Source organism: Haemaphysalis longicornis, unplaced genomic scaffold (assembly GCF_048455015.1).
Source record: "Haemaphysalis longicornis isolate Haplotype H1 unplaced genomic scaffold, Haemaphysalis longicornis Haplotype H1 scaffold_1, whole genome shotgun sequence".
NCBI classification, from domain to species: Eukaryota; Metazoa; Arthropoda; class Arachnida; order Ixodida; family Ixodidae; genus Haemaphysalis; species Haemaphysalis longicornis.
Genome location: NW_027526203.1, coordinates 370,101,694 through 370,235,880, shown reverse-complemented (window position 1 = coordinate 370,235,880; position 134,187 = coordinate 370,101,694). Strand labels below are relative to the sequence as shown.

Below are 134,187 nucleotides of genomic sequence, written 5' to 3'. Positions count from 1 at the left end.
TTTTGATTCACCGACACTGACTCCTCCTAGCTCAAACTAACCAGCACCTCGCATCCGGAACCTTTCACGCTCACATTTTAAGCCACAGAAGCGCAGAGAGCCTTTGTCTCTCCTAGGACACGGTGATTAAAAACACCGATTGCTAGTCTTCCTCTTTTCGATAACCTTTCGTGCTCGTGAAGCACAGATCGGAAATACAGCAGCTGCGTACGGAAACGCTCCCTGGGAGTCGAAGTATCGCTATCGCGCCTTACATCTTAGGATACAACGTAGATGCCTCTGTAACTTTTTTCGTTACTGGTTATAATCTAGATTTTCCTGTGTTTTAGAGCCCCTGGCGTTAATCTTTTGCCCCCTTTTTTATATGGGTGACACAATGCTAGCTATCGCCGGAGTTAGTATTGTTTCGAGAGCCGCCTTAGTGGTGGCATAAGATGCGACTACCCACTGCGCGTAGGACGAAGTTCACTGCGCAGGCACGGCGCCTGCTTATATCGCGTATCTTTTCTTTCGTCCCGGCCGTAGTATCATTGTTCTCCTTCCACTATTTAGTTGCCGCTGCTCTCTACTACCGATCCGGGCAAGCCATCGTATCTGGATGCCTCAGTTGTAGTTTCCTGTTTGCATCGATGACGTACTTCCGCGACGCTTGATGACCACGGCTGATAGCGGATGGCTAGCAGGCACGGAAAAACCCAGAAATGAGCCTAATAACACTGTCGCGTTAAAAAATGCCGCTTTGCTACCAAAACCATCAAGGTGCTTGGCCATGTCGTTAGTAAAGATGGTATAAGACCCGATCCTGAGAAGATCGCTGCTGTTGTCAGCTTCCCTCGTCCCTGCCAACAAAAATCCCTCCGTAGTTTCCTTGAGCTAGCTTCATATTCCGACGCTTTGTCCGGAATTTCGCCACCATTGCGTCCCCATTGAACCATCTCCTACAGTCCGGCGCCCAGTACGTTGGTCTGATGACTGTCAACGCGCTTTTGACGATCTCAAAGCCGCCCTAACGTCTGTTCCAGTGCTCTGCACTTCGACGAAATAAAGCCCACTATACTCCACACGGTTGCTAGTGGCCATGGCGTCGGCGGTGTTCTCTCCAAAGTGATGATCAACTTCGGGAGAGGGTCGTCGCCTACGCAAGCCGTTCGTTGACACCCTGCAGAGAAGAATTACACAAACACTGAACAGGAGTGCCTTTCCATCATTTGGGCTGTTCAGAAATGTCGCGCTTACCTTCATGGCCGTCATTTTACAGTGGTGACCGACCATCATGCCCTATGCTGGTTTTCCACCATGAAAAACCCTGTCTGGGCGCCTTGGCCGCTGGGTTCTCCGCCTCCAGGAGTACGATTTTTCCGTGCGTATAAGCCAGGTAAGAAGCATAGGGACGCAGACGCCCTCTCTCGTTTCCCATCGCCCTCTACATCTTCTGATGCGCGGGAGCACGCTCATAACACACTTTGTTTGGCCCCCGTTATCTCCGCGAGCATTGAGGGACGCGTCGATTTGCCGTCACTGCAACGCGGCAGACGCATATTGCGGTCCCATCATTGACTATCTCGACGGCCGTTTATCACCTTCAAACCACCGTGCGCATCGTCAACTCAGCAAGTTCAAACTATTTCATCGCGCCCTTTACCAGCAAAAGTACCATCTAAACGGCAGAAAATGGGTCCCCGTTGTACTCGTACACTCCGGCGCCCTATCCTCAAAGGCTACCCGATGCGGCTACCGCATGGGCACCTTGGCTTCGCAAAACGTACGAGTGAATATGTACGCGCTACTTTTGGCCTGGTCTCTCCACGTTTGTTGCAAAATACGTTCGCTCCTGCGCCTCTTGCCAGCACGGCAAGCGCTCAACTACTCCTCCCGCCGGACTACTTTAACCTCTCCCTTATCCGTCGGCGCCTTTCGGGACCGTCGGCATCGACTTGTTCGGACCACTACCTCCAACTCCATCTGGATACCGTTGGATAGTTACGGCTGTCGACCACCTGACACGATACGCTAAAACAGCACCCATGCGGTCTGGAACAGCTGCTGAAGTTGCAGACTTCATACTGCACAACATTATTTTGCGCCATGGCGCCCCACGCGTCCCCCTCAGCGATCGCGGCAGCCTTTTCCTGTCCTCTGTAGTCGAAGAGCTACTGCGTGCCTCCAACACGGTGCACAAAACAACGTCCAGCTACCATCCCAGACGAATGGTTTAACTGATGGATTCCATCGAACCCACGCGGACATGCTCTCCATGCACATTAGCCCTGATCATCGCCACTGGGATATCATCCTACCCTTTGTGACTTTCGCATACAATACTGAAACACAAAAGACGACTGAATACTCACCATTCTTCCTAATCTTTGGCCGCTCCCCCTCTATTACCTTTGAGTCAACTTTCTTCTATGCTCCTGTCGCCTCTGAAGCGCCATTTCAGGAGCAGTACGTTTCACGGCTCGCCCACTGCCGCCAACTCGCGCGAAGTCGAACGTAAAGCCAGCAGCAAAACTCGCTACGACGTCGCACATCGCTCTGCTCAGTTTCGGCCGGGTTATGAAGTATTGTTAGGGACCCCTGTTCGTGTACCCGGTCTGTGCGAGAAATTTTTTCACCGTTTCCTTGGTCCATACAAAATCATAGAACAGACTTCGCCAGTTAATTATCGTGTGACGCCAGTAGAACTGCCATCAGATCAGCGCCGCCGTAATGCTCAAATCATGCACGTATCTTGTGTCAAGCCGTTCAACCGCAGGACCGCAGAATGACTCGCGGCCAGGCTGCCGCTCCCGGTCGCGGAGGGGTAATTATGTGAGACACTCTGACCACCCTCCCTATGCTCTTCAATATGTTACGGACACTTTCTCAAAATCAGCACACTATCATCAGTGCTGGCTCCCATGGCCTCGGCATCATCATCATCTGTACATAATCATCATCACCTCTTGGAGGCTTCCTTCTTCCGAATGTCCGAATAAACCGGTCACGCTCTCCTTCATCTCTCAATATTTTATATTTCGAATTATCGATCGATCGAACTACAGTAATCCCTCGTTATAACAAAATCGTTTCACTCGAAATATCTCTTTATTCGAAATTTCTTCTTATCCCAACCCAAACACAGGCATTTAGCGTCGCCGAGCGGCGGCGACCCAGCGGCAAGGTAGGCGGTCAACATGGCGGGTTAACAAGCTGGTGTTTCCCCGGCAATTTTCTCGGGCCGGTCATGCTCGATTCGCGCCATCCGACTTTAGACGAACGGTCCAAATGCGTGGTAGGGTGATTGAATTTTGTTCTTAGCTTAGACATTCTTTAATGGCGTGGACGCGACGGTGCGCGAACACTGACACTCGAAGCGTAGAATTAGCAGTGTCGTCTACAGCGGGGCACCGAAAAACTTCTGTTTTGTAAACTTCACGGCTGCCCAAATTGGAAAAAAATTGCCCCCCCCCCCCTTCCCCCCAGTGAAAACCGGTCAGTTTTCATGATTGCGCTGTGTGTCCACACTAAGAGTTAATGGTTGTTTTTTGAGCTCAACAAAAACAACAAATTCCGTGGTTTGAGGCTCAAACCACGGAATTTGCGATGCTTTCCAGCGCGAAACTCTCGTAGCTTTCCGTGATGCCCCCCTCCCCCCCCCCCCCCTTCTATAAAAGTGGCCACTGCCTTCTCCTCTCATTCGCTCTACAGTCTGCGAGGCGTTCAGACGCCAGTCACTACCTGGTCAAATTGGAGGAGGGGTTTGTCGCGCCCTGCAAGAACACGAAACAGCCAAAGATCACCGCCTTTTTTTGCACCTGAATAAAGTTCTTCTCCACTGAATACATTGTGCTTGGATTCCTCGTAGTTGTGGCGCAATTAAAGTTTAACTACTTTAGCTTTTCTCGAGTGGTCGCGTATATCGAAATACCGCTTATAACGAAATTTTCAGCCGTCCCGCTGACTTCGTTATAACGAGAGATTACTGTATTTCACGATCCCCTTGGAGTTCGATATATCTGTGTTAGATTGTATCTATATATATACATATATATATATATATATATATATATATATATATATATATATATATATATATATATATATATATATATATATATATATATATATATATATATATATAGAGAGAGAGAGAGAGAGAGAGAGAGAGAGAGAGAGAGAGAGAGAGAGAGAGAGAGAGAGAGAGAAAGGAAAGTCAGCACTCTAGCGCGTGGTTTTTCGAATGGAGATAACCATTTTTTTAGACGATAGAAACTGTAAAAGAACACGTGCCATATGGGCGGGGACTGCACAAATGGTCTTCAAAGTATGCGTCCGATGCCTTACCTTACCAGAGGGGTCGATGGGAACCAAGGCTGCCGGAACCGAGGCCTTCGTAATGTACGTTGGTTTATGTAATAACGAATGGGCGGCTTGCTGAATAAATACGTAGAAAATCCCAGCAGTCTAACACCAGAACGAAAGCACAAGAGTAGAAATCAGGCTCTTTTTTTTCCTAATGGAGACAACCATCTTTTGGAAGAAAAAAATGCGCGCAGGGTGTGGACCAAACTCATTACCTTTGATTTGGTTGCACGTCCGAAGCCTTTTTTTAAAACCGATGCGTGTGTGTATGTGGGCGTATGTACCATCAAGATCAAAAGTTTACGGGCCACGAAAGCAGCAATGTCGGGTAATTTCTCTGCCACGCGGCAGCCCGGGGTATCATGTGCGGTATTTTTGCAATACTTTAGTAATTATACGACATCTTATATGCATACAACAGTTTGTGGGATGCTTTTTGCTCATGCCTTTACAATGTATATGTATATACAGTCAAACCCATTTATAGCGAACTGCAATATGCACCGCGATTAGTTCGATATATCCAATAGTTCGATATAGCCGCGAACCCGCCTATAACGAGCTTATTGTTACGAGTTCGCAATCCGCGAGAGCCCCCCGCCCCCTCCCCAACTCCGCCATCCGCGTATGCAGAAACGAACACAGTACAGTAGCCGTTACCATACCAAAATAATCCATTCATTGCAAGTAATAAAGCTACTTTCCGCCTTAACTGCCCACGTTGCAAAAAAAAAAAAAAAACGGTGATTTTTGTTTTCACTTTCGTTTTGGCGGCTTCAACTAGCATAGCATTCTCTACACGAAGCATTGTTTGCAGCAGTTCGAGTCCGCGTCCTCAAAAATCTAAGAAGCATTGGCGGAGCACATCGACTGCCGAAAGCGCTTTATTATAAGCGTCGGACGGATTTCACTCGCGACATCATCGGGAACGTTGGCGAGCTCTTCCCACCGTTCACCGATGCTGCTGTCTTGGTCCGGACTCGCTGACTGGGCGGATTCCGTCGCGAGTCCCGCGCATCGGAAACAGTTACGGAAAGTATTGGGCGTCACGTCGCTCCGTGCGAGGCGCAGTGTCTCAGTCGCGGTCTTGCTCCGTGGTAGCGGCCAATCCACATCCCAATCGCCGCTCGAGATCATGCATTTCGGCGGCCATTCTAGGCGCCCAGAGTTCGATATATCGGATGTGAACTTCGTTATAAGGAATATGTTTCCCAGGTATTTCCGTAACTGAATTATTTTTGTTCGATATATAGCATAATTCGCTCTATCCGGGTTCGTTATAGCCGGGTTTGACTGTATATTGAAAGACAAGGATTCGGGATAACCCTTTATTTCAGCGAACTGGCCGCACAACAACGAAACACGCAATGATGATAGTGATCATGTTCAAAACAAGCAGAAGCCGCTGGACCCCCCTGCGTGATGGTGGGGGGATTTATAGGTTATATTGGAAAACGCTCGCTGGGTCGCAAATCCGTCCCCACGATATATATACCCCCAACAACAGCGACTGAAGCTTCCAAAGCCAAGAAACGCAACGCCCTACCAGAGGACCTGCCTGAGAGCGGGGAAGAAAAGTATGCGCACAAAATGATTTAAGCTGACGGCGCTTAATTGCCCCTCTCTTCAGCATTAATGACCTGAGCTCACCTTTACTTTTAATGAGCAAGGGAACGGACTGCGCTCTCAGATTTCCGTTGCTTTGAGGACATTTCCACAAGCGGGCACGGGTAACATCAGTAGAAGGTGTGATTGAAATAAGCAGAAAGTGACTAGTAAACGAGGAAGTGCAGTTAACGAAGTTACGAAGAAAGCAAAGAAGACGTAAGAGAAAGATCGTTTCTTCGTTGTTTCTGCTATTCACTGGCTTTTCAAATGAAAAAAATGTCAAATTGCTTGCCGGTGTTACGAATCGGCCAGCGCCGCAGTACTTCCCCGCATCACTCCTCGGCTGTGCAGCGAAGCCACTCGTGCGCCTTTGAAAACACGCGCCACCATGTCGGCAACAAGTTACGACAAGCCGCTTCAGACGCTTTGCTCTCAGCGCATTTCAAAACTTCGGCGTCTGGCGGCGTGGCTCGTCTCCACGCTCTTCAAGGACACAGAGGCCCCGTCGATCGCAACGGAGTCCTCCTCTCTCCCCTCTCTCGGACTCAACGTGTGGTCGCGGGTTCGATTCCCGGCCGCGGCGGCCGCTTTTCTGATGGAGGCGAAAAGCAAAAACGCCCGTGTGTACGAGATTTCGGCGCACGTTAAAGATCCCCAGGTGGTCAAAATTAATCCGGAGCCCTCCACTACGGCGCGCCTCATCGCCTGCGTTGCGTCGGCGCGTTAAACCCCCACGATCAATCAATCAAACTCAACGTGCCCGAGGCTATGAACGGCTTACGAACTCTGGAAAGAGTGTTGTGCGTGTTCCCACTTGTTGCGTTTGACCGTTACCGCTTTTGGGTATAAATAGACCCCCGCAAGCGTTGTAAACCATTCCTGTTTGAGCAGCGAATCGATGTTGTCGCTCTGCTCGAGTCCTGTATTGTAACCTCGCCCGTCGGGGCATTGTTCTTTGGCTTCGGCTCACCTCTCGCTATGAAGTAAACAGTTACTTTAGCCTACGACTTCTGGACTTCTTCACGGCTGCAACAGCGGCTGGCCGCTCGCATCATACACGCTACCACTCGTATGTCGGAGGCCACGGAGCTTGGATCGGGTGCCCCCGCCCGGTCGCAACACCGGGCAATTGTGTTGCATTCGTCAAACGTTAGCCGCAACGCTGCTTCACTTGTGGCTTCACATCTTCGTTTTACAATTGCTTTGCCGTACAATTGTGATGCATACGTCAAACGTTAGCTGCAACGCTGTTTCGCTTGTGGCTCTACATCTTGCATGGCTTTACGGCGTAAAAATCTTGTTCTGCAACACTTCACAGCAAGCAATACCTCATTTTTACAACTAATTGCTTACTGTCGTCTGTATTGTATACTGTTCGGGCAATTTGGCGCAACCAGTGCAATTCAATGCAATCCGGGCTAATCAAATCCCTTTCCACCTCCGACGATACGGCTCTTTTCTTCCGCCACCCCAATATTTCCTCCTCAACCTCCTTCACGATGACCGACGATCACCGGCCATGAATTGCTTGGCGTTTGACGTCATGACCATTGGCGGGTGTGCAAGCAGTATACAGGCATTAGGGTATGTAGAATTTCTAGAGGATGCTATAGGAAGTCAACTTGCAGTGTAGCATCTTAATCTTCCTCATGTTCCAACGAGATTGGAATATTGCTACCACCTCCTGCTCCTGGCTTTTGCTGCGAAACTTGTTGAACGACGTAAAGGGAATGCGTCAGAAAAGGGCATTGTTTTCAGATTTGTCTGTTTGTTTCAGATTTGTTTGTTTGTTTCAGATTTGTTTGTTGTTTGCTCAGATCTTTTTGGCCGTAATACTCCGGAGCATTACGGAGAGTCGGAAGATGATAGGGTATTAGAGGTTGATTGATTGATTCTGCGGTTTAACGCGCCGAAGCTACACCAGGGCTATGAAAAACGCAGCAGTGGAGGCGTCTGGATTAATTTTTACCAGCTGGGTATCTTTCCCAAGTATTATAGAGGGGCCCGGTAGATATGTTGCAAGTACGTCAAAATGCTTGACAAGGCCTCTGTCACTAAAAAGTAAAAATATAGAGGCAATATTCCAACTCCTGCAGCGGCTAAAGCACATGGGTCGCATGCAACTCCTTCCTTTCCTTCCTTAGCCCCCTCCCCCCTTTGTCATGACGAGTATAGATTGGCTGGCTCTATCGCATCATGGCACTTTGCAACACCTTGTGCGAAATGCGGATATAGGGCTTATCCTACTCGCATACAGAAGGTCACCTCACCTGCTCTCTATGCAGAATGATCACACGTGCCCCAGTCATTCTAGATGAGAAATTTTTACACAAGTTTGAAAATGCACGCACGTTTGATTTTTAGGGCTGCACGTACATTTTCCATAGCGCCAAGCTGAACTTCATTTTTTCACGAACGTGTGTGCATTGCGAGGAAGAAAATTTTGTGGCACAATTAACGCGCAACTTTTTAGCAGCTAAAATTTCTCAAACCTTGCAGCTTAATGTAAAGGACGTAATAATAACATACTTTTTCACAATTACATAAGAATGTCAGTCTCCTACGAGTGATTTTTGTGTCCTGTGACGAAAGGAAAAAAAATATTTTGACCGATGCTCCAAAGGGCCCTGCAAATTAACAGTACTCCCATATAAATAAAGAGTTAACAGAACAACAGAAAAAGGCGCTGCGTTTCTCGAAAATCCCTAAATAGAATAATCTCCATAAAAAAATGGACTCAACTTCCTGCAAAATTTTGCAGAGTGGTTTAAACTACAGCAAAACTGTGCAAAAATAAGTGGCATTCTTTCGTTTACTATATTCAGGTTATAGGCGGCCAAGTGTGCGCGTTCGCACGTTTACGTCTACGTGCATACTAGCGGCACGACGCCGCTGGTATGCGTCGCTACTTTTCAGATTTGCACCCAGTGGAGTACACCGTTGGGTACAAGTGCCTCGGCGGACCTCAGGCCATCAGCAGCGACTGAGGGTGGGGGGTGGGGGAGCCGAGCCGATTTCTCCCAGCATGCGCCGGAAGAAAAAGAAAAAAGGGATGGTTAGTTTTCTGAGAGCGGAGTGAGAGTCTAACTTCCGTGTACAAAATTTCAACTCCCGTCGATCTCAATTGACTCTCTTATTAAGTAATAAGTTATTAAGGACCCGTTCAGTGACCTCTAAGCATTTCTGCCAGCTCAAACTGTATGATAATTTGATCACATGTAGTCCATGGAGCCACCCTGACAACAACTTTTTTTGCAACTGAATAGTAATTAAAAACCAGTTATCCAAGAAATTAAAAAGCTTTTTTATAGCACACGTTGTTGTAGCACAAGCCCATTCAGGCTTTTTTTTTTTCGAAACGTAGGCTAACTATACATGTTTACTTGTATATGCATAATGTCACTTAACTCTACATTCATGTAATGGTTTGCTTGTTTTGCAATCAAGGGTGGTTTAGGAGAGTACCTCAAAAGGGCCATGCAGACCAAATGCAAGTTTCGTTCATTTGAAAGATTGCCTCGTAGAATAACACCGACACCACTATTAACGCGAACTCTATTCAAATAAGCTGCGACCCATCTGACGTATTATGGGCAGCTGTGCGATTGGCTGCGGCCGGCAAAATCCAACGCAAATGAAACAGGGGTTATAAGCTTGCAGAACGAGCTATTTGCGCTTAAGTTTAATTAATATTCTTTTCATAGCAGTAAGGATGACGGGGTAAACAATAGAATGCGTTGTGAGGGCATTGCCAAATGAAATGAGCAACAGTTTTATGAACTCCACAGTCGGGGCATTGGGGAGAGGGAAATATAGATATGGATAAATCTCGTGTAGCCTGGCGAGACAAGGGAGGGTATTGGTCTGGAGAAAGCGCTAGTATCGTTCCTCCATGATAGAGAGTGACCAATGGGGTGGAGTGTTGGCCCTGTTGGGTGGAGGGTAGCGCCGGCGAGAGAGGCGGTAGTGGCACGTGATTTCGTGGAAAGTCAGAAGGCTGTAGGCTGTCGCGGGTTGATTGGGCTCCATGGGAAGGGGTGCGGCTTGGACCGGCTCGCGTAGGTTGAAATAAAATATAAGGGGTTCGCATTCAAACACAAGCGGTCCTAAAGGGACAGACAACAGACTTTTGTCGAGTATATTTTCTTTATCCCAAACGAAAAGGCGTCACTTAATGCACCTTGATCCGAAACGGTTTTGCTGATAGCGCCCTAGAACATTTGAAATCGGAATTTTCATATCTACCAGCTATACGTGTCCCGCCAAGAGGAATGCTGGCAACCGTGGCAGTGAGCCGTGCGTGCTGACCGTGCAAGGACAGGAGATCCCCTACGCCACAACATACCGATACCTGGGGGTGGTGATCGGAACGGCGGCAGGATACCTCGACGAATGGCAGAGAGAGGTGAGTAAGAAGGCTCTGCGTGGGCAAAGCGTACTGAGAAGCAGGTCTCTGTGGTCCTTTAGCCGGCTTGAAGTGGTACGTAGCCTCTGGAAGTTGGTGACGGTACCGGGGCTGACATTCGCGAACTCAGTGCTCTGTCTCTCAGGTGCGACCCGCGAGTACCTGGAGCGCAGGCAAAGGGAGGTTGGTCGACTGTGCCTGGGGGCACACCGATCGACGACCAATTGAGGGGGAAATCGGCTGGTCGTCGTTTGAGGTCCGGGAGGCAGTGTCAAAACTGGGTTTTGAGACCAGATCGTGGGGCCTAGGAGGTGAACGGTGGGTGCTCAAGGTACAAATGTGCATGCTCTACACTGGAGCAACATCCCAGTGGAAGCGGCGAGTGGAGGGCCTTGCAACCAGGTATGGGGTGACACTGCCAACCCTGACGATCTCCGGGGAACGAGCCTGGGGCCGAGGGCCCTGGGTGAGCGGGTGCGTGTGGCGGAGACCCAGATCTGGGAGGAGCGAGCTCGCGCCAAGCTGGCACTACGGACCAACAGTGCACACAAAAAAACTATCAGCGGGGAGAAGTTCTATGATAACAGTCGTAGTAGCTTTCTACTGTTCGAAGCGCGCTCCCGGAACCCTGAGAACTGCTGTGTGCTGGGCCAAGTGCGGAAGACAGGGCGAAGTGTGGTGCTCGGCGTGTGAAGGGGAGGAGGAGACATTAGGGGAGGAAGAATAAACTTTATTTAAGAGGCGCTCATTGCGAAATCCATACTGGACGGAGGTGGTTCCCTGATCACGGGAATCCATATGCTGCTCTCGCCGCTTGGCCCCTGGTGACAAGCCGTCGCTGATCCTCCAGGGCGGGGCTGGTCAGCAAGATCCTCCATCTTTCATTAAAGGGTAGGGTGGAGTTGGCGTAGTGAGGCTCAGGTGACGGGGTGGGTGCTTTGAACTAAACCTACACTCTCCTATCATGTGCTGGAGAGTGCCTAATTTTTTACAGATTTGGCAAGCTTCTTCAAATTGGTTTGGGAACATGCGGTTGAGTAGACAGGGGTGCGGAAAGGACTGTCTGGATCTGCCGGTATATAGTTTGCTGTTCCTTTGTGAGTGCTGCGTGTGGTGCTCGGAGCTTCCTCATGTCGTGCCTGCAATAAGTGGTTATGTCCCTGTAGGTATACTGCGGACGTGGACCGGTAAGTCAGTGCTCGGGCCTGCCGGTGGGCAAACTTGTTACCAACCAAGCCCAATGGCTCCATGGACTCTCCCGGATGTCGCCCCTAATGCACCTTCGAAACCAATCCCGCGCGGTCACTCCATGCTGCGCAAACAGCGCCTAGAAAAGCTCAACCGGTCCCGTTTGCCTGGAGAGATTGACATCTATACGGATGCCAGCGTCAGGGACCACATCGTCGGTCTGGCTTGGCCTTGCTCGGAGAACCCAGATCTCAGCGGCACAGCAATCCTCAACCTTGTCCACATCACGCCGTTGGAGGCTGAGCTCCACGCTGTCATTGGTACCCTCAACCACATAAGCTTCGACGTCTCGCAGATGCTCCCATCCCACATTCGCATCCTCACGGACTCCTTCGGCGTAGTTCAAGAACTCAGACGCCAATCCTCTCTCAATCCCCTCACACAACAAATCCTGACCCATGTTGCCCTACTCCGTCGCAACGGGGTATCTGTACGGATTGATTGGGTTCCCGGCCACGAGACAGCTTGCACGGGTAACCAGGCCGCGCATTCTGCGGCACAGGAGAGCAGTATCACACCTCCGCTGGTTCCCTGCACGCCGACTCCGTCACCGCTACCTTCTTCCCTGCAGTTACTTCGACATAAACGCAACAAGAGGAACCGCTACATCGCCGCCACCCCACGAGGGTACTTAACCGGCATTCCTCCCCTGCCACCAGCCGGTGAGGTATTTCTCAACAAGCTCCTAGCAAACGCCGCCTACACCCCGCACATAATCCGAAAATGGCTCTCACCCAATCTGCCTCTCAAATGGACATTCTGCAATACCCTCACATATGCAGACCTCAACCATCTCCTTCGGGATTGCTCCTTCTTCACGCAACATCGCTCAGACATCATCGCATCTTTCCACGCGCCCACAAGCACCCCAGAAGACTATCATACTATGGAGAAACCTCTACTGCACAAAATAGGGCTGTTTGCTATCAAAAGTGGCCCAGCACGGGCAGTGTAGCTGGGGTCGACTCTGGTCCCTGCAAGCTGCCACGTCCCTGTAAAAGACGCTGCATTCCCCTCCCCTACTCCCCTGCCTCTTCCCTAAACCGGCCTTTGGCCATCCTTACCAATAAAGGTGCTACTACTACTACTACTCCACCGCAGAATGGGCCGGTACCCGCACTAGTTCTACTGTTTCCTTCGGAGGCTTTTTTCTCTTTGAGCACTCTGAGGGCCAACCGGGACACCCAGCCATACTGGAAGCTTCTGTAGGCTTGCTTAGAATCCATGGCCACCTCGGTCTTGTCCGGTAGATGAAGGGCCAGAGCAATCACCAGCTCCTCTGCCTCTTTATGCTGTTACCTACAGCGGATGCACACGTCAGCAGCTCTTTCATGGTCGTCCCTGTTGCTGTTGACCGTTCCGTACCGTCATTCGTGAAGGCATTCGTTGTGTGTCCCCTTTGTTCAGGAGGATATAAGGTGTTACATACGTGATTCTGGTCACCACGAAGGCTTGTACGAGCCTAGGTGTCTAGAGCACGGTGTACTCGACTGTAAGGCAATCCAGCCCCACCAACCTAGTGGGACCACACTACAGCGGGCGTTGGGTTTTAAGCCAAGCCAACCCCCAAAGGGCGGCCTCATAGCCAGCGAGGCATAGCAGCGAGGAGAGTGAAGAAAAAGACGGTGCAGCGGTGGACAGTGTAACGCAGGCAGAGGCCACCAAGCGGACGAAGCGGCATCTTGACAACTGGTATATAATAGGACGTAGGAGGAGTGGCATTGTAGGCTAGGGTCCGTGCGGAACAATTTTCCGCACGTTGTGCTCCGCCCGTTGCAAAGGGAACAGCCATCAAAACATCATCATCATCATCATCATCACCATGCCCTGCGGGCCGTGTGGCAACTTGCTTTCAACTGCGGCGTGAGATTAAAAGGGGTATTTAGAAACTTGTCCCCGGTTAAAACAACAATAATGTGCAACATTTTATATTCCTTCATGCGCTTTTTGAATCACGCGTTGATGGTGGTAGTGGTGCTAACACGCGTTTTTTATGTACTAGGGATACAAAGCCGCCATGTTATGCTTTAGTGAATTTTGGTGTCTAGGGGAGAGGGATTAGGCAGTGGGAATTGGGGAAAAAAATGATACATCCAATGGGGTACGAAACGTAAGGAAATAGTGGAGGCCAGATGTCTCGAGGAAGTTTAGTAGAGCAGTGAGCAGGCGCGGTTCTTCGCTCTCATTGAGACGACTTGAATAAAGCCAATCATTAAGGCTGGGTGGACTTGCCAATCCTACATTTTGTCAGGCTTGTTGTCGACAGTCGGCAAAGCATGGGCAGTCCCACAGGATGTGTGCAGTGTCGTTATTGGCTGAGCACCGTGAACACTCGGAATCATCTAGACTGCCGTATCTTGTAGCGCGAAAGTGTGGTGTTCTTGCCGACCCAGTTCTAATCCTGTGAATGATAGTGTGCCATTTCCTGGACCAAGGCTGGGGAATGTCTGAACGCTTCACACCTAGAGCCGCTCGTAGCTGCGACTTCCTTTCTACCTTGCGGCGGATGTAGAATTCCGAGCTCTAAGTAACTGAAGGTGATTCCGCTGTGCTCTCAAAGTTGGACGGAATTGTTTGGACACGTAACGTAGTGTCACGTTTAGACGCCACATGGCACCACCTTTCAGACTTCAGAAGTTTCAGTGCAAAAATAAAATTATTTCCGCCTGTTTTTTTTTTTTTTAATTCCTTGCGGTTACCCCAGTATATAAAACGCTGGCTTTCATATGAGCTAGGCGACATGCACCCTACAAAAATGTCTGTCTGTCTGTGACTCGATTCAGCCACCCGGCCAAAGTGGAACGGAGTCAAATGTAAACGTCGAATCTAAACGTCAATCGAAACGTCAAATATAAATGTCAAATCTCAAAGCCAAATCTAAACGTCGATATCCGGTTTATATGTTCATACTTGTCAACATTGTTGAACAAGAACAAGACATTACGTAAATTTAAGACATAAAATTAATACACAAGGGATACTTAGTGTTCCTTTATAAAAAAAATTATAGATGCTTGATTTTTGCGAAATGAAATGCTACATCCACTGCACAAAAAAAATGGACACTGTCGCCTGCTGTCGCCAGGGCCACTATAGCTTTTGGCCGGCATTTTAAGAAATCAAGCGGCAACAGTCATAGTTACAAAAGGTTCCACTAGATAGGTTCCACGTTCTGCTTGGAACGCACGTGGACTATGGCAACGCGTTTGAAGTAGGGCGCCTCGATTCACGCGCGTCTCCGCCGTACGGCAGCGCTGGCATCGACGAACCCGGCCTGCAGCAGTGAGCGCGGTAAATTTAAATGGACTTGAGCAAACCTTTATCGTGCTTACCTTGGGAGGAGCGCGACGCAAGAGGAACGACTTAAGAGGTGAGCGGGAAAGCGAAGGGAGGCATTTAGTTGGCAAATGTCGAGAAAGACTATCGTCTTTTGTCGACATTTTCAACCAAAAGAGCAGATACGCGGCCAATTTTTTTCTTCTTTGTACGTGGAGGAATTCGACATTTTCGTTTGCAAGAAACTAAGATTTTGGAATTCTTTAGTCCCTCCACCGGAGAGGGACCACCGCTGCGATTATTGGTAGGTGTTGGTGTGAAGATCTAATACCATCCTTGGAGGACTGCTCAAAAGGGCATTTTCGCCACTGTGCCCACCATTCGTTCTTAGTGGCCACTGACTAGCGTTTCTGGTTCACCGTATTCGTTTTCATTTGACACCGTTTTGCTGGGAAAAGCAGAAAATGTACATTTTCATGGCATGCATTAATAAGACGTGGGTGAAGTTATCGGAAAGCGCTAAATTTATTACCGGCAAATCAAGCAGCCTCAGTCTTCGCACAGGTCTAAGACGCAGGAAAAGGCCCTCACTTCTGCTCGTTAACGCGGGCTTCTCTCAGGCAGCTGCAGACGCTGCGGAGCTGCGGCACACCGTCCTCCATGAAAAAAAGCCGCACGTGCAGCAGCCCCTGCGCGACACACACGATCTTGACCACGAGGTCCTTTCCGTAGACGCACTTGGTGAAGGCTTCGCTGTAGTGCGTGTCCCAGATGGGCTCGTTGCCAAGCCGGTTGCTCAACTGGTCCGTAACAAGACAGGCTTGGAGCGCCTGCTGGGGCAGCTGCGTAAACCGCTCCTCAAGAGGCCTGACCTGATTCACAGACACAGACTCGCAAAAACCAAAGTCCATGTAGAAAACCTTGAGCGAGTCCCCTTCTTCCAGCGACACCACCCGTGCCCGGTACCAACGCTGATTCAGGTTGCTCTTGGCAGCAACCAGCTCTCCTAAGGCCTTCGCCACGTTCCGGTCCTCTCGGAAGGCTTCTTCGTAGCTGCAAGCGTCCTGCAAATTCTCCGTCAGAGTCTCCAACGTTTCTCCCGAGTTGCTGCCCATGCCTTCCGTCCTGAGCCGCTCGATCGACCTCCGGCCGTAAGGAAACACGAGGTAGAAGCAGCTGGGGCTTAGAACTGCTGAGACTTGGCCCAGCACACTGCTTCCCACTTCGGGTGGCCTCAGGGGCCTCACAGGGTCTATCACTGGTTCGCTTAGGCGACCTGTGTCACTAGAAACGTGACTGTAGGCGCAGCGATCTCCCTGCCGACAGAAGCCCTGGGCGGCGTAAAATTTGCAAATTTGGCGGTCCCGAATTCCCTTCCCGCGCCGTCGACCCTGGATGCTGTTACCCTGGAGGGTCCTGTGTTGGTGCTGTGGCTTCATGACGGCACACCCCGGACCCCTGGACATCTTCGACCCGGACTCTAGCACCAGACAGCTCAGGCCGCCCTCGGTGAATGTAGACGGCTCCCGTTCTGACTTCGGCTTCCGAGGATAATTTCTGCGCACTTTGTAGTAAAAGGCACTCCACTAGAGGGCGCTCTTCGACTCTAGAAACATCCTGCCCATAAAGCCGCTGTTCGAACGCTAGTAAGGCGACGTCAGCAAACCATGTGATGATGGCCCACGTGTCGCACACGCGTTAACTTGAGATTGGTTTAAAAATATTTCTTCCCATTATTTAACGAATCAAAAATTTTAAAAACAGCATCAATTCAGAGATAATGAATGGTCTGCGCTTGACACCTGATGGTATTACGGAAATTTTGCCTCGAAATGCAGTGTCCCTCAGTGCGGTCCGCGCGGTGGTGCATGCGTCACCAGCGCCGCCTGTGCCATTGCAATCTTTCTCGAAAAATAAATTACTTTTGTGCATGAGCATCTCGTCCCTCCTCCTCCTCCCGGAATTGAGACTCCGCCCGATGCGGACGAGAAGTCCCCAGTACAGCACGTTCTTGGGCATTTCAAGAGTAGCAAAAACTACGCATCATAGACGAAGACCACTGTAAAATGGACAGGACGGGGGGCCTGGCCCCTTTGCAGTCGTCTTGCCTTTGATGTGCAGTTTTTTTTACTCTTGAAATGCAGGTCCCAACGCGCCGTTTTTTGCACGTCACTCGTACGCCGTGCCAACCGCGCTTGGCGCTCTTTATCTTTCTCTCTGGGAGCAAAGCGGCGAGTGCAGATATGCAGGGGGGGTGGGGGGTATACGCGCGAAGAGACGGTACGTCGGTAATCATGCCTCAAAGGGAGACTACTATTTAAATATTTTTTTAAAACTTTATATGGCGCAAAAAATGCATTCAACTGAAGCTTCAAGTAAGGTTCGTTGTAAGTTGGCTGTTTCTCGCATGGAATTGACTGGAGAGAGACATGGGTTCCACTTGTTTTGCTCACATTTACCCAAAGAACAGTTTGATTAAAATATGATTATGCATCTGCGTTGTCTTCCATCAGTGTAGCAGTCAAGCAGGTGCTTGGCCCAGTGGCTCGAGTAGCCAACACGTGGCTTCTTCACTGTGCATGTCTCAACAGATGTCAAATCGGCTACACAATAAAATAGGCTTTCTAAGCCGGCAGTAGAGTAGAAGGCTTGTCCCAATACGATTCAATGAAACCCACAAAATCCACGAAGACAAGATAAAAACTATGCAACTAGACAAGGTCAAAAGACGGTCGACAGCACAGTGCTGTAGTACCGACCCTCCATCGGCCTTCTCTACTATATACACTGTTTTATTAATGTGAAAAGCCTTACATGTCAGATCAAACTCGTAAAGTGATCGCCGTCGTAGTCATTGGCGCCAACGCAGATGGTAGCAAACTGGCCACAGTTTCAAAGAGAATGAAAAACGTTTGGGTTCATGCGCGGTGTGAACCCGGGTCTCTAGAGCAGGGGTCTCCGTTATCCTCTTCTGGTTCCACTGCGTTATTTCTGCATCACACATTACCAACTCGCCCGAGGCTCCAAGTTAGACTTGCCTGATTCAAAGGATTTGGCATTTCATATTATGCAACTTTGTTTGGCGGGAAATGAAATTTGCACTTTTTATAAGGACCCATTTAAATTTACCTGATTTCTAAGAATCCTTAACGGCTTACCAAACATTACATGCTTGGGGAAGCTGACAAAAAGCAAGCACTCAGCCCGCTGAGCGCATGCCAATGGACGCAGTCCACAGGAGCCGAAATGATGCTATTGCCGTTTAACTTACTACCTACTATGAAGTAGTGCATTTTACCTGTACAATGGCCTGGCCATGGGTTCTGCATTTGCTTCAGACCATAAACCTCAAGCTAAAATTTAGAATTGGTTACAAGTGCAAAACTTACTAAGAGTGACCCGAGTTCGATATTTCTTCAGGCTTTGACAGCGTCCTGCTGTTAAAGGAGCCACACAGAGGTGGTGCTACTTCCTTAGCCTGGTCCTCTTTTTTTCCTGTCTTTAATGGCATCAGGTAATTTTAACAGGCAAGCCGGTGACATTACCCAGTGACATCATTCAACGAGTAGACGAAATGCCTCCAGATGTCACCACCCTATCTCCACCTTTCCCAATATCTAGCCCAATTAAATATTAAACTTGACATATTTGCTATACCAGCATAGCAATCTTTTGATTGCAGCAAAGTTGTATGCTGTCTCCATGGTCCATTTAATAGTGCTTTGACCTATAGTGAAAACCTGCAAATTATTACATAAGAAATAAGGCCCATAGAAATGAACATTTCCAAACATGCCGCTGCCCTGCATTATAACAAATAATAATTATCAAGTAAAAATCTCCACTGGTAGCCTAAGTTGTGGTAACTAATGTAGCTCCCCGAGCTGACCACCAGGCCAATGAAGCTATACAGGATACATTAAAACAGCAGTTGCAACGGCTGTTATGGGGAGGGGCGGAGAGGGCAAGGGGAGAATTTTGCTAATTTCTATGTTGTCACATTTGCAATGAATTTTGAAAACAAAGCTAAAACTTGGAAGTCGGAAGTGCATTGTACAAGGTAACAACACCCTCCACTGCTGTATCAGATCGCCAATGACGTCATCCCTGTAAATGACATTGCAAGAACTTAGGATTCAAAACTACCTTTTCCATTTCCACATTTTTCATCATTGCCACGCAGTGATGAGACACACAGACATGCCGTGTCCAATAATGTATGCACTTGATCAGAATAAAACAACACAGCATTGTTTTGTGCCAACGGCCAGCCAGAGAAACGTTTCACATTCTACATAAACACTGCAATTTATTTCTTGATGTGCACCTTTCATGACCAGCAGACAACTGATTGCAAATTATAGTTTATTTTGAACGTTTCACTAAGTTTTCTTGAATGGGTCTCCAGAAATATGTTACAATGCCGAAGAGCAGTTAAGGTATCCTACGTAAACATGATGTCCTCAGAAGAAACAAAGGCAAATGTGCCCATACAAAGGCTTATAACATCCACATCTGCAGCCACACAGGAACAAGGCCTAAACAGGTTATGACAAACGTCCAGTTGCCATAAAGAAGCCAGTCCTCCACAGAGAAGATCACAATTTTCTTATGGCCCAGGAATGAATAGGATAAGTTGTTTGGAATGAAACGGGGCTCCCAGCCATCCAGAGTCATGGCTTGCACAAAAATCATGAGGAAACTAAACACAAATGGATGAATCAGGAGCTGCAGGAGTCTGTGGAACAATACAGCACCCCTGGAAGAGAACAAAAAGAGGCATAAGTGCACAAGATACGGAGAGTTAAGGAGAAGAACTACGACTTTCCTAGGCCCAATTTTACCAGACCAGTCATTCAGAACATCAGCTAGGCCTCCCAAGATATTTGCTATACAAAACATAATGCTTATACGTGCATGCTGCAAAATGATCTTGCATAGTGCTTTCTTTTCTTTTTTTTTTCTTTTTTTTTTTTTCATTTTGCATATGTCAGGGGTGAGACAGCTGAATCAGATTTGGGAGCAGTTTTTGGAGCAGCGAAATCTCTATTTTGGAGCAGAAGAACCTTGATTTGGAGCAGACATTTATTACGTCACCTTAGAGCCTAAAAATCAAATTTTTGGCAACTCGGGAGGGGGGGGGCGCACTGTTTAATGGGTTTTGAACGTACATAACACTGAAACAGCCTTTCAATAAAGTTTTTTCTACTAGAGTATCACAAGGCATGAACTGCACTACCTTTTTACAAGCCATTAATAAATTCTTCGGCTCTATGCATAGATAGCATGGAGTGCCGTTGAAAACATTGAATCGAAAAACTAAGCAATCGTAAGGCATTTTTATTATCATGGGAACGCTGAAATTATTATTTTTGGAATCCCAGACTCGGCTTTACACACAATTGTAGAGGCATGGCAAAAGTTGCGCAAAGCGAGGTGACAATCTTCGCACCCCATCAGCCCTCCCATTTCAATCCCCAAGGTGCGCATTCACTACGATCGTAATTTGAATAACGTTGGTATGTTTAGCCACCTCCCTTTTGGCATTAAATTTCACTTCAGATAGATAAACCATTATTACTAGCGTGAAATAATAGCCCTTCCCGCTATCAGCCACTGCTTGAACATTTTGCGGCGATGTAGCCTGCGCCGCCACTTCTGCAGTGTCGATCGTCCCATTTCCGCAACTCGCAACCTCGCTGTCAAAGGCAGCAATAGCTCAGCGTTTTATTATAACACCGCAATGAGTCCGAAATTTCACTTCAAGCATGCACCGCGCCTCTCACTCGAGGCCGAAACACGGCGAATTCACGTTGTTTTGGATGAACTCCCGTTCTTCGAGTCACGCAACTTCCCTCAACAGATCAAACGACTAAATGTAAAACCAGCCACCCCCATGACCAAAACCACAGTAGAAATCGGCGAAGAGCACTCTGCCTGAACCACGAGCAGCTGCTTCGCCCGACGGCCATGTTTTCCAATATTCACCGCACCAAGATGGCGGCGCCCAGTAATGTCGTTATGGAGATATACGGCGCTCCAAAATTGCCGCCCTTTCATCAATTTTCACCAGTAGTTTGTCGCCTGAGTACACATACGTATTTTTTCTACAGGACTTTGCAATTGTTTTCCACGAGAAAACTTAAAAAAACTCACAGAATATAACATGTGCAACCCGACATGATGATGACCTTCGAAAAAACTATCTAAAAACTATCGTGGGGACAATTTTATGCAGGTGTTTTATAGTATGACCAATCAATTAAACCTTTACAAACAGGGGTGCTGGAAAATTATACCGTCAGTAAGCATTTTTCCCCACTGAAACTGGCGGCAGCGTTAAAATCCTTGGCTCTCAGACTGTTTTGGAGCAGTTTGGCGCAATTTCGGCAATTTCCAAGCTTTTGGAGCAGCCCGGCGCAGGAAAGCAGATTTGTATCAAAAGTGCGCAATATGCGCAGCTGTCTCACCCCTGATATGTGTATGCAAGCATTCAGGTATCTTCGGATGTGTTTACATTGTCTTATGCTTACGATGCCCACGTGCTTTGTGGGGAAGTCCAGGAGCGCTGAATACGGTGGCCAAAGTCGCTCACGCTAGCAATTTTGGCTTCAAACACAGTGGTGAGTAGAAAATTGCCGCTCCAAATAAATTTATTTAAATTCTACTGCCATAGGCCTTCTTATATTGAAATTGCAAGAAATTTGTTTCCCTACATCGAGGCATACACAAAGGGTTCAATGGGCACGAGGTTATCTACATCCTGTTACTTTGCTATATCAAGGCTTTCGCTACACTGGAGTTTGCTGTATCAAGATTTAGCTGTACAGCAGTGCCGGCTCAGATTTCTGAGCCATTCTACACAAGACTTTCACCCACAGAATGGTGTGGACAATACTGCAGGTGGGCATTAACAGGCTGGGCCAGCAGTTGCACTCATTGTGTGATCTGCTTTAGTGACTGTTGTTTTGGCACCATGAACTCCATCAGTGCGGGAGTTTATTTGGCACCCGCTGAAACTATCAACATGATTATACAAGCGCACTAAGTCAAGATTATACGAGCGGGAAATTATACAATTGACAAGATTATACAAGTGTACCTAGGTTTGGGGACGCATAAAATGTTGCGTCTGATATTTTTGAGTGATGTAATCCCTCCGACAGTGCCGGATAGAAATGACCCAAGTCATTCCTGTCCAATGCATCACTCATTCCTGGAATTGGAACACAACGGTGGAGCCTTGCATGCATCACTGTGGAAAGGAGGCAGAGACCAGAGGCAAACTTCACAAGCATCGTTTGTATGCTAAGCAAAAGTATGGTCGAAGCCTGCAGCAGGATGGTGAAGGCAGAAGGAAGGGCAACTTCCCTGCTTGCTGGTTTTATTGTGCACAAAAATAGGCCGCCACATCAAGTACACACTGTGTGTGTGACTGCTCTAGCTATTTCTTTGTTTGGTGCTTCTGAAATCCCCATGACTGTGCACACAGCTGCAGGGTTACATCAATAATTTGCCGCTGGCCTTATTTATGCTCCGAGTGAGCGAGCCCCGACAGGGAAACAGCAGTTCTCAAGTATGCAGGGAGTGCAATTGCCTACAAAGGCTCTAGTTTGCACGCCTCATAATTGCACATACAGTTTGCCATTTACCACCTTCCGAGATAAGTGGCACGGTGAAAGGAAACAAACTCGGGAGAGCGGGAGAGCCAACAACGTGACAGCTACATATGCCGGCCCAATGACGAGATGGTGAGTCGCTGAGAAGACAGCAGTGAAAGACGGGCTGGCGGTGGCACCAGAACACAATCAAAACACACAAATAATTTTTGTGGACTAGGGTCAGCATTCCTACATTATCTTACTTCCCAGTAGGTGCTCCTGGTGTAACTCCCAGTCACACTACGAAAGACAACATAAAACACATTCACAACTTTATCTTGTTTTTCCGAGTACGAGAGTGACTTGCATGGACTGCCCCCTTGAATGGCAAATGATCACATTCATTTAAACTCATTTAGAACAAGAAATGCAACTAAAGCATAAACTGCTGCAGCAAAAATTTGCATTATAGCACATTTGGTGCATCAGCAGCTAACCAGTTACGTCTATTTTTTTTTTTTTTTTTCAAACATCTATGCACTCTCCAGGCACCCAACTACTCAGCCACACCTTATTTGTGACACATGAAACCTGTAAGTAAACTAAAAACGATAAATGGCCGAAATATTGCAGGAAGCCTCACGCCTGCAAAATGGCCAAGTTCAAGACACCATAAGTACATCCTATGCTATTAGATAAGGCCAAGAAAAATTAAGTTGATTTAAACTACGGTTCCTGCTCTATTAGATAAGGCTGAGCAAAATTAAGTTGATTTAAAGTAGTGTTCCTTTCAGTTTGTTTTAGTTGGACCTCCTATAGCCTGATCAGTAATAGTGGAGTGGTGGAAAAAAATTTTCTTAGCATACAAACCAACAATGAAGTCCGCAACTTCTTGGTCTCCTTTACCTTATTTTTTGACATCACATAGAGTGATTATGAAGATGTGCAGAAACGTGAAAAGTAGGACAGCACAAGTACCAAAGTGTCAACTGTCAGCTTTTCACAAATGACATCAAATGATAAATACTGGTATCAAGAACAAACTGCACAAAAGCAGAAAAGTAGCGCGATATGGACACACGAACGAAGCACAGTGACAATGTCAGCCAGTTTCCGATATCTCTACCTCTTGCCCCAGCCACAGAATTGGAATGTACCTGCCGGCACACGTGTGCTGCGTCGAAAATATATAACTATATACACTGATTCCACATGTGGTCTCACCTCGATGCACAAAGAGAACACCTGCTTCAATAAAACAAGGTGTGCAGTAGTACTATTTATGGTATGCCGCTAAATGCAAATAGGTTCAGCTATTCAGGGTGTTTTGACACACCCTCCAGTGGGTGCTCAATCACCAGATTGTTAGCCCGATGTATGCAAAGGATGCTAAATCAAAATGGGAATTGTTTTAGAACAGCAAGAGGGGCAGCAGTGCCAACATTTGCCACTGAGTGAATGTAATACACTAATCTCTGCATCATTTGGACAAGCAGCAACATAAGTGCATTGTTTCTCTTAATTAAGCCCCTGTCACTGCCTTTATCAATTTTAAGGCAGATGGAACCGGAAATGGAAATGGAAGAACAATGGATGCTCACCTTGCCTAAATAATTTGGGGGAGGTGGGGGGGGGGGGATTGGCAAATCAACAAAAGGAGTTCTCGATATGTGAAAAACAAAAGAGGCACTGAATGCTATCACACTTTGCAAAGAACCACAGAGATGTTTCAAATAAAGGGTAATTTATCACCTAGGCACAGTATACCATGCATACAATTAAGCTTTTTTCTTTGGCTTTTAGTGCTCTCAATGAAGGCACACACAGAGATAAAGATGTCAGTGGACTCACCATTTCTCTGCACTGCCTGCTGTGACTAGCACTGGTACCGCAATCATGGTGACAACAGTGGCCATGGAGATGTTAACTAAGGCTAAGGAGAAGAGCACCGTGGAAAAGGCAAGCAACATGGCACACCTCTGGGCTGACTTTTCACTCTTTGTCCTAAACAAAAAGAAAAAAGAAAGACACCTAGGTAAAGTTTCTGCAGCATAGCACGAGTTCTAAAATGCAAGACAAATAAGGCAGGTGCATCAACAAAAGTGCTGGGGTTTTCCACTGACCGTTCCCTTACAAATCCAATGTTTTGCAGCGCAGACAGGTGGAAACAAAGGCCCTCCAAAGTGGGCATTTTGTGCACCCGTTTTACACTGCTTATTTATCCCCCGTTTTTTTTTTTTTTTTTTTCAAACTACAGTTATACCTGGATGTAACGAATTCCTGGATTTAACGAAGTTTTCAATTCCCCGTTGTCACCCCCTTAGCAGCCCATTGTTTACGACCTCTGAGTAATGAAGGTGTTGCGGTGGTTGACCTTGATGTAACAAACTCGATTGGTTGTGGGGTTTAACGCGCCGATGCAACGCAGGCGATGAGGCGCGCCTTAGTGGAGGGCTCCAGGTTAATTTATTTTGACCACCTGGGGATCTTTAACATGCGCCGAAATCTCGTACACAGGGGCGTTTTTGCTTTTCGCCTCCATCAGAACAGTGGCCCGCTGCCTTAAAACGAAAAACTTTATTTTTTCAAGACAAGCTCGTATTTTTAAATGTCGTCACCGCCCGGTACAGTATCACAGCTAGCAACTTCCACAATTTTGAGTGTGAAAAAGAGCATCAAGTACGGTTTATGGGTCAAGCATAACTTTGGTTCTTGAAACTTGTTTGGAACAAAAAATTGTCAGAAGGCAAAAGTGATACTCAAGTTACGTTTGTAAATAGGGGGTAAGTGGCCTCGCTTCTTTGGAGCACCGTGTAGTGCCAAGCTCATGCTAAAACAGCAGGCGCAAATTATGCCGTTTTTCACTGTGAAATAAATCCTTCAAGGGATTCCCAGTGATATCTAGCATTCTGATTTTGTTTCTGCTTCATTCACGTGATCCTTAAGTAATTTTTGTTTTTTCTTCACTAAACACATTTCCACCGTACAATAGTACTTCAGTGAGCATTGCCACCCTGTGCCTCAAAGCAATCTTCATTAGGCATAACACAACCTACATATGCTAAGGGAATGCACCTGTAGTTCTTAATTTCCTGGTCCTTAATTAATTGCCTAACTTATGCACTGGGACAACTTAATTAAGCCACAAGCCAATCCTTTGGCACCATTTTGTAAGCAATTTGCAGAATAGGATTTCAGTATCCCGGGCAACTCACCTCGCATACTACTGCAAGAAAGCACTCGGTATGCCATCCTGCACGAATGATCCCTTTTTCATTTATATTAGTTCAGTGACAGGATACTTATTTATCCCAGCCTCAGACATGCTTGACATGCATGAAGATCTCATCAGGAATGCACAACTGTTGTATTTCAATGCTAGCTTGCCTTTAGTAGTGCTCATTTTTAAATGTTCGCTACTGCAGATACAGTTAAATCAGTGGAGATAAGAACAAACAAAAAAATGCATGCCAGTATTCAGATATTCAGACTCAAAGCAATGCAGCACTAGCTGGTTAACAGAAATCGTACCACTGCACCCAAAGGTTTTAGCAAGTTAATGTTCAAACTAGAGAGAGGAGTGAGAGGAGCTTGGGGTATCACCTGACATGCATCATGGACTATGAGATAGGACAGCACACAAAGATGCAGTGCCATAATCGGTAGGATAACACGCTCTGCCTTCCTTTAGCCCACAGCTGTGCTACTGCTTTGACTGACTTTCTCCACGTAACGATCACTGGCATTCCTTTTTTTAACTATATAAAATAGTTCAAGCAGCCCTCAATTTTAATCATCCTTTCTTATCAGGGTCCACAATTTATAAATAAATGTGCTTGGAATAGCAAATGGAACACCTCTACTCTGAGCCTATAGTAGTGTGAAAAATATCCACAAACCTTGCTCCCACAAACAGAGGCAGGATAAGTGACAGAATAAGTCCACCAATGTAGCCAAAGTAGAGAGACTCTTGGCTTGAAAGTTGAAAGTGCTGGCCTAACTGGTCGAAGTATGTAGGTGCCATCATCAGTAAGAAGCCAACAGTGAGCGATACTGTCATACAGGGCAGAGCAGACCACGGTGATGGATTCTGCAGGAGGAGAAGGAGGAGTAAACTTTATTAAGGCGAGCCTCAGGTGCTGATGTCTGGGCACCCGCCTTTCCTCTAGTCCGGGATACCCTGGCCAGCGCTGGCCACCCGGGCCCTCTCCACCAGGCTATGCTGGGAGGAAGGGCCGGAGCTGGCCAGCTGTGCCACCCACTGCTCACATGTGGGTGGGGGATTAGGAGTAAGGGACGGGGTTTGTTGACATCCCCCTACCAGATAGCATAGGGTGCCAGGATGGGCAGTATTTGCAAGAGGCTATTAAAAAAATGCAACAAACCGTTAGCATAGTTACAAAAGAATTTCGAACAAAAAGTGTAATAGTAACAATACTAAGACTTGATAGTAAGACCGATTCAATGATTGCCCCTGCAATATGTTAGTTTCGTTGTGATGTGCGTTATTGATTTAGCAACCTACATAAACCACAGCATGCAACTGTTTATCCTACAGCACCACAAACCTAACAGCTCTGCCTACCATGAGCGTAATCATTATTCTTCAAAGCCACAGGTTGGGCCGTAGCGTAAAATTTTGTCAAACATGCATGCAGAGCTCAATACACAATGTTTGGTTGAGCATAATTTGCTAAATCACTGCAGGCCAGAAACCAAGCAGCTACAACAAGGTTCAAAACACAAATATGACAAACTTTTTAAAGATGCAGATGCAGCAACTGTTTACTCTTTCCAGTAAAATTTACTTTACTAATTAAGAGCCACATTATTCAGAGCCTCCAATGCAAACTGGTTTTTGTCGGCCAGGCTTTTTTTTTTTTCCAATCCTGCCAGCTCTGCCAAAAAAGCCCTGGTTATGCCATTGCTATCAATGCACCTTTAATAACTGCAAACAATTCTCATAATTGCTCTGTACCTGAAGCAGCGGCCAAGTGAGAATGTATGTAGTTTATTACTTGTGCTGGCAACATTAGTCAGAGTGTCACCAAACTGAGTTGGCCAATGACACAAATAATTTGTCGGCATAGCCTACATAGGCCACGTTTCAATACTGTGAAACACTGCTTGCTGCTAAACCATACTGGTCAGGTGCAAATCCAGACTTTAAGACTTTAATAAGTTCACTTCAGTGTTCCTTAAAAGGTCCAGCTCAACATCTTACTGCATATCCCCACCCGTTTCCCCAAAATCCCAAATCATATGCAACATACCACTCTGTAGTGATCAAATACAACACCATTGCAGTTTCAGTGTGCATGAACAAAAAGTTATCTTTAAATATACCCAAATTGTTTGCATATAAACGTAGCTCCACATTTTGCCTCATAGCAAACTGATAGGCACCTTATTCCAAGCATGTTTACTCCGAATTCACACAATTTGAAATAAGCAGCCACCAACAGGGTAAGAGTGGCGACTGGAGCTGGGGTATTCATTATATTACACATGGGATACAGGCACTCTAAACTCTTACAAAAAGTTCAAAGTTATTCAAACCTTTTTGCAATAAGCAGGAAAAAAAAAACAATTACCTTTTCCTTGCTTGTCTTGCTTGCCTCTTTGGCATCACTGCTCAATGACATGAAGAGCACTCCAGCCTAGAAAAAAAGACAATTTTTTAACGACAATGAAACCATCAAAAAGATATGAACAAAGCAGCACCGTGAACCAAAATGGTGAGCACTGAACAAAATTCCAAATCAAATTTGGGCGCATGCGTCGAAGCCAGAACTGCAAGGCCCGGCGAACTAAGGAAACCCTACAAAGTATATCAGGAATGTGAAGTGGCAATGTTGCAGCTTAGCGAGAAGCAACAATCCCTGATTATTTAGTACTTAGGCTTCCCAATCAACCTCACCCTAAGAGGACCACTATAAATGGTCTTTTAAAGCAGGTACGCGGCTACGGTGGCTAGCATGAGAGGTGAGAAAAGCACAAAAGCCTCTCCTCGGCAGGAGAGGCCCCCTTTAGTACTCTGGCTGCTGAGACAAAGTATGGAGCTAGGCTGGTGGCTTTTTCTCGCACTGGTAAGTCAATAGAAACCTGCAAGTTGGGCACACACGATAGTGAAACAGCGCAGAAAAGCATGACACAGAAGAGGTCTTTCTCCTTCCTATGCTGTGCCTTTCTCTTCTGCAGTTTTACAGACTTCCACCAACTGGTTAGGCTTGCAACTCACCATCAAAGTTTAGTCCAAACACTTGTGAATAGACAAACTCATGGACTTAGTCCAATGCACCTTCATCTAAAAAAACACAACATGTGCACTACAAATTGCCACAGATTACACAGACTACAATTTTCACACTTCTCACTGCAGCCACCCTAAGAATAATAATAATAATAATATTCATTTACAGAGAGAGTACATATTTTATTCTAAACTACTTAAGCACTTGTAAGCAGGCTGGGCAGGACAACTTCGTGCATGGGCCACATGCTTATGACCTTGACGAAACAACCTGCTGCGGTGGCTAAGGCGTTGTGCTGCTGAGCCAAAGGATGTGGGTTTGATTCCCGGCCTCAGCAGCAGCTTTTCTGATGGTAGCGCAAAGCAAAAATGCCTGTGTGTTCGAGATTTCAACGCACATTAAAGATCCCCAGGTGGTCAAAATTAATCCGGAGCCACCTGCTACGGCGTGCTTCATCGCCTGTGTAGCGTCGGCGCGTTAGCCCCCATAATCAATCAAGTGACGAGACATTAAAACAACGGGAGAAGAAAGAAATATTGGCTGGTTGAAATAATAGTAGTAATACAACAAAACTTAACACTGTCTTATGGACAAAGAAAAGAAGAAATTCTTATTGCAAGGACAACATAACAAGCGAACATATCCAACACAAATTAGGATACAGAACTTCATACGAACAAAGTAGCATATGGGCATGAGCATTCAAAATATGTGCGTGTCTGGCTACTTTATCAAGGCTATTGGGTTAGCCATGAGTGGAGGAACAATTTGATTACCCCAAACTTATGAATGCCATTAGGCAGGTCATGAGTGAGGGGTGAAATGTCATTAGGTGGGTGCTAGCAGTCGGCTGCACATATGATGTCTTGTTTAGGCTCTTATCACACACAAACACTAGCGGGAAACTAACGCTGGCTGGGAGCAAATGAGGCTTGTGCCTTTAAAGATACATATCCAGACAACAAAAATTTATACGACAGCTGGTGCCAGGAACTGGCGCTTTAATCAAACCCTTACAAATTCCAGTGTAGGGAAGCCAGTAGGCACTCCCCCCCCCCCCTTCTTCCTCCAAACTTTAGCCCTAAAGACCAGTGCTTGTTCCCCTCATAGTGAAATGACTGTTCTTTTTTTTTTTGTTTCGAGCTGCTACCACCTTCCATCTCATGTCCTCCATGCTTGGCAACCAACATTTAACTCTTTCGTTACCACGCCTATTCAAATCGATCACTGGTGATCGATGATTTACAATGCCTATTTCAACATGTTGTAGTCGTTTCTCGTACACCTAATGCGGCCAGTAGTTAGTCTAGGCACTGCCCTTTTAGAAACAGTTTAGATTTTCCCGCTCCGGCGACATTGAGACTTTTGACGGCATTTTTTGCGAGCTGAGGTGCGCGTGTTTTTGAGAAAGGGGGCGTGGCTGCTGCACTTGAGAAAAAAGGATGCAGATCGTGGTTAGGCTGCATTACCATAATATTTTTTTTTTGTCAAAAGGCTCCTGGCAAGTCAAATACCAAATAATGCGGTCAGCTTTGTAATCCGACAGCGTTGAGAAGTGATAATTACTTGAAAATGGCGCCAGCTATTCACTAATGATCTTTGGTTCGGACAAAGGGCAGCTTTATTCTCCCAAAGCTTATTCCTGATGGTCCCCCGCATGTCTAGCAAGTGTGTCTGCCATTTTCAACCAGTTTGCAGCAGTTTCGGTTTCTTTTTTGCAGTGCGAAATTTATATTTGGCGCTACTACGCAGTTACCCAACTACAAGCTCATTTGCCATGGCGCCTCCGTTGCCCGCTACTGCTCCTCAAAACAAGCATGCCGCTCGCGCTTCCACTTTATCTACGCCTTGCTTCTGCGATAAGAGCTTCTGCTGAAAGTCAATGGATAACACCAAGCCGTCGGGTATCAGTTCAGACGAGGAGAACGCTTCCAATTGGCCTTGAACACCGCGAGGTGTTTTTCATACGAGAGTATTGCCGGAGGTCTAGTGTCGCTTTTTAGTAGTACTGTCTATTCTGACGAAGTCTCCAACAGCCTTGTATTTGTTTCTTTTCAAAATTGTTAGGTGGCGCTGCAATGTAGTAGGCTCGTAGTGCTGAACTCGCTTCACAGCCCGACGGCGGCTTGGTGAAAGCTTGCTGGGCATGATTCTAGCGCATCGTACCTTATTCCTGCAAGCAGGGCTACCATAGTGAGTCAGAACATGATAATAACCCGCAAATGAAAGTTCTGACTGATAAGTGATCATCAGAACGTCAACAAGCATCTACCAAAGAGTTTGGTTCTCAACTCCAAGCGGATTTTTTCACATTGCTTGCTTGCCTTCAATATTGTGCCCGTCATAATCATTGACAAGGTGTTTTTACATCACGTGGAGGCTAATTTAAGCCTTTAATAATGCCCAACCACCAGATTTCTTCTAGAGAACCATCCAAAATAGCAAAATTTGAAATAGTGGTTGGGCTTCACCACATGGCACGGGCACCACGTGGGCTAACATTTTCTTTTGAAGTCGAGACAGTGACGGAATCCCGTCTGGCCGGGAGAATACATTTCAAAAACACGAGACGCCGACCAGTCAAAAAATCGTTCTTGACGTTTGTGAACAAGGCTTCCGAAGCCGAAACGTCAAGAACGATTTTTTGACTGGTCGGCGTCTCGTGTGTTTAGAAACATTTTCTTTTATATCTGACACAAATTGTACTGCGCAACTCAATTTTTTTTCTAGGATGGGTTTTTGACATGTCTACCTACAAAATGTATATTCTAAATTTTTTCTACTACTGGTCGTTTATTATACACAACTTACTTTTTTCTTATTTTTTTCGACGGGTGGACAAACATTTCTAATTCGATAATTTTTTTCCCAATCATTATTTAGGAAAACATTATTAAAACTGGTATCGTTGGAAAGCGCGTGAAATAATCTGCATTTTATGCCACTGCAATGTGTGCCCAATCAATATGTATAGCACAAAAAAAATGTTTTGTTAGACCCTTCAAAATTGGTCAATTTCCCGCGGTAATGAAAGAGTTAAGGGGGCATTGTTTGTTTTGTTTTTTACCCCCAATAACTTAATAATCTGTTGTCGATAGCTTGATACTCCATCCACCTCCGCCTTTTCTTTTTTCGCTTGTTCACCAAAAACATGATGGGCAGTGAAGGAGAGTGGGAAGATGAAGGCAGCAAAGGGGGAGGCCTCTCAACTCAGTTCTGCACAATTAATTTTCCATATCAATCTTCAGAGCCACCCTGTCCTGCCTGTGAATGATAACATGCTAAGGACTGCTTTGGGACACCAAAGTGTCTGGTGGCCAGTTTCGTGTTCTGTTTTCTTGAAAGTTACCACCAGCATACAGAAGCAAACATTGCGCTGACACCACCACCATACACTGTACACCTTCCCCTCATCAAAGGACAGTATTGACCGATTGCTCAATTTGGGGATCCAATGCCTCCCCGTGTCTCGGCGTGGCGAGTGAAAGGGACAGCTAAACTGCAGCTGCCATTTTGGCATGCTCCACCATCACACACAATGGGCTCCTGCGTCCTGCGTGCGACCGCCAATGGAAAGGGACCTTCTCACTGGTCTCGCCCAGTGCATCTCCGATATATTCTTGCAAGACCATGAATGGAGTTCTTCACTTAGATGGGTTTATTCTCGTGGGCACAAAACATACCAACCCCTCGAGACTTCTGATCCCTAGACCGTGTTGCAATGCTGAAACTGTCACTAAAACTCAGTGACAGCCACACAGGATCTAGTGGCTGAGTCAGGGACCTCGCGATGCCTCAGCAGCCATGTGAGTTGACATTCTCTATACTTCAGCCAATAAACCCTGCATGGTCGCCATCTGCCTCAGAACGTGGCTGTGCCTTGATGGTAAGTCGCAGAGTCCCCCTGACATTGTACGCATAAGGTCAGCTGGGCACCTCTTGATACCATTGGGCCAGCCAAGATTGGTGACCCTTTTGTGGTTGCATAGTGATTCAACTGCATAAAACAGTGGGTTAATTAGTAATTGGGAAAGTATACTGTAAAATTTGTAGTAACCTTTCGTGTGCTTCTATTTTGCAATTTCTCCTTACATCCCTTTTTCCCTCAACCTATCTCATCCAGGTTTTTTCAGACAGACACCTTATGGTACACACAGCATCTGGTACACACAAACAATGCCACTATTTAAAAAGTTCGACAAATTTTTGTGCCTATAAACAATCTGCCTCCACAATGTTCAAAATGCTGGGGATCATTATTTAGCAAAGTCCATGCACCCTAATTTTTTTACAGGATATAAAAGCAGACGTGCACCGCTTTTACTACCAATTTTTTTCTATTGCGGTTAAAATAAAGAGCATGTGGGAAGAATCACAGCAGAGAAGGACCCAGTAAAGGAAAACTTAGTGCATGCCTATGGTAGACTTATATGTCAAACAGGGTTGGGTTGATGATGCAGATAAAAACCACCCAAACAACGCTTCCACCTCTAATAAAAGTGCCATAAAATCACTTAAAGAAATGAAGTTTTCGTGTCAGTGACATCAGCGCTGATGTTTTGCACATTCCCCACCTCTATGTTATTGATTGATTGTAGCTTTTAACGCGCCGACGCAACGCAGGCGATGAGGTGCGCCGCAGTGGAGGGCTCCGGATTAATTTTGACCACCTGGGGACCTTTATCGTGGGCCGAAATCTCGTACACACGGGCATTTTTGCTTTTCGCCTCCATCAGAAAAGCGGCCGCCGCGGCCAGGAATCGAACCCGTGACCTCGTGCTCAGCAGCGCAACGCCTTAGCCACTGAGCCACCGCGGCGGGTCACCTCTATGGTATTATAACCAAAAGCATGTCAAATAAGGAAGCGACAATGGCAACATTTTGCTGCTGCAATACCAAGATTACAAAAATAAATGCCTACAGTGAGCATTTTTCTTGCCCCAAATTGAGACTAAATGGGCATGATTCAGGTCCAAAATGAGAGCAGTTTTGTCATCAGTCACAATCAGATATTGGCAAGCTGCATGTGAAAGCTCAAAAGGAAAGCATAAAAAGCTGTATGTTCAAGACAAGTTGTGAAGTTACCTTCGTATCAAATAATCCCTAACACCCGCGTACACTACTATGCGCACTAAAAGTGATGATAATGCAAAGTAACCAAGCCTTTTTTTTTTAATACAAGTGACATACTGTGTTGCTACAGTAATATAAAGCTTATGTTAATTGAGCTTTCTCAATTCCTTTTGTAAACTCAGGCAAGTGAGTACTTTGTAAAGTGAGTGCCACATCTGGGATAAGTACTAAGTCACAATGCATCACACATTCCCTTTATCTCTAGTACACTCCTTGCCACTTTTTAAGTGGCAGGAAGCACCTTACAGCTATTCCTTCTAGAAAAGCAGGAAAAAAAGAAGAGCCACATCCCCACGAAATGACGGCAACAAATGCTTTAAAGGAGTACTGACACAAAATTTTCATGTTATGTTTTTTTCGCTGCTATGGGTGCCTACCAGCCCAGCAATCCTAGAATGGCAAATTAGATGGTTGTTCGCATCGTAAATAATTGTTTACAGACTCGTTTAATCACGTCAGTTTCGGTTTCGATGACACAAACACCGAGGCGGCCACCATGACAGGAGGGTGCACTCGACGTCCCTGTTCCCGTCGCACCCCGACCAGTCTGGATGCACGCGCGCGTCCAGATGGTTGTGGTTGCTCGCGTCCAGGCAGCACGACATCAGTCGACCTGATGCACAATGTGAAGCAGTGCACACCAACAGCAGCAAGTGCTGTGGCTACGTCACGGGAACCCTGACGTCGAGGGGCGAGGAGCAGATGGCGTCATGCTGATGCCCATGTCAAAAGGGTATCCATTCTCAGCTTTATGCGGCTTGCAAAGATTAAAATTGATTTAAAATGTGTTATACAGAAGGGTTGTGGTTGGAACTTTGTGGGAATTGTCTCCAATACAAAAGGAAGCTTTTTACATAGTTATCTCAGCTTGGGAATTTTGTGTCAGTACTCCTTTAAGACATACTAGTACCATGACCTATTACTCTAGCAGCATACCTTGATCAGTGCTGGAAGGCCTACAAGGGCAAATGCTGGGCTGTACAACCCAATGGAGACATATCTTCTCGTAGATGGCAGCAAGTAGAAGAAGAAGGACTGGTGGAACCGCTCCAGCAGGTTGTTCAAGCTGGAAAACACGCCCTCCAGGACCCTGCAAGAAGGAGAGGCAAAACAAAAACAGAACATATTACACCCGGTTTCCTGAAGCAAGTGAAAGCAGCACTGCTATGGCATGCTTCAGCTTTTTAGATGCCTGCAAAGACACCCAATAACAATGCACGCTAACTACCCAACAATACTGTCTGTACTATTAATTCCTGCCCTACAAATTTAGTCAAGTCGCATGGATGCAAGAGAAAAAACTGGCTTTTGAATTTTTCTGCATGGCTGTGAAGACTTCTTGCGAATAAATTTCTTCATGCCTGCCTAGATTCCAGCATCATGAGGGCTACTTCTTCCCAAGCAAAATGATACAACAGCAGACAAAAAAACACAAAGCACAGAAAGCACACTGTCAAAAGTAGTAAACATGAAGCACAAAAAACTATGTGAAAATTAAAAGTGTGTAAACAAAGACCCAGGCACCCTACCTGCCAACCTCATCGAACCCCACGGTGACCGAGGCAGCCCCGTCTGCATGGCCTTCCAGAGTCAGGGCTTGGATGGCGTAACGATGAAAGAGCCCGTGGCCCCCATTCGGTTGCCCAGTCGCTTGAGCTGCCATCATGGCAGTCATTGTTTTGAACGATTGCAGCCAGCCTTCAAATGTTTCCACATCATAGGGGGACACCTGCAAAACACGGTGCCACATCCCTATATCGACTCTGGACAAGCACTTTCCTTACAGAGGTGGTGCAACTCGTTAGGAAGCAAAAAAAAAATTTGGTGCTCCCAAGCACGAGATGAAAAAAAAAAAAAAAAAACAGATTAATATGACTGTTTTTCATTTCACTGTAGGTAAAAATATTCTCATCGTTTCGTAATTTGTGTTTTGCAGTGATGCTGCACTTGATAGACTGCCACAGTGCAATAAGGCTGGAAGTTTGCCACTTAACGAGGTATTCGAGCTTGAAAAAATTATACACAGGCGATCAACCAATGCGATGCGATTTTTAGCATTAGCTGTTAGAAGTGCACAAAATAACTGTTCACAACCCTGCAGCTTGGCGTTATGAGACCTCGGGGTCTAGGCGGCACAATCCCATCCACTCCATCATGCGAGCTCAAATCAATTTCATGCGTGTTTGCAAGGCAAGTTTCAAGCCACTGCCATCAAACTATCTAGACCACCTCCGGATCTAGCTAGACTGGCCTGCTTTGGACATAGTAATTGAGGGAAAAGCGCCATTGCAAGGCGAGAAAATATTTACGCAACAAAATGAATCAGTATTCAACTGGCCGAATTTCTTAACAGCCTGTAAAACTTGGCACCCCCAGCCCCAATCGTACTTTCAAAACAAAAGCAGTTGTAGCAAATACCATTCTCCTTTGAAAACGGTGAGGCATGGGCTCGATCCTCAGAGCTGACCACTTTTAACACCTACACCGAAATGGTGTACATGAGCGCAAATTTGAAGGAAGGTAGCGTACTGCAAACGCATTTCATGCCCAGAACTTTTTTCCTCAAATAGTGCGCCGAAGTTTAGACAAACATTACACACGACACCCCACATATACAGCAGAGCTACTTTCAGCAGCAACTGTTGCTGGCACAACTGAGATGGTTGCTATGTGGAAGGTATGAGCAGATTTTTTAAATGCAGAGCATTTCTTAGCCTCGCCTGTTCCTGCGTCGGACAGTGTCAACAGTTCCGCGTCCGCAGCAGGTGCGCCTCTCCTTCCCTCCTCTCTCTCAACAGCAGCTGGCGCGCGCATGCGTCGTAGTCAGCCCGTTCGCTCCGTCGCGGTCTCGGCGTAACAGGTGCGTGATAGCAGCGCGGTGGGGTGTGGAAGGGCGCGCGCTGCTTGCGCATGCGCGCTCTCCCCCCCGTACTGCTCTCCCTCTACTGCGCGCGCTGCAAATATAGCGGCTAGCGGTCGCTCGTGTTTCAGTCACTGCGTTGCTCCTTCCTTCCTTGGTTGACGCTCGTGCCCACGTTTACTCGTGTCTGCTACTCCAACATCACGGAAGAAGCGATGGAAGCAACACTGCCTTCAATCAGTACTGAGGCCCCAATGCTCTGCATTTACTCGTGTTCCCCTCGCGGGAAGGCGCGGAAATTTTTTTTTAATAGCTGGCATGATACTAGCAAGTTGCACAGGATTATGAAGAGTCAAAATACACAATGGATAGATTGCCATAAATTTTGACGGGCAAAGGGTGCAGAAAGCCCTAAAAGCATTTAAATGCGACCATCGTCTGGCCTGTCCATTTGCCACAAGCCTTAAGAAACGCACTGCCAAGCTTCTCTGCGCAAGTGTGGCCACGGCCAGATGGGCGGTGCATGCACAAGCATAGCACATCACTCCACTTGTTCTCACTACAGATAACCATGCACCTACAACAGATTGCTTGCCACATTTGCGAATGCATGGCGAAATGCTGCACAGATATCTAATGCACTTATCTTGGGGAGCACTGAGAAAGCTGGAAGTGCTTCACAAGATAGGGCTCTGACGACGTCATGTGCAAGCCATGTATAATCACCTTCATTTGAAAGACTATTAAAAGAATCAAATACATGCTGCTGAGAATGATTTTCAGCTGTGCTTAATGCATGCCCACTGAAGTATTCAAAGATCTCGCAAAACACACAAATCGAAGCGCAGTCAACATGCTTGATCCCTTACTTGATCATGGAATGTTATGTGGACTGATTCCCGCAAGCACAGCTCTGCTACCAAGTTGAACAGGTCCAGATTTGGAAGCTGACCATTGAGCCCAACCAGCTTTACGTCAAGACGCTTGATGCGGCTGCTATGCAGCTCCAAGTTGATGGCAGCTTGAATGGGACCACTCCTGGCTGCCAGTATGCCTGGGTCAATGACTGAAAGGAATCATAGTTACCCTACTTCACACCAGTGCTGACACTGCAGCACTCTACAAGAAATTACGGGAACAGAAGGAGCAGCCCAAGAAGGCTCTCGAAAGACAATACGCACCTCCAGGTGCTGTATGGACGTCATGGTAAGCATCCAACCATGCCTGAAATCCAACCAGCTCGTGTTCAGTTACAAGAAATATTATGTCTTTTGCCCACGACCCCTGACCTGAAAAAAAATATAAGAAATGGGGAAATATTTCATGCACATGGTGTCCAGACGGCAAAGGATTCTACAGCAAAGCAAAGGCCCTATAAAAGTGTAGGCTGTGCCCAGCATGATGCCGATAAGAGCAGAAGCGACAGTGGAGGATGCCGTTTACCTCTAAAGTACTTGGCAAGAGCCACCATGAGTGCAATGCCAGGTAGCGTTGATCCGTGAAGGCTGTCATCCAAGCGGTATGGTGCGGAGAACACAACGGCTTCCGTACTGGCCGCACGAGGGGCCCGAAGAATGGCATAGACGTTTTCCCCACTGTGTCTCTGCTCCAAATTAAATGAGAAAGAGACAGAGAGAGAGCAAAAAAACGCAAAATAAAAAAATCTGGCTTCCCCTGTGCGAGCAGGAAGGTGGACACCACCATTTCGCACAAGAGAAACGAAACAAGGTGAATTTTCGGAAAGCTATCCTTGGATGTTAGATCGTCCATGTGAGGCGTGGCTAGTCTTTTGTGGCAATATAAAACTCGGACTAAACATGTGACAACACAAATGCAATGAAATGATACCATGGTTCGCAAGACCAGGCACAGGCCCTTTGCGGCGTTCTACCTTTCACAAAATGCACTAATAACGAGGCTTTACGTACAGGTTTCGATCCCAAAGGGTAGTGGAGGCTGAAGTTGTGCCGGTAAACATCAAGACCCAGCTGACGAAACTGGCCAAGCATCCAAGGCAAAGGCAGGCTGAAAGAGCATGTGCTGAGATCAGACGCATAACTGCACAATAAGTTGCTAATTTCTGATTTGCACTAAGTACTGGACTTCGGTAAACACGCAAAACATGACGATGAGCAGCAGAAACTTGGAAAACGTTACCCCCACCGACAACAGCGTCTACCCCATTACTTACCTGGCATGACTTTTTGCTTCTTCTTGCAGGCTTTCCAAAGCATCTTTTGCAAGGCTACCAAGGTTGAACCGCCGGTTTACTAGGCCCGGTAGAAGAGCATTTTCTGAGAAATATGTTTTGCTACTGCACGCATCCCATGCTAGAATCGCAAAAGCACCCAAGCCGAGTATGTATGCCAATGCGCACAATCGATTGCACTGTTTTTGAACCATCAAAACCAATCTGCTGTTTTGAGAAGTGTTCATAAGTACGCCCATGTTCAATTGAAATTCTGGCGGTACAACAAAAGCGACAAAAGGTATTCGGCTACTCCCGTGCACAGTTACTTCCGCACCGGCCGGGCCACCGCTGCTCGATTTTTAACAGCTATTGATTGCATACAAGCTCATTGAGCAGCGCACATTGTTCAGTACCGAGCTCATTTACTGGTTACCCCAAATTCACACGGCTTGTTTTTCGAAAAAAAAATGTCATTAACAAGTTCTCGCAAACTGCATCATTTCCAGCGCCCGTTTTGTTGACAATGCTTGGTTGGTTAAGCAGCTCCACCACCAGTGCTCGGAGAACACGAATAGTTATTTTTAACACTTCCTTAAAAGTAAACTATTTTACTTATTTCGCCAAAATTTTGCGAGATAATTCTCTTGAATGCATTCTATTTAAGTTTTTGTCTACTATTACGAGGCTCATAGCGCTCATGTCGAGTGAAGCAGCCCGGTATGCGATGACGACATTTTTGCTCGAGAGGAAGTTTGTGTGTGTGTCATGGTGTGTGAGCATGTCTGTCCACTTTTGTTTATAAGGTTTTAATCGCGAACATACATCCCCCTTTGCAGGACATGTTAGCGTTGTAGTCTGCTCAATGCACGAGCTATGTCCAAACCGCTGAAGAACTTGCATCATCTCCAAAACGGCAGTATTCTAGAAGTAAAAAGCAAGGTAAGTTTTAGCGTGTTTTAGGCCTAATTTGCCAGGGGCTGCCTTTCCCCTAAATTCATTAACGGTACCTCGATGGTCTTCGCATTCGTAACATGCGGATTGCCTTGGTAGATGCGTCTGCTTTCGCGCCGTTGTTGTTACTACCTGTTGCACTTTATGAAAGTGCGCGTGCCAACCGCGTTGTGCCAAACAGCTCGAGCTTTGCTTTCGATTGTGATTACGTCAAATTCGGGACGAGTGTGTGTTGTTTCGTATAGATTGTGGCTGCATTCCAGCGCTTTCACCATTACTGCGCGTTCAGATGACGGAAGAAAATGCGAATTGTCTTCATAGCGCGGCAGTTGTCGTGACATGTAGTTGCTGTTGGCCGCATTCATGCCGAATCTTGACCTGCTTTTAGGACGGCCGACGTGAGATTCCACGGGCATTTCTCGTCGATAGTAGGACGAGAAGTGTGGTGGATATTCTCGCACTTTAACGGCCGCCCTAGCAGCAGAAGTGGTCTGATGTCTCCTTAGTCAGCGTAGTCGTGGTGTCTGCGGGCACGCCTTTTCACGGATGACTGCAGTCTCACGAGGCGTCAGGAATGCATGTAAATGAGGACGGATTTCAGCCCTGGAATTTTGTTTTCCCTGTCAGAGTGATTCGCTTCCGCTGGGCCCGAAAGAACGCGTTGCCTCGCGGTTTTGTTTTGGGATGCCGCTTTTTTGTGCGTGCTCGATGCCTACCAATGCTTTTGAATGCCGTCACTGGTTGTGAAGTCAACTTTAGTACAGCAAGTAAAAAACAGCTTGACCTGGGGCGCATCAGCTTGGCACTGGCGTTGCGTCTGATGAACTAACAGTTGTTAGCTGACTGTTATAACCGGCGTTGTTTGACATGTGGTGAAGCACGGTGTTCAAGTGACAGCTTGAAGGGATGGCGCATTGTATGAGTGTCGCGACCCTGCTGCTGCGTATCGTGCAACAATTCTCCTTGTGGTTATTGCACAAAAATCTGTCGCCGTACTGCTTCAGTGGTGCCGGCGGAAGCAATTTGATTTACTTTCATTTCACAAGCCTCAATACTCAATGCTAGTAAGTGTGCGCACTATTAGCACCTTGTAATCATTATTGAAACATGCATAGTAATAAATAAACAAACGAAATACCAAACTCGAATACCAAATCAAATACAACCCTATTCGATTTGGTCTTCAAGTTGGAGCAGCCATTTTTCTGTCCGTGTTGGCGATACACAGAAATGACTTTGTAAATGAACTTCGAGGCTTCTCTGTCAGGCGGCAAGGCCATGTTGTCAGACTGCCACTATAAATTCTATCAAAGGCCAAACGTTAGTGTCCGGCATCAGCTGGGTATGCAGTTTTCTTTATCAGCTCATGCAACAGCGGTGCAGGTGTATGCAGGAGCTCGTACTTAGCCAGTGGGTACCGTCACTGATGGGACATGCCACACTATCAGTTGTTTGTTGATTGATTGGTCTGTTGTCAGCCAGGTGCAAAGGACCCCCAGGTATTTTATATTAGTCCGTAGTCAGCCACTGTAATTCTGAGTTCTGTCCATTTCAAGGGCATTCTTTTCTAGTGGAAACAGAAATGCAAGCGGGAGATCTGCCATGCTGCTTCTACATCTTCACAAAACTAATGCTTTTGAAACGGACAAAACGTCTTCCCAGGTGTAGCTTCACGTGTGCAAAACCAAAATTTGTTGTCAGCCTGTGCCTGTTAGTTTGCTTCCACAATTGCTAACCGACAAAAATGAAAACTTGGTCTTGTAACATAAACATTAATAAGTCTTCTGGCAAAAGAAACGCCTAAACCATCCTGTGTTGCAAATTGTAGCTTTTTTTATAGATTAAGGGCGATTCGGCTGATCACATTCCTACAGAACTTGCCACTTCATGATTCACGGGTTTGAAAAGCATCGTGTACCAATATGAAAAGGTTTACAAATACATAGACATGTTCCTAATGGCCTAATTTGGTTCTTTCAGAAATATATCACGTTGTTGTTAAAATAAACAAGAAACACATTTTGGGTTATCTAGTTTTCTCTAGATGGTGCTAGCTGTCTAGCGGGTGAGAGTTTTCTGTGTTTATTTCAGTACAGAACTAACATATCTCTAAAATCAGCAAACTAGGCCATTGTGAATGTTTGTATGCATTTGTAAAACATTTCGTATTTGTGCACGATGGTTTTTAAGCCCGTGGTAAGTCCCATAGGAATACTGACAGGTGAGCAAGGCAGAGCTGCAGAGAGGAAGGTTAAAGGAGCCATGAAGACAAAATACAAGTTGGGTTTATTAGAAAGACGGCTTAGTCCCGACAACAATGATACCAATATCATCGCAATCTTCGGACAAATAACGGAGATATTAAAGAAAACGTGTGAAGCAGTCGCGACCCCCTAGCCGATTTCCCGCAACTTTTCTGTGACGTCACGGAACCTTGTTTGTGCAATTGGCGGCCGCCTAACTGACCTGTCGCGATGACACATGACTGGACGTCTGTAATGGGGCCTCTAGTTCCATATGACCGCATCACTTGAATGCTAACGTGCAGTTAACGCACTGTAAATTATGTTTTATTGTTGGCCCGTAGGACGTCATCCTTGCTCATAACACGTCACTGTGGCGCGAAATTTGAAAGTTTTGAAATACTTCTGGCTTTTTTTTTTTTTTCGGTAAAAAACATCTTTCGTGGCTGTAATGGAGATAAGTGATATACTGAATCCTAGTTCTTTCAAATTAAACGAAGTTGTATTTTCTCTTCATGGCTCCTTTAAGGTTCTGTTATGCTATGCAGAGCTGCCAGCTTGCCTTCAGTCAGACATGCAATGACTGGCCCAAAGTTTAACAATACACAAATCTCACAACTTAGCTGAATGTAAAGCTGCAAGTGGTTTTGTATGTTCACTGGCTATAATAAATAGTTTGCTTGTATGATTGCTGGATTTCTAGGGGCAGTGGTTGATGATTACTTGTGCCTGCAGTGTGAAGGAAATGCCTCATTTCTACATATTATTTTCGGAAGCTAAAATTGCAGTTGTTCAGAGTTGCATTATAAATTGCAAACCATGATTCATCTATACCACCTATACAGGCTACAATTTGTAGATGGTATGCACTGGGCTTCTAACCACTTGCTGGTGCCACTGCGCCGTGCCTCCCAGTTGCCATGTTTGTGGTGGGGCTGTGCAGCTCGGTGTTTGCTGCTTTTGCTGTTGAGTGCTTTCCGTGCGTTGTCTTCATATGAACATTGCCGGTGATGTAAACAGCAATTCATCTTCATTTGTGTTATGTTGACGTATTGTCCAATTCCATCATTAAGCCCTGTCACTCTCATCAGTGTTCCATTCAACCTTGGCTACTTGCCTTCGCTGTCACCACCTGGCATAACTTTCTGTATGTCAATAATTTTGGCAAGGCCCAAGAACTACATGTAGTTGGTACACTGCAAAATTACTTCTCGCAATGTCAGCGGCAGCATCATGCGCTTCTGCGAAGCTTATTTCAGCACTGAGTTGCTGGCTTAGTCGATGCTAAGCCTGGTCCATGTGTGATGACAGTATTGTGTGCTGTGATACAAGAGATTTACCCGCAGTCGTGGAAGCAGGGAATTTCTTAAGATGTGACGAGTTTTGCAACAACACACCATGTTGATGGCTACAGATAAGTGCATACGATGTTGTAAAGCTCGCTGCCATCGTAGCTGCCTTGAGTGCATGTAAACATTCCTCCACTTGTTGCAGAGCGTGCACTTCTCCAGGGGTGAGACAGCTGCACATATTGCGCCGTTTTGATACAAATGTGTTTTCCTGCGCCAGGCTGCTCCAAAAGCTTGAAAATTGCAAAAATTGCGCCAAACTGTTCTGAAACAGTCTGAGAGCCAAGAATTTTAGTCTCCCGTCAGTTTCAGTGGGCATAGCATAATTTTCCAGCACCCCCAAAGTGATGCTGTATGTAAAGGTTCAATAAAAGCCGGCATAAAATTGGCAGTTTTTTTTTTTTTTTTTTTTTCGAAAGTAACAATGTCGGGTTGGCAATGTTATATTCTAAGGTGACAAGCTGAGGTGACAAAAAAAAAGGCAATTTTCGGAGCGCCGTATCTCCGAAACGACATCTCTGGGCGCCGCCGTCTTGGTGTGGTGAAGATTGGAAATGGAAAACAAGGCCGCCAGGTGAAGCAGTTGTTCGTGGTTCAGGCAGAGGGCCCTTTGCCGATTTCTACTGAGGTTTGGGTTATGGGGGTAGCTGGGTTTACATTTAGTCTGATCTGTTGCGGGAAGTTGTGTGACTCGCGGGCACCCCTTTTTTCGTCAAAAACAAAGGGGGGCCCGCAAATTCGCCGTGTTTCGGCCTTGAGTGTGAGGTGCGGTGCGTGCTTGAAGTGAAATTTCGCACTCATTGTGGTGTTATAAAACGCTGAGCTATGGCTGCCTTGGACGGCGAGCTTGTGAGCGGTGGGAATGGGATGATTGACATTGCAGAAGTGGTGGCGCAGGCTACATCGCCGCAGAATGTTCAAGCAGTTTCCGATAGCGGGGCGGGCTATTATTGCACGCTAGTAATAATGGTTCATCTACCTGAAGTGAAACTTGAGGCCAAAAGGGAGGTGGCCAAACATACCAACGTTAGCGAAATTACGATCGTAGTGAACGTGCACCTTGGGGATTGAAATGGGAGGGCTGGTGGGGTACGGTCGTACGACTGTCACCTCTCTTTGCACAACTTTTGCCGTGGCTCTACACTTGTGCGTAAAGCCCCGTCGGGGAATACAAAAATAATTTCAGCATTCACATAATAATAAAAATGCCTTACAATTGCTTAGTTTTTCAATTCGATATTCTCAACGGCACTCCACGCTATCTGTGCATTGAGCCTGAGCATTTAAAAATGGTTTGTAAAAAGGTAGTGCAGTTCATACCTTGTAATACTCTGGTAGAAAAAACTTTATTGAAAGGCTGTTTCAGTGTTATGTGCATTCAAAACCAATTAAAAAGTGCACTTTTCCCCCATGAGTTGCCAAAAATTTGATTTTTTAGGCTCTTAAGGGGACATAATAAATGTTGTTCTGCTCCAAATCAAGATTCTTCTGTTCCAAAATTGAGATTTCGTTTGCTGCTCCAAAAACAGCTCCCAAATCTGGTTCAGTTGTCTCGCTGCTGCTTCTAGCACTCAGTGTTGGGATAAAGCATGCATTAAGCATTGTCCAGGGATGAGACATCTGCGCCTATTGCACAGTTTTGATATAGTTCCGTTTTCTTGTGCCAGGCTGCTCCAAAAGCTTGAGAATTACGAAAGTTGTGCCAGGCTGCTCCAAAAGCTTGAGAATTGCGAAAGTTGTGCCAAACTGCTCCAAAACAGCCTGAAACCCAAGGATTTCAACAATCGCGTCAATTTCAGTGGGGGAATGGCCGAGTTAACTGCATGGTTAAGTTACCCAAGTGGGGCTGTTTTCTGCGAGAATGGGGTGATCATTTTTGGTATCGCCAGAGTCCTTCAATGCTTTTCTGGTCACGAAACTTCTCCGTAACGCTATGGGAGAGCTTCATATGGGGACCGAAGCTCCCGCGCGGTGGCGCTACGAGTCCGGTGAAGGCGGCTTTGACGGCGGCGGCCGTATTTGCAGTGCGTTGGAGTGCGAGCTTGCTGGAGTTTGTCGTGTGATATAACTTTCTACACTCATCACGAAGGGCAAACTATATGAACTACCATGCCTCTGACGTGCTGTGTACCTGGTTTCCGCTCTGGCTATCGGAGTACAACGGAAAAGGCTTCGCTGTTCTGCCTCCCAAGCGACCGCGAACAACGCGACAGGTGGAGACGGACGCTTTCAGCTTCGAGTCGAAGGCCGTTCGTGTGTGCGAGAAACATTTCGACTCTACGAACATTATTCGAACCGATGAGTTCAAAATAAGTGGCCAATCTGTGCTTCTGCAGCGCGATAAGCCCAAGCTCCGCGTCGATGCCCTACCCCTGCCAGCGTATTTTACGAAGCCCAAGCCACAGTCGCGCTCACAACGAGAAAATCCGTCTGTAAAATGTGGTCGCGTTTAGGCGCCGAACAGCGATGGGAGTGCAGCTACTGTGATTTTGGTTATCCAATCAGACATTTTGAATTTGGAAAGCGGAGCATGGCTATCTTTGCCGCATATTTTTTTTTTATCTTAACCGCCGTGCTTGCCCAGGGGCTAAGGCATTGTGCTGATAAGCCCTAGGACGCGGGTTCCCAGCCGCTTTTCTGATGGAGGCGAAAAGAGAAAACACTTGTGTGTTCGAGATTTCAGCGCAAGTTTAAGATACCGGAGTGGTTAAAATTAATCCGGAGCGCTTCACTACGGCGCGCGCCCCATTGCCGGTGTAGCGTCGGCACGATAAACCTCATAATCAATCAATCAATGTTTTTTAACTTGCCGTTTGGGTGGGAGGGGTGTGACAGGCACTGAGCGGGCGAGTTTTATCTGTTGACACCCTATGCCTATGAGGACAGCCGAGAAAGTCGCTCAAGGCTGTAGCATTACTCCTACCCTGGCCCCTCCGCGCGCCCATTATGCTGCTTACATTTTGTGAGCGTTTTTTTTCCTGCTGTCCACGCTCACTTCCGAATCTCGAATATTTTTTTACATTATTAGCGCGCTATAAAATAGCGCAAACACAGCGCTAACCCAACGTGCTGTATGTTTGCACACCTATTTGCTCAGCGCAGCATGTCGCCCACGGCTGAATACACATCTAATTCTGGCGCTAGTTAACTCAAATCATGCAGGCGGCTGCAAAGGCTAGTCAGAAATTGAAAACATCAGATGTCCGCCTTCTCAAAGCTAGAACGTAGCGGTGCCTGACGCAACTAACGAACACTGCAACATATACGCCTCAGTAACACCCGTGGTCTTAAGTGGAAATGAAGAGCAGATGAAAGTAGGCGTGTTGCCGACGGAGAAACAGCCGGCCCGCAAGCGTCGTCGCCCGCCAGCAAAGCCTTCACGTTAACAGGGGCGATCCTAGCGGCAGCTTCTGTCCCTGAATGAAACTTCGGCCGGAGTTTCGTGACCAGAAAAGCATTGAAGGACTGGTATCGCTAAGTCAAGTGAACCCTCATCTTCTGCCTTCCAGTCGCCACTCTTACCGCTGTTCAATCGCAAATGCACAAAGGACAGAAAAAGAGAGTGTAAAATGAAGCAAACGATAGCTTCTAAACATGATTGGCTCTCTGGCTGCATTCGCTGAAACAGCCTTTCCGATGGCGCATCACTATGGAAACAAAAGGCATGACCGCTGGGCAAAGCGGCTGCTGTGTGGTACAAGCACTCAGTGCACTTCGCCAATCTTTTCCCTGGGGTTTAGGTTACGTGGTCATTGGGATTCCCGTTTAGTCATTTTAGCTGTATTGCTACTGAACAGTGATGCTAACATGAGGATAATGCTGAGAAAGTGTGCCAGATTATGGGAAGTTGCACAGCTTGAAATATGGAGTCCATTGAAGACAACGTGGTGCCAACAGCTTCACCATGGCTCGTGCTTGAGTGTGAAATGCGGTGCATGCGTTAACCTTTGGACACATTGCGATGTTATAAAACGTTCAGTCATTGATGTGTTTGACAGCGAGCTCGTGCGCCTCTGAAATTGAACAATCGAGACGCCAGAAGTTATGGCGCGCACTACTTCGCCGAGACGTGTTCAGGCATGCACGCCTGATAGCAGGACTAATTGCGCAAACAAATCTCAAGATTTTGGTAGGCCCGCTATGTTTTCAATGTATTTTATATCCACCTAATTCAAACTGCTTCATTAGGTAAATTCGGTTCATTCTTACTTCTTGCTTGTCCTTGCCGGAAAATATCTCCTGCATTTGCCGCTGCTAGCTGCACATTTGCATCATAATAAAGGTCGCAGATAAAGCTGATTACCTGCATACACATGGCAAAGCTATGAACTGATTGCCCTTGCTGGCATAGAAAATATTTTAGCTCTCAAACACTGACAAATCAGTCATTTATTGGGGCGCAGACCCTGTCAAACCTTTGTAGGCTTTTTTCCTGTGCTCCAAACATTATTCTGAATAAATCGAATTAAATTGAATTCATTCTTCTTTTTTTTTTTTTTTTTTCAAATTGTTAATAGCACTGTATTATGTCGAAAGATAACACCAAGTCATTGGATATCAGTTCAGACAAGAAGAATGCTTCCAATCAGCCTCGAACACCGCCAGCTGTTCACCGTTCAGTTTCATTTTCGTGCGAGGGTATTTCCGGAGGTCTCTTTTCGCTTCTTAGTAGAACTGTCTATTCTGACAGTCTCCAACAGGCTTGGTGTTGTTTCTTTTTGAAAATATTGGGTGGTGCTGCAATGTAGGAGGCTCGTAGTGCTGAACTCTTTTTGTCACATGACAGCTGCTTGGTGAAGCTTGCTGGGCACAATTCTAGCGTGTCACACCTTATTCCTGCAAACAGGTCTACCATAGCGAGTTGGGTCGGAACGTGCTAATAAACTGCAAGTAGAAGTTCGGACAGATAAGTGATGATCATAACATCAACAAGCATATACCACTGAGTTTCGTTTTCAACTCCAAGCACATTTCTTCTCGTCGCTTGCTTTCCCAGAATCTTGTGCACACCGTAGTCATTGACAAGGTGTTTTTACATGTGGGGACTAATTGGGGCCTCTAATAATGTCAAACTACCAGATTTCTTCCAGAGAACCGTTCAAAATTTCACATTTTCAAGTGGAGGTTGGGCTTCACCACAAGGCGCGGGCACCATGCACGCTAACATTCCTTTATATCTGAGAAATTGTTCCGCGCAACTTGATGTTATTTTTTTTTCTAGGACGTGTTTTTGACATGGTTTCCTACAAAATGTATATTATAAATTTTTTCGACTAGTGATTATATACACTTTTTTTTTTTTCATTTTCTTCGACGTCAGGACAAAAATTTTAATTCTAAGAATTTTTTTGCCACCATTATTCATGAAAATATTATTAGAAATGTCACAAAGAAATTGAGGGGAGACTGGAAACTGGTCAGCTTTAGTGATTTATTTCTCAGCAAACAAGGTGTCGTCAGGGGTCTAACAGAAGCCGGAAGATGCATGAAACGTGTGGTCTTTCAGCCAAAACAAAAAGTTCTTCTGCCATCAGTGTGCCTTTAAGCTATGTGTGAATGCCCGATGTGTGTAAACAAAAGTGGAAAAATGCCCATGACCAAAATCTAATCTTGCACGCTGTGATCACTGCAAAACAGGCATATTCTGCCATGTAAAACCCCACACTGAAGGCACTGAAAGTGGACATTGTTCATATGCTACATGCTGATAAATTAGTGATCTCAAAAAGGAATTGTTGCATCAGGAATAAATGAGACAGTGGAGATTGCTAGTCGCACAAAAGCTTAGATAAGAAGAGCCTTAGCTGTGCAGGACATATCATACTTTCTATCAGCACTTGTGTGCAGTTTGCAGCACTTCTGTAGAATTTGGCATGGCACTACCATTCTTGTTTCAAGGGCACTTCTGTACATAATGAATTCACTACGTGCCTTTCTTGGAAACAGTTTCATAGTCCTCCATGGCGTTGGAAGTGACGGGAGCGGGTTACGACATACCAACTAAGTGTCACCGAGGACGGTGGTGGCTGTCTTTCTGGTGGAGGCAAAAAGCGAAAATGGCTGTGTTGAGATTTTGGTGCACGTTTAAGGGAAGGTGAAGTGATTTAAAAAAACAAAAAGAGTTGAAGGCTCAACAAGACATTGCTGAGCTAGTTGGTACACACTTAAAAAGAAAGAAAAAACATGGCGCGAACTAGACGTGGGCAAAGAATACAAGAAATGACAAATAGTCACCACCTTTTACACTTGTTAGCTTGATTATACCTCTGTTTTTGTTGTTCTTGTTCCTTTTGTTGATATGTCATGTATAAATTAGTGTGGTTTCCTTTAGGGCTGGATGTCAGTTAAGAATTTTAACCTGATTAATCGTCAGGCTTTCATTGGTTAATTGATCAATTAATAGGGTGCATCCGTTAAAAAAGAACACTGACAGAAAATAATATTTTAATAGTAATCATAAAAATGGAACAATCAAAACTATATATATATATGCTCCTCTGCCTGTTCAATGGCATTCCAGATGGGGTAAGCAGATCATCATCACGGCGCTGATGCCGGCATGACGCTTATTATCACGTTGGTCACTCCCACTATTTATAAAATCAGGAACACTGCCACCGGCCAGAATATCAGGCTGCCGACTAATCGTGGTTTACTTACGCCAGAGTTTATACAGCACTAAAACAGTGTGAGTGCCCGCCCGCTTTTTCTTTTTTTTTTTTTTTTTTTCTTTTGTACCATGTATAAAATTTGCATTAACAGTTGCCATTTACAGTTGCATTAACAGTTGCATTAACAGTCTTTCTAAAGCTATCAGCTTGAAATTTTAATCCATATCGTGCCTGTCCATACTTGCATCGTTTTCTTTTGTGGTGTAAGGCTTATTTGTGAACACGATTACTATCCTCAACACGCTTGCTCACAATTTCAACATGACAATTGCTCTATTTTGCTCACATGACTTCAACCGGTTAAAAATAATCGCGACCAAAGTATTAATTGATTAATCGGAAGGTTAATCGACCAATCGCCCACCCCTAGTTTCCTTAGAGTAAACAGTCGGGAGTTGCCACCTGTATCTGTTGTTTCTTGTCTTTGTCTGCATCTAGTTTGCTCTTTTTCTTCTTTTTTTAAGTTAAAGGCTCGTTTGCATAGTTTTTCATGCAGATTCCAAATATCATGTTGCAATTTGTCATAGGTGCAACTAAATCCCATTTTTCTTGCCAAATGTGTGCTCTTTGCTGAAGGATACATGCCCTTCCTGATTAGTTGAGCCCTTCACGGCATAAATGAACAGAGGACACTCTTCGGCTAGATTGGCTGTCAGAAGCATGAGAAACGTTGGTGGGTAGTGGTGCTTGCTTTTTGTCACGATTTAGCTTACAATTCAGTGACTGCACTTTGTAGCAATTTCATTTGCAAGCCTTCTTGGCCGAACCTTTGCATTGACAACAATAGTTGCTTCAGCTTCTGGCTGTCTACGTGTTGGCACAGACTACTGCAACAATTGTGGTGGTTAACAGTTGACTTTTTGGCCAATTTGCCCTGTCGCCAGTATAACTTTCTAACCAAGCAGCAATGCTACGATGGTGAAGGTAGTAACACGAACACTGTTGAACTGGATGCGCATGTAGTGGTTGTCTGCATTTTCTCATGTTCTTTGCTGACATTTTACTTCCAAAGCTAGTCCCACCTGTGCATCAACACATCACGCACTTGCGTTAACCCACTTACCATAAAGTTCCGAGAACACCCTCCCCCGAAAAATGCTCAGCCCCTTTTAGGGGTGAAATATTCAATTCACTAAAAGACCCCAAAGATTGCCCACCCCCTAAGCTCGCGCTATCTTTGTTGCCTTTGAAACCCCGGGAAGCTCCTGTGAAGAAGTCCCGCGGCCGCTAACACCGCCGATGTCTTGATTTTGAACAAAAAGGCACAACCTGTCCAGATTTTTCACTTGATATCTCTGCAGGTTTTGTTGGTGGTGCAGCCACATTTTTGTATTTTTTCGCACCTGACCCGAATGTTCGCCCATCCCGTATTTTTCACTTGATGTCTTTGTTGTTTGGGTTGGCGTTCTTTCGGAACTTCACTGTATGCATTAAAAGGCTAAGCTAAAGTCAAGCAGTCGGTATTATTGCCAACTTCACAAATAATGTTTGCTTTGTCTTAAAAATTAAAAATTGAGGGGGCTTTAGTTATACTCTCTGTGCTAAAGTTGCCTGCACACAAGCCACTTTGAAAGACCAGTTCTTAAGTCGACGTTTGCCAGCACTAAAACAGCTCCACCCGCTGCATTGGTTGAGGTGTGCTGCTGAGCCCTAGGATGTTGGTTCAATTCCTGGCCAGAGCAGCCGCTGTTCAGATAGAGATGAAAAGCAAAAATGCCTGTGTGTCAAGATTTCGGCGCATGTTAAACTATGCCACAGGGAAAACTTCAGAAATTAGTAAAGGAACATCCCCAGGTGATCAAAATTAATCTGGGTGTAGCTTTGCTGTAGCCCAGGTGTAGCTTTGGCTCGTTAAGCCCTCGAAACTTGGATTTGAACTAAAACAGCTTTCAGCCAAATCAGTCACTTTTGCAGTGCTTTGGTTCCTTGTTGCACATCCCTGATGTCTGCTTAAACTTGTGGATTAGCCTGATGCATCTCTGATAGTGTGCAAGCATCTGCTTCTATTTGGGTACAAGCGGCAGTGCACAGTTGCCTTAACAGTTGTTGATTTCACCATTTTGTTCGAGTTCTAGTGCTTTTTGTGTGTGTGCGCACGCACAGTTTGCTTTTGTCTCACCGCGTTTGCATTTTTTAGTTTGATGCAGAATTCCGGCGATTTTCGCTGGACAAGGCGGAGCTGTCTCGATACGAGGAGTTTTGCCGGCTCATTGAGCGTTTCCACAACATTGGGGAGGTGCCGTTCAGCCTGTGCTACACGGACCCCATCCACGGTGACCTCCTGCCCATCAACAATGACGAGAACTTTGCTCGAGCTGTGCAGTCTGCACGACCCCTGCTGCGGCTACTCATCCAGCGAAAAGGTGCTTGGAGCACCCCTTTCTTCAGGCTTGCGTAGCTGATTAAGCTTTTCACTCTAGTGAGGTGTGCAGTATTAGGCACGGCCTGAGCATTGTCCAGCCAGTCATCAAATTTTTGTACATGTATGCATACATGTACACACCTAGCACAGATCTGGAAAATAAATACGTTTGCCAGTTTGCAAGTTCTGGGGATCGAGCCCTCCCCACTGCTCCCGAAAGTAGGAGTCGTACCCACTCGGCCGTGGTTCTTTGCTGAGAGGAAGGTGTAACTGTGGTGTTTTCTATGCAACTGTTATGGCCCCTTATCAGAAGGCGGGCAAGAAAGATGCGTCATGGCTAGTAGATTTCGGTGCAACTGTGAACAGAAGCGCCAATAAAACTTGCACTTTCTACCCTGGACCTATGCTTGCATGTTCACACACTACATACTATTGCGGGGGTTAGCGAAAACTAATAGCAAATACTCTGCTAGATCTACAAGGGCCATGTGTGCGGAGCCCATACACCCAAATAAAGACATGCACATGGCCATGGTGGGATTTAACCAAAAATAGGTAGAATCTGCATGCAACGTGCTATCGGTGCCTACTTGCTTGCCCCCTTTTTAGCTTGCTCAGTTGCGAAGTTTATCTTATCATTTCATCCATTCTACGATGTTCTCTGATAAAGGTCACCCACTTCCTTTTATTGGTGTACTTCCAATGTGGAACACATCTGCACTTAGTAAAGCGTGGAACTATTTGTGGCAAAGCTTGCTGTTCTAATAGTCGTTACTGTGTGCAGTACAACACAAACTTTTATTTGTCACTGGCGGTAGTTTCTGCACTGCTGAGCCTGAGGTCGCGGGTTCGATTCCCGGCCGCGGCGGCCGCTTTGCTGATGGAGGCGAAAAGCAAAAACGCCCGTGTGTACGAGATTTCGGCGCACGTTGAAGATCCCCAGGTGGTCAAAATTAATCCGGAGCCCTCCACTACGGCGCGCCTCATCACCTGCGTTGCGTCGGCGCGTTGAACCCTACAATCAATCAAAGCGGTAGTTTCCATCGGGGTCACTGCTCGTCCCTCATTCATTGCCCTGGCAGTTGCTGCCCATTCATTTATTTATTTATTTATTTATTTTTAATGAGAAGGGGGTGGGCAGGAAAACAAGATAAGCGTGCAATTGGTCATTGCGCAAAAGTAAACTCCCTTTGGTGGCCATTTGGGGTCTGTAAAAAATCTTTGCATTTTTACCATCTTTTTCTTGAGAAAGGGGATTCAATTTTTTATTTTGTGGGCATTGAAGAAAGTGCATATGAGGGGAAGTAGTATCCCGTTTTAAACATGAATAATTTTAATATTTTTGCAGCGAAGTGCCTCGCAATTGTTTGTGTGTTTGTGAAAATTTTTCACTGTCTTCAGCATTTCTACTTTTTGATTACTTTATTGATAGTGCTATAGAAGCTTTCAAATGAGCCTCGATATTGGGCTGTGTGTGATTATTGTGAAGCTGTCATCTTCACTGGCCAATTCCCTTAAGTGGGCATGTGAGAAGTGTAAAGACCATGTGGAGCTCCACACTAAAAAGCTACGAATCATGACATACACACATTGTAGCAGTAAAGTATTGCCAGAGGAAGCCATAATACTTTTATAATCAAAGCACAACCTCGAAAGACATGTTTCACGTGGCACTAGTGTAGTGTATGGGTTGTATCACTCGATCCTCACCACATGTATTCAAGTTTGGTTCCCATTTCTGCAGTCTTTATTTAAGTATAAGGCATGTAGAATTTGGAGGCTGTCCTCTGCTCACATCCCCAAGTTCTTCACCTCATGGGGCTCCTAATGTGTTTGCACGAATAAAACAAACCAAATTCAAACCAGCAAATAGAGCACATTGGCTGAACATCGTGTATATAAAGGCCGTGCAACCGTATTGTTGATCTGGGTCCTCTGATATTTCAGGCAGTTTCTTTCCAGCATCATAAAATGTCTCCTGTTCAAGGAAATGGTATGAAATATGTTGCTTTAACTCTGCAGGTTTGTAACACTTTACAGTTTAAGGTAGTCTACAAGTATCAGTAAAAATCCCCCATGGTTGGTCATCTGATTCCAACTTCTTTCCTCTATCTTACTGCTTAACCAGGAGCTGCTGTATTACTGGCAGCAGGCGGCTTAGGCCTAGAACGGTTTTTTTCCTCTATCTTACTGCTTAACCAGGAGCTGCTATATTACTGGCAGCAGGTGGCTTAGGCCTAGAACGGCCTTTTTTTTTTTTTTTTTTTAAATCCCCACTGCACGCCCCATTCTTTGGTTTCCTTGCTTATTTGTGTAGTCGGTATGGATAAAAGTGCGCACCAAGTGAGCACACTCGCAGAATACTTTTTCGGAGCCACTTGAGCTACAGCCATGACGTATGTGCCCTGCGCAGGAGACAGCCGGGAGGAGCTGAATGGCTTTGGGGCCCCCGGGGCGGGCCGCAAGAAGCGCTTTCTGGGCCAGTACCTGCTGCCGACCGGGGTGCGCGCCGCTCGGCCGGCACTGTCCATTTCGCTGCCCGAGGACTTCCGCCAGGTGTCGTCCATAATCGACGTGGACGTGGTGCCCGACACGTGCCGCAGGGTGCGCCTCGTGAAGCACGGCTCGGACAAGCCCCTGGGCTTCTACATCCGGGATGGCACCAGTGTGCGGGTCACCCCCCACGGCTTGGACCGGCTGCCGGGGATCTTCATCTCCTGCCTCGTGCCTGGCGGCCTGGCCGAAGGCACGGGCCTCCTGGCTGTCAACGACGAAGTACTCGAAGTAAACGGCATCGAGGTGGGCGGCAAGACGTTGGACCAGGTGGGTGCTCTGCTGCTCGCATTTATGTTTGAGCTGTTGGATGAAACTGGAACACTGGAATCTTATCCTGCATTTAGGCATAAACATGCGACTTTTCATTCCGATTCCTGTTGCATGGGAATAAAATCGCATCGTTGCTTCTTGTAACAGAAGTATCAGCCCTTGGCTATTCCCTCTGGTGAATCATCACATTGATGTGACGGCTTTATGTAAGGTGTATATTGATTCTTAGCACCTCGTTTTTTACAGCAACAGCCCTCAATATTGATAGTGAGATAGTTTTGCTTGCTGGGGTCATGTTGAAGTAACATTTTGCATTTGTACAGTTTCGTACACACATGGGCTCACAGTGGTGAGGGGTGTTGAGGTTCAGAGCATGTAAACTTCGAAATTTTAAGTTTATTTGTTTACTTTTGTATTTGCAAGAGTGGGGGAAGTGCTTAGTATTGGTGTGCCGAATGAAGAGAACACAGTATGTGAACGTGCAGCTATGTTTCCACTGTGTCAAAGGCGCAGCAAAGGGCACAAATGACTGCATCAAAGTTTGTCAAACGTAGGCATTTTCAGAGATGGTAAAGTGCCTATATAAAGGAATGGATGAATAAAATCTCTATTGACAACAGCAGGTGCAGTTGCTAGGGCATAAAGGAAAAAGTCGGCATGTTGGTGACTACAGCGTCAGGTTGGTACATGGCACAGGAATCCTGGCATGTCCTAGAAATGTTGCCTTGGTGCTGCGTGCAGGTTACCGACATGATGGTGGCCAACTCCTCCAACCTGATCATCACAATCCGTCCAGCCAACCAGTGCAGTGTGGGCACCCTGCCTCGGAGGGGCTCCTTTGGCCGCTCCTCGCAGATGTCGCACGGCTCGCACAACTCGAACCCGTCGGTGGTGTCGGATGACGACCGCCTCGACGAGGACGAAATCAGGGACCACACAGCTGGTTTTGACGAAACCCCGCCTCGGAGCACCCATGACGGCGTGATCACTCTGTGACGTGTGCCCAGGCACCAAACCTCCTCCTCTTCGGCCAGCGTGGTGGGGGAGCCCCCATCGCTTACGGTTCCAGGGCATTGGCTGTCAGGCGAGCGTTGCTCATTCCAGCCACAGGGCCAGCCCCCTTGCAGAAGTCTCGCCCAGGCCCTCCCGACGAGCCCCGGGCAGCAGCAGCACGGTTCCCGCAGACCTGGCTGCACCAGGCAGCTGCTCTGGGCCCCCTTTTTTTTTTCTGTTTAGGAAAAGACATTATACAAATGTATACCGTATATTTTTATACATTAGACAGGCCCATAGATGGGCGTGTTGTGCATGTGTGGCATTGCAGTATTCTTTTTTTTTTTTTCTGCAGTGTGTCTTGAGCCTTTTTTGTTTCGTCTAAAACGATGCTGCCTGTTACTCATTTTCATATACGATTTTGTGCATAGGTTACACCCATTTTGACAGCCTCTTGCTGCACTGACCTTTTTATGTGTTGCCTTTGCGAGTTCCATAGGTGCAAGTGGTGTGTGCATTCTTGTGTACTGTTTTTAAAAAGGATTGAAGAATCTTGTACATTCACTGTCACTTTTTAACTTTTACCTTATTTTCATAAGAACTGGACTCTCGATGCTTCCTTCTCCTCCCTCTCAGTCGGAACTCAAGTGCCTTGCAAAGAAGACTGTGCGTCCGGAATTCTTCCACAGACATTGACTCTGAAGGCAGGCCTTCACAAATGTGATTGCATGGTTTTTATGGCGAACTTTGCATTCCAATGACTTGCACCAAACATTCCTTTTTTAGTTAGTGACTGTAGAGTCAGATTGCAGGTAATAAAACTTTGCTACAAGACTTGTTTAACGAGAGCTGTTTATCTTGCCTATGTTCCTGTGTTCACATCTCTTGTGCAAATTTACAAGCTGTCTGACTTACACTTCCAATAGCTGGTCACTGCTGCCTCTTTCAGCAACGAGCTGCAACACTTGTGACCATACGTGTTGCACTTCAGAGGAATTAAGTTCGAAACAGGCTCCATCATTACATAGCAAATAACACTTTAGTATAAAGTAAAAAATCCGGTAACTGCTGGGCCGATCTTAACAAGTTTGCTGCATTTTAAAAATTAAATGATGTGAAGTTTTGACTCAGGCCTTCAGAAATTGTAAACGCTGAAACACACTGTTAAAACTGCTGCTACAGTAACCTGCTGCCTTTTGCAATCGCGCCATGCCTGCATCAGGAGTTGTTTCCAAGCATCCTTGATTTACAAGTTCAAGTTAGTTTGTGGGTGGTTAGACCATAACTCTTATGCCGTATTTTCAGTAGCTGCACGATAGCTGATGTGGCAAGCAGAACAGTCTGGCAGGAATTTATGCATTATACCGTATTTACTCGAGAAATGAACCCACTTTTTTTTTTTTTTTCTGAAAATTTGGTGTGAAATTCGGAGGAGGGTTCATTATGCGAGAAAAAGTTGCAACAGATTTTTAAAAGTTTGGTTTTATACAATACAGATAGTAAGAGAAGTGAATCGCTAACAAAACCTTGCCTTTTCAGTAAAACACGTGCGACATTATACAACCCAATTACTTTTTATTCACAACTTGTTAGTGCCTCCACCTCTACTAGTGTGTCAGTTCATCCCCTTACTCGCCGTCGAGCTGTCTTCCTCACTGAAGTCGCTTGTGGCTTCCTGCTCATCGTCGGCCCACGGTGCATCATCTTCCATGCCGTCAAGGCTGTTGGATATTCCCGTGTTTTTGAAGGTGCAGAGGGAATCGCGCTACATGCCTCCACTATCTATCAGCAGAGCATGTCAATGGACGGCCTCCTTATTTTCCCAGCTGGGGTGGGTCAGGTCGTGGTTCCCATCGGCCATCCACTCTGTGTACAGCCACCACATGTCCCTGAAAGGCTTGTTGATCGAGACGTCGAGTGGCAGCAGCACAGTCAGCCCACCTGGGATCACGGTGATGTTGGTGCGCATCTCCTGCATTCGGCACTGCACTCTCTCCTCAAGATGGCAAGTAGAAAAGGCAGAAGCAAAGCCCCTGATTGCTGTACACCCACTGGGTCAACACTGAAGTGCCACACAGCCACGCGGTTCCCATGCTTGAGCGCATGCTCCACCACCTTCAGTTTAAAACTGGCAATGTAGCTCGCATACCAGCCTATCATACGCCGTGCACCAGGAGCACAAAAAAGGTCGAACCACGGCTGAAAAAAAATGAGTAGAGAAATGGCAGATCGCAGGACAGCACACAGTAGGGAAGAAATGCGGGGTGCATTTTTCTTTGTTTGCACGCCGCCGCGCTTCTGTGGTGCTATACGCAAGAAGGTTTGTTTTGTGTTCGGCAAATGGTGTTCCACAAGCGCACAATTTTTAAGTTGTGAACCACAGCATTCTTCCTCGTAATGGCAGCTGGGATTTTTTTTTTTTTTTAGAATGCTTTTTTTGTGTTTCTTGTGGTACTGTGGCGTGGTATTCAATTACTGCGATCATCGATGGCTTCAGCAATCACACCAAGATTAAAATATTGAACAGTACCTTTTTTATTCACGCTGCATTTTTTATGCAAGGTAACAAAAAGTGAATTCCCAAGAATAGAAGTGGTGGGAGGGTTAAATACACGAGTAAATACGGTAGTAGTTGAAAAGCTGTCCATGTGGGTAGCAACCTTGAAGTTAAATGAATTGTCCACTACATAAATGTCTCGCTAGAATGTATAACGGTGCGAGCTATGAAGTTTTGTAGCTTATCTGTACGAAAATAAAATTACGGGATTAGGACTGCTTTTACCTCGGCAAAAAAGTGACTTTTAGCATAAATGTCTCCTGCAGGGTTCTGATCCTTTATGTTATGTGCATTTAACTTCTTTAATTTTATGCATATCATGTTCATACAAAAAGTTCAGTGCAGTCTCTTTTAGATTGTGACAAAGGTGTACGATATTTCGGCGCCCGTTAAAGATCCCCAGGTGGTCATCGCCTGCGTTGCGTCTGCATGCGAAACCCTACAAAAAAAATTGTGACAAAGGACACGTGCCAGCAATGCACCACCCAAAGTGCAGAAGCAGCATCTGTGCATATACACTTGTGGTGTACATAGTAACGTGACAGTTTTTATGTCTTTGATCCTCATTGGGTGCATTGTTCCTCTTGGTGAACCTCGCGCATAGGATTTTGAATGCAGCAAACCAGTATCGTTCTATTGCATGGGTTGCAACACACATGCGCACAGAATTAGCGGAAATCTCTAGAATGCCCAATGACCCAGCATTATAGGCCAGTGGTATAGTCTGGGAACCACTCAAAATGCTCGCAAGTCAGTTCATGTGCATAAATTTTAGCATGGGAAAGCTTTTTGCCCAACGTTAGAATTTATGGACACTAGGCAGACGTGATGATATTGCTGGTCTGTGCATGGCCTCAAGTGGCAAAATTGTGCAAAAGTCCGGGTTGGGACCAACTTCTGGTTAGCCCGTGCAGTGTGCTCTGCGTATCCATGCGAGAACATGTGAGTGTAGGTGGCCATTGTCAATCATGCGTGAAACTTTCCCATCCCAGGTGTCATCTGCATTCTGCCTTTGATCTTGCAAGGGAAACCACGTTCACCATACACCCTATACACACACACACACACACACACGCACGCGCGTATATTTCAGGGTGTCGAACCGGAATTGAAAACTAAAAAACTAAAACCTAACCGGTATTCTTTCTACGACTATACCGAAGCCATTGTTTTTTGAGCCCTTTTAACCCGAACGGGAACTGAACTGGAAAGAATAACTGTTGCCGGTTCATGACAAAAATGTTAATAATGTGGGGTCAGTGTCATTCAGGACTTTTCTCTTTTTGCAAGTTTGACTTCGTAACCTGTCTCAAACTTTTCCCCACAGCAATCGCGCAACACTATCAGTGGTCTATACGTGGTCGCAGCGTGGGGAAAGGTATGTGCACCGATGTCACAATGGTATGTTACTGCTGGTTGTGTTTCGTGTTTGAGTGCAAGGCTGAGCAAAACAAATGGCACACTTTCAGTATCCTGCAGGCGATATGAAACCCTTCCTTCACTGTGACTATAGGAGCAATTGGGCTGCAAGATTGTTGCACTGCGCAACGGCAAAGGCTTACAACCTAAACATGCCCCCTTGTTGCATTTCATAATTTTCATAAAAAGGTGGCACACCTCGAAAGTGTAAATACTTCACAAGAATTATCCGCAGGAGTGATTCAGTGGCTCAATCACTGGCAGGGATGCAAGTTCGATGACCCCCTCCCACAGCCATTTTTATGATGTAGGCGAAAAACGAAAACATTATGTGCTGATATTATGATGCCTGGTAAAGTCCAGGTGGCCAAATTGTTTAGATTACAAAGTATATCGGGGTGGTGTGAACCATCTCTCCAAAGTTTCACATTTTGGCTAAAAATAATAAAATTAGGAAATGTTGCTGAAATTTTGGAATTGCGAAGTTGCAAGTGTCAAAGGAAGATTGTTGCATCGGTTCCCGTGCAGATTTAATGTGTTTAAAAGGACACTAAAGGGTAAAAACAAGTGGCCCTGTATCGCCAAGTATCTAAATACACCATTCTCGTGACTTGCAACTTTTAATAAGGTAGATAATGCCAGAAACGTAAAAACCGGTGTCGACGCCCCGTACGCTATGGGTAAAACGGTTTTTGACATCACAAAAGTGGTGAACGGTGAGAGCTCATTGGAGAAGCATCTATAAATGTTCTCCTGATACAGTGGTTGAGCACGTGAAATAAACGTAAATCAAAACTTTGCGTGAGCTCATCTCATTTAATACCCCTGTCACACGGGCACTTTCAATCGCGATTGAGTCTATCTGGATCGAGCTCAATCCGGATCGGGTGCTGCTACACGGTCAGTTTCAATCGCGATCGACCCCGATCCTGCTCGAACTCGATCCTGGTTTCTCTGATGCAATCATCATCGGACGAAAGCGGTGATACTCTCGTCCCCGCTGAGTAATGGCACAGAAGGCAACAACTTTAACTAACGCCACAAATTGTATCAAATAACTTGATCCAAATAAGCATGCAGTAATATTCATATAGTTACGTATACCTACGACCGCGCAAAGTTACCAGATGCCAGCCGCGAAGTACGTTTTTGGCGCCATCTGGCGTATGTGAGGGCAACTGGTGCCACTTCTCCACGGCCTCCGCGAGTGGCTGCCGGTGGCGCACCGTTGCTCCGGCCATCCCATTCTGCCGGAGAGAGCGTAATATCCAAGGGGCCATTTCGCCATTTCTGCCGTGCTGCAGCAGTCCACGAAATGGCTTTTGACAGCTTTTGCGCTCCGTATGACAAAAATAAATGGCCATAGCTGCTTTTAGGAATGGAAAGTAATATTACAGCACCTGGTGATGCATTTATGTCGGCTACGGTGGCAACTAGACGGGTTTATTTCACATGCGCCCGCACTACGCTCTACCGCACCGACTATGTATTTCTGATAATGCAGCCATTGAGAAATTTTCTGCGTTTAAATTATGTTCAACTCATAAACAGATATTGTTATTTCTTATGAGGGCGTACGGTCTTAATTCAGTTCTGTACAGCCAAGGCTATTAAGTTGAGAAAACGGGTGGCCGCTCTGGTTTCTGGCATTTGAGTCAATCGATCTTTATTAGACATAATACCGGTTGAGACTGAAAACCGGTGGAAGTGAATTATGTTGAGTGATTCCTGAGCGACATTGTAATCTCCGTGCACGTTGCCCCTACTGCGTTATGCAGTTACGTTTTCGATTTCAGCGGCAACAAACAAAAAACTTTAACTTAAATGTACTCCGTTTTTATTTCGTTCTTAAAGGAGCCATGAAGACAAAACACAAGTTGGGTTTATTAGAAAGTCTCGATAACAATGATACCAATATCATCGCAATCTTCGGACAAATAACGGAGATATTAAAGAAAACGTGTGAAGCAGTCGCGACCCCCTAGCCAATTTCCCGCAACTTTTCTATGACGTCACGGAACCTTGTTTGTGCGATTGGCGGCTGCCTAACTGACCTGTCGCGACGACACATGACTGGTCGTCTGTAACGGGGCCTCTAGTTCCATTTGACCGCATCACTTGAATGCTAACGTGCAGTTGACGCACTGAAAATTATGTTTTATTGTTGCCCGTTTGACGTCATTCTTACTCATAACACGTCACTGTGGCACAAAATTTGAAAGTTTTTAAATACTTCTTGCTTTTTTTTTGTTAAAAAACATCTTTTGGGTCTGTAATGGAGCTTAGTGAGATACTGAATCCTAGTTCTTTCAAATTACATGAAGTTGTATTTTCTCTTCATGGCTCCTTTAAAGTTATTTTGGTGCCTACTGGGAAGCGCAATAATCACTGTGATTGGTATGAATACCTAAAATACAAGAACTTTTCGCCACTGATTTCAGGTTCCATCTGAGAAGTAACTTGGCTTTTCTGTTTCGTTTGAACGTTAGCCATTTCTGTTCACCCTAAACAGTTACCTATCCCAAGCGCACAGGAAAGTCCAGGAGCCACATGGCTTATTTACATAATCACTGCGGAAGCATTAAATACTCCATTGGGCAAAAATCTGAGTTGGGGGTCAGCGCGAGGGAGATGTGGTTCCAAAAATTGCAGCCCGCGCAAAGAAAATAAAATGGAAGAAAACACGGTGTATTTGGATCAAGAAATGGAATTCGTAGCCAACACATAGCCAGTTGTCAAACACGCTTCGCCTGTAAAATAGCCAGTGAATGTGCTGTGGCCTTATAGACGTTCAATCACAAATTACAAACAATGTGTTTTTTTCATGCACTCCTTTGATTGCACCCAGCTGGTCCGCTGGTCAGCCTTCACAGAGGGGAACGGCAGTAAAAAATTTTTTTTTTCAATTTTTCAATATACCCAGTACTTTTATTTACAAATGTAGGATCTGAAAGCGTGTGCCTGTCACAAGCAGAAAACATTTCAGTGCGGTGAAAACCTCATATATATGCTTATAATTTCAGTTTGCGTTGCAGTGGCCTGGATGTTAAAGTTTCTTGCGCGATGGGGCCTGGTCGGTGACCGTTGCAACAACATGGCACGGCAACTGCAAACTTGTTCATCGTCACAAATAACTATTTATAATAACTCGATAAATAACCTCCGAGAAAGTACTGCTTACCACTCCGTGTGCTCGCTCCACGCTTGAAACATGATCAACCTTTCGTTGATCGCTGGCACATCTTTACTTCAGTTAAATAAGTTTCTCTAAGCAGCTGAGACAAGCCGACATCATAAAATCATTGTCAAGTCTCTTATTTCATCAAAACTAACGCCCGCAGGGGAGTTCAGAGGAACTACGACAGCGAAGACACCCAGCTGCACAGTCACTGCCAAGCCATTCGGAGGAGTCTGTGCGAGCGGCCGAACCATCGGCTAACGCCGCCACCTCGTGGCACGTTGCGGAGTGAGCCGCATTACATTTTTTTGCTGGGGGACGCGCCGAATGGGACGGCCGGAGCAACGGCGCGCCGCCGGAAGCCGATCGCGGAGGCCATGACTTCTCAATCGGGATTGAAATGTGCCGTGTAGCAGCGGCGGTGCGTCGAGCGCGCTCAACAAGTCAATCGCGCTTCGCTTAAATCCGGATTGAAAGTGCCCGTGTGACAGGCCCTGTTTAAAGTGCCTGTCACAAAACCCTGTTTAAACAGGGCCTAGTGTTTAAACAGGGGTATTAAAAACAAAAACTACTGCTTTTATACATTGCGAGACAGGCTGTTTCCTTCACGCTTCAGAGTCGGCCACCATGTTTTCAGGTTCGTTTTTGAGAAGACGTGCTTACATTGGTAAGTCGGTAATCATGACGGTGAACACCGGAGCTTCGGCAAAAGGAACAAGATATTTAAGCGACTCGCCTGAGCTAATGGAGAAATAGCTAATAGGGAAACGGTCCCGGTACGCCTGCGCATGCTGCGCACAACCAGTTTTTCTCGCCTCGGCGCGCGCAGTGGCGCCGGTCGCCTTATCGCCCGTGAAAGGTAAAGGGGTAATTACCTTGCGCTGTTCAGTTCACCGCAAGCCGTTGTTAATCCGTAAGCGTCGCATAGCTCTACGCTTGGGCCCGGGGGAGCCTGGCAGGACTACTCAATCGTAATATTCGCAGGCCGTAATAAGTGGCCGGCGGTTTATTCAAGGAGCGTACAAAAAGGTATCTTCACTGTCAGCCTACGAAGTTCGACCGCTCGAAGCGGGGACTGTGGTCGTCACTGATCGCCTTTCACTGACTCCAGGGTTGCCACTGGTGGCGACTTTTCGCCAAATTGCCGACTTTGAGAGGCCCGTGGCGACCGAAAATCACAAATGGCGACATGGCGATTTTATGGCGAATTTCGGCTTGGGACTCTCGCTCCCCCACTTCTCTTTCTCCGTCCGTCCCGACGGCTCTGCCCAACGCCACCTAGAGGAAATTATTTCCAGTCTAGGTGGCGTTGCTCTGCCTAGTCGGTGTTGCTTTGACACGGCCGCAATACCTCTGCGCATGATGCGGTCATGCGGTGTTCGAAAGTTTCAGTCGTCTCTGTTCAGTGTCTTATTTCGCCCGAGGCGTGGGCATGTCGAGGCGACGGCGTGGGGGTTGGCATCGGGGGTCAGAAAGCGGGATCGTAATGTCGATCGTAATTCTGGACTTCCGAAGAAAGTCGCGGCCCAAAATCACGGGGACACTCTGGCTTGGCAGGCGGATAAAACGACATGTACTCCTCCGCCCGTACCATCGAACTGTCAACCTTGCGGCGCCGCCGGCACGCGCAACACCGCTGGCAAGGCTGAACGCAGCTCGGCACTCCCTGAGGCGAACAGAACGCTGTTGCAAGACGTACAACATTTCGTCTCCGAACAAAGCGCTAGCTCTCGTGTCCAATAAAGCCGGGATTATCGGCCCGCAATGACGACACTGATGAACGGAGCAGGCCCTCCGACGGGGTAACCCGGGCGGCCTAGGGAGGGGCCAGAATTACTTCGGCCGAACGGGCTTTCCCGCTCGGCCGGCACCTGCGTTTCCCAACTGCGCCGGCGGCTGGGAGCAGTTGCGCTTCATGTGGCCCTCTTTTCTGCAACGAAAACAGCGCAGCCCACCACGGGTTTTCCCGCGATTGGCATCCCTTGGAGTGTCTCCGCCTGCCGCCGGACCTGGGAGTTCAGGGCGGTTGTTGCAGGCTTTTAAATGCAGAGCATTTCAGTAACTCACGATGTCACCCGCGTTGACGTCCGTAGTCCGCACCGCACCCCTCCCTACTATATAAAAAAAAATACTATCCGGCGCCTGGTTTCGATCCCTCGACCCTGCGGGCGGTACGCAATGTACAGTGCGCGTCAGGCTTGTCTAGGGCAACGGAGCGCGCGGCTTCGGAGCGTGCTGGCGACATCTGCTGATAGCTGCTGGGTTAGAGATAGCTTGCCATTACGCGTGCGCCGATCTCGGACAGGGTCAGGCCAGTCGTCGTTTCGCATGTGCCGCTCGAATTTGCCGACGCCACCACCCTCGAGGGGCGCTTGTCTTTCACAGTGGCAGCTGGGAGCGTTGACAGGCCAGATAGACGCGTCGTTCGACGCGGTGCAATAACCCAGCAGGCGGTTACGTAATACTACAAAACGACCTCCGCTAATCTTCTGAATCTCACATTTAGCAAACGAAAAGCACGCAACAAGAACGCAGTGCAGCGCTTTCCGTCGATACTTTTGAGCGATTAGGTAACGGCTGCACTGGTAATGCATCGCGTCAAATTACGCGCTTATACCCGTGTCACTGCCTACGATTGGCACTGCAGAATAAAAGCGCCCCTTGTGGGGCGTGGCGTCTCTAAGTTTGAGGGGCCCATGCTATAAGACGGCCGACCCGAGTCTGTCCGAGATCCACGCACGCGCAATGGCAAGCTATCTCCAACCCAGCCACTATCAGCAGATGTCGCCAGCGTGCTCGGAAGCCGCACGCTCGCTTGCCCTAGACAAGCCTGACGCGCACTGTACATGGTGCTCTACCCACTGTGCCACAAAGCCGACACAGAATGGGACGCTACGAACGCGTCTTATATCGGTGACTCATTCAAATTACTGCTGACGAGCGCTCTCTCGTCAGCAGTTGCCACAAGTGCAACAACATTAACGTAACGCAAACTACTTAACGTCGTGCGCCCCCGGAAATGCTCTGCATTTGATCGTGCCCCTCGCGAGGGGGATGTTTCACTGCGTCTTCTCTCGGTCGCGGGACCCGTGGCGCCATCTGGCGGAGGCGCGGCACAACTCGTAGCACTTTCTTTGAAAAAGCGCCTCGAAAGCGCGGCAAATATGAAAAAGCCAAGAGTTGCCTTCTGGTTCGTCCCCACCGCTGTAACCCACGTCCTTGGTGTACAGTACTTCAGCACATCGCACTGGCTTTAGGTGTACGCTCACAAACACACGAGGTGCTCATACTCGCCTGAGAACGTTTTTACACACAGCGCGCTACCTATGTGCACCTCTGATTGGCGTGGCTTTTGTGCACACATTACTAAACACAAGAGTGTTTGATGTCATTGTTATTACTTATCAGCATAATCTGAAAATCTAAAATTGTTCTCCGCGTCGTCGTCGAACGCGCATAATGTTGCGTACCTCGCGAAATTAATGCTTCTGCACATTGAGTACTTCACGTACGTATAACTGCATCGATCTTGTAACATGGTGAATCTTGTACAAATTTACGACGCACTCGCTGTTTTACGCGCTATATTACTAACTCCTATCGCATGCGCAAGGCGCGCACACGGCCGCTACACGCTCTGTGGGCTGAGTGCGCAGCGGTTCGAGAGGTCGCTTGACGGTATCTCGTGGCATTCAGCGAGAACGCAGAAGGTACACCAGCAGGTGTGCTCGGTGAGTGCCCCGTCCGTCTCCCCCGCCCCCGCTTGGGCTCCTAGCTCAATCGGTAAGACAACTCGCTCCGTTTCTCTATTCAATCCAGGTTCTCATCCTGGCGGTGCCAGTAACTTCTTTTTCCTGGCATTGGCCGTGTGGCGTCCGTAAGTGTATGGGTCCAACGCTCGTTCGCTAATTTCCAACAGACCTTTGTCTTCCGCTCCGACTGCGTGGGCGGCGTCCGGCGGGTGGCGAGAAAAAGAGGAAGCTCCCTTCCACGCGCAGCGGGGCTCAAGAGCCTCGCTTGCCGGAGGAAGAGGGCGATACGCTAGGGAAGCGAGTATGTGGCCCTGTATCCGCTTCGCCTCAGCGGCTCGCTCCTCCAGGTCGCGGAACCGAGCGCCGCGCAGGTACGCCGCAAAAGTGGGTTGCGCCTGCCTGATAACCCTCTCGACGTGTTCATCGTTCAGGGCTGTCGGTTCGGCGATTTGATATAGCTTCTCCATACTCCGCACAAACACTAGGAGGGATTCCTATGGGGCTTGTGTGCGCAGCTCCAGTTCACGCCGCGTCCTCCGATGGCGGTCCACTGGAAGAAATTAGCGACGGATTGCCGCCTTGAGTTCAGTGAACGTGGCGGATCGGTGACCGGCAAGCTGGTACCACTGCGCTGCTCGCTTCGTAAGCACGACTGGCACGACACGAGCGAGCATATCGCTGTCGCTGAGTCCCATGTAGTGAAGTCGGTCACGCTGATGGTATCCTCGTAACCGCGGTAAACTGGTATTTCCAGCCTCACCAGTGGCCTTGACAGCTTCGGTGCCTCCAGGGAAACCTTTAGAGCGCCTGAAAGGGACTCGATCAAGCTACTGGCTTGCTGCAACAACGAGGTTGCATCTCGGGGAGCATCTCCGTTAGGAACGACTGCGTGCGCGGCGAGGGGTCCGCGGCGGGGCGAGAAAATTCTCGCTGGTCGTTCGGTGGCTCGGCGGCCGGATTGTCCGGAGATTTCGTGCGCCCAGCCCGCTGGTGTTGGCGAGTGGCGCTTACCGGGCCTCCGCTGCCCCCGCATATGCTACGACAGCGTACATGGTCTACTGCCGCGTTGCTCCCGAAAACGGCTGGCCTGTGCGACAAGAAAGCCTCTCTAGTGCGACCCAGGCCTTCAGCGGCGACGTAGCCGGTGTGAAACGGCGCGGGGCCGCCGCGCGCCCCGATAGTGGCGAGTACGGAGCGCACAAGAGTACGGAGAGCTTCCGCTCGAGCCTCGAAGAGCAGCGCGCTCCCCAAGCTGTGGTTGTGCTGGTTGTGCCACAGTCTCACAGAACAGGGAGGATTGCTGCACCGCGGCCGCGGCCGCCTGCGCGCAAACCGCCGCCAAAATGGGCTTTTCCCGCCAAAGTGATGATGATGATGATGATCAAAGGCCTCCCCTTTGAATCGACGTAACGGCATGCGCCATCTAGCCTATCTTAGTAACTTAAATTTAGTTAACTCTCAACTCAGATTTCTTTTTAATTCTGCCCTGCCGCTACCCCTGCTTGGGATGACACTTTATCGACTTCTCTGCTTTTTTTCCACCAATACTACAGCCGCTGCTTACTCCAGAGTGGGCTTTTCCTGCGGCGCCGGCTAACGGCTAGTCGAAGAACCAGGCATTATGAAGCGTACCATACGACTGGCATTGAAAAACATCAATACAATATAAGTGTTTTGAACGTTGCTGATTTTTATGGGGTTATACAAAATTGGGAGCTTTTATTTTTAGGCGTTGCCGTAGATATTTAGTGTGGCGACACTGTTGGCGAATTCTAAAGCAAAAATTCCCCCGCATTTCCCCGAGGGGGAGAATGTGAAAGTGCGAATGCACGGTTGTCGGCCCGCTTGCGGCGCTTGCGCTCGGCCCCCGCAGCCCACCGCCTCGCCGCCTTCTCTTCCATCTCTTCCATCGGGTTTGTAGTATCACGTGTACACCACGCAGTTATCAAGCCGCTATAACGCCGCTGAGTCGCCAACGCACGCCGCTGACGACGTAGTTTGAATGCGTTAAAGATATAAGGCTCGTCACTAACACTGATATCAGCGTCGCGTCCGTGGCTTGGTCGGTAGAGCGTCGCGCTGCGGCCGCAAAGTCCTCGGATCGAAACCTGGCGCCGAATGCTGTTTCTTTTTTAAATATAGAGGAGCACTGCGGACGCCGGCGCCGCCGCCGCCGCCGGCGGTGGATGGTTTGGGGTCGCTTATAAAGTGCATTCGCACTTAAAAATGGCGACATTCGGCGACTTTTTGCTGGCCGTCTGGCGATATTGACCCAAAACTCCGTGGCAACCCTGACTGACTCGCTGTTCACCGCGCCGGGAAGTCTCCAGCGCGGGAGCTCGCTGGCCGAGTCGGAGAAAAGCTCGCGTGCGGCGGCGCACCGTTCCCGTTTCACGTATCACGACGCAGGTGTGTGGCCTTGAGCAGCGGTTGATGCTTCATTTTTGCTATGGGCATCACTGATCTGTGAAAAAGCATTCCTCGTCCCGTCGGGGACATATAAAAAAAGTCCTAGCCAGACCCCTCGGCCAGAGAAACGTCGACCATGGCTGCCTGTGCCAGTGCTGCCGGTGCTTCGCTCCTGGTTTGTGACGCGATAGCTACGTCACGAAAAAATGAAAGGGAAGGGGTGAGAGAAATGCCAGCTTTGTTTGCTTATTTCTCAGCAAATGACGCATCGTGGCTCGTCGAACAAAAGCTGAGAGAGCTACGAAACATGATCTTTCAATTAAAACAAAATTTCATTCATCCTTTATCAGTGTCCCTTTGATTGTTTATGGTGAAGCGCATATTATTCAAGCCTCACTCAGCTCGGCTCGGCGCGCTCATGCCGTTCAGCAGGGGCGCATGGCCGCAATTTCACCTCGACCTGCGTTTCTTGACAGTTCATTCGAGTGCCATACATCCTCTCGTTCAGAAATTCTTGCGGAAACTTTTGATGCAAGCATATCTATTTTCGGACTTTTCGCAACTTTGTAATTGATTTTTTTTTCACTATGTTTACTCGTCAAAACGGTAATTTGTTTAACTAATTCATGAATAAAAGTGTAAAAATAGGGAATTCGTTGTTGCCACTCTGAAAGGTTGCTAATTACCTTGGTAAGGGAAATTTCTGTGTTTCTAATTTCATCGTATGGATGAAATTGCGTTATAACGCAATATATGCACGGTGTAAAAATGTATCTGCTCAGATCCCGCTGCCGCGTTCAAACGATAAGAAATTGATTTTCAGCAATAGAGGAATTATTCATTGTGGTGGGGGCAAGCAGTAAGTTAAAATGAAATTTCGTAACGAGTTATCTACCTCTAAGCACTGTGTATCGCGTGTCTTTTGTTGCGTGCTTGAGGAAACGTTTTCTGCATTACCTTCTACGCTGAACTGTAGGGGGGCAGAGGCTTTGTCAGGCATTCCACCTATATCTCTGCTCCTCATGGATAGCACCCGTGGAAACAATTCTGAATAAAAAAAATGTTAGTTTCTAGGTGTAGAAGAAACACCAAATGAAGCTGTATCAGTAATAATTTCATCAGAGCGGCGCATTTTGCTATGCTCTAAAAAGAATGCACCTATTCAAATTACTCCAGCTGATCAAGCGACTTGTTTAGCATGGTGCTCATATTTAGACGGCGTCCACGCATGGTGTCACAATTTTGCGCCACTTCGACACTTAAGGCAGTTTCTTACGAGTGCCCTAAGTATAGAGTTGGTGAATGAGGCATGCAAGACCAATGGAGCCCCGGGCATAGAGAACACCCGAGGATGAAAGTCTGTTTCTATTTCTATTTTGGAATTTTGGCAAAAACTGGTGTCCACGTGTTCTACACCATGAATTTTCTAAAACAATTTCCGTGGAAATGCGAGTTTTTTGGTGGCCGCTACTTGGCCAAAATTTTAGCTCCAACTTAGTGGAAGCAACAGTCTCCTAAAATAACCCATAAAGGAGACTGGTAAACTTTCTCCAACAATGAAGAACCAAATGTTAACAAATGCAATGTAAAGTGTTAAACACGAAGTAGCAGGTAGAATTGGAGTTTAAATTTTGGGGGCGCTAACGCTGCAACTGGGCTACGAGGCGTGCTGTAGTGGAGGGATCCGGATTAATTTTGACCACCTGGGGATCTTATGTACAAGCGCCAAAATGTCGACACACGGGTGTTTTTGCTTTTTGCCTCCACCTGAATCAATAAGCCTCCGCGTCTGGAATAACCCGCATCTGTGGGCTCGATCGGCAGCACAATGCCTTAGCCACTGAGCCATGGACGCAGTGTGGCGAATTGAAGTTTTCCAAACTGATTAACAGTAGCACGGTATCTGTCATTGTTATTTTTTGCACAGACCGGTGGCTTGGTAGGTGGAAGGACAGAGGGTTGCGGAGGTCAATGCTTGCCACGTTAGTCAAGTTCGTGGATCTCATTACGATGATCGTAGGTGTTGTCTGATGGGGTGACAGGATGCACCCATTCATGTTCCCCAGAGTCCATCATGCTGAGGCAGCTGCTCTGATGAACTGCTAGGCAGCAGCGTGCGCCTGGCAGTCTCAGCGCTGGCCAGGTGAAGGGAGGCCCGGGCGTTTTCGTCAAGAGTTTGCTATAGCTTGAAGGGATTCGGGTGTCACATCATGCCGCACAGTTATCAAAGGAAGTACCATGCAACAGAACTGTCCACCCAGGAAGACAACATGAGCATCCGAAATTCCAAAAGACGCAGGACTGACTGGCTTTTTTGCAACCAGGCAAAAATGTTCCACGGGCGGCGAAAATTCAGCACACCTTCTTTATAGGTTGCCTATATCCTATATATAGCACACCTTATAGGTTGCCTGCATGCGCGCCTCGCCAGTGAATACAAGCAATATGGGTGTTGCTACAGATCTGAAACCCCGGCTAGCTAGCCACGGTAAGCAACAGCAACCCCCCCCCTCCCCCCTCTCCCCCCACAAAAAAAACACCCCCCTCGCGAGGGGCACGATCAAATGCAGAGCATTTCCGCGGGGGGGGGGGGGGGCGCCTGCAAGTCGTATGGATTACGTATTGGTTGTTGTTGTTGTAATTGTCTTCCAGCGTAGACATTGTCGATGAAGTCGATGGTGAAACGTGCCGTGAACCCCCTGCCGCGGCTATGACGCAACGTGGAACGGCTATGACGCAACGTGGCGCGGCTATGACGCAACACAATCCAACACAATCCACTTTAATCCAATCCAAATCCAAGCCAATCCAATCGAATCCAATCCAATGCCCCTCGCGAGAGAGTGTTATAGCGCCGAAATTGCGCCACCACACGAACGCGTGTTGTTGACGTCACGATCACGCCAGAGATGTTAGCGACCGGAGCGCGCGCGAACGACATATGTGGTTTAAGCGCGAACCGACCGCGGCGAGAGAGCGCGATGCGAGCGCCCCCACCTGTTCTTGCGCGCGAACCGACTGTTGCTCAGCGCGAACCCAACGCGGCGAGAGAGGGTGTTGCGCACGTCCCCACCTGTTGTGCGCCCGAACCGAACGCGGCGAGAGAGGGTGTTGCGAGCGGAGAGAAGGCGAGGAGGACGCAGGGGAGAGGGCGCACCTGTGGCTGACGGTTGAATGAGTCAAGGATATAAGGCGCGTTCGTAACCTTCCGTTCTGTGTCGGCTTTGTGGCGCAGTGGGTAGAGCACCATGTACCTTGAGTTCCGCCCGCAGAGTCATGGGATCGAAACCTGGCGCCGGTAAGTATTATTTTTTTATATAGTGTAGAGGGAGCGATGCGGACTACGACTACGGACGTCAACGCGGGTGACATCGTGAGTTACTGAAATGCTCTGCATTTAAAACAGGCACGTGCGGAAGCGAGCCAATTCTTTGCTTTCCACAGCACGAAGTCCTAGCTAGACTAGGTGCAGTGAGGTGCCAAAGACATTGTGGACACTGGGGACGAACGAAATAACAGAAACCCCAGCTCCAGTATCAATGAGCGCCAGGGTAAAAACATCCCCCTCGCGAGGGGCACGATCAAATGCAGAGCATTTCTGCGGGGGGGCGCGCCTGCAAGTCGTATGGATTACGTATTGGTTGTTGTTGTTGTAATTGTTGTCTTCCAGCGTAGACATTGTCGATGAAGTCGATGGTGAAACGTGCCGTGAACCCCCTGCCGCGGCTATGACGCAACGTGGAGCGGCTATGACGCAACGTGGCGCGGCTATGACGCAACACAATCCAACACAATCCACTTGAATCCAATCCAAATCCAAGCCAATCCAAATCCAAGCCAATCCAATCGAATCCAATCCAATGCCCCTCGCGAGAGAGTGTTATAGCGCCGAAATCGCCACCACGCGAACGCGTGATGCTGACGTCACGATCACGCCACAGATGTTAGCGACCGCAGCGCGCGCGAACGACATATGTGGTTTAAGCGCGAACCGACCGCGGCGAGAGAGCGCGATGCGAGCGCCCCACCTGTTCTTGCGCGCGAACCTAACGCGGCGAGAGAGGGTGTTGCGCACGTCCCCACCTGTTGTGCGCCCGAACCGAACGCGGCAAGAGAGGGCGTTGCGAGCGGATAGAAGGCGAGGAGGACGCGGGGGAGAGGGCTCACCTCTGGCCGACGGTTGAATGAGTCAAGGATATAAGGCACGTTCGTAACCTTCCGTTCTGTGTCGGCTTTGTGGCTCAGTTGGTAGAGTACCATGTACCTTGCGTTCCGCCCGCAGGGTGGTTGGATCGAAACCTGGCGCCGGCAAGTATTTATATAGTGTAGGGGAAGCGATGCGGACGCGGACTACGGACGCCAACGCGGGTGACATCGTGAGTTACTAAAATGCTCTGCATTTAAAAATTCCCGCGCCTTCCCGCGAGGGGAACACGAGTAAATGCAGAGCATTGGGGCCTCAGTACTGGTTGAAGGCAGTGTTGCTTCCATCGCTTCTTCCGTGATGCTGGAGTAGCAGACACGAGTAAACGTGGGAGCGAGCGTCAACCAAGGAAGGAAGGAGCAACGCAGTGACTGAAGCACGAGCGACCGCTAGCGGCTTTATATTTGCAGCGCGCGCAGTAGAGGGAGAGCGGTACGAGGGGGAGAGCGCGCATGCGCAAGCAGCGCGCGCTCTTCTACGCCCCACCGCGCTGCTATCACGCACCTGTTACGCCGAGACACGGCCGGACTGGAGGAGCGGCGAGCACGCACTTTCATATGAAAGTGCGCGCCCGCCGCTCCTCCAGCCCGGCCGTTGCCGAGACCGCGACGGAGCGTTCCGGGGGTGACCAGCGAACGGGCTGACTACGACGCATGCGCGCACCTGCTGCGGACGCGGAGCTGTGGACGCCGTCCGACGCAGGAAGAGGCGAGGCTAAAGGCCGACCTCCATGCAGCGAAGTTGCTCGGCGAACTTGGCGCGGCGGACGCCGCGGTTTGACGCGCCGCTCAGTTTTCGTCCACCCCAACCTCCATGCAACGTGATGCGGCGAACGCCGCCGATGGAAGACAGGACAGGAAGTACAAGGAAGTACAAGGCTGTGATTGGCTGCTGCTTCAAAATGCAGTTTGCCGCTTCCGGTCGCGTTCGCCGCCGCGCGTTCGGCATCTAGCTCGCGTAGATCGCCGGCGAACAGCCGTATTTTCGACGCCGGCGGCGGAGCGGCCGCCGCCGGGCGACGTTCGCCGCCTTTTCGTCGACATTTCGCTGCATGGAGGTCGGCCTTAAGAAATGCTCTGCATTTAAAACTGCGCATATACGGAGCATCTACACCCAGCAACCAGATGCCGAAGTACATACACATCTAAGGGAGTGGGATCTGTTCTTTGTATTTCTTTGATTGATTGTAGGGTTTAACGCGCCGACGCAACGCAGACGATGAGGTGTGCCGTAGTGGAGGGCTCCGGATTAATTTTGACCACCTGGGGATCTTTAACGTGCGCCGAAATCTCGTACACACGGGCGTTTTTGCTTTTCGCCTCCATCAGAAAAGCGGCCGCAGCGGCCGGGAATCGAACCCGCGACCTCGTGCTCAGCAGCGCAACGCCTTAGCCACTGAGCTACTGCGGCGGGTTCTTTGTATTTCTTAGTATTCCCGCTTTACCTGAAGACACAGTGAAAAAAGATTAGCTCATGTGAGTGATGACCCGAGCGGAAAAGTTGCGGGAGTGATCAGCGCACTCCATGTTTGCGCGCGAGGATGGCCGAAAGCCGCGACTTTGAAGAACGGCAGTCTGAAGTCGTATCATGAGTTGCACTTTGTGGTTGAGCTATCCGTCATCGTCACTGTGCGCGAAACATGGCTTTCATGTTGGGTTTTCTTTTATTTTTTATTTTATTTTTATTTATTTATTTATTTATTTTTTTTTTTTTTTTTTGCCGCGAGCGGCCACGCACTCCTGAGCTCCAAACGTGGAATGGGCCTGGCACTCCCGCTATCGACGTGCTCAAGTGGTCGTTCACTACTGCGAATATTTGTTGCAGCCGTTCGTCCTTCCAATTTTGTGGAGAGAGGGGGGTTGAATCACACATGCATCACAAATGATGGCAAATCTGCGTTGAAATCTTGCACTTCAACTTCGTCACGGTGTACACGATACCCCGCTAAATACACGCCCATGACGTCCTGGCCTATAATTGCAATGGTTGGTGGCTCTGCTGTATATAGAGCAAGCCCTTCCCAACAGTCCGTTTAAAGTACTCCACAGAGGCAGACAGCGCGGAAGTTCTCCAGGTGCGCTATCAATGAAATGCGAGGAAGCAATTGGGTTCAACAAAGGTCGATTTATAAAGGTCGATAAAATTCCTACAGTTGCGGCTGTAACGTGCGAAATTTCTGAAAATTGGCCTGATTGTTTCGTTAGTGCTTTTAGGGCATCATGACAAATGGCCCAATTTGGTGAGGCTCAGCATCGTACATAGATGCAAATATCGAAGAGCGTAAACAAGGGGAGATGTATTAGTAAATGCATAAAAACACGGCAAATAAAATAAATCTTCAAACAAGAAGCAATTCAAAATGATGAGTGAATTATTTTTAGTCGACCAGTATTTTTCATCGGAACAACCTCACCATATGAGAGAGAGAGAGAGAGAGAGAGAGAGAGAGAGAGAGAGAGAGAGAGAGAGAGAGAGAGAGAGAGAGAGAGAGAGAGAGAGAGAGAGATAGGGGGGGGGGGGGGGGGGGGGACAACTTTATTTAGCCACACAAAATTGCGGCGACTACGTGCCGGATGGGGTGGTTCCCTCTTCACAGGACCCATATGCTTCCGCGGCTGCCTGGCCCCTGGAGATCAGGACGAGCTGGTCTTCCAAGGCGGAGCTGGTTAGCAAGGTCTCCCATCGCTCGTTAAGGGGTGTGGGAAGGGTGATCGAGGGTTGGGTAAGGGGTGGGGGGATTGCCTCGGGGAAATCGCACTCTCCGATGACGTGCCGGAGCGCGCCCAATCGCCCGCAGAATCTACACTCTCTCTCGTATATCTCGGGGTACATTCTGCTCTGGAGATAGGGGTGCGGGAAGGATCCTGCATCCTGCTTGTATTTGGCGATAGATCGTTTGCCGTGCTCTGCTGAGCGACTTGTGCGGGTCAGGGTACCGCCGTCTGCCTTCCCTGTAGTGGCTAGTGATGTCCTTGTAGGTCGTTATTGCCTGCGGCTCGTGCTCGTCTGCCCGGTGTTCAAGTTCTCGGGCAAGCTGGTGGGCGAGTTCGTTGCCCTCCAGCCCTGAGTGAGCCGGTGTCCATATAAGTTCGACTTTCTGCTCGGGTATGCGGCGTATTCCTCCCTCTAGTATTCTGAGTGCCGTCAGAGACACCTGCCCTTTTCTATAGCTGGCATACGCTTTTTGCGAGTCCATGATTATTTTGCTCGCGTTAGGCAACGTGAGCGCCAAAGCTATTGCCGCCTCTTCCGCTTCTTCCGGGAACGCCGTTTTGACAGATGCGCACGTCACCAGCGCGTCTTTCGTCGTGACCGATATCGCGGCTCGTGTCGAAAACTTGGGTAGAGAGGCGTCCGTGTAGAGGGTGATCCCCGTTCCACCTTCTTGTTCTTCCGCTTGTCTCAGCGTTTCGATTAGGGCCTTGACCCTGGCCTTTCTGCGCCCGTCGTTGCGACCCGGTCTCATGTTTTTGGGCAGGGGTTTGCTCTCGATTTTCTGAGACCAAAGTTTGGGTAAAGGTCCCATTTCCTTGTGGTCGGTCTCTTGCCAGCCCAGCTTGGCCAGTACCATTCGGCCCGCCGAGGTTTGGCTGAGCCGCACTCTCTGGGTAGACAGATGAGCTTCTACCAACTCGTCCACCGTGTTGTGTTGCTGAATTCATCACCTGCTTTGGTGGTAGCCCGTCAGATGTCAGCAAGTACCGCATACTAACATATGGGAATTTGTCAAAGATTAATAAATGAAGTAATCGAGTAGCTCACAAAAACCATTTGCAAACAATAAGCAATGCACGTTATAAAATTACTGTCGACCAATCGTGTCAATCAAAAATACCTCAACTTGACGCTTAAAGTCTGAGCATTCCTGTGTGGTGGTCCGGTATTTCTTTCTAGTTCACCGCACTCCAGTCACGCATGCATGATTAATTCGCTGTTGCGTACACTGCCGCAGCGACTGCCTCTCAGCATTCCAGCGAGCATCGCTAATCGAAATATCTTACACGTCCCGCCGTTGCTAGAGGTGACAAATGACAACCCGTCAGGGGTCAGAGGGCCGCTCGAGGAGCACTTCCAGCTAGTGTTGCCACCTGCCCGGTTTTGGACCGGCCCGACCGGTTTTTTAAACAGCGGGCCGGTTGCCGGTCCATACTTAAAACCGGCCGTCATTGACCGGTTTTTTTGGCCCTCGTGCCGTGATTATACCCGTTTTGGCGTTTAATGCGTGTCGAAAAGCTGAGCAAAGACACGCGAGCAGAGAAAATACTTGAACGAGCGCCCCTGCCTGTGATGGAGGGGGACCTAAGGGAGGAACAAGACGAAATGCTGCCGCCGCGGTCGCGGCTACTTTTCAGTAAAGCACATACAGAGCAATAACCAAGCTCTCAATCACTTTTAGTACAATCGTTATGTTGATTTCTCTCTAAGGAAACGCTACAAAAAATGGCACTGCATGTCAAAAACATGCCGTCTTTTTTTTCATTAGACATTCTATATGCCATGCCCCCCCCCCCCCCCCCCCCCGAAAGGCCGGGGTTTTTTTTTTCTTTTTTTCTTTTTTTTCAAGGAAAGGTGGCAACTCTACTTCCAGCGGGCGATGGCGTCGTGGCTCTCAGTAGGCACGTCGAAGACACGCACAAAACCATCCGCGCAGCCGGTGAAAACTGTGTGTGGTCCCCCCCACACGGCACGCGCCATGACGTCGGGGTGCACGTAGCTCCGCTTCTCTAAAACAGACGGCAAGTCCACGATGGCCAGGACGCCGCTGTCGGTGCCTGCTGCTAGCGTCTCCTGCTGGCTCTCCAAGGAGAGCGTTCCCACGTTGTTGTCGTCGTCAAGACCAGCAGGAGGAGCCAACTCGATGCGGAGAAAAATGGCAACCACCTCTCCGGTGTCGGAGTTCGAGACCTGCATGGTATCAGCGCCGGTGGCCACCAGTTCTCCACGAACGTCCACGGATGTGACGGCGCCCGCGTGCATTCGGCGGAGACCCCTCATGCCGTGCAATAAACGCGCCCGCTTGAGGTCCCCAACGCAGACCGAGTCGTCGTCGTAGACCACAGCAACTCGTCGACCACCTGCCAGGACGTCCCCGTCGTCGCACGTGGTGAACGAACCCTGCATGGTCTTGCACTTGCATCCACGTATCTTCCACCTCCACAAGATGCCGTCCACTGTTCCGGCGACAAGCAGCTTGTCCTTGGGGTGCCAGGCAAGCCATTTCGTGTGGGCGAAGGTGACAAACTCGCACTCGACCTGGAGGCTCCACACTCCCCTCACGCAGACCCTGCCACTCGTGTCACCCGTGCACAGCAGCGTCGCGTCCTTGCTGGAAGCTGCGCACGTCACTTCTTGCATCCCGATATCGACGCTCCTGCGACACTGAAACACCAGCGCGCCCGTGAGGTCTGGCCACAAGGGGCGCGTGTCACAACGTGGACGCCGTCACTCGATACATCCAACACACAAACCGTTTCTCCGTCGTTATGCAAAGAAAAGTCTGGAATGGCGAGGGACGGGTCAACGGGAATGTTTCTAGAACTTTCATCACTCGCGTCATGAAAGTCGTTAGCGTCAGTGTTACCATCTCCCTCGGAAACGTCGGCCGCCTTGGCGTTCACTTCGGCCGGCGCGTCATCGCCGGCGGGTCCTAGCGTCAGTGGCGTCGCTAAGCGGGGGCCGGGTGGGCCCTGGGCCCCGGGTACCAGCCCCTCGGTAAAGGGAGGGGGGTGCCACTTGTGCCCCTCTAATGTGTAATGCGGGCGTCGAAAACTGTAAGACGACTGTAGCAAAACCACAGCTTTTGCCTGTTCAATTTACGTCCCCAGCAGCCTATTCAGATTTGCTTCCTGGTATTATGGAAGAAAGCGAGGAGAATTTTGGCATCCAGGAATGTCGTGGGAGTCGAGAATGTGAGCGGAAGCGAACAAGGAACGACTCCTCCAAAGGGGGTGCCGTCGGTATGACTGCGACGCTCGTAGGGGTGTAGTGAGCGAGCTTGTTTTTCAATGGGGCGACAGTGGGGCTAATAGAGCTCCTTCATCACGTACAGGACCACTTAGGGCGGCAAACGAGAAGAGTACGGGGGGAGGCATCAGAGCCAACGAGACTGTGGTCGTGTGTCCTCGGCGGCTTTCCGCGTGGCTTTTTTTTTTTTTTTTTTGCTTTTTGCGCACATGAGATGATGTGTACGGGCGCATGCATGGTAGACGGTGAAACGAAGCGTGAAGAGGCAACGACAACACCAAGAGGAACAAATACAACGGGACGGAGCACGGATTTGTTCCTCTGTATTGGTATTTGTCCCTCCTGGTTGTCGTTGTTTCTTTTCTTCGCGCTTCGTTTCACCATGAACCCTTACCAACTCACTCAGCTTTCTTTGTTACTTGATTACAAATGTTGAGCCTTTTCTGGCGTCTTTGCGGTGACGCGTCGGAGACCGTGTACCCCGGTCCGCTTGTCATATTTTCAGGAGGAAACCAAGGTGAAAATGACTTGAAAAACAAAATGTGGTGAAGATTGAATCTTGAGGTAGGAGGGGGGGGGGGCGACAAATTAAAACGAAATGAAAGTAAGTGTAAAACATGAAATGAAGGTTGGTGCGGAGGGGCTAACTGTACAGATTAAGTCTGTGTTGGGATGGGGGGGGGGGGGGCGCAAGGGGAAGGGGGAGCAGCATAGGTGTCCAGCAATGGGTGAGACAATTAAGCCGTCGCGATGTTCCTTGGTTGCACTAACCAACCAATTCGCGATCGAAGCGACCGCGAAGGATCTAAAATCGGATGTTGACAGCTCATATGTTTCAAGTCGTTGACTTTCGTTCATTGTGCCCAGCGACGCAGTCAGTGCATGGCGTTTGCACGGAGACGGCGATATATGAAAGGGGCGTTTCCCATGCAGCCCCATGCAATCAAGCTAAAAAAAAAACAATGGACGAGTAGCTTGTCGAACAAATTATGCAAGAAATTGAACAGTTATGTAGGCATTTATTGTATTCACCTAACTGTTAATGAGGCAAATCTACGTTTTGATTTCATTCTCCTGTAAGTTAAAAGCAAAATTTGGGCGTTTTCTGTGTTGCGCAAATAAATGAAGCGGATAGCATTGTGCTCATTTTTTTCTATTTTATCATGTTTTTCGTGGGGGGGTCCCCCATGGAGTTCTAAGTAAATAAATATTTCAAGTTGATGACCTAAATATTTTGCTTTGGTAGGTGCATTTTTAACTGCATAACAAAAACATAAACACGTGGTACGTCCCCCCACTCTTTCTATCATTAGCCATTCGATCCGCTGAGTGTTGCCCATCTCCGAAGATGGTCGGCAGAGAGAGAGAGAGAGAGAGAGAGAGAGAGAGAGAGAGAGAGAGAGAGAGAGAGAGAGAGAGAGAGAGAGAGAGAGAGAGAGAGAGAGAGAGAGAGAGAGAGAGAGAGAGAGAGAGAGAGAGAGAGAGAGAGAGAGATGAAACATTTATTGTCCTGCGAATGTAGGGGGGGGGGGGGGATCCTTAGTTCAGGAAGCCATGTGTTGACCGTGGTGTCGTAGTCCGGGTTGCAAGGAGTGCTTGGTCCTCCAGGCGACCGCTAGAGAGCAGTATCTCCCACTGCTCAGTGGAAAGGGCATTTTTAGGGGTGTTGCAGGTCGGGGTTTTTCTTGCAGTCCACAATGATATGGCGGAGCATGCCCAATTGATTACAAAATTTGCAGTCGGCTGCGTAAAAAGTCGTTAAATGTGCCTGGGGTCATACGATAATTGAAGTGGACGAGAGGGGCAGTTTCTGTGCCAAAACGAAGCGTTCTGCCGGGTGATTTTTGAACGTTACTAGAAAGAAAATGTGAAAGACTGCGACAAAGGACCGGAAGGTTTTTGCGCTGAGTGCCTCTCCTCATGCATTGGGGAGAAGAAAAATCTACTGGAACGAGGCTGGCAGCGCAACGACGACGTCCGGCTGCAACACCGTCGCTCAGTAGTGCGAAACATCAGCCCGCAGATGAGACTTCGGTGAAACGTTCCGAAAGCGTGACATACTGGAGAAAAAGACTGCTACTTAAGTCGTACGTGTTTAGAGAGCTGCAAAGAATATAAACCTTTTCTCCCAACCCTTCCACTTGTGTACACGCGGGCACCACACTCCACAGCGATGTGCTTTGTGAGTGACCGGCGCTACAACGTGACCCCAGTCGCCCTTGAGGAGGGAACCGAGCTGGTTCCAAAAACTTCTGGTTCTTGGTTAGTGCTTTTGATTGGGGAGGGGATTTTATTCTTTCAGCTACTGGGAACAAGTTGATTCATCTAGGATCCGTCTTGAGCTATAGTCGACTGCATAACGACGTGAAGGAAATCATTGCTGCCAACATATCGGGATGGCCACGACCGAGAGGCTGTGAACCAGCGTGTGGCGCCGATACACTCGGGCCCATACGAATCTGATATTATAATCACGAGCTCCTTCTTTATCGCTTCGCAACCTCCTTCGATTCGGATTTCCTCCATTGGCTAGTGGCTGCTTCACTGGTAAGCCCGAACCTTACATTTTATACTAGGTTAATTTCCCCAGAACCAAAAATCAATTAACTTAGTTGCAAATGTGCGATGGAATACTTGTTGTATACCTTACGAAAGGAAACGACGACACCGTCGCCGACAAACATCCACGCGATCAGCCGTGCACTGGCCGTAGACGACTAATGTCATGGCGAGTCGTCTCTTTCGCCGTCAAATGCCCTCTTTCCATCTGCTCCCATTCTCAGTAACCAGATAACAATTGAAATAAATAGAGTCAACAATGTATCTATTTCAAAAGTACTGAAATACTCACCTAGATAAATTTCCAGCATGCAGTTGCTGCCACAGAGGCTGCCTTTGGTGACAAACGAGTAGGCGCAGGCGTCGTTTCTGAATTTCTGGGGCGGTCGTTTGCTTTCACATTGTAAACCAGCTTTCATGCACAATATTTAGAAATGGCTTTGTTTTAAAGCCAGTCCGACGTTTGTTTATTTGCTGTGACAACTTCTATTTCTCCCCCGGCCTTCCTTTACCAGGCTCCGCCCGTGTCCTTCAAGCTTCATTTGTTTGAGGTGTGTTCCTAGACACACGAAAATTCATCTGTATGAAGCGTCTTGCATGTGTTGCCTTTAAACAGCCCTATTGTTGCTGGCCACCCTCCGTCAAGCCCGCTGGACGTCTGCACGATTTAGTCGGCACAGCGGGCTGCAAAGCTTTCCGAATGCCTCTGGCGACCACCTTAGTGTCGTTACCTGACGAGGCGTCAGACTTTTTTTCACACCCCCAGTGCTCTCGCAAGCACCCTTTCGCTTGGTATCGACTGCTCGATGTGGTATTCTCACGCTGCCGCGTATCAGCCTTTCACTTTCCCGCTACCTCGCTCTGGTTTGGCGATCACACCTTGTGCTGCCGCAAGTATCTCTTGGCGACTTCTTGGCTGCTAACGGTGTTTTCGTGCTCACGAGCGATGCACTACGGTGCTCTTTACTGTTAGGATTTTTATCGATGCCTAATGCACTGAAAAAGTCGGTGTTCGTGAATTCGTGATTTTCACCACAGTCGCCGTATGGGGTTCTCTAAACCAAGCTCGTGTAGCTATTATGGTTCAGTTTGCACGAATAACACACGGCTTCTTATTTTGCTGCTTACTTTCCTGATATATTGCCCGTTGTTTATAAATAATTAACTTCACATCATCAATTATCCTGTGGCTTCGATCATTTCACATCGCGTGCTGTCATGCATGCTTTTATTGACATTTTGTAGCCCACGCATTCAGTATCCGTGAAAAGTTTTTTTTTACATTGGTATCTAATTGAACGGTACAAAATTTGTCGAGACCAATCGCTCTTGTTGCGCGATGAGAGCGATGCCGAGCGACAATAGCGACAGAAATCGCTTTTGGTATCTCCAGTAGCAAGTGCAAACGAGACTTAATACGGTAACGATCGAAGACATTAATATTATTCATAATAACAATAATACTTGTTTTATTATTAATAATTGTTTCGTATTTATGGGGGGGGGTGACATTTTCTGGGCCCCAGGTACAAGATTACCCACCAACGCCACTGCCTAGCGTCACTAAATAAATGCTTTTTTAGTGACGCTAGCGGGTCCCATGTAGCCGGCGCATATATCATCCTCGTTGGTGGGGGCGTCGCGACACATCTACGGGCTTTTTAAAATGTATCAAGCTTGAAGCTATATCCCAGAAGTAAGTGGTAAAGTAGGCGGGAGCCTTTCTAGCTCTGATCTTTTATTCTTTTGCTATGACCCCCTTTGACGCCATACGCATATAGGTTTGCTCAGACGACAAATATGTTGGGGCAGTGAAGACAGTGACGACTGAGTATAACACGTTTGTGATTCCTGCGCATACCCTTCCCCAGCTCCACAAAAACAAAGGTGTTGAGAACGATGCGTTCTTGAAGCGTTGCTTCATCGGTTCCCTGCCGGAACACCCTTTTTAACAAGAAACTGGATCCTGAGTGCTTCCTATTCCAGATGAAACCTGTAAAATAACGCACATGTCAAACGTCATGGACGACACAATCCATTTCGATTAGGCTCTGCGTCAAATGAATCGATATGCCAGTCATAACATTACGTATTACTACGAAGCTGTGTATGACTATGATCCAGCAGATTGATTTTGCTAACAGAGTGATGTAGACAAGAATCGCATGTGAGCGTAGCGCCACGTTGCGGCGCCCACTCAAATCCCCAGGATCATAAAACTGTGCGATACACCTTCAGCGCTTGAAAAAAAAAAAAGTCACAACAAATTTTTAAAAAGGGCCCAGGGTCTTCATATTTTGATATAAGACGGCTTAAATTGCCATTGAAAAAATGTATTCCCAGCATTGCACTTGTGTCAGGAGGTGAAGCCGACTTTCAGGGTAACGGTATAGGCTTGCTCTTTGTGATATGGCTTTCCCACATTGCGTGTTGCGCAGTAAAGCATGACCATCTACGGGGGGAGTATGATTAAGTGGATGGTTGGACGGCATACCGTCTGGTCAGGTAGCATACTACAAAACAAGAAACACAGGTCACTGACCAAGTCAAAAACAAATTGACGTTTCGGGAGCGCTACGGCTCCCTTGTTCACAATCTACAACAAGGGAGCCGTAGCGCTCCCGAAACGTCAATTTGTTTTTGACTTGGTCAGTGACCTGTGTTTCTTGTTTTGTAGAGAGTATGATTACAGAAAACGTCTCTACGTCTCTAACCTTTGTCTAATCAAAAGTATCTCGAAACAAATTATACGGCAGTTAGCCGCTGAGACGACTCGACCATTGCGCCGAGTTTTATTTACTTGTCGCGATTAGTTATTTCACAGTGAAGTTGTAAACTTTACAGAATTACCGTCTGCAGTCAGTATACATGTCCATCTACGGAGGGATTATGGTGACAGAAAATGGTTGTAACTGTTGTTTTACGGGAACTATATCCGGAAACATATTATCTGTCAATTAGCCCCTAAGACGACTCTTACATTATGCACCACGGCTTGGCTGGTCATCCTTCCCTGGGTGGAAGAGCACTGAATTTTTTTGGCACAAAGCCCTCTATCTCGTGATTTTCGTAAACTTCATTGCCCTATATTCTTAGTGACAGCCTGTGCCGTCGTTAACGCGCATCTCAGCCTGCGTTAATGTTTTGGCAACCGTAAAACACCACATAAGCTTTGCGACTTCATCAGGCGATCAAATACAAGACCGACGTTCGAAAACATCCTAGCAGGTCTTCACATCCAGGGGTATCTCAAACCAAATTAAGCGAGTTTTAAAGACGATAGTCTTTCTTGGGCTACTCAAACGCGGAAATTTTGGCCTGTCCGAATGCCTGTCTGAAAAGATAAATTTACTATCAGTATCAAACAATCCTGGTATCCATGACAAAAAGTAACAACCAGAAATAATGGAACAAGTGCAGCGCCCGTTGTTAAAAAACTAACGCATCCCGAAGGCTAGGAGTTACAGACACTTACATAAACACACATTTAAAGTTGGTTACAAGCAAAAGAGTATCACAAAAAATTTAGAGTTGATTACAACCAAAAGTCACTGGACGCCTTTAGCTCGACAGCATATGTCCCACCCTGCTCCGTACAAGCGTACAAATGGGCCTCTTAGTTCCTTAATACGCCCCTATTCGTTTTATTCGGAGTGTTCTGGAATGAGTCCATCTTTTAAAAATAACAACAATGCCTCTAACCAATCTTTAATGGAGGCAGAAAACAAAAAACCGAAAGCACTCAAGTGTCGAGATTTCGGCGTACATTAAAGATCCAGATGTCTAAATGCATCCAGCAGAATGCAAATACTGCCAAGAACCTGGTACACTGAGACATATTATCCTAGAGTGCAGAAAAAAACAAGCACCCACCACCCGTTCCCCGCATCCCAAATCCTCAAGAGCAGTGGGAGACAGCCCCTGCCTCTGGGACCAGCTCCTGCTCACCGAGAGGGCAGCCAGTGCTAAGGCAGCTCATGGATTCGCGTGAAGAGGGAACCACAACTGCAACACCGTAAATGCTCTGATAATAAACGTTTTTTTTTTCTCTCTATCTCTCTCTCTCTCTCTCTAAATTAGACCGCCGTCCTCCACCGCGGCGGGCGTCATATCCTGGATGCAGCTTCGGCGCATAAAGACCCCCAAATTTTTAAAACAAAGCAAGGTCAAGCGCTGCCAGCCATTTTGTAAATCGATCGGATGCATGTCCGCACTTTAAAACGGCACAGAGGGCGAAATAGACGAGACTCAGGCTAAAGGAGAGGGCGTGGTACACGCGTCTTTCTGTGCATATGCTCATATATTCTCGTAAATTTTGCGCCGCATGTACTGGTCACCACACGACCGGCGTACTGGCTAGAAATTGTCCAGTTGTACTTTTAGTTCCCCTATCGAACTCCGGAACTCTCACCTGAAGTCGTCAGTGGTCTCCAACTTTTTTTGTTGCAGGGTGTTTCGGTGCACTGATTCTCATGTTCATGCACAAGTTGCCGAATGGTTTCGACGTTTGCGGGAATTGAGCTCGTTGAAGGTCTTCCTGATTTCTCGTCAGTTTTCAGTGCTGTTTCGCAGCTCTTGAACATTGCGTGCCGCCCTATAAGGTACGATGGGACCGGTAAAAATGTGCTGTAAACGAAAAGACTAACGGATGACGAACGAAAGCTTATTAACGTTTCGGCTTGGGGCAAGCCTCCGTCAGGATTTCTTCTCGTTTACAGTATATATACAGTAGAACCCCGCTGTTGCGCTCCCGGGTACTGCGTTTTCCTGGCTGTTACGTTGTTTTTGGCCGGTGCCGGCATACCTCCCATTGAATCCAATGTATTGAGAACCCCGCCGTTACGTCGCAAGTGTATACCGTTCCCGCGTGTTAGGTTGCGAATTGGCGGTTGGAGCTGGCCATGGAGAGCGGCCATGTTGGCCTCATGTCCTAACTATATATATATCCTAATATCCTAACTATATCCTAACCCTGAGGAAAGCAAGTTCTCTTTGCTGAAACGTAGGCCACAATCGTGCTTTTACCTTGTTCGAAGTTTTTCTTCTCTTGTGTTCTCTACCATCTTCAAAGTTCTACTACTCCCTATATATATATATATATATATATATATATATAGTCGTGAAGTGGAGTCCTTAGTTTCGACCTGTCTCAGGTCGAAACGTTGGAAATAAAGTCTCCGAAGAGCGTACTTCTACTTTGTGTATATATATATATATATATATATATATATATATATATATATATATATATATATATATATATATATATATATATATATATATATATATATATAGTTAGGAAATGAGGGGCTCGTTGAGGACATACAGCTAAAGATATGTCGGCAGTCTACAACGCCAAAGAAGGCGTAGGGGTGTTGTTAAGCTCTTTTTTTTACTACGATTAGTTAAGTTAACATTTTTTAAACAAACGTAAGAAAGAAAGAAAGAAAGAAAAACACGCGCCCAGAGTGGGGACCAAACCCACGCCTTTCGATTAGATCTCGAATGCCTTACCAACTCTGTAAGGCATTCGAGATCTAATCGAAAGGCGTGGGTTCGGTCCACACTCTGGGCGCGTGTTTTTCTTTCTTTCTTACGTTTGTTTAAAAAATGTTAACTTAACTAATCGTAGTAAAAAAAAGAGCTTAACAACACCCCTACGCCTTCTTTGGCGTTGTAGACTGCCGACCTATCTTTCTGTATATATATGTATATATATATATATATATCATCATTACCAGCCTATCTACGCCCACTGCACGGCAAAGGTCTCTCCGTCTCTCCCATTAATCTCCAAATAACCCGGTCCTGTGCTAACAGCAACCAATTTATCCCCGCAAACTTCTTGATCTCATCTGCCCATCTAACTTTCTGCCGCCCCCTGCTACGCTTGCCTTCTCTAGAGATCCACTCTGTTACCCTTAATGACCAACGGTTATCTTGCCTTCGCATTACATGCCCTGCCCATGTCCATTTCTTCTTCTTAATTTCTACTGACATGTCCTTAACACGTGTTTGTTCCCTGACCCACTCCGCTCTCTTGTCCTTTTATGTTACACCTATCATCTTCCATTCCATTGCTCGCTGAGTCGTCCTCAATTTAAGTTGAACTCTCTTAGTGAGCCTCCAAGTTTCTTCCCCGTAGGTGAGTACCGGTAAGATGCAGCTGTCATACACTTTCTTCTTCAGGGAGAATGGTAGGCTGCCATTCATTATCTGAGAATGTCTGACGAATGCACTCCGCCCCATTCTTATCCTTCTAATTATCTCTGCCTCATGGTTGGGGTCCGGGGTCACAACTTGGCCTAAGCAGATATATTCGCTTACCACTTTTACAATTCCTCGCCACCTATCTCAAACCGCTGCGCTGTCCCGAGGTTATTGTTCATTACTTTAGTTTTGCGCATATTAATTTTCAGGCGCACGGTTCTACTCTGTTTGTCCAGTGCGGTAAGCAGGTTTTGCAATTCGTCCCCCGAGTTACTTAGCAAGGCAACGTCATCAGCAAATCTAAGAGTACTGAGGTATTCTCCATTAACCCTTACTCCCACCTGTTCCCAATCCCATGTTCTGAATACTTCTTCTAAACATGCTGTGAATAACACTGGCGAGATTGTGTCTCCTTGTCTGGCGCCCTTCCTTATAAGTATTTTACTGCTCTCCTTTGGAGGATGATGGTGCCTGTGGACCCATTGTAAACATCCTCTGGTATTCTTGCATAATGCTCGTCTACACCCTGGTTCCGTAATGCCTGAATGACTGCTGAGGTTTCGACCGAGTCAAATGCCTTCTCATAATCTATGAAGGCTATATATAGGGGTTCAGTATACTCAGCGCACTTCTCTATCACCTGAGTGATCGTGTGAAATGGTCCATTGTTGAATAGCCTTTACGAAACCCTGCTTGTTCTTTAGGTTGAATGAAATCTAAGGTTGCACAACTTCTGTTAGCGATTACCTTTGGCAAGTACCTTGTATATATATATATATATATATATATATATATATATATATATATATATATATATATATATATATATATATATATATATATATATAAAAGTGGACACAGCCCCGCTGGTAGCGTAGTGGTCATCGCACCAGACGCGTATTCTGGAGGTCGTGGGTTCGGATCCCACCCGGCGGGCATTTTTTCACCACTTTCTTTCTGTCTCAAAAAATTCTTCATCTGTTTCTATGACCTACCGCAATGTCCCCTTTGCTTTCCGAGGTTTGCTTGACTGCCAACCCTTAGTTCGGTCTTAATTCCTTAATTCAACGAGCCCCTCATTTCCCATTCTGAATCGCTATATATATATATATATATATATATATATATATATATACAGAAAGAAATGCCGGCAGTCTACAACGCCAAAGAAGGCATAGGGGAATGGTTAGACTATTTTTTACCGTTAGTGACGTTACATTTTTTTTATTATTAATTACGTGAGAAAGAAAGAAAGAAAAACACGCGCCCAGAGTGGGGACCGAACCCACACCTTTCGATTAGATCTCGAATGCCTTACCAATTCGGCTATCTGGGCGACTGTGCTCTCCTTCACTTTCTGGGGTATTTATATTTACTACAACTGTATCTGACGCTTGAGGGTGGTAGCCAGCGACACTCAGACTACACGGGGAGAAGAGGGCCTTCTTTTCAACCCCCGGGGCGTGACGCGAACGTCTACAGCCTGTCATAAGCGGGTAACTGGCGGGAAACCCTCTTATGCTACCTTGGCATCAAGGCTGCCAGAAGCGAGGCCCTCGCTAAGCTTTCGCACGATAATAGGGTTTGGAAATGAGGGGCTCGTTAGGAAATACAGAAAGAAATGCCGGCAGTCTACAACGCCAAAGAAGGCATAGGGGAATGGTTAGACTATTTTTTACCGTTAGTGACGTTACATTTTTTTTATTATTAATAATTACGTGAGAAAGAAAGAAGAAAGAAGTCTGAGTGGCGCTGGCTACCACCCTCAAGCGTCAGATACAGTTGTAGTAAATATAAATACCCCAGAAAGTGAAGGAGAGCACAGTCGCCCAGATAGCCGAATTGGTAAGGCATTCGAGATCTAATCGAAAGGTGTGGGTTCGGTCCCCACTCTGGGCGCGTGTTTTTCTTTCTTTCTTTCTCACGTAATTATTAATAAAAAAAATTTAACGTCACTAACGGTAAAAAATAGTCTAACCATTCCCCTATGCCTTCTTTGGCGTTGTAGACTGCCGGCATTTCTTTCTGTATTTCCTAACGAGCCCCTCATTTCCAAACCCTATATATATATATATATATATATATATATATATATATATATATATATATATATATATATATATATATATATATATATATATATATATAGCGAATCAGAACAGGAAATGAGGGGCTCGTCGAAAATGAGACAGAAATAAAGTTTGGCAGTCAAGAAAACCTCGGAAAGCAAAGGGGAGGATATGGTAGATCATTAAAATTGATAAAGAATTTGGAAAGAAAGAAAGTGGAGAAAAAATGCCCGCCAGGTGGGATCCGAACCCACGAAGTCGGAGTGGCGCTGTCTACCACCCACAAGCACAGGAAAAATTACATTGACCTAAACGCCCTAGAAAGTGGAGGGGGAAAACAGCCCCGCCGGTAGCGTAGTGGTTATCGCACCAGACCGGTATTCTGGAGGTCGTGGGTTCGGATCCCACCTGGCGGGCATTTTTTCTCCACTTTCTTTCTTTCCAAATTCGTTATCAATTTCAATGATCTACCATATCCTCCCCTTTGCTTTCCGAGGTTTTCTTGACTGCCAAACTTTATTTCTGTCTTATATATATATATATATATATATATATATATATATATATATATATATATATATATATATATATATATATATATATATATATATATATATATATATATATATCTCCGGTGCGGTCTGGTATTCCGGAGGTCGTGGGTTCGGATCCCTGCTGGCGGGTATTTTTTCTCCGCTTTCTTTCTTTCTTTCCAAATTCTTTATCTGTTTCAATGACCTACCACATCCTCCCCTTTGCTTTCCGAGGTTTTCTTGACTGCCAAATCTTATTTCTGTCTTATTTTCAACGAGCCCCTCATTTCCCATTCTGATTCGCTATATATATATATATATATATATATATATATATATATATATATATATATATATATATATATATATATATATATATATATATATATATATATATATATATATATATATATATATATTACACACATTTTTTTCAGAGCTTTCAAACTTAACGACCGTTATTTATTTATTTATTTTTATTTATTTATTCACATACCTACATTTTGCCCAGAGGGCATTACAGTAGGGGAGTAAGAACGCATTTTCACACACGAAATGCGCCAACAAAGTGAAAGCTATAAAGAATACATAACAAGGAACAGGGAAACTAATAGCAGACAGTAGGGGGGTAAAAACCTATTTTCATACACGAAATGCGCCAACAAAATGAAAGATACAAAGAATAACAAGGAACAGGGAGACAAATAACAGACAAAGATTAACAAATGACAGCATGAAAAGTAGCATAAAAATTAACACTGCCCAGCATTCAAAGTAACACAAGTATGCAGAAACATATGCACTAACTAACGCATAAAAGAAAACAAGTATGCAAAAACAGAAATGCACGCTAGGAAGAATAGCGTTCGAATTTTAGCATTCAAGATGACTGCGTAAAGCCACCAGGAATTCATTGTCGCTTGCAACTAGGATGATGTCCCGGGGAAGCTGGTTCCAGGATTTTATAGTGCAGGGGAAAAATTAATTCATAAAAGCAGTTGTACGAGCGGGTATTTCTAGTCTCTATATATGCTTTGATGGAGACATTAAGTGCAAGGATAATCGTTGCCTACGGTTTTCTTTTGGGCCACATGCTGATTTTTTTCTGAAACTGGTGCCAGCTAATAGTTATTCGGTGAAATTGGAGATTTGCATGTGCACCCAAAGTTTGTCGTCATATCACCCATTATGGGCTCGTTGCTCCATTAGATATCACTCCAATGCATGACGGTGAACTTTGAAAGCCCACTACCAGCTGGGACCAGCTGCTATTTTCACCATTGAAACACGTGCCCCAAAGAGAGCAACGGAGTCAGTTAAAAAAGTCTTGCGAATGCGGAAAGTCGTGGTAACAAGCATCTTTCCACTTGTGCATAATCATGTCGGTCCTGCATGACACCCTGCCTGGTGCAAGCACCTTTCAGGAAGGAAGCGGCTAAAGGGGGATAGAGAGCGTGTTGTCTGCAGAGAAGGGCTTCGTGCCGCGTCGCAAGCGGCAGACCCATGCAGTAGGCGTGGCGGCCGCTTCATCGCTGACCGCTTCTGGCCGCACTGCACACCCGCACGCGTGGGGGGCCCTGGCCTTCGGACGACCTCGGCAGCAGTTTGCAGCGCGGCGGGGTGGTCCAGGCGGAGAGAACAGACGCGGCGCGTCGTCGGCGGCTGAAAGGGAGCGTGCTCTTGTTGTGACTCCTCGGCGGGGCACTTGAGCTTCGAGGCAGCACCGGAAGAACACCAGGCACGCCCACCGGCGTGCCTACCCCCTTTCTCCCTCGCGGAAAAGTACCGCTTGCATCTACGCCGCAAAACCACCCACAGAGCCGACCCTCGGGGGAGACCGTACTCCGTCTCTTCCCATTCATGCCCGCCGTTCGCTCGTCGTCCGGATGTTCCCCGGCTTCCGGATGGCGCATTCACCTGGCCGGAGCCATCAAAGGTGCTGGAGTTTGCACACACGTTCACAATGTCCGATTGGTGGTAGTGGACTTTAAACGTGCGGGAAGCGGCGATAAGCCTGGAGCGCGGCAGTAAGTGCCGCCGTAATCTCACGACTCTTGCTCGCCTGTGAAGGCAAGACTGCGGACCGGCTAGCCGATCGAACCCTCTGCGCGTGCTCACATTTCAGTCCGGTTGTGCGCGCGATCACTGGCAGGATCAGTGTGAATGCATCCCTTTGTTTGTTATGTATGATAATTAGCGCCGCTCTTACGAGAGAATGTCATATGAGCCTTTCACCAGCGATAATTTGGCTTCCCTGTTGAAAATTCCATCAACCAACCATCAAGATTCATTGCTGGAAAGGTTGATTGCGTTTGATGGTCGCCTTGGAAAGCTTGATGTACGTAAGAAACTGTAATGGAAGCTGCTGGAAGGAGACGCTGGAAGGTGCTGGCAGGCATGATGGCATGCCTGCCAGCACCTTTCAGCACCTTCCAGCACCTTCCTCCATGCTGGCAGGCTTGCGGCGCAATGGCGGCAGATGTTTGCGTGACGGCAAGCTTGACTGCCGAATTGACGATGGAAAGGCATTTTCTGAATGAATGACGGCAGAAAGCCAAAACTTATACGAGAGCGAAGCGCTTGTAATAACAGAAACATAGCTGGCATTGACCGTTGCGAGAAAATTACAAAAGCTGCCTTTTTGAAAAGGTGTTGACGAAAACTTGGCACGCACGCTGCGCGATGACGGCAGATGTTCGCGTGACGGCAAGCTTGACTGCTGTACTGATGATGGAAAGGCATTTTCCGAACGAATGCTGGCAGCAAGCCAAAATTCATTCGATAGCGAAGGACTGATATAATAACAGAAACATAGCGGTGGCATTGGGAATTTCGAGAAGAAAAACAATAACTGCATTTTTGATAAGGTGCTGCTGAAAACTTGGCATATTAGAGAAAAGCTACTTTGATTAGCGCTTCTTGTTTTTAAGCCAGAACTTGGAGGGCTGGTATGAAACTGTATGCCCTTTATTCGCCGTTTTTGGTGTAAGGATGGCAGTGCGGACACTTACGTTGAAAACATGGGCAGCTTTTTTTCGCTGCGACAGGGTCAAACCGTCAAACCGTACGTGTTCATTTTCGCTGCGCTGAGCCCGCGGACAGAACCGTCCGTGGCATGGCTTAAATTGTACGCGGCAGACTACGGGTCTAGCGCTTCGCCGATCCTCCTTAGTTGTAATCAGCTGCCTTGAGACAGATCTAAGCACGGTATTATTACACAACATTATTTTAATTCCGGGCGCGCATGCCATTTCCCTCTATGCCATTTCACTCATAGCTACGTTGGCTTTCGTCGGGGAGAACGGGGATGTGCGATATCTCTTTTAGGTTGAGATAGCTGGCTACACTTCTCAAGGTCAGCCTCGTTTCGGAGACTGGTGCGTGCTCAAGAAGCGGTATGACTGCCGGAATGGGTTATATACGAGAAGCAGTAAACATAACTCACAATATTTATGCATTCATGGGCGATTTAGATTGACAAACCAACTAAATGGCACTTGTTCGGACTTGACTTCCGATTGTAGCGGTGGTGCAGTGGTAACGCGCTCGTTTTTTGTTGCAAAGTTGGTGGTTCGATCCTCCGGTGGTGTGTTTCTTTTTTTTTTTTTTTTTTTGCTGACAGCACGATATGATTTGTTTTTAAACGAAAAATGTGCCTGTTCTTGGTAGTTTTTAACCAAAAGTGATTTCTCCCAAAGTGATGTCGGAGGTTTATTCCACAACTCAATCGCTCATATACAGGATAGCCCAACAAACTCAACTTTTTGCTGGGTATGGCAACCTTATCTTTCTATTTACATTGCTTTATGTGTCTATGTTCAAGCCAGAATTTGTTTCGACGCATTTTGTTCACTTCGCGCCGTGTATGAACTGCGTTACGAAAACACCAAGGCACAACCGAAACCGAAACCCGGCCTCAGTACTCCACTGCTCCATCCAGCAACATCGCCACGCCATCACGCCGCCGCATTCCTTTCTTCCTGGCCGCCGAGACGGTGGAGTTGTACGCGCTTGTCGAGTGGCTTTGTTGTGGTTGTTTTGAAGACAGCGGATTATTGTTTCGACGAAGATATGTCGCCTGTGATTTAAGGTAAGTGACTAGTCAACTTTTTGCACTTTACTTGTGTATTTAACAGGGCAGGGCTCTTCCGTTCCGTGTTAGACGTTTGCGTCGTCGGTTAGCCCTAATGTTTTTTGACAGCGACTGATTTTGAGGGTTACGTAGATCTGCCTTTCGACCGCGGATATTGCGTGAGGGACTAGAAACAGTAGGGCTGTTCGATTTACAGTTCCGGACTCACCGCCGATTTCCTGAAAGCAGTCAGGCATTCGATTTTCTTGTGTATCCTTATGGCTTCGGGGAATCATCGGACTCCGGCGGAATATCCGCGGTGAATTCGAGTCTGTAAATCGAAGAGCCCTATTGTTTGTGCCGTTTGTAGGCTTTTTGTTGAGCGAAGTAGGACCATACTGCTACGTTGGCTAAACGGTTTGGTGCTCGCAACAACCGATCGCCAATACGCGCGGTCGACCGCTCCAGGTTGAGTCCGCAAGTTTTTTTTTTTTTTTTTGGTGGGTAGTTCTTTTTAAGGAATTGCAAATTGTTCTTCGCATCATTTTTCGTACCTGGACTGGAGTGGTACGCTTTAGGTAACTTTTAGCCGAGGCACATAGCAGTCTACACTACACTGCAGGGATTGTCATTTTTCAAAGCGGTCACTCAGAAAAGTGCACTGGTACAAACAAGGCTCTCTGCGTTCAGATTGAGGGTACGATGGCTGAAATTGGCGTCACACTCGCAAGCCCCGCATGTGCAGTGAATGTTTGAGTGTTCCAATCGTTCGATAATCGCATATATGTTTGTGCATGTGCATCAGTAGCACCAAAAACGTTCATTCAACCCGAATTTGCTACCACGTCGAAACTACATGCGTATCGTGCGTCTGGTGCAGAGGTATAAGCAATGCTGGCCGCACGTGGGGAGCGTTTAAGCACTGCAACATTCACTACCGTCTCCGAATAATTCGCGGCCACGCGTGTTGCTCAGTTAAATTTTGTATTGGGCTCTCATTCTGTGGATGAGTGCACCCCGCACAAGAGCAAATGCTTCAAAAAAAAAAAAAAGTGGGTCTCCTCTGGACTGGTTAAGGCCGAAGGTCTCTTTCTAGTAGCTTGTGTACATAATTGCACAGCAAATAATACACTCTGTTAAAAACGCGACTTGATGTAAATAAATATAGTTCTAGAAAATATGCCGCTAGAGAATAGATGGGAGAACAGCCTTTTCTAGATGGTTAGATCACACTGAAAGTTTTTTCTTAATTTTTCAGAAGAGGATAACCTCTTTCTCATCGCAATAATTTTTTAAGCACTGGCTATTGTCATTATTGGCAGTAATGCATTATTGTCATGTTTCAAATTTTGCGGCCTATACCAATGTGTATCATTTTTGAAAATCGTTTCAATGGGTTTGATGTCAATGTGAGCACAACCTTAAATCTGGTTCCCTATGCTTCCCTAAGACATCGCGGCCATTATTAAGGACTAATTAGATTCATGTTTTGAAGGAAAAAAATTGTTGCCATGATATTGACGGTACCAGCTGAAAACATGCACCGACGCATCATGTGGGCTTCAAGCACTGCATGGGAAGAAGAATTGAACCTGGTTTAAGCTGCAATCACCTAGAAGAGACTTTAGAAACAAAAAAAATTGCTTCACTTGTATTGTTGTTCAGCAGTTCATCACAGCCTTTCCAGCCTCCTTTGGCAGAATTGTTAGGCTGTGTATAGCGTTCCATCTAGACGGAACGGCAACTGTCACTAAAGTTCCGTCCGGAGGAGACACAACTCGCGTTGAGAGCAGTCTTTCTTGATTTTTACCCATCCAGCAAAACAGCTACCGCTCACTGACTAGCCAGAATCACTGATAATTATTAATCATTATTAATAATGACAGATGATCGGACTAACTCTAGCTCAATCTGGACAGATCTCCAAGTCGCCACCCGACGCCCGCTTCACAATATTTCAGCGATTGCAGTCGGTCTTGATTTTTACCTAACCGGCCAAACCGCTTCCGCTCACTGACTAGCCAGAGTCACTGTTAATCATTAATCACTGGTAATAATTAGAGGAGATTGGGTGTAACTGGCGATGGCTACGTCGGCCTTGGCTCCAGTGAGCGGGTGCGGCTCGGCCGCTTGAGTAAAAAACCAAGACCTACTGCTCTCATCGCGTGAATTGTAAAGCGGGCGGGAAGTTTTGCTGTTACAAAACGCTAACCACGGCCACACACACACACACAAAAAAAAATGGTGCGAGAATCGAACCAGGGCCTACAACGTTCGTAGTCAGCCGCGGAACCACTACACCAAATCCCAGAATGAGAAATGGCGGCTAATTGGCTGGTTTTGATTTGGCGTTCAGTCTGGACGGAACTTTAGCAGTTTTTAGCATTCCGGCTGGACGGAACGCTAGGCACTCCCTAATTGTTGGCAACGTTATCATCATTTAGGTCTGCGCTTTGTCACAGAATCGTGGAAGCAATTTGCCTTATAGCAATGAGAGAGCTCATCTCGGCACCTTTTTACGCATACATGAACTGGTCATAATGAACGGCATCTACTTCCAAAGAGAGAATTGAGTTAGAAGCTTGATCGTTGACATTGTCACTATGCTGTGATAGTCATTTCGGCCATCCTTACATCCAGGTAATGTGGTATTTTAACGTTCTCATATTTTCGCTTGGAGTGTGAAGAACACCTTGCTCGACACCTTAATATCGCATTTAGAACTTTGAAGGATTAAGGCTAACGCAACTTGCTTGTTGTTTGCCACTCACTTCTATTTTGCAGGCTACTGACTGTTACACCTTGCAGTGGAGATCAGCCGGCATGCCCTACTTGGTGGATGGACCTATCTGGATGGACCTCTCATCAGATGTCACTGGCTGTTTTTCGGGTTGGTTACAATAGGTGAGCACCTAGTTCTATACAATTGTAGTGCAATGCTATGACGTGCACTGTGAAATTCAGTTACCAGAACTTGCCTAATTTGACCGAGAGTGCAGTGCTTTGGTCTTCCAATAGCACTGTATATATATGCTGGTCGGCATCTTCATTTCAGCAATTCATTGCTCTCCGAGTTTGGAATCAGTGAATTTGGATGTATTGTATTTAACGTCTTTATGTATTGTTTAACATGAACCTTTGCTGCCATTGTACATTGGACTGCTGAAACACAAGCACGAAGTTGGGAGTTCTTAGTAAAAAAGAGAACTAGGATGCACATGATGCAACATTTAGAAGTGACACAGCTGCTTGATATCCCCCTTTTCGTGCAGCCCACCAAATGCTCCTCTCCGCCTGTGAGAACGATAGCTCTCTTTTCCTCCGCCGCGTCGCCTGTGGTGCACGCTATCGGTGATGCGGTGGCGTCAATTCGGAAAGTGGCCACACAATCAGCCATCCGCGCTACAGTTCTTGGTTGGGCGGTTGTGTTATTGCGCTTCATGCTTCACTTGAGACACCTTGCTGAACAGGCTGCAATCACATATTTACGTGGAGTAGATGCATGGTCCTTAACATGGGATTGCACTATTCAGCTTGTTTTACTGGAATTTTCGATTCTGTAGCGTATTCGTGACCTTTGGGCTTTTTCTGAAGGAACTTGGGGCTGCTGATGACGACAGGCGAAAATATCAAGGTGGCGTGGGACAGCTTAATTTTTTCCAGGTTCGGCTCAATGTGTGATCAGCTTAGGAGCCAAACTGGGTTCAAAAGTGACAACTTTTATTGGATCTTAAAGAGGGCCTTGAGAACAAAACAGTCCCTAACTTTCTGCATTCCATCAAACATCCCCCTCTCTCTCTCTAGAAAATTTGTTCTAAGGTTCTTAATGAGGTGGTTTGGTCAAATAAAAGGAACGATGGGTCATTTTGCCGCGCTGGATGTAGCAAAACATGCTGATGTTGTAGTGTGTTGTCAACCGACATGCCTAGGAACATGGCGCTGTTTGTCTGGTGGCTGTCTGTGACAATACGGATAATGAAGAACCCTACCTCTTACACAGTTGAGCACACTAAAATTCAGGTTACGGAGCCGGTCATGCTTCCTGTTCCCGGTAAAAAAATACCCTAAGGGGATAACGTCAGCCGTGGAAAGCCCCCGCAGGACAAACCAAAGGAGCCTGCAGGCTAATTCAGTGGCACCACCAGTTCAAGGTTCACAGCTTATATCAAGGCCGAAAATATGTCGACTTGGCAGCCATAAATTACTTTTTCCTGTATTGACATTTCGTCAGTAATCAGGCTGCAGTATGGTTCTTTTAGTGACCGCAAGCTTTGTCCCTCCACTTGAAGCCGTTCCTTTATTAGGTTTATTACTCGAGTCTCTTGCAGAAGGTCCGACAAGATTTTTAGTGTGCTTTGACACGGCAGCTTCAGCAGTTTTTTGCCCCTCACATGCTCGTATCCTTCACAAGAAGTCGCCTTCCACAACACTTTGCCGCAACGTGGGTTCCTGTCTAGTTAGCGCGCCTTATCACTATTGATAATCTGTTCCATGGCAAATTTGGCACACCCGTTCTCCTTCTTGTGCGGCTTCCGAAAGGGTCTTTAGTGCTTGCACAGCTCGGTTGTCCTCATAGTATTGAACTTTCTCTAAATTCATCACAAGTTTGCTGATGTTTTTGCAAGCGTTTGTTTAGTCTGCACTTTCATCTCAAGACTGTGTGCGTTTCTTTTCGTCGCTTCAATGCATCCAACCAGGTTAATGTCATTTGGTCTTCTTCACTTTTCAATTTAACGTGTTCCTAACCTTCAACACACTCGCCTGAAGCTACATTTTTTTGCGCCTGGTATTCGCTGGCTGCGCTTTGAGCATAGAATTCTTCTAGATGAGGGTGTTTTGCTTCTTTCCCACCTGCTGCTAACGCATGTTCTCTTGAAATTCTCGGTTGCATGCATGCACGCTTGCATCTTACTAAAATCCTTTCCCGGGAAAGGCATTGCCACCATGCGATGCCTTTTAGAGCAGTGCCGGTCAAGAGCACCTTTCCATGACCTGAAGGGAGTCCTGGCAGGATGGTTTCCACTTAATTTGTTGAAAATGTTCTTTTTCTGCAGGCTTTCTGTTTTTATGGCAAAGAGGAAGGGCAGAAGCAAGGGACCACATCGGAGTGACCATCTCGATGTTTAAGGAGGTATGTGAAATGTGAATATACATTTGTTTTGAGTTGATCTGGATTGTATAAGCTTTAGTGTGTAACTCAGTTTTTTTTTCTTTTCAGCTGCCCACCTGTTCGAAGATAGTCACCGTATTTGATATTTAATGATAATATATTCAACGTTAAAACCAAGTTTGTTTTGTGTAATATTTTTAAGCACCCCAGCACACACATCTAAGCTCTCATAAAATGGTTAAGTTTTCAGATCACTGTAGCAGGATAGCAGAAAAATGATCACGACATGACTGGACAGAGCAAAACGCATATGCAAGCTTACTTATTTGTTGCAAATCTTATTTTATAAATTTATTCGCAAAAAATGAAACCAGTTTTTAATTAGCATTGCATAGCATCTTTCCTTTTCATGTCGTCATCATTTTTTGCAATTTCGCATATCTGCCGTCATACTGTCACCCGAGCTGCCAGCATCGACGCTACCATTGCCATCAGCTACCGACGCATGCCGTCATCCATCACCCTGCCAGCATGCAGTCATCTGCCATCATCCATCACCCTGCCAGCATGCAGTCATCTGCCATCATGCCATCATTAATTCCATTACCATAATCCACCATGCTGATTTTTGATGGATTCCATCAACTCCACATTTTCAATAGGGTTGTGCGTACGTCCCGAAATACCTCCAGCACAACGCCATCCCGTTCCTGGCAACCCACCGCGGCCTGTGGGCTAGCGGGTTCCGTTACCTGCAGTGGCGGCAGTGTTTATGGGCCACTCATGTACTTCACTTTCTAGCTGCTACTCAGAAATTACTATGCTACTCGGACTGTGCTACTGTACGGTGCTCGTGCCACTCCGAAATTACCACGGCGGGAAAAAAGCGCGGAATACTAAAATAAAATATAACCCCTTCCCCCTGGAAACAGGGGTGCACGCAAAGCTTGACCTCAGTGAAAACGAAAAGGACCAAAATCGAAAACGAAAACACTTCTGCCAAAATCAAACGGTAATGGCCGAAATGAAAAGACAAAACCATCGGTCTACTAAAACTAAAATGCAAATTCTTGGTGCACGTTATTGTAGGCCACCCTTTTGCGGTTATCAGGAACGTTTACAATCTTCAATGTCTGCGTGCTCTTCTGGGGAGCGAACCACGCGTGGCCTACCCATGCCGCTCTAGAAGGTGAACTGCCCGACAAATACAAGCTTCGTTAAAAGAGCCTCTGTTTGACCTCCCTCGATCATGGCATTTCATTACACTTCTAAATTAGAGTTGGAAAAGCACAATGCTAAAGTAAAGAGCCTATTCTAAACCTTATACTAGAACATCGCATTTAACTGCAGTGTTAAATTATCATTTCGAGGCGCGAAATGTTAAGGCGGCTGTAAATTTTAGTCGATTGCAGCACTTGCCGAAGTACTGAATTAGCGTTGGAAAACGTGAAATGCTACGGCAAATGTATTCTAAACCTTACTCGATTTTCCTTTCGATTTTCCTTTCGACAGCACTTAATTTTACCATAAAAAGAGTACTGTAAGCCTTACTCTATTGTCGCCATTAATTGAAGCACTAAATTAACGTTGTAAAAACGCGTCATTTCCAGCCACTCTTTCAGAATGAAGTTTTGCTTACGGCTCTTAGCTTGACCGGAGTTCTTACCCAGCTCGAGTGGCACCCTATGCGGTGGGCGCACTTGTTGGGTATGAGCGTGGGCCCCACGTCGTAGAGAGTACTAACGCAAGTCTACCCCAGTCATGGAGAAATATCAGATGGTGTTCAAATAAACAGCTTTTTACAGCGTAGCTGTATATGGCTGGATTTCTATAGATTTTCCAAATGCCGTGCCTCAAACCTACCATCGCCCTCTATGAGAAGGCACAGCAAACCAGTAGGGCATGTCCTGACACCTGGCGTGGCTGACACCTGGCGTGCGTAGCAACACGAAAGCTTGGAAACTAGACACACTACATCGCGTTCCGCGCTCCGTGCGATCGGTTGCCTCCAGGTACAGGCCTCCCAGTTATGGCTCTCAAGACTTGCGCAAGCGCACACACGTTTTCTTTCCGTGCAACCAGGCTTACGCTGGCTGGCGATATTAAACTGCCGGATATTTATTGGTCTATTGCACTGGTTCTCGACCATGAGCGTGCCGGGGTCCCTTTCTGAGCTGGCAAAAGAGGTGGGGACAACTGCAGCTAGCTCCCTGTGTCGCGTACGACTTGGCGGCAGGCTTGACCTCTGTCATTTTCTTATACCCTGGGCCAACAGTGACTATAGTTTCTAGTGAGCTAAAATTTTGCTCGGTTCCCACGGTACTCTGAACTAGAAAATCTCTTTAGATCTACTACAGTGCGACTCGCTCAAGATATATATACTCGTTCGCGCTGCTATCTTCGTACTTTTCTTTTTCTTGTTCGGTGTTTTTTTCCATTCTTTGCGACATTTTCTTTATATTTAGATTCAGCGATTATCTTTACAATTTTTCTTTTATATTTTGGTTCTGTCCAAATTTTCCTTGCAGCATCTCCTTATATGTAATTTTAAATGTTTTTTGTTTGCCTTTTCACTGCTGTCCCCGCAACTTCCTACATTCCCGCACATCACTGTATAGTCAATCCCATATGGCGTAGCAAGCCCTACCACCAGCAGGGCTGACCTCACCTGTTCACGTTATAGAGCTCCCTCTCTGTCTTTCTCTTCCACAGCGAAGAATGCTGATACATATTGTCAAACAAGATACTCTTGCAGCGCCAATCGTCCGTGCACCTATTTCTACTCCCCCCTTGCAGTGTTGCGCAAAAACCAGACTTTAGAACACCCGCTACGCGGAGAACTCAGTTAAGCGTACGTGCCACGCGGAAAAGCGGTTTTTCCTTTTTTTTTTTCCGTTGGCAGGAAGGTTTAACAAGAAGGGGAAAGGGTGGGGGCAGCGTTGAGCAAGTACTTGCGGACCAAATGAAGTGCTCTCACGGACCCCTTGAGAACCTTGACATTTGAGAAACGCTGGCCTCTTGGATGCGTCGGAGCTGCCAAAAACGCTGAAAAATTCACAGCTCATACAAACACGGAGAGAAAAGACTGCGACACCAACTTGCCCAGGAATCCGTACTCGGAAACTCGGATATTCTGCCTGAGATGCTATAACGGATAATTTCAATCATCTGGTCCTTGAACGTACCAGAATTTGTGGGGCAGCTACATCTATTCTCAATCTTCCGTTCCTACATCGTTCTTTTTCTGAGTAGTCATTATCCATGCATGACGCAATATCTGACCATAACCTGGTAGTGACTTTTTTTTTCTAAGCCGACTATTCCAAGGAAAGGGATGAGTCAATTTAGGCTACGTCAACATAGCTTACGAAAGATTTCGGGGCAATAGCATCCGGCAATAATGCAAAAAAAAAAAATCGATCAGCATTGTAAATTTTGTCTGAAATCTTTTTATGGCCGGTAAGAAAAAATGCACAGGAAAAGTAAATCCTTAAATTGTACCGGCGAATCATCCACTTAAAATGACGGTTCAGGAGGCTCCGAAATCCAAGACCGTGATGTATTAAATAGTCTAGCATCCGAAATTTTATGCGGCGTGAAACCTGCAAGGGACATTGTTTTTGTGAAAGCTTGCCGCAGTTTACTGTAAACAATCCAAGAGAGTTTTGTAAATACTTGTTTTCCAGGAAAGTTTTGTAAATCTAAATGATCATATTGAAGCACTTAATATTACTAAATTTAAAATTCGTCTCGCATTTCGGAGGCCCTTAGTTCGATTCCCATTCAGACCCCGAAATTGTTTGTATTTCCATTTTCACTCTCTTTATCAAATTTTCAAGGTGTTAAATTTTCCCTCGAGGAAGCCTCTGAACGCGTTGAACTTGTCTCTTGACCTCCGGGGTGGATCAGCGGCTAAGTCGTTGTGCTGCTGAGCCCAAGGACGCGGGTTCGGTACCGGCCGGGGGGTCGTTTTTCTGGTAACGCCCATGTGTCGGGATTTCGGCGCACTTTAAGATCCCGAGGTGGTCTAAATTGTTTGGAGGCTTCCACTGCGGCGCGCGCCGTAGCCTAGGTTTGAACTTGACTTTGACCTTGTCTCTTTCGAGGGAACTTCTGAAATGCTGCTGAAATTAGACCCGAAATGCACTTCCGGCCCGGATGGAACTCCAAGTACTTTCAAAATCATGCGCAAAATATAAATTGAATGTGAGGTACCCGTGAAGTTGAGGATTTCTGTGCGGTGGTGTGTCGGTAAATGACAGCACCACCCCTCCCACCCCCTCACCCCAGCTTATATCGCACTTTGGTAAGTTCTTTCTTTATTTTCGCGTTGAGAGAGAACGCTTAGTTTAAGTGTATTCGCAGCAGGAGAAAATTGCGTACCAGAGGAGCGAAATGAACGCGCAAGGGTCGTTACCGCCCTCCCCTCCGTCTCTTATTGCACTTTCTCGAAATCCTTATGCGTTTGCATAGACACCAGGCAATGAATGACCAGTCATCGCGATTAACGGAGCAACTACTTTGGCGAATATATTTCTCTATAATATCGGCGCAGTGGCCGTATGCAACGCGAAGTCATGCTCACAGCACGGGAGTATGTCTTTTTTTTATTTTTCAGATGGGGCGAAGTTTAGCAAACGTGCTCGTGCCAAGTCCAAAACAGAGCGTGTCCCGCGGCCGTGCCATCCAGGCGCATGTATCTTCGCCACTCACTTTTCCCATCCCGCATCGCTTGCACCACGTGCGAAGGAAAATCACCGAGGCGCCCAAATCGGCATTGCACTATGTGGCAGGCGTAATTGCTCCCCCCTAGCCTGTAAGTACACCTTGCGTCACGTCCTCGAGGCAGGTAGAGGTCAATCATCGCTGGGCGGGATCACAAACGGCGCTCATGAGTGCGGGACGGGACGACCTCTCGCTTGAAGTCTTAACCGGCAGAGGAGTGTAATTTGACGAGAAGTCGTTGTCCCAGGCCAACGCGCACATCCGGCGTAGTGCGGGCGTCGTAAAGGCATGCTGCAATGGTCCCACACTGGCGGCGGCGGCACAGGGGAAAGCCCGTCGACGTCCAGCGCAGGTCTGGCTAGCCGCCGGAAGATCCAGAGAGAAAACGAGAAGTAAACAAGAGCTTGGGGGAAAAACTGGTTCGTGAGAAAAGGCGGGGAAATTGAATGAACGGCAAGGAAAAAAGGGCTGCTCAATCCGCGTGACTCAAACAAGCAACCTGAGGGACGATGACATGGTTTAGGGTCTGTATACCGTTGCAAAAAGCATTTCTGCAATAACAGGGAGCATGAGCATCAAGTGTATACATGGGCAAGACCTTTCCAAACTATTGCTACTGGTGGTATGAACCACACATATAAAAATTGTTTAGTGCAAAGAAAACGAATTGGAGGCAAAATAAGCACTCAACCGAGAATATATACTAGTGTTCGTTTAATGAAAAACAAATGGTGGATTGGTTTTACGACAACAAATAAAGAAACTGGGTTAAAAACGGCGTCGTGAGAGGCTAGATAAAATCCAAACAAGAGAGAGAGAGAGAGAGAGAGAGAGAGAGAGAGAGAGAGAGAGAGAGAGAGAGAGAGAGAGAGAGAGAGAGAGAAACATTTTATTGAGCATCTCCTTAGGTCAGAGGATACTCGTGGCCACAGGCATGAGCCGAGCGGCGACGTCGGTAGCTCGGGTGACCAGGGGGGTTTGCACGCCTGGGTCCGCGCTACGCAGTGCCTCCTCCCACTGCTCCTCAAAAGAGAATGACGAAGAAAGAGATGATGTCTGGAATCATGGAGAGAGAGAGGGAGAGAGATATGGAAGAAAGCTTTCTTTCCTCCATGTGCGGCACAGTGGCGGCTCGAGTGGCGCCCATAACTTGGTATACTACGTTCGGGTGGTTTGAGCAGCACATATCTACGGCCGGTCTAGGTTTAATTGAGCAAAAAGAAAAAAAAAATATGAAGAACAGTTTGGCTGTGCCAACCACAGAATATTGTTCACTGTTCGTCGGTTTGGGTTTCTACATGGTCGTTCCTCCGCTTGGCCGTAATATACTTGCTCATGCGTCATTCGTTTCGTCAAATGATGCCTGGATGCATGGTGAAGCTCGTGAGAATACATTCATACTAGCCACATCATATATACCCGTTTTATCAAACGAGACTCAACCCCCCCCCCTTACCCCTCACGGGAGGTGTATCTACGCGATCAATTAATTATATTATTCGTATCCCCAGAGCATCCGCGAAAGCACGTCTATCCAACTCTCCCCGAATTGCGCGCGTGTAAGATGAATACTTGGCAATTAACTACGTCACCGTTGCTAAAGGGCCAGCTGAAGTGCTGGCGGTGCGACGAGAGGGTGGAAGGGCGCGGTACGCGCCGGTCTGGCAATATGCCTAAAGTTTCGCTTTGAGGTCTAACATCGTCAAACGGTCCCCGCAGCTTGACGTATGTACGACGAGTCTGACGCCGCTTGGCAGGCAGTTGGGGCTGCCAATCACAGGTCTAATCATACACCTAACAAGGGCGGTTGTGTGTGTGCTGCTTTTCGGTCATAGTGACGGAGAGAAGCAAACGACACGAAGGGAGAACGATAACATGACGCTGTCACGCGGCACGCCCACCTCTTATTAAGCCACAAAAGCGTTGATGCCCTTTGCAACTGAGCCATGCTCTTCCACAGTGGCACAGCTGCATCGGACGACGCTTTATAAAAGGCTATTCAAGTCGATCACCTAAGTCAGTCAAAAAGTTCAGTGGATTTGGGGACCCCATCATCGCTCCCTCCTTGCGTTTCTTCGCGAAACGGGAGTTAATCTGTACCTGTGACATAGTATTTATGCCAACGGGCATACTATCACAATAAAAAAAATCCTCCAATCATTCAGTCTGTAAATCAATCAATCAATCAATCAATCAATCAATCAATCAATCAATCAATCAATCAATCAATCAATCTATCAATCAATCAATCAATCAATCAATCAATCAATCAATTAATTAATTAATTAATAATTGATTGATTGATTAATCCGTCAGTAAGTCAGTCATTGATGCCAAAATGGCCGCCGCTGCAAATAGAAAAAAAAAGTTCGGGTTCGTGTGGGATGTGAACCCGGGTCTCCAGGACCGTTACCGCTGCGTTAACGCGGCACCCAGCCAGAGAGGGGACAAGAGTTAGCCTGGTGCGCGGCAATACATGAAGACATTCAGTAAGGCCTACGTTGGGCTCGTTGGTGTCAGTACATACTCGAAGAGAGAGCGCTTTAAACGTGCAGGGGACGAACACACAACATATTTAACGTACAGAACGAGTGAAGCGCCAGCTAACAACTCAAGTTTATTTATAACAGAAAAATGAATATATGTGCATGAGCCACCACATTTGCGGATCACTGTGCGCATGCGTCAAATTTATTCCGGATCCGGAGAATCTCTGCTTCTCTAGCTCAAGGCAGTGGAAGGTGAAGTAACGCAATTGCCCTCTATCCCCGATGCATGCGAAATTCCTCCCATATTTATCTAGTTGTTTTATCTCTTGGTTCAAAAAGGACCGCGGTATCGTTGAATGCCGGGCCGCATTTACAATTTTGATTTCGGCGCACGATAAAGATCCCCAGGTGGTCAAAATTAATCCGGAGCCCTCCACTACGGCGCGCCTCATCACCTGCGTTGCTTCGGCGCGTTAAACCCCACAATCAATCAATCGCATTTACAATTGGCGCAATGCATTGAAAGATTACCCAAAATGGCCGTATGCTGACAGAGCGCGCGGTGCTCCTTGAGCCGATCATTAAGGCAACGCTGCCCTATGTACGACTTCGTACACTAAAGGGGATCTTGCACCCAGGGAACACTCAACGAACTTGCGCATGTGCGCCACTCCACACTGCTCTCAACAGTAATTCCTTTCCTTTGGCTTGCTGCCTTTTTATCTTCCAGATGAGACAACCTTGCAAGTTTGTCTGGTGCAGAAAAAATAGGAAAAAATAGAAATAGGTGCCACTTGAGACACTTTGCTTTGCGATCCGCCTGTACGCTTTTGACATGCCAGAACGCGTGAACGCTGGCTTCGATATGTCTACGCGTTGCGCCTCCGTGTAACGGGAGAAGGCAACGATGGAGAATTTTCCTGCTCGTCTGTCCGTTGATTCGGCTACGTTGTTCCGCTCCCTTCAACTGCGGTGTACCGGCGTAGACGGCCACCTCTCGATACTGCTGAGCTTAAGCTCTCGCTGTGGAGTGCCTCGTGCTATGGCACGCTTCCGAAGGAGCCTTTTCGCTGTTACAGACGCCGACGCCGGTCTTTTTCGCTCAATGGGCTATTCAATGCATCACATTAAAATGAAAACATTCTTGTACAAAGTGCAACCTTATTCCTTATAGAAACGCCGTGTACAGTGAACAGGCAAGAAATATTTATTTGCAAGAATGCCGTCCCAATAGCGCGAAACCGGGAAAGCAATGCTGCAAGTCAACTAAGGGTTAATTAATGACTTACGCAGTGATGTCCCTGATGGCAGTCTTGCACGGCGTAGGGGCGCGTTACACTGTGGCGATCCTCGTTAATAGGGTCACCAGCCAGGTGCCCCCCCCCCCCCCCCATTTTTTTTTCTTTTGTAGCGTCGAACGCTCAATACAGTCTTTGCCCTGCGTCCCTCGTCGAGGCGCAACTTCTGCGGTCAGCAACATACCTTCGACCTCGGAACCGAGCGCATCAACGTGGGTGCAGTCTGTATACACATGAGATCCTGAAAACGAAGCCCATCGCCTGTTTTTTATTGGTTAAAAGATAACAAAACTGTGCGGGCGGGCGTAGCTACTTGAACTGTTTACACATATTGTCACAGTAGAGGGAAGTGCTTCCGAAGAAGAGAGCTTGGTTTATCGGAAAGGCTGTGCCCAGGATAGTGGACACCACTAACTACGGAACAACATGTATATTCTTCCTACACTCTACGTCCCCGTATACAGTCTTCACCGCGATGCTTCAGCATGACCAATTGAAGCGGTCTAGTGTGCTAATTCGGCGAATCATGAAGCCGAGCATATTATTTGACTTTAAAAAATGTATGTGCGATATGAATGACACGCAAGGCGTGCAAGGAATTTTGTATTGCGCAATGTTCCAGTACTGACGTCCTTTTAAATGCAAATGCATTTATTAGCCGGGGGTTGTCTTGCTCCGTTGGCCGGCGTGCGCCTGCATTCCTCCAGCGCGAGCGCACGTGAGCGCGCGCCTCGTAGTTCTGCCTTCGTCGTCGTCGTCGTCGTAAATGCGAATGCATTTCTTAGTCGGGGGTTGTCGTGCTCCGTCGGCGTGCGCCCGCAGGTGTTATCTCTCCGCGCTCCTCCTCGCCCCTAGCAACAGCTGTGGCGCGCCTAGCAACCGGAGCAGGTGGTAGCTCGGGTGGGAGTAGCGGAGGGCAAGGGGAGAGGACACGCCCGAGGGAACTTGATATCGCACGCCGTTGCCACGTCTCCCGTTCGAGACACGTCTCCGTACAAGGACTTGTACACCCTTGCCTACACCGGAGACGGAGTCTTTGTGGTGACCGTGTACCTCGCGCCCAACCTCGCTCGAGACGCCGTTGCCGCGCAGCTGGACGCGGCTATGGAAAGTGTGCGCGTGCGCTCCAAACCCTCTGACCCCATAGTCTTGGTTGGTGACTTCAACGTTGACGTGCGCAAGAAGAGTGGCGAGTGGCTGGTCGAGTACATGCAGACCAGGCACTCTATGCATTGTCTCTCTGCCGGCTTCGACACGTGCCCCACTACCATTCACGGGAGTTGCATTGATCTGGTTTTTCACGCGAAACTGTGACGCGCGTATGCTTCTTAAAGACCCTTTGACCGTGCACTTTAGCGATCACAAGGCAGTGATTGTGGCCGTCAGGTACAACGATAACACAAACAGGTGCTTATGAATAAATGATTACGTTCACACTCTCGTCATTAATTACGCCATTACTCGCAACACACTCATCGGTGCACCCAAAGCTCATTCGCATTTCTGCACGATTCACTTCGGGGAGGTGCGGGGGAATTTTTTTTTCACTCAGATTGAATGCTCGGCCAGGTCATTCGCCGGATGTGCACACTAGGCCACTTCGATTGGGCATTCTGGAGCATTGGGATGAAGAAGCCCCACGGAGACTTCTTGGAGTGAAAGAACGGTTCAGGCCACTGGGTTATGCCATCATCATCATCATCATCATCATCATCATTATCGACTTCATTGATAAAAAGAGGGGAGGGTCAGACGGAGAAACTAGGGACGAGCCCTTTTTCCAGAGCTCCTGCGGCACTGGCCTCCCCAACTGCTCGCGCATACCACAGCGGGTTAATTGGTGCTCGTAGTGTGGCAGCATTCTTATTTTATCCAGCATACCCGACGAGAGGCGCCGTCTCAGAACGCCTTCTCACTTCCACTATAGTGCCTAAAAACTCTCTAAATAATCGCCGCAGGTGGGCTTCACCGCAGCGCTTGAGAACGACCATTCAGCGTGACCAAATGTGCTAATTTGGCGAATGATGAGGTCCAGCATGCGAGTAGAGTGAAAAATATAATCTGCGCAGGGACAACAGCTCAAGGCGTGCATTTGCGCTGTTGTCCCTGCGCAGAATCTTTTTTTTCAGGCATGCTCCAACGCACGGCGTCTCGAGTTGGATCCCCGTCCGGCTGCTTCTTTCGTTTTTATGGAAGGCCAAATACAAAAAAGTTGCGTTCGCCTCCAGCCTTGATCGCTGAGTAACAATAAAGTTTGTCTCTCTCTCTCTTTTTCACCATTCGCGAAGAACGATAGATAAGTCCTGCCACCTGCTGCGCACCGTACGTGCCTTATATCTTGCGTTAGTGGTTTGTAGCTTGCGCTGCTGAGCACAAGGTCGCGGGTTCGATTCCCGGCCGCGGCGGCCGCTTTTCTGATGGAGGCGAAAAGCAAAAACGCCCGTGTGTACGAGATTTCGGCGCACGATAAAGATCCCCAGGTGGTCAAAATTAATCCGGAGCCCTCCACTACGGCGCGCCTCATCGCCTGCGTTGCGTCGGCGCGTTAAACCCTACAATAAAAAAAAAAAAAGTGGTTTGCTGCTCAATTCTGCAGCGAGAGAGCAGCTAATTTTTTAGCATAAAGTCATATCTGGGGCGGAATTTTGAGTTGTGCCATTTCCAAAAATGTCCGCTCAGCGTCCGTTTCAAGTCCTTAGTTACGGTTGCGGAGCATCTGATGGATGCAAAGCAAACCAGTCTTCCGCCTTTCTCGTTTTACATCACATACCAACTGACCATTTGATGTCACAGCAATTGACCATTCGCGATCGCTTCAGCAAAGCGGGCGTATATACCGTAGTTGTAAAAAGAAAGTGACAGCGTGTTTGTTTGTACGTTTTTCTTAGACAACAACGTATTGCTTTTTTTACAGCGAACGGCTCTTAGTGGTACGTTCATAAGAATCTTTCGTTTATTTGACGTCGTCGTCTATGTAGACAAAAAAAATTAGGTAACCCAACTCCAAATCTGCAACGCGGCGCCGTACTATCAGAGAGGTGCGCAAGCTGTGTATACCCCGCAGGGTACTAAGAACATTGAAACCGACAAAAACAATTAAGCCCATGGAATTGATTAAACGCGCAGCCAGCTCTGAAGCATACGGAATTCGTTTAAGGTGTGTAGAAGGGAGAGGTTTTCGCGAGGGAGTGAGAGAGACACCTTTTAGTTTCGCTTTTTCGCACCAACGTGACATTCCAAATTTTCAGCCGCCTGCACACCCTCCAAACAGATGTACTATACTTTAGAACAGAAACTGATATCAAATGTCGATGGAGACATATACTGGTATGCTGGTGCAGATGGTTAGTATACTGCATCATGCACACACTTCGAAACACACTGAGTGAGCAGAAAAATGTCGGGGTCATTTAGCAGCAAATTAGAAAATTGGTAGCAAAACACGCCGGTTATTCGATTCTATTTCTTTCCACTAGTTTAGTTTTCGTGCGCGGCACTTTGGCGCCCGGTACATTGGTTTGGGGGCGGCGGCGGTGACGGTGGTGTCCGCGTAACATCGAAGGCACAAAGAAAACGGGGGAAGGAGCATCTGACGAAAGTGTGAGCATGTCAGACTTGCTCCCGCTCACATTTTTGCCATGCGTAGCCGCCGTGGAGCGCCCTCCCCCTCACGTTTTCACCAGGCGCTACTCCTCGGTTCGTGGCTCATCCGAACCACGTGACATTTGCGCGGGAGGTTCAAGCGCGATTTGCAACAATATGCTCGACGGCGGCGACGCGCTGCGAGATAACGGCAGAGTAGAGCGCGCCGCCGTGCGTTCGCTGATCGCGCGATCACTTGCTGAGACGCAGGAGCTATGCGCCATGACCGAGGATACTACAGTTCACGCTGCGCACAAATTTCGCATTAGGGAGTACAGTAATCGTCAGCTGCTTTTTTTCTTGGCGTGGTTGGAATTACTGCAGGAACATCGCAGATGCATTCGATCTTGGAGCACTTTTGCCCCAGAGCTAGCTTTCCTTCGGTATCTGATACTTCATTACACTTCACAAAATAAATTATAGCATGTCATGCGTGTGCTGCACAAAAGCATATATGAGATCAGGTATATCCGCAACACTGCATTTCTTGTCACAGTCCTGATGCTGTATTCAGGGCCCTGCATGTTTGTAGGTTGCGGTGTTGTGTCTTGGTAGAGTGAGAAGGGGAAGGGGGGGGTGGCTTTGGAGAAATTTAAAGTTCTTTTAGCGCTTTTGCATTGCGCACACACATTGCGTAGTTTACTTTTTATTCTAGCTTATTTATTCTGCTCTTTTAATACAGAACATTACATGTAATGCGTACGAACACTTCAAAGGCCAGCTTCAAAGGTAACCCCGCAAAGCATCGCTCTTTACAGCTTTTATGGAGACGTGCAAACACATTTGTTGAGCGGTTGAACCTCCCCTCCCCCCTCCCCCTCATTTTCCACACCACTCAAACCTCTTTGAGGATTTTTCAGAAAGGCTGTGCATTCCAGATTATCTGCGGACGAGATTGCAGAGCAGGGCTGCTGTTGGGACACAAATACTGAATTGCAGAAAGGCTGCAACCTGAACACGACAGAGCCGTCTAGGCTACTGCATAGACGCTAGGCCTGCTTCCGGTATATGTACCCGTTTTAGCGGAGCAATAAACTCTCTCTCTCTTTCTCCCATTGATGTCTTGTTACCTATGCTTTGTCGTCTTGGGGGATGGTCATACGTAACTGGTCTTATTAACTTTTTGAAAGAACAATGACTCAAAGGCCGAAGAAAGCACGACATTAACACTTTTCTGGCAGGCCAGAAAGCCTGCAAATTCGCAGACTTTTGGGTAAAGTTGAATTCTAAAGAATTCTAATGGCGAGTGTTATTTTTGTAATTTATCAAAAATGCAGACTCGAGGACTCACATAATGCAGTCCATCTTGGCACCAGGGATAAGCCCTCAGCGGTTCGCTCTCCGTAAGTCACCGGCACGGAAATTTCTCGAATATAGCTAGGTTGGCCACAAATCAAGTCGACCACAAAGATAAGATCAACATAAGCGTACAAAAAAGAAAATATTATTCGAACGTAGCCTACCCCTCCCCCCTACCCCCCAACGCAAGTTGTCCTGAGCGATGACTACATGCGAACCGTTTTCGATAACGGTAGTAAAAGTCGACCGCACCACTTCCGGATAAGGTATTTCAGAAGAAAGAAATCATGGTTAATTACCCTCACGGGGGGAATCGGCGTGAACAGAGAATTATATGTTGAAATGGCGAGTTTTTAAACGCGTGCACAGAGGCCCGCGCAGGTGCGCGCGCACGCGCGCCTGCACTCCTCTTCAAAGCAAACCTCCCGTCAACGAGGGACGCTTACGACCCCACTAATCAATCTGCTCCTTAAAGGAGTACTGACACGAAATTTCAAAGCTGAGATAACTATGTAAAACGCTTCCTTTTTATCAGGAGATATCTCCCAGCAAGTTTCAACTGCAACCGTTCAGCGAAACATATTTAAAATCCATTTTAATTTTCGCCCGCACGAGAAAGCCCAGAGCGGGCCGACGTGACATCATCTGCTACGTGCCCCAAACTGCCGACGTCGGGGCTCCCGTGACGAAGCTGACGCGCTGGCTGTGGTTGGCGCGCGCTGCTCGGGCGTGTGTACACGTCATGGTTTTGGGACTGACGTCATGCTGCCCGGGCCTGTGGGGACGGCGAAAACCTCGGCCGGTCTGGGCGCGCGCGTGCGCTCGCTCGCGCGCGCTTCCAGAGAGGCAGCGATACGGCAAGAATGGTGACGTCATGTTATACATGCTGTCATGGCGGCCGCTCGGCGTTTTTCAGTCGAAACCGAAACTGGCACGAATAAACGACGCCGTAAATGCATCTTTACGCTGCGCTCGACCGTCTAATCTGTCATTCTATGATTAGTGGGCTGGTAGGCACGCATAGCAGCGAAAAAAACGTAACATAAAAATTTCGTGTCAGTACTCCTTTAAAGGGAGACTGAAGTGATTTGTAAACAATGCGGGATTACGAGCGCAAATTGTTGTCCGGAGTCCCTAGGCCCTGTTTCGACCACTCTGAGCGCGTTTACGCGAATTTATTTAGTAGAAAAATCAATTCGAAAATGCTGTCCTCCTCTCTTTACGCTCGCCCATTTTCTGTGGCGTTTTCTCGTGACGTCAGCAGGAGAGGAGCTCGCAATTGGCTGCGCTACTGCACGGCTCGCCGACCTTCCGCGACCGAGTCAGTCGGCCCAGCGTTTAGTCCGCCGGCCGCCGACGGGTCGTCCCAATTCGCTCGATCAGTTGAAACTAAGCCACAACACGTTTGGGAATGGAAGAATGTGCCTTTCTTTACTTCGTTAGTTTGTACACTGTATCTAGCTCCAAGTCAAGGTCGCTTCACACAAGCGCTGCACAAGCGCACATGGGGCACTTCGCTGACTGGTACGCCAGTAGGAAAATATAAGGCCTCTGGAAGGGGGAGAAGAGTCAGCGAAGTCAATATAGGTACTAAGGAAATAAAATCAACTGATACTTTTACCGTACAGCGTAAAACTAGGGTGCGGGAAGCACTTTTTTGCGCTGGGCGAAGAAGCACAGCGGTCAGCAGCACGACTACGCATCTGCGAACGCTTTTTGGAAACTCGGGGGACGCTTACTGCACGAGCGCAATACAACAAATAGTCACCTAAGCTGCTTGAAATACTAAAAGTAAATAAAAGTGTAAACTGGTTATACATTATATAGCTTATATTTCCATCATCTGCATCGCCCGCCCGTAGCCTAGTGGTCTGGAGCGCCAGGTATGTCAGACGGAGTGTTTTGCCAGTCTCAAGTTCGAATCCCCGCGGGTTCGTGCCTTTTTTTTTTTATAAGTTCACTTTTTCGTTTTTCGCCGATGTTTTCTATACTGGGTTCACATTTTTTTGGGCCGCAACGTTCATTGCTCCACGAACTAGTCCACAGAACTCGCGCAGTCTGGCACTGGAGCGCTAGTGAGTTCTCGTTGGCGTGCTGTTGCCATAAGCACCGACTGCTTGCGGGCAGTGGGCACAGGCCAGAATCAACAGACCCTTGGACTGGTGCAAACACGCTTTTTACGATACAGGCATGAGTGAGGCAAGCTCCACATATGGGGGAAAAGCGCATGCATTTGAGCGTCTGCGGGGACGCGGAGGGCGTTCATGCACTGCGTAGGGCTCAGCTAATGAATGCTACGATTCCAAGCCGTCCTGGGAGGCTTATCTTATGCATTTTACAGCCGACAACATGGCAGAAGCGCGGTACTACGATTACTGTGATATTGAGAATGCCCATCCAACGATGCCATCGTATGTCAAACATGTTGTTTTACAGAACCGAAACCGAAACCGAAACTTGTTTGATTGCTAACCTTGGGCATCGTCCAATCACGGTGCCCCCTCCTCCTAACGTCACAGCTTAGTTGGTGCGGCCGCCGCAAACCGCGCATGGTAGTTTTTCTTCTTTCACGCTTTGTAAAATAATTACCGATTAGTCAACCGGATAAACCATGAAAAGTGTGCTAATTTGAGCCAGTCTACGCAGTGCAAGCAAAAACGGGAGCTTGACAAATTCACTTCAGTGTCCCTTTAACGTTGGTCGCCCCCCGTTGAATGATGATAATATCACGATGATGATGATGCGCCGTGACGCATATACGGAGAAATCTTCCCTTTGAGTTAGGCATACATGGTGTTCTAAAATGTTATCTTCCTCATCCTCATGGAGGACGCCCTCAACACCGCAAGACCTTTCTTTGCAAGGCCTTCAACCCCGCAAGGCCTTCGACACCGTCTCCCATCAAGCGGTGCTAAAATCCCTCTGCGAAGTTTACCCGGGCAGAGGAATGCGGAACTTTGTGCAAGCATTCCTGGCAGGCCGAACATTAAAGATACGCGCGTGCTGCGTGAATACGCAGCGCTTCGAGAACAGCTGTGGAGTCCCACAAGGCGCTATAATCTCCCCGATATTTTTTTAACATCGTAATGGCCAATCTCGTCAAGGGCGTTGATGCCATCCCATGAGTTCGTGTCACTGCCTATGCCGGAGACGTAACAATGTGGACGGAAGCCAACGATCACCCTATGACTGAACATGTGCACTTGCAGCGGCCGTTGGACACATTTACTCAACTCTTCACGGCACACCTCTGAGGTACTGACATGTAGGCAAGCGCACCCCCTACTGGCGTACGCAGGGCCTCCCCTCAAACATTGTGGACTTGGGAAGGGGGGATCATGACATTGCCTCTACATATTGTCAAGTAACTACCCCCGGCCGATATTTCTTTTTTCTGTCACAAGCGAAGCTGCAGCTTACGCTGTTTCGACACCATGCTCTCACGAAAAATATCAGCCATCCACAGTGCCTCTGAAAAAAAAAAACTGTGGTAGATTCCTCTGTCATAGGAATCGGTAAAACACGAAAGCGAAATGTGCAGCGAAATCTGCCGCTGAGCACGATTTGCGGATCGATGGCTGTCTTGTGGGTGTGCTTGGCTAGCGACGTCCTGCTGGTGGGCCGCTTCGGCAAAGGTGTACTGGCGTCATTTCCGCGACGTATATGACGTCAGTGAAATCTAGGTGTATCCCGGCATAAAACACTTTCGTGTTAAAATATAAAACCCGAAAACGAATAACCCTAAGTATAACGTACTCTTTACTTCTAAAGGTTGCTTCCCCGCAAGAAGACCTGCGTGCAGGGGTGCACCCTTTACAGGCCGCTTGCTTCGTTGTACTGGCGTCATTTCCGTGACAGAGATGTTTGTGTATCCCGGAATAAAACACATCGGAATAAAATAAAAGCCCGGAATAAAACACTCAAATGTTTGTGTATCCCGGAATAAGACACTTTGGTGTAAAAAAACAGAAAAGCAAAAAAATAATCGATATGTTATTTTTGTTCTATATATTGATTTCTCGATTTTCTTTACTTTTTCGCTTGTTATTCTCTTCTTTCTCCATTGTTGTTTTCTTTCTTGTGTCTTTTTTGTGGGAAGGGTGCCCCTCCCCCCCTTCCCCGGAGTGAAATCTTGCGCAACTAGCGGCCGAATGCACTTAACCATGGCAGGGTATAACCTTTGCCTGCCCCTAAGGGCTGGACTTGCATGCGAAGTGCACCGCTTCATGAAAATGGGGATCTCAAGCGTGTCTTGGCCGAGGCAGCTGAAGCCGTCGTCACTACATCGCATCTCTGGCACCCTCGGCAGCGCCTCCCAAGTCATCGTCCGGCGCCTAGCGCAGGCAGTCCTCGTTTCGAGTTTGGTGTACAGCGTCATGTGTTATGGCCTCACCAAGCACCAACTTCACCAAATGGAGGCCTTGTATTGGGAGGAGAGCCTACTGCGTCCCACGCGAGTCTTTACCCACGCTTGCGGGTATATCATCCGAGCGCACATGGATGGCGCCAATGACCGTCGCCCCTTCTAAGTGCACGGCTACCGCCTACTACGCCACCCATCTATCGGCACATCCAACTGTGTTCATGAAGGTCCTGCTCACTAGGAAGCGAAGAGCGGCACCCCGCAAAACAGGGCGTTCGTGCTCAGAGCAGCGCGCCTCCCGGGCATGTGCCATTAGAGCACCTTTCCCAGACGCCGACGAGTGGCAGACATTGCTTGACTACACGGGCACCTCTTGGCAACCTCTCACGGGAGCCGTGGCCCTTGCAGCGGTGACGACAACCAATACCACGTTCTAACTTTAGCGCTATCGACTCATCGGCTCAGTTCCAGATGGAACGAACCTCGAGCTGCGCGCCATTCGCCGAGGTGTTCATCTGGCACGTCGCGTTCTAGTGACTCCCATACCATCTTGTAAATGTTTTCACGGATTGTGCCGAAGCCTCCCGTGCTCTCATTGGTCCTCGCTGTGAGCACACCGCGGCTCACCGCATTAAACGTTCGTGCAAATCCATACGCCAGGCCTCCAACATTCCCGTCACAGTACGCTGTTTCTTCGGTCATGCAGGACATGCTGGTAACGAGCGCGCCCACGAGCTGGCGAGTGAGGCATCTTCATCGTACCGCCGTCAGCCTCCCCAGGAGAGCCCGGCCAGGGGAGCTCGCTTCGACCCTGCCATGAGCGCCAGTGTCGCCGACAGTCGCCGTATTGACCTTCAATGCTCAGTGCCCGAGAATTCGGGTCCTCTGCCTTCTGGCCTATCCTGCGGAGCACAGGGGCTCCTAAACCGAGCAAGCTCCGGCTCCGCCATAACCACCGACATCGTGGTGGGGTGGTGTCAGAACACCCCCGAAATTTTATAAGTGGCTCCTCCCTCCCTCTCTCGGCCTTTTTTCCGCCCATGCTTTTACACATTTCGTTTTTACATGAAATTTTAAAAACGAAAATTAGATAAGAAAACGAAAATAAGGTATTGTTTAGCGTAGACTATCTTTTCTATTTTTTTACGGGCGGGGTATAACACCTCTCGAAAAAAAAAATTGTGGCTACGCCACTGCTTTGGCGAGGAACAAAAGGTCGACCTATATTCTAACAAGGGATTGTTAGCTTGAATCAAGCTAAGCCGTGCCACTGTAGTCGCGCATTGCGTTGTTGCATGACATGAAAAGCGCGCGTAGACGCCCGAGTCTTCCGCAACCCGTCGCGTCCTCTCGGAGATTACGCGTGAAGCAGCGCCATCGTAGGGTTGCGGTCTCCCTCCCGAGATGTCGTAAGTCCGGTGCGTGCGAAGCGGCCCGCTTCCTCGGGCAGTTCCGCCGGCCCCTGCGGGCGCGCCGCGCATGATGCTCTGCATGTACGACGCGGGTGCGAACAGGCGAGCCTGTTTACCGTCCTTGCGCGCACGCACACTCGACTGCTCACTCGGGAATCCTTCTCATCGCGGGGTCCACTCACGGCGCAGAATTGAGACGACAGATGCAGGTCGCGCCGAGTCTTCATAGGTCTGGGTGCAGGAGGTGACAGATTGCGACCTCTGGCTTCCCACGCGCGGGCGAAACGAGCCGCCTTCTCGTTAGCTTTTCCTCGCGTGTTCGGCAACGTATAGCAGCCCTAATTGGCCGCGCGTGCGCAGAGCCTTGGCCGCTAATGAATGGCGCCTAATTGGGGTCGACGGGCGCGCGCGGCCCCTCCGGCCGGCCGCGGGGCCCGGCCGCTATCTGGCAGCCGCCGCAGAGAGGCTCCAAGCAAACGCAACAAAAAGCGCCCAAGGTTAAAATGAAAGCCCCCCAGTGGTATGATAAAAAGCCTTATCGCGAGAGAACTATGTCCCTCGGCACTAAATACACCGGTTGCAGCCGCCCTCTCTCCGGGATTTGTCCACCCGCCGGCATCTTTTTTCTTGCCCTGGCGTCTCCAGAAGTGGTCCCGGGCCAGTCCAATCTTGGAAATTCTCGCCTTCCCGGCTTGCTTTATTTTTGCCTCGCTCTGTTCCGGCCGCCGCGCAAGAATTCGCTCCGTCCGGCCGCCGGAATGTCGGGATTGTCACCGCCGCCGTTTATCGCACGCGCCCAGGACCCGGCCGCTGGTCGACCGGAAGCCATTGGCGGAGGCTCAGCTTCGGCCTTTGCCTCAACACCTGCGCTGCAGCAGAGAGGCGCATTTTTCATTCCCAAGCGAGCATAAGCACCCCAACCTCGCAACCTTTTTTTTTTTTTTTTTCGATGGCGAGCTCGCCCAGCAGCTAGCATCAGGGGCACGTAATAGGCTTTAGCCACCAGGGACTATCAATGACAAGTGACTATCGATGATTTGTAGCCCCCTGTTACGACACGCCCTGAGAAATGTTTACATTTTGGCCTACTGCACGTTCTTAGCGAGCAAGTGTACCGTCGAGCGTTCCTTCGCACAAAATGTCTCATTTTGCACAGTGGCGGTAATATACTGTAAGGCTTTTCTGCCTACCACTTTGACTTGATTTTTGATGAAGTACCTTAAATGTCCATTTTTTGTGCCGTTCGGACTAAACCAAGCTATCTATACGTGCTTTTGCAACTGAATTAACTTGCACGTTTATTATTGCAAGGGAATGTTGCGCGCGAGGAGAAAAAAAAAAGGGGGGGGGGGGGGGGGTGGAGAAAGCAAGTACGCGGCTAACCTGTGAAAGGACGCATGGTGTCGGTCGAGCTTGTTACCTTTTCCCCTTCTTATTTTTTTCGAAATCTTCCCAAGAAAAACAATAAATACAGTTGCGGGGCCCAGTCTGTCTTAGCTCCTTTAGTTTCATACAGTGCGCAATTTGTACTTGATTGAGAGCGATCATATTCTGCAAAGACACGAGATTGACGCTGTACGCAGAAATTCTACATCGTTTACCGTCGCAATTCTCTCAGCAGCTTCGCTCGCGAAAGGACAAGGCATAACAACACAAACGTGACGACAGACGCGCTGCAATGGTCCTGGTGAGCTAAAAAAATTCCCCACATCTGCTTCGCCACCATGCGCCTGAACGAACAATCATGGAGAGCCAGAGAGCAAATCTGATCAATTATTGCCCGACATACTATTTGACTGGTAGATTATATCTGCACTGCGACATCATTTAGTGCAAAAAAATGAAGGACGCTCACACTAACGCGTAGCACTTGAAGGTAGCGAAGCTACGCAACCTTCACGATCATCTCGACGGTTTATGTCCACGATTACAGCCGACTTGCTTCTTAGCTGCTGCCGCAACGACCTTTACTCCATCATTGTTGCCATAAGTGTGAGCTTCCTTAATTTTTTTGGAAGTGATAATCATTGGACATCACCTTGGAGGGGCGCACGCTATGACGTGTCTTTCTCGTTCCGAGCAAGTGTTGCCGCGATAATAGCGAACGCAGGAGATTTTTTTTTTTTTTTTTTTTGTGCCAATATGGGCCAATCTTCTAAGTGTACCCACTTGCAACTTGCAAACGTGCGCCGATGGCGCTGGGCAGTCGCCGCGAGGCACGCACACACGAGCGCTCGGCATTTTCTTGGTTTTTTTAACTGCCGGACGGTCGCTGCAATCTTAACCAATCTCCCTAAGTGGGCATGCTTGGCTTGACAAACGTGCGCAGGGGACGCTGGGCGGTCGTCGGGGGGCACGCACACACGTGCGCTAAGCATTTTCTTTGTTTTGTTAAGTGCCCGGCGGTCGCCGCCAGGCCCGCGCTCACGTGCGCGCTCTCGGCAATTTCTGGATATTTAACTGCGGATACAAAAAATTATGATTTGCTAAATGGCTTCGCTTTAAAGTCCTCATGCCACAGCGCTGACAATATTCTTCGGGTCATGTGCGCGGCCTCTCCGTTGACTTATACTGTGCCCCATGATCGCTGAGGATTGGTCATGGTGAAGTGGCCCCGCGGATGAAGGAGCGTCATGGCGCACGGTTTCTCTCATTTTCTCGCCCTCTCTCTTTTCCAGCATGTAAACGAAACGAATGAGAAAGGTCGTGGGGCTGGCGACGTTTCGCACAACCGCCGTTTCTCTCGTGCCAGCTTCACAGTGAGCCCCGACGCGACACCCGAGCGGCTCCCAAGGAAGGCTCCGGACGCAATAGGCAGACACAACCCCGTCGTGAAACGGCTTCGCGCGCTTCGTAACCGCGCCGGCAGCCTCTCCCTCCATCCTTGCCCGTGCCACTCATTTCCACGCGGCGCATTTCCGCTCCGTGTGCACTGTGCGCCACAAGCGCGAGTTGCGGTGACGTGCGAGACGAAACCTTGTTTTCACGCCAGGACCGGCGCTCATGCCTGAAGAACTCCACGCCAAGGCCGTTCCCCCGATAGCGCTGAATGGCCGGCGCTGCGTGTTCACGCTTCCGAGAGATCCAGATACGTTCCAGCCCAAAGCGTCCTCCTCCTCTTTTTTTTTTTTTTTTATTCTTCTGTTCTCTCTCTCCCACGTTCTGCACGCCCGCGCTACTGCGTTATATATTCGCTAGGCCAGGTATTTACAAGCTTCTCCTAACTTCATTCTTTCAATTGTGCGGAACATCCGGATGGCGTTCTCAAATTAAACGGGCAGCATTGTTTTTAATACGGAGCCTTCTTTCTGGCCCTCAGCTCCGCTGAAATAAGTATATAATAGGCATGCACGTCGTCAAACTATACCACGGTTCATTTATGTGAACATTATTTCGCCCTAAGAAAACCTTAGGCAATGTGCAAGTACGTAACCGATGCTAGCCCTGTTCTTTTCGATTAAAAATAGTCGTTGGATTGCTTGTTACGGAAACAAACTAAAATGACCGTATGTATCTTAAATAACTGCGTCGAAACCAGGTAGTACATCTCGAGTTCCTGTTGACGCATTAGCGGATGTCAAGGTTACCTGCAGTCTTTTAAAAAGTGCCCTTAGTAACAGTTTTCAGACTTTGGTGTCTCCCGGGAGGTATTCTGAACTCGGTGAGGTATCATCATCATCATCATCATCATCATCACCACCACCACCAGTCTATCTACGCCCACTGCAGGGCAAAGGCCTCTCCCATTATTCTCCAATTACCTCGGTCCTGTGCCAACTGTGACCAATTTATCCCCGCAAACTTCTTGATCTCATCTGCCCATCTAACTTTCTGCCGCCCCCTGCAACGCTTGCCTTCTCTAGGGATCCACTCTGTTACCCTTAATGACCAGCGGTTATCTTGCCTTCGCATTACATGCCCTGCCCACGTCCATTTCTTCTTCTTAATTTCTACTAATATGTCTTTAACACCAGTTTGCTCCCTGACCCACTCCGCTCTCTTCTTGTCCCTTAATGTTACACCTATCATTTTCCGCTCCATTGCCCGCTGAGTCGTTCTCAATTTAAGTTGAACCCTCTTAGTGAGCCTCCAAGTTTCTGCCCCGTAGGTGAGTACCGGTAAGATGCAGCTGTCATACACTTTCTTTTTCAGCGACAATGGTAGGCTGCTATTCATTATCTGAGAATGTCTGCCATATGCACCCCACCCCATTCTGATCCTTCTAATTATATCTTCCTCATGGTTGGGATCTGGGGTCACAACTTGGCCTAAGTAGATATATTCGCTTACCACTCCCACTGCCTCGCCACCTATCTCAAACTGCTGTGCTGTCCCGAGGTTATTGATCATTACTTTAGTTTTCTGCATATTCATTTTCAGGTTCACGGTTCTACTCTGTTCGCCCAGTGCGGAAAGCATGCTTTGCAATTCGTCCCCCGAGTTACTTAGCAAGGCAACGTCATCAGCAAATCTGAGGTTACTGAGGTATTCTCCATTAACCCTTACTCCCACCTGTTCCCAATCCAATGTTCTGAATACTTCTTGTAAGCATGCTGTGAATAACATTGGAGAGATTGTGTCTCCTTGTCTGACACCCTTCCTTGTAGGTATTTTACTGCTCTCCCTATGGAGGATGATGATAGCTGTAGACCCATTGTAGATATCCTCTAGTATTCTTACATAATGCTCATCTACCCCCTGGTTCCGTAATGCCTGAATGACTGCTAGGGTTTCGACCGAGTCAAATGCTTTCTCATAATCTATGAAGGCTATACATAGGGGTTCAGTATACTCAGCGCACTTCTCTATCACCTGATTGATCGTGTGAATATGGTCCATTGCTGAATAACCTTTACGGAACCCTGCTTGTTCTTTAGGTTGACTGAAATCTAAGGTTGCAGAGATTCGGTTAGCGATTACCTTGATAAATACCTTGTAGACGACTGACAGTAAGCTGATCGGCCTGTAATTTTTCAAGTCCTTCATGTCGCCTTTCTTATGGATTAGGATGATGTTCGCGTTCTTCCAAGATTCCGGTACCATTGCGGTCATTAGGCATTGCGTATACAGGTTTGCCAGTTTTTCAAGTACAATTTCTCCGCCATCCTTCAAGAGGTCTGCTGTTATCTGATCCTCACCAGGTGCTTTGCCCCCTTTCATTTCTTTCCAAGCCTTCCTTACTTCTTCGGTCGTTACTGGTGGGATGTCTATCTCCTCTCTCGTTCGGCATTATCCTCTATGTCCCGGCTACTGTACAGATCCCTATAGAACTCCTCGGCCACTGTGACTATTTTATCCCTATTTGTGATGACATTGCCTTGCTTATCCTTAAGTGCATACATCTGATTTTTCTCCACGCCAAGACGTCTCTTCACTGCTTTCAGGCTACCTCCGTTCTTTACAGCGTATTCGATCCTCTCCATATTATACTTCCGTATGTCAGCTGTCTTACGCTTATTGATTAACTTCGAGAGCTCGGCTAGTTCTATTCTGTCAGCTGCGGTAGAGATTCTCATGGTTTGCCGTTTCCTGATTAGATCTTTCGTCTCCTGTGAAAGTTTACCAGTATCCTGTCTAGACATAGCGCCCCCAACTTCTACTGCACACTCCGTGATAATGCGTGTAAAGTTGTCGCTGGCTTCCTGTGTCGTAAGCTCGGCTTCCTCGTTAAGGGCGGAATATCGGTTCCGCAGCGCGATCCTGAATTCTTCTACTTTACGTCTTACTGTTAGCTCATTTATCGGCTTCTTTCGTACTAGCTTGTTGCGGTCCCTCCTCAAATCTAGCCTAATTCGAGATCTTACCATACGGTGGTCACTGCACCTTACCCTTCTAAGCACTTCCACATCCTGCACGACGCCGGGGTTATCGCATAATATGAAGTCTATTTCATTTTTGTGCTCCCCATTCGGGCTCCTCCAGGTCCACTTCCGACTCTCCCGTTTACGGAAGAAGGTATTCATTATGCGTAGGTTATTCCGTTCTGCAAACTCAACTAGTAGGTCCCCCCTGCTATTTCTACAGCCCAGACCATAGTTCCCAACTGCCTTGTCTCCAGCCTGATTCTTGCCTACTTTAGCATTGAAGTCCCCCATAACTACGGTATACTGTGTTTTTACTTTAGCCATTGCCGATTCCACATCTTCATAGAAGCGTTCCACTACTTGGTCGTCGTGGCTGGATGTGGGCGCGTAGCCCTGCACCACCTTGAGCTTGTACCTCTTATTGAGCCTGATTACAAGACCTGCTGCCCTTTCGTTAATGCTATAGTATTCGTCTATGTCGCCAGCTATGCTTTTATTGACTATAAATCTCACTCCCAGTTCTCTTCTGTCCTCTAGACCACGGTAACATATAGTACGGTGATTATAGTACGGTGTGATTATACGGTGAGGTATAATCACACCTTAATTAACGGCGCTTACATTCGAGAAAAGCATTCACAAAGTTCCTCATAGATTTTGTCTCTTCCTAAGACGACCCTGAAAAGTCGGTTGAAGCCGGTGTGCGCTTGTTAAGGAGTTAAGGATCATAAAGCCCCGAAACTATAGGCAGTATAAGATATAGCACGTGTCTGGCATCTATCGATACTTCCGGCGACCGTTTCTCCTTGTGTATTCTCTCCCGTGAAGGGGGAAGACTCGTATCCAAGGAAGAACGCGCACTTCCTTCTTCGCTTCTCTTGTGTATGGAAGTACAATGTGGAGGCGGCCTTGCGCACCGTATACGAAAAAAAATTACGCATACACTCCTTTGGGAGTTATCGATGTGATGCGAAACATTTGCGAGTAAAATTGGGCAAATACAACATTTAATTTTATAGCATGTACAGTGTCCATTGTACTGCGGTTGGTGTATTTCTTCTACTTTATACTGTATCGTCGAGAAATGCGTCACGTTGCGTGTCGAAGTGATTTGACTGCGGTGTTGTGACGTGGGAACAAAACTACAATCTGTCGCCGGCGAGCTTCTGAATTCGTATTCGAGGAACTTTTGCCCTACGTACTTTTCGCGAGTGTGCTCCCGCTGCCGTTTGTCGCGGCCTGCCGTCTAAGCTTTATCTGCTGGTCAATTGGATTCATATTTTGACTTGTGCTGAAGGGCACGCACAGGCAGCTCAACCGGCGCGCCGTCGATGGCAGGACTGAGGGACCAAGCGCCGGGGAAGCAGCCGTTAATCCCTCGCCTGGTCACGTGGTTCGCTTGCGCTAAAGCGCTCGCACAGACGGCCTAGTCGGCGCTGAGCGGTCAAGCGCAGCAGAAGCAGCTGATTCACCCTTGCTTAGTCACGTGGTACCGCAGCACTACGGGTCCCTTGCAATGCGATGAATGACCTTGAAAGATGTAGCGTAGCAGAGCTTTCGCTCTAAAATTCTTACTTGAATATGAGGCGCCGAAGCTGCAAATGGAGTATGAGGTGCACATTAGTGTACAACGCTGTATTTGCTGTCGTCGCCTGAGGTTCCTTAACATGGGTTCAAGTCTCGGGATATTATTTTCGCATACCGCCTCCGTGAATGAAACATATAATGCGGCCGGCAAGCTCGTGCCCGTTGAAGCCCGGTGGGAATTTGGCGACGCGGTGCTGCCCGGTCGGCATGCCAGCCCTGCAGCGCAGCTGGGACTCAGGTTCCGAGGGCAGCCGCCTCCGTCGAGCCGTGCTGACGTGTTTCCGTTCCGTCCGCTCCTGTCAGCCACGTGGCCGCAACCCTGGGTATCTATATATCTGCACGCCTTCTTGCTACGGGTGCTCCGCTGCGTGGGGCTGTCAAGCGCAAGCTCGAGCTCATCCACTGGAGTCTTTGTACAGCAAACAAACTCCGAGGTTTGGAACCGTCGTGGATGGCTCCCCACTTCACCAGCTCGCCACGTCGATTCACCATTCCCGCCGAGACTCATCTCCGGCCAAACGGAGCAAAACGCCAGAGCAGTGTTTGTGGTGTTTTTGTGCGCGAGAATTGCAACCACAGTGGCAAACTTTTCCTTTACCGCACCCTATCCTATTCCCTACCCGTGTATTTCCTTCCCCACATTGAGTTGAATGCAAGTGAGCTGAGCTCAATAACGTCCTCAGTGACTTCCTTCCCTCTTCACTAAACCGAATCACTTCAGCAACGACAAACTTCCGTGAACGTCGTTCGTGCGGCTTGGGCGGAAAGCCAAGTCCGCCTTGAAACAACTCGTTTGTTTGTTTGATTGATTGATTGATTGATTGATTGATTGATTGATTGATTGATTGATTGATTGATTGATTGATTGATTGATTGATTGATTGATTGATTGATTGATTGATTGATTGATTGATTGATTGATTGATTGATTGATTGATTTATTGTGGGGTTTAAGGCTCCGACACTACACAGGCGATGAGGCGCGCCGTAGTGGAAGGCTATGGATTAATTTGGACTACCTGGAGATCATTAACGTGCACCGAAATCTCGAACCCACGGGCGTTTTCGCTTTTCGCCTCCATCAGAAAAGCGCCGCCGTGGCCGGGAATCGAACCCGCGCCCTTGTGTTCAGCAGCACAACGTCTTAGCAACTCAGCCACCGCGGCGGCTAAAACTCGTTCGTCAGGCGCGAAGATAGCATCATTGGCAAGCCTCTTGTCGCCGTGAGGATTTCACTTGTGCAGATAAGATGATCGCGCTGTCCAAATCGCACAGGAGAAGCGCACAATCTCGAATGGGTTTTAGCAACCTGAGTCCGGCGAATAATGTCCAGCGCAGCGATAAAACCAGTAATGAATGCGAAATCTAAGCATGTGGTCCAGCAAACAGAGGAAGGGGCTCGCTCAGCGGTTTAGGTGGAGGGGATCGTCAGGGATGTCGAGTCACTACGCGTCACCGCGTACGCAGCGGAATTTTTATTGTGCAGGACCCCTGCCCTGTGAAAGCTGTCAAATTAACGGTTCTGGTTTATTATACTTGAATTCTGAAGTAACGTTTTAGGGACAGCAACTAATTTTATAATGTTTTGACAGAGTTTAGTATGTTATTCCATATTTTTGCTCCCATTAAGGACTAGAGGCGTTGACCATATACATTGTGTACTATCGGAGGTTAAGATTTTTATGATCAGCGTGCCTTGTATCTCGCTTCGGTATAGTTAGCGTTGACGAGTGGTACGGATTGTTTGTGGTAAGTATCTTGTGAATAACTGCAGCAGTATTATAGTCCCTGACTCTATCAAACGACAATATGTTAAATTCGAGGAAGAGCGTAGCTGATGGCAGGTTCCTCGGCGCTGCGGCCAATATTTTAACGGCTCTTTTCTGGATAACACAAAGCGATTTGCAGTAAGACGCGTACGTGGACCCCCATGACTCAATGCAATAGGTCATATGGCTGTGAAACACGGCAAAGTTAATGAGGCATAAAACGTGCCCATAAAAATGTTTGCGTGCCTTTACCAGTGTGAAACAAACAGCCAAATGCTTATTTCTTTGTTAGTTGTTCTATGTGAGGGGCCCAGTGCAAAGAGGAATCTAAAGTTATACCTAAGTATTTATGGGTGGTAACCTGTTCTATTGTCGTTTCTCCGAGGTTCAAGCTGCATAGGCCGGGCTGTACTTTTCGGTTCAACACGAATGCTATAAATTCGAGCTTATTAGCTTCGAACCATCTTAAGGGTTTTCGAAGCTCCTGATTAGCTAGCGACTTTGATTCTTGACAGGAGTGACTAGAGATCATAAGGGCTGTATCGTCCGCGTACAAAACAGCATTGGCGTGTTTTAACGAGTTCGCAAAATCAATAATGTGAAGGGAAAAAAGAATGGGGCCTAATACAGAACCTTGAGGCACGCCCATAACACTATGGCAGTCACGCGCAACTCCCCTAGCAGCCACTTCCCCCACCCCTCAGCACACTCACCATCTTCACTACGTCCCCCACGACTGCAGAGGAAGCGGCCATTGCACTGGCCCTCACACCAAAGTGATCAATCCTGTCCAAGATCGTCACTGACACCAAGCTGGCCCTACTGCATTTTGCACGGGGGACCATTCCTCCTGAAACCCCTCGAATCATCCAGAGTCACTCACCTCAAAAGAGGGTGGAGTTGGTGTGGGCCCGGCTCCCACTGGCCTGCCGGGAAACGAACTTGCCCGCAATCTCACACTCCGGGCTCGTGTGAGCATCGTCCCCCGACACGGCACGCGCTCCTCCAAAGATCGTCTAATCCCGTTAAATGACAGCGTGAAGCACTACCGACTTGCTCGTCGTACTGGCGCCGCCCTCTGTATGGTGTGTGGAGCGTGATGTGGAGTTATACAAGGAATCCCCCCATTTGCTTTTACTGTTAGGATCCCTCCCCGAAAACACAACAAATTACACGCGCTGAGCTTTTTTTGCTGCAGGCACCAACGGCAAGAGTTGCAGACATAGCATGAAAGTTGGAACTAGGGAGCAGCAAGGCAAGTTATTAATTGTTTTGGTCTCCTCGGCAAGAGATCGCGCTCACACCTTTTGCAACGGTTCGCCAATTTCCCTTCCTGTAGTAGCAGTTGAGCGCAGTGGCGTAGCCAGACCGCCCTCCCCGAAATTTTTATTGATATGTTATTTCTTCTCCTTCTTTTGAGGAAACGTGTATGAAAATATGTACTGTTGACCCTAGAACTACACACACACACACGTACACGCGCACACGCGCGCGTGCGCACGCACGCACGCACACACGCACGCACACACGCACACACACGCACACGCACGCACGCACGCACACACACACACACACACGCACACGCACTGGTGTGTGTGTGTGTTGCTGCGCCACTGGTTGAGAGCATGCGTACCTTTGTTCTATCTGCGGCGTCTATCGAGCGGAATTTTGCCTGTTGCATCCATTTAGAATGTGATAAATTTGTTGGCATGCTTAGTGTCAACAATTTTTCTCCCATCTGCAATAACTGCATCGCACTTGTAGAGACTAAGAATTGCAAAGAGGTGGAGCTAGCTTTTTCTCATCTCCCCTGCGCCAGAGCGCGCATGAATTAGCGCAATTAAAGAACGAACGACAAGCGAATGCACCAAAGGAGCTTCAGTATTTCGTGTCGCGCCCGCTCGCTCCGTGTTTTTCCCGTTTGCCCGGGCCGGAATGCGAGCTTTTGCATGTGCGCCGCGTGTTCCGGGACTCTCCTCCGACCTCTCAAAGTCAGAAGGCCGCTTTGAAAGTAAAGCGCTGTTCTTGACAGGGACAACAGTTATCGTAACGCGACAGGAAATGTGCAGCAGGTGAAGCACCTCCCGTTTCCTTCACAGCAGACCGGGTAAAGCGAAGAACCAGAAGGGCGGAGAATGAAAAAAAAGCAATTGCGAGCTCTTCCGGGCATGCGCTGCTGCGGGAAAAGCAGCGTGCCCTCCCCTGTTTCCTCCGGTGGCCTTGCGTCCTGTGGAGCCTAGAAGTCCATTCACGAACAACGTTTATGCCGACGCGCGCGTACAGATACACCGGCACACCCGTAATAGAACGTTGTTCATCTCCAGCAAGGCGCGACCCGCCGCGTTGGCTCAGTGGCTAAGGCGTTGTGCTGCTGAGCAGGTGCCACGAGGTCGCGGGTTCGATTCCCGGCCGCGGCGGCCGCTTTTCTGGTGGAGGCGAAAAGCAAAAACGCCTGTGTGTACGAGATTTCGGCGCACGTTAAAGATCCCCAGGTGGTCAAAATTAATCCGGAGCCCTCCACTACGACGCGCCTCATCGCCTGTGTTGCGTCGGCGTGTTAAACCCTACAATCAATCAATCAATCAATCAATCAATCAAATCCAACAAGGCGCGAAAGAAAGCACGACACGAATAGTACGCTGTCGATTCTACCTTTGTACGGATTCTGATTTTACAGCAAAGCTGTATACCCTTTCCCCCCCAACGGTTTCATTTCCGTGGGGAAAAACGCCAAGGAGCCAAGGACTAAGACGCCGAGCGCATGCGTCAGGCTAATCAGGCATACAGAATAGAGCTCATAATTTGTTTATTAAGGAAACCAGAAAACAAGCGTCGGAACCGCATTATGGATAATAAGGCGCCTGTGAACAATGCCCCCCCCCCCCCACTCCCCACCCCCCCCACACACACACTATGTGTTCCTGGTAAACATTACGTTTGCAGATTATCTTTGAATGCTAGGCAGGACTAAACAGAGCAGTTCTTTCCCAAGACGCCGAGCGCATGCGTCAGGCTAGGCAGGACTTAGCATTTGCCGCAGGAGAAGCCCAGCGTAGTGTCAGTAGATAAGGTATTAAACTACCACCACTGAGTCACGCAAATCAGCAACGGCGGCCATTTTGGCGTTTATCAGTGTTGCTTAACAGTGTTATCAGTGTTATCAGTGTTAACAAACGACCGGGTCGTTTGTTAACAACACTACCGAAGATGCAGCAGAAACGCATCTTTGGACAAACTTCTGCTGCTGAAATGCTGTTGCACGTGTTATCTTTGATTCGCATTCCAAACGACGTCAGTCGTGCGCAGCCGCAGAGCAGGGAGAACAAGGTAAGCTTACCAGAGTTGACCGACTAGAACGCATAAACAACAAAATGGCGGCGCGCATGATTGATTTATTGTGGGGTTTAACGCGCCGACGCAACGCAGGCGATGAGGCGCGCCGTAGTGGAGGGCTCCGGATTAATTTTGACCACCTGAGGATCTTTAACGTGCGCCGAAATCTCGTACACACGGGCGTTTTTGCTGGCGCGCATGAACCGTCGCAGTGTAAACAAATGTCACGAAATGCGAACTGACCAATGATCATGGCGGCGGCACGGAACAATATAGGAGAAAAGAGTGCCGATACTCTGTACCCTTATGGTCGAGAAAAACAGCCCGGTTCGTGCACACGTGTGTGAATTCAAGCTGTGAGCTGGCGCAAACTTTCAAAGGAAACCGGAATAATCCTTACAAATCCCAACCGACTTGCCCTCCTCGCCCTGCTTGCAGTTCAACTTCGGCGTGCCTTGAAAGCAGAAGGGATAAATTTCGTTTGTTAAATCGTATGAAACCGACCAACGTTGTTGAACTACGTCTTTAATTAGCAATTTTTGCATGCAGGTTCGCGTAATTTAACGAACCATTTATATTGGTCGGGCCGGCGTTCCGCATGTTCTTATGTTCGTACTCATTCTTCTGCCAAGTCGGATAGAGATAGTAAAAAAGCGCTCATCGCTGTTGTTTTCTGCAGATTTTCTACTCAGGGCCGAAACAGCAAACGTGCATGTTCTCGACGGTGCAGACTCATCAATATAAAACTGCGAAGAAAGAGAGGCTGGGGTGGAGGTGGGCGCAAAGGAAGAACGAGATGAAGAAAGTTGAGCCGCGTCGCGAATGCAACGTGTGCTCATTCATGCGCAAATGAGTGCATAATTGAGTAGATGGATGCCGCGAGCTTCGCCTGAATCACTGGAGCTGCCGCAGCCCATGACGTCGTCGCAGGCGGCTTGGAACTGGCAGTCGGGGGCGCGTGTGACGCACCCGAGAAACCGTGCCAACACCGCCCAGTTAAAAAGGCCGCACACCTCACCGTCTAATTAGCCTCGCCACGCGGTGATTGGCTACACACTCGCGATGTTTGTGCCTCCGCGTGGTGACGTTTTTAGTTGCTCTATGACGGAGTAATGCATTGCAACAGGAAGCAAGCCTCGGAGAAATGTCCCGGCCTGTATGCGCGCACGACGCAATTTTTAGTCTCGTTAGTTTCCTGTTTTCTCGTGTTCTGGTGCGCGTATATTTTAAAAATAATAATGCCGCGCCTTTTTTTTTTCATATTTCACGTCTTTTTAATCATTCGTGAATTCATAACGAGGTCGCGAAGTTTTTGTGCGTTTCTCAATCAAATACACGCGTTTGTATCATTCATTGTAAATCTTCATATACAGGTACTCTTAGATGAGAAGTAGGGTCAAGGCTGTAATGTATATACATATCTCAAAACAAATATTGCGGCGTTTGACCGTTAAAGCTACTCTAAATCTGAGCTCAGTTTCATTCCATTTATTGCATATGGGTGATCGCCAATCACAGTTTTGAACCCGCCGCGGTGGCTCAGTGGCTAAGGCGTTGTGCTGCTGAGCACGAGGTCGCGGGTTCGATTCCCGGCCGCGGCGGCCGCTTTTCTGATGGAAACGAAAAGCAAAAACGCCGGCATGTACGAGATTTCGGCGCACGTTAAAGATCCCCAGGTGGTCAAAATTAATGCGGAGCCCTCGCCTCATCGCCTGCGTTGCGTCGGCGCGTTAAACCCTACAATCTATCTACCAATCACAGTTTTGAAACGAAAGACATGAAATGCCACCACTACCGCAGGCATTTCGGCCTCTGGGGCTCGGGAAATCGGGATTTTCGTGTAACTAAACTAGCCCTGTGTCTTCTAGGTGGATGGCCACCCTTTCTTTTCTCGCAGAGCATGTTAAATCTATGACTGCGGTACATCGCAGAGGCCTTTGTCGCCGTTACAGCACCACCCTCGCCACCACATAACAGGAAGCCTCAAAATTCCGGTACCGAAAAGCGAAAACGCCCGTGTGTCGAGATTTCGGCGCACGTTAACGATCCCCAGCTGACCAAAATTAATGCGGCGACTTCCATTCGGTGCGCCTCCTATAGGGCAGCAAATACTCC

The 134,187-nt window shown here is 47.6% G+C and overlaps 3 protein-coding genes, 1 long non-coding RNA gene and 1 other non-coding gene across 6 annotated transcripts; 3 read left to right on the top strand and 2 right to left on the bottom strand.

Moving 5' to 3' along the window:
• Positions 1 to 19,229: 19,229 nt before the first annotated feature.
• Positions 19,230 to 39,437, bottom strand: Gaa1 (glycosylphosphatidylinositol anchor attachment 1). The gene is made up of 11 exons (XM_077686322.1): positions 38,921 to 39,437; positions 38,658 to 38,754; positions 38,173 to 38,332; positions 37,911 to 38,018; positions 37,599 to 37,795; positions 35,399 to 35,598; positions 34,806 to 34,959; positions 28,077 to 28,142; positions 26,382 to 26,572; positions 24,334 to 24,486; positions 19,230 to 19,640 (listed from the first exon to the last, which is right to left on the bottom strand). Exons 1-11 carry the CDS (start codon positions 39,175 to 39,177, stop codon positions 19,382 to 19,384), a joined length of 1,842 nt encoding a protein of 613 aa, XP_077542448.1. The 5' UTR covers positions 39,178 to 39,437; the 3' UTR covers positions 19,230 to 19,381.
• A 134-nt stretch (positions 39,438 to 39,571) lies between these two features.
• Par-6 (partitioning defective protein 6) lies at positions 39,572 to 57,154 on the top strand. Of its 2 annotated transcripts, XM_077686324.1 has the most exons (5): positions 39,572 to 39,688; positions 39,757 to 39,859; positions 52,272 to 52,497; positions 54,910 to 55,319; positions 56,064 to 57,154. In XM_077686324.1, the coding sequence occupies exons 2-5, from the start codon at positions 39,794 to 39,796 to the stop codon at positions 56,316 to 56,318; spliced, it is 957 nt and encodes a 318-aa protein (XP_077542450.1). In that variant the 5' UTR covers positions 39,572 to 39,688; positions 39,757 to 39,793; the 3' UTR covers positions 56,319 to 57,154. The 2 variants fall into 2 exon arrangements, with proteins under 2 accessions (XP_077542450.1, XP_077542449.1); XM_077686323.1 differs by having other exon boundaries at positions 39,649 to 39,859.
• Positions 57,155 to 78,412: 21,258 nt separating this feature from the next.
• On the bottom strand, positions 78,413 to 79,189 carry LOC144160423 (angio-associated migratory cell protein-like). Its single transcript, XM_077691775.1, has one exon. It carries the CDS (start codon positions 79,187 to 79,189, stop codon positions 78,413 to 78,415), a length of 777 nt encoding a protein of 258 aa, XP_077547901.1.
• Positions 79,190 to 89,430: 10,241 nt separating this feature from the next.
• Trnat-cgu (transfer RNA threonine (anticodon CGU)) lies at positions 89,431 to 89,503 on the top strand. The gene has a single exon. It is a non-coding gene; the product is annotated as a tRNA-Thr (tRNA).
• Positions 89,504 to 95,084: 5,581 nt separating this feature from the next.
• Positions 95,085 to 101,012, top strand: LOC144155078 (uncharacterized). The gene is made up of 4 exons (XR_013319502.1): positions 95,085 to 95,259; positions 98,026 to 98,145; positions 100,296 to 100,372; positions 100,460 to 101,012. It is a non-coding gene; the product is annotated as an uncharacterized LOC144155078 (long non-coding RNA).
• Positions 101,013 to 134,187: the final 33,175 nt, after the last annotated feature.

Excerpts from the sequence above, each read along its gene's own strand:
- Gaa1 (XM_077686322.1), bottom strand. The coding sequence starts at position 39,177 with ATGGGCGTACTTATGAACACTTCTCAAAACAGCAGATTGGTTTTGATG. Across the intron at positions 38,755-38,920 it reads GAAGCAAAAAGTCATGCCAG|CCTGCCTTTGCCTTGGATGC; the intron begins GTAAGTAATGGG and ends ATGCTCTTTCAG. Across the intron at positions 37,796-37,910 it reads CGTCCATACAGCACCTGGAG|TCATTGACCCAGGCATACTG; the intron begins GTGCGTATTGTC and ends GATTCCTTTCAG.
- Par-6 (XM_077686324.1), top strand. The coding sequence starts at position 39,794 with ATGTCCAAACCGCTGAAGAACTTGCATCATCTCCAAAACGGCAGTATT. Across the intron at positions 52,498-54,909 it reads GCTACTCATCCAGCGAAAAG|GAGACAGCCGGGAGGAGCTG; the intron begins GTGCTTGGAGCA and ends TGCCCTGCGCAG. Across the intron at positions 55,320-56,063 it reads GCGGCAAGACGTTGGACCAG|GTTACCGACATGATGGTGGC; the intron begins GTGGGTGCTCTG and ends TGCTGCGTGCAG.
- LOC144160423 (XM_077691775.1), bottom strand. The coding sequence starts at position 79,189 with ATGCAAGAAGTGACGTGCGCAGCTTCCAGCAAGGACGCGACGCTGCTG.